General features: G+C 57.3%; 3 protein-coding genes across 8 annotated transcripts; 2 read left to right on the plus strand and 1 right to left on the minus strand.

Moving 5' to 3' along the window:
* The first annotated feature begins 56,552 nt into the window (after nucleotides 1-56,552).
* ELN (elastin) lies at nucleotides 56,553-87,484 on the plus strand. The gene is made up of 33 exons (XM_047089482.1): nucleotides 56,553-56,634; nucleotides 62,294-62,344; nucleotides 63,437-63,466; nucleotides 63,955-63,987; nucleotides 66,826-66,832; nucleotides 67,033-67,067; nucleotides 67,578-67,673; nucleotides 67,948-68,007; nucleotides 68,061-68,159; nucleotides 68,834-68,875; nucleotides 69,828-69,899; nucleotides 70,229-70,258; nucleotides 70,695-70,766; nucleotides 71,273-71,314; nucleotides 71,725-71,784; nucleotides 72,076-72,123; nucleotides 73,674-73,763; nucleotides 73,846-73,917; nucleotides 74,488-74,652; nucleotides 75,598-75,651; nucleotides 76,186-76,314; nucleotides 76,528-76,569; nucleotides 77,013-77,060; nucleotides 78,980-79,087; nucleotides 79,187-79,231; nucleotides 79,768-79,893; nucleotides 80,554-80,592; nucleotides 82,016-82,069; nucleotides 82,406-82,453; nucleotides 82,697-82,786; nucleotides 83,334-83,372; nucleotides 84,034-84,078; nucleotides 86,513-87,484. Exons 1-33 carry the CDS (start codon nucleotides 56,553-56,555, stop codon nucleotides 86,554-86,556), a joined length of 2,097 nt encoding a protein of 698 aa, XP_046945438.1. The 3' UTR covers nucleotides 86,557-87,484.
* A 9,013-nt stretch (nucleotides 87,485-96,497) lies between these two features.
* LIMK1 (LIM domain kinase 1) lies at nucleotides 96,498-121,033 on the plus strand. 2 transcript variants are annotated; one of them, XM_047089335.1, is made up of 16 exons: nucleotides 96,498-96,578; nucleotides 98,277-98,373; nucleotides 104,273-104,411; nucleotides 104,708-104,817; nucleotides 105,893-106,099; nucleotides 111,254-111,359; nucleotides 111,476-111,642; nucleotides 112,614-112,797; nucleotides 113,554-113,640; nucleotides 113,936-114,067; nucleotides 115,437-115,496; nucleotides 115,750-115,815; nucleotides 118,489-118,645; nucleotides 120,144-120,199; nucleotides 120,404-120,561; nucleotides 120,669-121,033. In XM_047089335.1, the coding sequence occupies exons 1-16, from the start codon at nucleotides 96,524-96,526 to the stop codon at nucleotides 120,829-120,831; spliced, it is 1,944 nt and encodes a 647-aa protein (XP_046945291.1). In that variant the 5' UTR covers nucleotides 96,498-96,523; the 3' UTR covers nucleotides 120,832-121,033. The 2 variants fall into 2 exon arrangements, with proteins under 2 accessions (XP_046945291.1, XP_046945292.1); XM_047089336.1 differs by lacking the exons at nucleotides 96,498-96,578; nucleotides 98,277-98,373 and adding an exon at nucleotides 100,852-100,988.
* On the minus strand, nucleotides 99,127-102,656 carry LOC124519235 (translation initiation factor IF-2-like). 5 transcript variants are annotated; one of them, XM_047089340.1, is made up of 4 exons: nucleotides 101,796-102,135; nucleotides 101,088-101,233; nucleotides 100,119-100,424; nucleotides 99,127-99,313 (listed from the first exon to the last, which is right to left on the minus strand). In XM_047089340.1, exons 1-4 carry the CDS (start codon nucleotides 101,814-101,816, stop codon nucleotides 99,301-99,303), a joined length of 486 nt encoding a protein of 161 aa, XP_046945296.1. In that variant the 5' UTR covers nucleotides 101,817-102,135; the 3' UTR covers nucleotides 99,127-99,300. The 5 variants fall into 5 exon arrangements, with proteins under 5 accessions (XP_046945296.1, XP_046945295.1, XP_046945294.1 ...); XM_047089339.1 differs by lacking the exon at nucleotides 99,127-99,313 and adding an exon at nucleotides 102,504-102,656 and having other exon boundaries at nucleotides 100,120-100,873; nucleotides 101,796-101,887; XM_047089338.1 differs by lacking the exon at nucleotides 99,127-99,313 and adding an exon at nucleotides 102,504-102,656 and having other exon boundaries at nucleotides 100,120-100,873; nucleotides 101,796-101,905.
* Nucleotides 121,034-121,896: the final 863 nt, after the last annotated feature.

The raw sequence follows: 121,896 nt of genomic DNA on the forward strand, positions 1-121,896 counted from the left end.
ACCTATGAACAGGGAATAAACGACAGACTCTACCTCCCAGGACCGCAATGAGGATTCACTGAGAACATCCATGGACAGCACTTACTTCGAATTCTTCCCTGTGCACGAGGCACACGGGGGCAGTGTCGCCCCCCTGTTACGGAGGGGGACGCAGAGCTGGTGGGGGTAGGATCAGGGGGGAGAACTGCTTGGGGTCACGTGCCCAGGCTGCGAGGGGTACATGGGGACACCGAGGCCCACTTCCTGCCCTGAAGCGCATGGCCTGAGCCAAAGAGGGGAGAAGATTGGGCCCCTGGCCATCAGGCTGGGCTGAGAGGGAAGGTACAGGCCCAAACCCGGCTGTGGGACTCAGTGAAGAGTACTTGGGCTGCTCTGGGGCAAGGATCCCGGGACTGGGTGAGCGCTGGGGCCCCAGGAGGGCTCGGAACACCAGAGAAGAGGAAGAGGGCATCCCAGTTATGGGAATCTGAGCAAGCAGTGTTGGAGACCGGAGGGGAGTGGCCTGTGTGGGGTCAAAGAAGCTGGATGCCCGGCCACTGGGTACAAAGGACAACTAAAGCCAGAGAAAGGCCAGGTAAGGGTGGAACCACAGCCAGAACTGGGCTCCCCTCCCTCCTGCCACCTCGGGCTGGTGACGTCTTTCTGACCCTCAGCAAAACCTTCTGATGTCATGAAGACTGGTGGTCAAGGGGTGGTCAAGGGGAGTCTGGACATTCCCCCCCTTCCTGTGCTCTTTGTACTGGTCCCAGAGGCCCGGGACCCCTGTCCAGAGGAGGCCTCTGGGAGGCAATAATCAAGACAGTGACGACAACGTTAGGATCTCTGGCAGGAGATCTAGACCCTTCCTCCTGTGCCGCAGTCACGCTCAGGGGTCTCTGCCTGCTTTGTCTTCGTCTCCAGCTGCCCTTCTTCAGTGAGTCCCCACCAGAGACCAGGCACGATGCCAAGTTCATCTCTTCATTTCCGAGTGGAGAGACGGGCTCAGAGAAGTTCAGTCAGTTGCCCAAGGTACTGAGCCAGAGCAGGGCTGGGGCTAGACGCCAAGCCTGTCTGATGCCCCCTCGTGAGACACACACGAAAGCCCCCCGTCTCCATCCACTTGACTGGGCCCGTGGGGAAAAGCGATGAGCTGGATGGTGGTCTGGGGAGGAGTAGAAAGCCAGCTGCCTGCGGGCCAGGGCTCCCTGCCACCCACAGTCCAGCCTGCTCCCTGCCAGGGCCTGCTGCCTGTTGCTCCGTGGGCGGCTGGAACGCCCAAGCTCCTGGGGCCACCACCCTCTTTCCCCATGGCCCTGGCACAGATTCTCACACCAGTAGGCCTCAGTGCCCGTCCAAAGCAGGCCCAGGCCCTGCAGCCCGCCATGGCAGCCGCGGGGTCTGAGTAGGGGCCTGGGTTCTGCCTGTGGGCACACAGCCTCACTGAACGGGAGGCATCAGGCCTCCGAGCCCGCCTCTGGCCAAGCCTGTCATCTGAGTTTAGCCCCAGGCTGCTTGGGTGAAGGATTCCCTCACTGCCCACCACCCACCTGGAGGAAAGCTATCTGAGGTGAGAGGGGGGAGCTGGGGCCCAGGTACGAGGAGGAAAGTTGAGGCCTACGCACCCAACCACCTTCCCCTCCAGCACGCTCCCTCTTCCTCTGGGTGTCTTCTCTCAGCGAGCGAACCTGCCAGCCCCTCCCCCCCCACCAATGTCCTGGCAGCCCTGTAATGGCGGCCACATGGCCGTTGTGCCAGCACGAACCTCCCCGTCCCTTAACTGGAACGCTTCACCATCCTCTGTCCCCAGGCCCACCCTGCCTGTCCAGCCTCATCGACCATCACTGTGGGCTTACAATAGTGACAAGCTGGGGGTGTCGCCCTGAGCCTTACATCTTCCCTGGCTCCCTGTTGACTGCAGAGAAAGTTCCAGCTTCTTAGTCAGCCGTCAAGGCCCCTGGCTTCCATGCTCCCTGGGTCCCAGTCTCCCTGTGTGAAACACGTGTGGCCCCTGGAAAGTCTGGGCTGTCTGGCAATATCTCCTCAGCCCTAGGCCTGGAAAATCCTTCCCCAAAGATTTGGCTGAATGCCCCCCCCACCCCATGAAGCATGCTGCTGACTCCCCTCTCTGGCCGGAGGGGTGGACTGCTGCCCCCTGGCTGCCCCTCCCTCCCGGTGACCCCATATGGCTTGTTGACTATTATGCTCAGGGGCACTGATTTGGGTTCTAGGCTGTCCTCCTAATGAAAATCAGGAATCAGGGGTGCCTGGGTGGCTCAGTCGGTTAAGCGTCCGACTTCGGCTCAGCTCACGATCTCACGGTTGATGGGTTCGAGCCCCACATCAGGCTCTGTGCTGACAGCTCAGAGCCTGGAGCCTGCTTCGGATTCTGTGCCTCCCTCGCTCTCGGCCCCTCCCCCACTTGCTCGCTCTCTCTCTCTCTCTCTTTCTCAAAAATAAATAAACATAATTTTTTTTTTTTTTTTTTTTTTTTTTAGTCAGGAATCAACCCTGTTTCCTTCTCTCTGTGGTCCCAGTGGCCTGTGTGGGATCTGGCCCGGAGAGGAGACACAAGGAATGCATTCCTTCATTCATTCATTCCTGCATTTGGTACTGTTGGGGTGTTCTTTGAAGACTGGACTACGTATTCAAGCAGGACAGCTGTGTGCAGCCACAGGGTCTGGGGCCAGTTGATGGGACCCAGGAGAGGCACAAGTTATCGGTGTCTGATAGGGGAGACCCGACCCCCTCCAAGGAGGTTTTGAGGCAGCCTGGTACGTGGGAGCGCTTGGATTTGAATTTAAGCTCTCCCACCCCCTGGCTGTGCATTTGGGGCAAACCACTCACCCTATCTGAGCCTACAAGGGCATTTCCCCCCGGGGTGCTGCTAAAGCGCATGATGGGCGCTTGGCAGATAGTGACTCTCCACCCCTGCGTTCTCTAGGGAGCTTCTGGTTCAAGGTGGGCCACTGGGGACCTATACTCCAAGAACTAAGGACTTGGGACCCCCCTGCCCACAGAAGTCAGCCCGATGTGGCCGGGCGGGCCTGTGAGGGCAGCAGAGTGGTCCTAGATGTCTCTGCCCTGGGACAAGGGGCTGTCTGGGTTAGGGGAACAGGGGTGCCCGCCTCCCTTCCTACCCACAGGCCACCCGGTGCCCCTGCCCTCTGCGCTCCTCGGCAGGCCGTCGGGGCCAGTATTGGATGTGCCCAGCTTTGGCCCTACAGCCGCTGGCAGGGCCAACGCTGTCATCGGGCCTGGCCCTGTGTCTGGCATCTCTCTGGCGTCGTCTGGGCCCGGGCTTCCTGAAGGCGGATGCGGGCTCGTACCCGGTGCTGACAGGCCCTCCCCGGAACTGAAGGTGTCCTGGGGGCAGGCCCACACCCCGTGACCTTCCCAGTTGAATGCAGACTTGTCAGAGAAGGGCCACATCCTCCCGCAGGTCACAGCTCTCAGGGCAGGGTGACAGCTCCCTGCTCTGATTAGGGCTTCTCAGAGGAGGCCCCGTGCCCCCCTCAGACTAGACTTTTGAGCCAAGGGTGTGCCTTCCCCCCTCAAACCCTTTGCAGAGTATGAGTGTGTCTCCCCCTTTAGACTAACTTACTTCTCAGGGCAGGTCCAAGTCTCTTCCTTCATATCAGCTTCCTGGGGCAGGGCCATAACTCCTGCTCAGACTAGGGAAGGGGGTGAGTTGCCAGAACATTCCAGGAGCACCTGGTGGCGGGTGGAACATGGCGAAATTCAAGGCCCTGCAGAAGGTCGCCTGGGTGGGTGTCCAGTGGTAGAGGACAGAAGGTAATGGGTGACGAGTGACAGGCCAGGTGGGCCCTCTGGCACCCTAAGAATGGGCTTTTGTCCTGAAGACTGTGCGGAGCCAATGAGGGGAACAAAGTCGTTCTCGCAGAACCTCCTGGCCGCCGCGTCAGCCACGGGGAACGGAAGGCCGAGCTGTCCGGGGGTGGGGGGCAGACGGGAGGGAACAGGAAGGGCCGCCTGGGGAGGAGGAATTGATGGGCCTGGTAGTGGAGAAGGGTGAGCGGGTCAGGCCCAGCACCCTGGCTTCTGGCTGGGGCAGTAGGGGTGAGGCCCACAGCAGGGGAGCAGTGCAGTGGGCCCTTTGGGGCCCGAGCCTACAAGGAGCCTGGGGGCCGTGCAGGTGGACGTTTCCAGAATGCAGCCCCCGGAGGGGGTTTTCAGCAGGTGGAGCGGGTGCATGAGGTTGCCTGGGGGCGAGGGGGAGACTCCAAGGAGGGGTTCCGGGGGGGTGCACAGAGAGGAGGCAGGGTAGAGGCCGGGAAGACAAAGCCCTCACTGCTCTGTCTCCGCTTCCTCTTCTAGAAAAGGGGAGGGTCCCATGCTTCGGGGCCATGTCCCTGGCTGGGGGTGCCCAGAGCAGCTGAGGCTTTGCAGGCTGGGGGAGAGGAGGGGGGGGGGCTCCCGCCCCCGCCCTCCAGCCCTTCAACCCAACACTGAGCCCTCACACTCCTTTGGAATTTTCCAGGTGGAAATTCACCTCAAAGTCCCTCTCTGGCTCCACATACTCAACGCATCCTGTCTCTGGTCCCAGCACCCCTGACCCCCAGCGGTTTCTAGGGGCTCCAGGGCTGAGTCCCCCTGGAGCTCCGGGCCCTCCTCCCAGGGGGAGGCCGCCAAGGAGGGAGAGAGGCCCTCTGGTGACCCCCGTGCACCTCTCCCCGCTCTCCACCAGTTCCAGACACATTGCGATTTATCTGTTGTTTATTGTGCGGAGGCCAGGCTTCCCAGCCAAATCGGAGCTGGACCGGCCAGCCGCGGCCCGAGACGGCTGTCCCGGCCAAGCCCGGAGCAGCCCCCCGCCCACCGTCCGTCCCCTCGGCCGCCCCCGAGCCAAGCGGGCCCTGAGCTCTGGCGGGCTGGACACTCTTTATGGAGCCCCAGGGCCCGTCTCCCCCATCGTCTGCCCGTGTTTACAGCCTTGCTCGTGTTTGCCTCATGATCTTATTCCGGGTGACGCCCCAGTCTGGACGGGGTTTGCATGCCATCCTGCTGAGGCCTCGCTCGTCGCCCGGGCCCTGGGCCCCTGGGCCCCCGGGCTTCTCATCCATCATTTCATTGAGCCTCACCCGCCCGGAGCAGTGGTGGGAGAGCTTATCACCCACGGGCGTGAGCGAGGGCTCGGCCGGTGGGAGCCGGGTGGGAACCTGCTCTCTTTCTGCCGCATGCTGGGGGGCGGGGGGCAGGGCGTGCCCTGGGTGCTCACAGATGCGCACGCGTGTGTGTGTTGGGGTTCGCGTTCATGGATGTGCGTGTGTGTGTGCATGTGCGTGGGGGGGGTGGGGAGGCTTGCACGTGAGGGTGTGAGCACACACACACACACACACACCACCCAGAGCCTGCCATCTGTAGCTCTGTCTCTGATAGAGACAGCCCGCAGACCTCCAGGCCAGGCTTCCAGGATGGCTCTCTCCTTTACAGGTGTGTGTGACCTTGGCCTCATTCGCCTCTCACTTTCCTTTGGATAGAAGGGGGGCTGTATCGATTCCAGCCTCACAGCACGCCTTTGGGCATCTAGAAGGGCTGTGCTCAGCCCTCACTGCAGACCCGGGGCCTGTCTCTCTGTGCGTCCCTCTGTCCCTCCCCTCTCTGAGCTACAGTTGTTGACCTCTGAGGCTCTGCCCGGAAAAATGCACCTGTAAGCATACAGGTAAAATTTAGCAAGTCCTCTGATGTCCCTCCACGAATCTTCTGGTGAAAGACCTCTTGTGGGGCTGGACAGGAAAATCCTCAGAGGCTTAGAGTTTTTCACAGCAAAATACGATGGTGATGGCAGTCACCTTGATGTCCCTAGAGACAATTAAGGGACCCAAAGCTGCTACTCAGGCCTGTCTCTTCCTTTTTTTTTTTTTTTTTTTTTTTTGTGAAGTTTATTTATTTATTTTGAGAGAGAGAGAATGAGAGTGGGGGAGAGGCAGAGAGAGAGAGAGACGGAGAGAGAGAATCCCAAGCAGGCTCCGGTGCCCCATCAGCATAGAGCCTGACACGGGGCTCGAACCCACGGACTGCAAGATCATGACCTAAGCCGAAATCAAGAGTCAGACGCATAACCCACTGAGCCACCCAGGCGCCCCTCGGTGCCTCTCTTCTCTCCACCCAGAAGCAAAATACTGGGGCAGTTCTCAGACACCCTGGTATGACAGTATGACAGGTTACCTGAGGTCACACCTTCACCCTAGATTGTTTGATGACCAAAGTTGGTGCCCCGACCTCGGGAAGTTGGGGAGCTGGAGTACTCATGCAGCTGAGCGGCCCTGGGCTGAGGTTTCCCCACCAGGCCCCCAGCAGGCTGTAGATCCCCAGGCCGGGGAGGGGGGGTGGAGGGGAGGACACCACCTGGTGGCAGAGGGTGGTGTGCAAGGTGGCGGGGGCTTTGTTGATCTTGCTCGTCCTTTATGATGCGCTGACAGCCCGCCCTAACACTTCCCAAACACACTCCCTTCCGTCAGGACTGGAGTTCCAGAAGCAAACAGTGGCAATCAGACGACTGCTGCCTGAGACTCCAGACGGCAGGCCCGGAGGGTTTGTAAGCTCCTCGAAGACACCAGGTCCCCGGCCACCTGCCTAGGATTCCTGCCCCCAGAGCTGTGGCCTCTGAGCCCCTGGGGCCCCTGCGGCTTCCCCTGGCACTGGGCCCAGGGCTCTGGAGACGGGGGACCAGCCTGGGGCCCTCTGGGGCTGGCCAAGGTGCTGGTGGGTGGGGTGGTTGTGACTGAGGCAGGGTGGCTCAGGGATGCCCTGGGGAGGGAGAAGGGTCAGCCCAAGGCCGTGCAGCTCCCGAAGAGGCAGCCACCTCCCAGGCTCTCTGACTCTGGTCAACCCATCTCCACTAACCTGGGTGGACAGGGGCTCCCGTCAGGACCCGAAGAGACTGAGGTGACCAGGCCCAGACAATCTCTGTTCCTCCCACGTCTCAAGGCTGCCTTGGAACCCAAGAAGCCTCCACCTGTTCCACACCAGCCAAGGGCATCTGAGAAACGGATGCATCATCTTTCCTGGACCGTGCTGGAAGGTAAGAAGCTGCCGAGGGTGTCAGGAAAACCATACCCCCACAAAGCAGCTGATCCCCGAGAGACAGGCTGGAGGGAGGGATGGTTCCGAACAGCCAAGTTCCTCGGTCCTCCCTATGGCAAAGTCTGGCACTCAGGAAAAGCTCAAGGGTGCACACAAGCGTACGCGTGCACGTTCGAAGCCTCACGGACGGTCCAGAGTCTAGAGCAAGAATGAGATGTGCTCCATGACCCCAAGGCAGGCCATGCAGCTACATGGGAGCCCACAATCCCAGCCAAGGACGGGCTTGCATCCCCCCCTCCCCATACACACGCAGAGGCCAATATCTCTCTCTGATTGTCTGCCTTTCGGAGAACAGAGGACTGAGTGGGGACTGGGAGGCCTTGGGAGAGCCCACAAAAGCGCCGATAAATGCATTTATGTTCCTCCAAATGACACTGTAACAAAGCACACAAAAGGAAGAGGCAGAGTTTCGCGCATATTAAATCATGGTCATGGGACCTGTGCAATTAATTCTCATTTATCATCTGCCCTGTGCACTAGAAACTTCCGCGTCTCGGGCCAGCGCCCACCCCAACCCCCACAACTCCGTGTCCACCAGACGCTCATAAATCTGTTTTGCTTGTTCCACACGAGCTGCCTGGGAAAAGGCCCCATTTGCTGCGTCTGCTCCTCTGTCCAAACTTTCAACGCCTTCGACATTTTATGGTTTCGCGTTATTGACTTGGCCTCCCGGGTCCCCTGTGGTAGGCGGCTGTTTGAGAGAGCAAGCGAGAGGCTTGGGGTGACCTCAGGTTCACCCCCTTGCCTGGCCGGAGCTGGCAGGACCGTGCAAAAGCCTTGAAGTTGCCTGGGGCCCGGAGCTCCTGAATCACAGATCCTCCCCAGGGTTTCCCCCCTGTGCCCCGACTCAGGCCCCGAAACCCACTCCGAACTGAGGTCCTGGGCCCATTCTTCCTCAACCTCCACAACCTGCGTTGCCCAAACCTCCGCTTCTGCAGCCCTCTCCAGCCCCAGCTCCTCCTTTTCCCAAAGGCCTCCTCTCCGTCCCCAAGGGAGCACACATGAGGTCAGTGTGCCTAGGAGCAAAATGCCCAGGTGGAGGGGACGGTGTGCAGGCATAATGCCTGGGGCGTTCACGCCACAACAGGCCAGGCCTCCTTGGTGCCACCGAGGACACAGATAAAGACCAGACTGATTTTCAATTTCTTTTTTAGTTTATTTTATTGAGAGAGAGAGAGAGAGAGAGCACAAGCAGGGGGGTGGGGGAAGGCAGAGAGAGAAGGAGAGAGAGAGAATCCCAAGGAGGGTCTGCACCGAAAGCATGGAGCCCGACACGGGGCTCGATCCCACGAACCCTGAGATCATGACCTGAGCTGAAGTCAAGAGTTGATGCTTAGCCGACTGTGCCACCCAAACACCCCAAGGCAGGGTTGATTTTCAGCCGGTGTGTCCTCCTGGAGAGGTTGTTAAATACTTTGACTCATGTCTTGAATGAGGGAAACCTGTCCTTGCCCTGAAGGAGCTGGATGAGGGACAAACAAGCAGGTAACTAGATAATTATGATTCCAGCGACCAGCAGTGTATCAGCACAATTTGGGGGCTCAGAGGCATCATTTGAACCCTGTCCAAGACTCCTGGGGGAGGAGGCAATGTCTAAGTTAATCTGGGAAGGACCCACAAGAAACACCAGAAGTTTATGGTGATAGGGAAGATGGGGTTGTGGGGGGAGTGTGCATCCAGGCAGAAGGAACAGCACGTGCCAAACCCAGGGGTGAGGGAGGAACATTCGATGTCTGAGAAGTGGCTTTTGGTGGTCACGGAACAAGGAGATAAAGACTGGAGAGGTCAGCTAAGGCCAGCTGTGAGCCGAGGCACCTACACAGCTGCAGCTGGTTGGTTTGCCTTGTGGGAGACCGTTTAAGCAGGCAAGTGACATGGTAAGATTTGAATGTTGGCCAAACCACCCTACAGTGTGGATTAGAGGAGGAGTAAGACCGGTAGAAGTCCCCTACCTCACACCATACACAAAAATAAATTCAAAATGGATCACAGACCTGTCATTGCTAAACTATGGAACTCTGGAAGAAAACCTAGGGGGAGAAAGTCTTAGTTACCACTTGAGTTTGGCAAAGATTTCTGAAATACAATATTAAAAAGCGCAAATAATAAAAGAAAAAATCAATAAACTAGACGCTGTTAAAATACAAAATTTTAGCTCCTCGAAGACACTATTGAGAAAATGATGAAGGAAAGGCACAGACTGGAATTCTTGTAAAATATAGCCAACAGAGGGCTTGTATCTGGAATATATGAAGAGATTTTACAACTCAGTATGAAGACAAACAACCCAGTTTAAAAATTGGAACTCTCATTCATGGCTGGTGGGAGTATAAACATGAAACAACTTTGGGAAATAGTGCGGCAGTTCCTTAACAAGCTAAACATACTCCCACCACAGGACCCAGCCATTCTACTCCCAGGTACTTCCCAAGAGAAATGAAAGCATCTATCCACACACACACACACACACACACATGCACACACACACACGATATATGAATATTCATAGCAGCTTTAATTGTAAAAGTCCCAAACTGAAAATAATCCAAATGTCCATTAATGGGTAAATGGATAAACAAATAGAGGTATAATCATATTCCTTTGATGGAATGAAAGGAATGAACTACTGATACCTACTATAATATGGATATATCTCAAAATAATCGTTCTGAATGAAAGAAGCCAGACCAAAAAAAAAAAAAGTATATAAAATTCTAGAAAATTCAAGCAAATCTATAGCGAGTTGTCTGGGGACTTGGTGGGAGGTTAGCAGTGGGAGATTACTACGGGACAGGAGGAAACTGTTGGGCGTGATGAATGTGTTCATTATCTGAAATGTGATGCTGATCCCATCAGATCATACACCCACATCCATGGGTGTATATAAGTCAACACATAACAAACTGTGCCTGTTAATGTACATGCTGTTAATATATGTCCATCGAACCTTAATAAAGCTGTAAAAAATAAACGTACAAATTACACCAAGTGACCAGGGAGGCAAGGGCAATGTTCAGGACCATGTCAGGGAGATTAAATACATGATTGTTGATTCACTCACTCACTCCCATTCCCACTCATCTTTTACTAAACTGTAAGTCTTATAAAGGCAGGAAGTCTGCTCTGCTCACCCCCATGCCCCTAACATTCAGCTTGTAGTAGGCACAGGGGTGGAAAAAGGTGAATTGTCTTGGGAGGAATTTAGAAATACTTGGCTAGCCATGAGGACGTCTGAAGTGAGGGAAGCTGAGGAACAAAAAATAACCCCTGTGTTTCTAACTCAAGTAAATGCTGCTGGGGTGTGAGTTTGGAAAGGAGAGGAAGGTGAGCTCAGACTTGAGCTGAGTTTGCAGTGTGGCGTTATGTGGAGACAGACATGCTGGAGTGAAGGATTTGGGCATCACTAGCGGATCTCAATACTTCTTAATGGTTCAGAATGAAGACTGGAAAGATTTGAAAGGTACCAAATCCTGGGCCCCACCTCTAGACCAATAAAATCTCTGAGGATTCTACCTGGCACTGGGATTTCCCCATAGTTCAGAGGGGATTCTAATGTGCAGCCAGAGTGGATAACCCTCACCGTGGAGGGTGATTTGAGTCGTGGGAGGAGATGAGTGCCCCAGATGAGGATGTGGGAAGTGAGACAGAAGAGGACCTGGGACCGAGCCTCAAGGAGCCCTGACTTTAGGGATGGAAAAGGGAGAGTAGCAAGAGATGGGAGTAGCTGAAGAGATAGGAAGAAAATCAAGAGTGCAAGTCACAGAACAGGGAAAAGGGATCCATGGACTGGAAGGTGGAAACCGCTGTCAAAGGCTGTGGCCACGTGGGCCAAAAGGCAAGATGAATTGGATCAATCAACAAAAGGTCATTGGTGAACCAGGAGGGAGCTGTTTTATGGGTGTGACAGAGCCAACCTTGGGAAGAGATTGTGGAAGAAAGTGGGAGATGAGGGGTGGAAATGGTGAACTCTTAAAATAGCTTTGTTTTGACGTAGAGAGTTGGAAGGAGAGAATGGAGTTAAGGGAGGGTCAGAGGGGATTAGGCAGTGGGGAGACCTGACCATGTTTAATTGCTGATAAAAAAGAATCAAATGGAACCAAATAGAGTCTAGAAACAGACCTTGCCTGTATGGTCACTAGACTTATGATAAAGGGACAAATACAATTTATGTAAATTTAGATTAATAAATTTAAGATACACAACATGTTGGGGCACTTGGATGGCTCAGTCGGTTAAGCATCTTACTTCAGCTCTGGTCATGATGTTATGGTTTGTGGGATTGAGCCCCGCGTCGGGCTCTGCGCTGGTAGCACGGGGTCAGTTGAATGATAAAAGAAAGATCTCTTTAATAAATGTTACTGGAGGGGCGCCTGGGTGGCGCAGTTGGTTAAGCGTCCTACTTCAGCCAGGTCACGATCTCGCGGTCCGTGGGTTCGAGCCCCGCGTCAGGCTCTGGGCTCATGGCTCAGAGCCTGGAGCCTGTTTCCGATTCTGTGTCTCCCTCTCTCTCTGCCCCTCCCCCGTTCATGCTCTGTCTCTCTCTGTCCCAAAAATAAATAAACGTTGAAAAAAAAAATTTTTTTTAAAAATAAATGTTACTGGAACACCTGGATATATGTATGGGGGCAGGGGCGGGAAGAACCTTGATTCCTACCTCACACCACACACACACACAAATTAGTTCCAGATGGATCATAGACCTAAATATGAAGGCAGAAACCATAAAGAAATTATAAGGGAATTTATGATTCTGGAGCAGGCAAATATTTGTTAACAAACATGACATAAAAGTACTGACCATAAAAGAAAAAAATATATATTGGACTTCTTAAAATTTGTAAGCTTCGGTTTATCAAAAATCATCACTAAAGGCAAAATCAATCTATGATGATGCAAAATAGATCAGGGTTGCTGGCTGACTGGGAAAGGCATGAGGGAACTTTCTGGAATGATGGAAATGTTCTGTGTCCTGATGGGGTAGGGGTTATGTTAGTGCATGCATTTTTCCTTTTTTTTTTTCTTTTTTAGATGTTTTCTTTTTTTATCAAAATATATTTGACATACAACATTGTGTGAATTTAAGATATACAACATGTTGGGGCACCTGGGTGGCTCAGTCAGTTAAGCATCTGACTTGATTTTGGCTCAGGTCATGATCTCCTCATTCATGGGATCGAGCCTCTCATCGGGCTCTCCGCTGACAGCACAGGACTTGCTTGTGATTCTCTCTCTCCCTCTCTTTCTGCCCCTCCTCTGCTCACACGCTCACTCTCTCTTTCAAAATAAATAAATAAACTTTTAAAAAAAGATATAACATGTTGATTTGACACATTTATGTATTATAATATGATTGCCATCGTATTGATAGGTAGCACCTATGTCATATCAATAATGATCATTTCTTTTGTGGTTGGAATAATTAAATATAGACTGTTAGCAAGTCTGATGATTATAATATAATATCATTGTCTATATTTGGTATACTATGAATTAAACTTCCAGGGCCTATTACTTGCAAGTTTGTAACACATGCATTTTTCAAAACAAAGATTGAACTGTACCTAAGATCTGTGCATTTAATTGCCTTCAAGTTATAACTTAATAAAAGAAGATAGAAAAGAAGGAAAGTGAAAAGGCAAGCCATAGACCAGAAGACAATATTTGCAATGTATATATATGATAAAGAACTTACATCCAAAATATATAAAGAATTCTCATAAATCAGAAAGGAAAAAAAAAAGACCCTATTTTTTAAATGGGCAAAAAAACTTGAACAGGCATTTCACAAAGCTATTCCAATGATTCATAAACACATGGGAAGGTGCTCAACATCATTACCCAGCAAGGAAATGAAAATGAAAAACCACAATAAGACGCACCCCCCCACACACACACACATACACATCCAGAATGGCTAAAATGCAAAAAACCGATAATTCTTAGTGTTGGCAGGATGTGGAGAGATTTTATAGTTTCAGACGCTGCTGAAGGAAGCCTTCTTACAGCAGGGAAGGAGAAGGGCTCAAGGTTGACAAGGAGTCACTGTGCATATGTCACTGCTGCTCTCCTAGGCCTGGGTGTCCTCAGTTTCTCACAAGACGCAACTGAGCCATTGTTGTGTTGCCTGAAGCCACACAATCCCCATTTTGCTCATATCCCTCCTGTCCACTCCCTTTCTTTCCATTCCTGCCCCATTGGCCCCTGGCACCTGAGGTCACAACACACTTCCCTGGGCTGTGTTTCTCAAAGCCAACAGCATAGGCAGAACAAATCCTGGCTCACAGGGCAGACATCAGAGGCTCAGTCCCCCTCAGACAGCATGGTGGCTTTCTCTCCCGCAGCCTGGGCTTCCTCTCCACTAGCCCCTCTCCTCTCTCGTGGTTAGTACTAGCAAACTCCTCACTGCTTCCCCAGACTCCTGTCCCACCTCTATCCCTCTGCTATTCACCTGCAGTCTCACCAGCCCCTGCTGGCACCCTTCGATAGCCCACTGCTTTCAGGCTAAAACTTGAGCTGCTGGACTCGGCATTCAAGGCCTCTGTGGCCCACTCCATTTCTTTAGCCTGTTAGACCAGATGTGAGCATAAGGGACCTTTTGGGCATGCTGAGGCAAGGCTACAGAAGGCCCACAGCACTGTCCAGAGAGAGATCAGGCAAGGCTTGGGCACAGTAAGGAGGGAAGGGAAGTTGGCTATAGGGGATGCCCCATCTGGCCCATACACAATGCACATGGCCAGCGGGAGTGGGGTGGTCCAGGCCAGCCATTGGGAGACACAGCTGGCTTCCATGAGGAAGGAGGTGCCAGCATGAGTAGTCCTGAGCCAAGGAAGTGGGAGTTCAGCACAGACTTTTGTCCTGGTAGGGAAACTGAGTCAGAAGCTTGGACCTGTGGACCAGGCTGTGCAGTGGATGAAGGGAAAGGCGAAGCCTGAGCCACTGGGAGAAGTCAGCTAACTTGGTAGGGGGTGGGGGAGGCGTCTCAGGTCTCAGGGCTAAAGGACCTAGTTCCCAGCTCTGAGACCAGGGTGAGGAAGCTGGTGGGAGTGAATATCATTTGTTAAGCAGCCCCGGGACAACAGGGCCTGTGTTGGGTTCTGTATCAGGGGGGTCTTGGCAGGGGGTGGGGACACCTCCAAAGAGGTTAACAGAGTGGCTATAAGGAAGGGAGTGTGTGCAGAAAGGGGTGGGGTAAGGGAACCAAGAAGGGAGGCTGAGGCCCAACACAGCAAACGTGGGGAGCTGTGATCTGCCCGGTTCAGGCCTGGAGGGGCCCCGGAAAGGAGGGTGTTCCGGACCCCCCCACCCCGGAAGCCAAGACCCTAGAGGTACAACCACTGTCAAAGCTATGACCAGGCATGAAGAGAGCCTGGGGGTAAATACCCCAACTTCTCTCTCCTCTTGCCCCCCTCCCTGAGCACCTCATATGCATTGCTCGGCATCATCCTTCAAGATGGAGATTTTCTGTGCATTTTATGGAAGAGGAAAATGAAGGTCAGCAGTGAGGGGACCTGCCCACAGCCACTGCACAGTTCGTAAGTGGCCAAGGCACAGACCTTAGGACCTTGACCTTAGTGCTCCGGGCAAGCCTCCGAGGTGCTCCTCACAGGGAGGACAGAGAAGGCAGCAGGTGGATTGTCGTCAGAGCTGGCTTCGAGAACTCAGAGCTCGTCACCAAGCCAGGTGTCTCCTTCAGGATGGTGACTTTAGCCCCCTCCCGCCTCTGAGCCGGGGCCCTCAGCCACACCCGGCCCTCCTCTGGTGGCTCCCTTCGAGGCCATGGCTGGACGCCGGCCAGTCACGTGGCCCATGCTGACAGATTGGGTGTCTCCGGTGCGCCCGCAGCTGCCGCTAAGTGGCTTCCTGGCAGGGAGTCAGGGGTCACCTCATCGCTGCTCTGCTCAGACGGCACTGGCCTCTTCGGGGGTGCCTCCCACGTCTGTCTGCTGAAATCGGGTGTGTTTAGCATCAGGTCTGAGAGGCAGCCCTACTTGGCGACTCATGGGGGAGCCCTGAGGCCCTTGGGGGCAGACACAGTGCTGGCTGGGGGGTGGGGGTGAGCTGGCGGGTCTCACCACCCGTGTTCCCGGCGTGCCGCGGGGGCGGGCTGCTCTGTGTCCTGGGTGCCTGTGTCGCATGGTCTCCTGCTGGCTGCTTGCGGTGTCCAGGCCCCTGGCTCTGGGCCTCGGCTCTGGGTAAGTCCTCCGTCTCAGAACTCTTCTTTCTCTCTTTGCCGTGTGTTCCCCTGAGCCCCTTCTGGGACCTGGGACCAGGTGAGCCTGTGTCTGAACCACCATCCAAGGCTGTGGTCCCGGTCCCTGAGCTCCCCCTTCACCCCACCCCCCCGGCGGGGCAGGGAATGATCACAGGGGTCAGACCAGTGTGGCCCTGGGGCCAGCGAAGCCGAGTGAGTCTGGGCAAGTCACTTCCCTGCCTGGGGCTCAATCTTCTTTGAAAAATGGTAGAGCCAGCTACGCGCTAGTACAGGCTTCGGGACCCCTAAGATGTGTGCACAATCACAAGGCTGGTCGGCCCTTCTCTCCCAGCTGTCTTGGGCTGACCCCATCTGGGACATCAGACAGCGCCGGTGAGGAGGGGACGCAAGTTAGCCCAGGGTGACAAGTGCTCCTAGTAGCTGTCAGAATGAAGGGCGAGTACAGACAAGGCGGGGAGCAGGAAAGTCTCTTTGGAGTGACATTGGAGCAGACAGTGAGGCCCAAGATGTCGAGTGCAGAAGGAGGCTGGTGAACAAGAATTCCAGATCGAGGGACCCTCACGTGGAGGAGGGAAGGTGTGTCAGGAAATCAGACGTGGCTCTTGATGGTCAGAGCGGAAGGTGCGTGGGGTGGGGGGTGGCGGGAAGTCAGCTGGAAAAGTGGGCGCCTGAAGGCCCAGGGTGAGGCCGGTGGGCGGGCCCCGTCTGTGTCAGGCTCCCTGCTCAGGGTGCAACTGGGCACTCTGCTCTGGGGGTCCCTGATCACAGACAGGCCCCGGTTCCCTGCAGGGGAAGCCAGGCCCCGGAGCCAGTGGGCGGGGCCCCGTCCAGCTGACACTGGCTCTTTGTCTACATCTCAGCAGCGGAAGGTGCCTGAGCCCGCGTCCAGCCTGGTCGGAGACCAGGCCGAATCAGCAGTGCCAGCCTCCCATCTGGTCCTGGAGATGCCCCCCAGAGTTCCAGTGAGAGAGGACAGGATGGCCGCGGGACAAGCGGCTGGCACTGGGCGTGGGGAAGTCTGAGGCATAAACAGCTTTCCCACCACTCACGGGCAGAGGCACAGCGGGTTCCCACAGACGTGGATGGGCCGCCCCGGGGCCAAACCTTAGCCGCAACTGAGCCAGGGTGGCGAGCCCCATGCTCTTCCAGATGGCTCGGGGGCTCGGTCAGTTTGCGCACGGGAGTGAGGCGTTCCCCAGATCACCAAGCCTCCAGATTTGAACTAATTCCAGCTCGGTGAGGGCTGGGGGCTGAGGAGGCCAGGGAGGAGGGTGGGGCCCGGGGACAGGGCCCACGGAGGGCCCAGGAGCTCTGAGAGGGGCTTGTGTCCTGAGCCTGGGGATCAGCCGAGGCTTGGCCCGGGCGGAGCTCCCTTGGTGCCTGGCACCGGCCGAGGCTGGGGGTGCCTGGCCTCTTCCAAAGCCCTCCTTGTCGGGCAGCGGGCAGGGCGGGCCGGGGGCCGGGCGCGGCCGCTCATATCTTCCCCGTTACTTCATTCATTTTGCTCCCACTGATCCCTTGTTTATCTCACTGGGAATGCAGCGCAGTGGAAGTTGGGGCCAAGGGAAAGGCCAGAGCCTGGGTGGCCTCCAGGAGAGCCCCAGCCTCACTTGCCTGTCTCCCTTACCTGGGTCCCTGGGCTGAACCCTGCAGGAAGGGGGTCTGTCTCTGAGAACTAACATGGGGCCCAGACGTTCCGGCCCAGGCCGTGTGAGCTCGTGGAGAGCTGACCGCTCTGGGCCCTCCTTGCTTCACTGCAGTGGGAGGTTATTCTAAATGACCTTTGAGAATGAATGCGTATTGTCATGAAATGAGCACCCATCCTGTGGCCACCATGTTCTAGCCCCGAGGTCCTTGCTCTCACCCGAGGCTCACACATCTGCATGGATTACCATGAGCACATTTTTTTTTTTTTTAACATTTATTCATTTTTGAGAGACAGAGTGTGAGCAGGGGAGGGGCAGAAAGAGAGGGAGACACAGAATCTGAAGCAGGCTCCGGGCTCCGAGCTGTCAGCACAGAGCCTGACGCAAGGCTTGAACCTACGAGCAGTGAGATCATGACCTGAGCCGAAGTCGGACCTGATCACGACCTGAGCCGAAGTCAGACGCTAACCAACGAGCCACCCCGGCGCCCCACCAATGGGGCGCTTTAGAGAGGAGGTGGGGCACAGGGGCCATTCCTGGGAAGAGGTGGGGCTGGAGAACCAGCTAGAAGAAGACCCTCTGGGCAGGGTGGAGGTAGTCAGAAGTCAGGGCTGCCGCGGGCAGGGGTGTGTGAGGCTAGCAGGACCAGTGTCTGAAAATGTCCTTTCAGAACGGGTCAGTGGGAAATGCCGGGCCCCCACCTGGCCCTCCTGTTGCAGGGCCCCCGGCTGAGGGTGGAGGGCGGAGGGCGGAGGGTGGAGGCCGGGGCATGAGCATCCCCTGGGGGCTTGGGTTAAGTGGGCCCTAATCCCCATCACCAAGCAAACCTGTCTGCCCTGGAAGATCACCCCTTCGGTAAAGGGCGGGCACCACGGCTCTAAGCAGCCTGGTCTGAGCCCTTGTCCTTCGTCAGGGATGTTCAAGGACACCGGACCCTGCCGGGAAGAGGCGGCCAGGCCCCTATCAGATGTGGAAACTGAAGCCCAGAGAAGCTGATTGAATTGCCCAGGGCACACAGCTGGGAGTGGCGGCAGCGGGACCTGATCACAGCTTGTCTGACCCACGAGCGTGCACTATCCTCTGGGCTGTGGCTGCCTGGCCCTTCTGGGGTCCCCGCCCTGGGGGTGGCCACCCGACAGGGCATGGATTCAGGCCAGGTACCGGGGCCAGAGCCTCAGTGCCCCCTTGTCTTCTTCCCCCGCAGTGAGTTGGTGTTCCAGTCTGTGAAACGGGATGGGTGGGTCCAACTCAGGGCCGATGTCTGTCCTCCGTCCTGGATCCTTAAGGAGGAGTGAGGTCATATTTGTCTGGGGGCTGGAGCATCTTGGAAGGAGAAAGCTCGGCAAAGACAAGGGCCCATTGTCCCCCCTTCCCTGGCCCCCTGCCAGCTCCTGCTCTAGTCACCAGGCAAGGCCAACCCTGCCTGCAGGCCCCGGAGGCCGCCGTGTGCCAATAGGGGGTGACTCAGTGCCCCCTCGCTTCCCGTTAACTGGCATTGCCACCTACCACCCAAGCGTTGTCGGGGGTCCCCCAGAGGGGAAGGCCGGGAAAGAAGGGAAGGCTTGGGGTCCCAGCCTGGGGATGTCACACTCGGGGCTTTACAGCCGGCTTGAGCGAGGTGCCTCGCCATAATAAATAATTCAAAGAGCAGCCTTGGTTTGAAGCTCTTACAAGCGTTGGCTCAACGCCTGCTCACAGCACCCCCCAAGGGGGGCACTGATGGCATCACCCTCACTGCACAGATGTGGAACGCTCGCCCTCCGCCACCTAGCTCATACCTGGTAGATGTGGCTGGGAGAGGCGGAATTTGGACTGGAGGCTGTGTGGTTCTCGAGAATTCTACAGAGGCTCCAGGATGTGCGGGTGGGGGCTGAACTGGGGGATGAAGAAGGGGCCGGCCCAGAGTTCGTGTAGTAGATGGGGAGTCCCAAGAGAGATGTGGACGCCTGCCCCCCGCCCCCCCCATCACCAGCTGGGCCCGTAGACCAGGCCTCGGTCGTTCTGGGCCGCAGGATGGAGGGCTTTTTGCTACCAGGGACCGGGAAGGCTTGGTGGCCTCTGGCATTGACAAGGCGGGATAAGAGATGCTTGAGCAATTTCAGTGCTTTGAGACACCTCCTGGGGCCGCACGTGGGCTGGAGACACCCTGCTCTCTGGCCTCCCTGCAGCTCTGAGGCCCATGGAGCTCTGTTAGCCGTGAGCCAGGCAAAGGCAAATAGCAGCTCAAGCCTAACGCGTCCGAAAGTAAACTCTCGATTTCCTCCCCAACCTGCTCCTCCTCGTATCTTCCCCGTCTCAGGAAGCGGCACCATCGTCCGCCCAGTTGCTGGGGCCAGAAAACTGGGAGGCACCCTTGGATCCTCCTGGTTCTCGCCACCCACATCGATCCATTGCCAAGACCTGTCAATTCTACCTCCAAAATAAATCCCGAATCCGCCTCCCTCGGTTCCCGCTGCCACCGCTGTGCCCAAGGCACCACCCGCTCTCCCTGGACAGCACCGCTAAGCTGCTCTCCACCCCCTCCGGCCCACTGCCCCAGCTTCCAACATACATCAGATCCCACCGTTCTCTTGCCTCCTCCCAGAGGCTTCCTACTGCGTTTGGAGCCAAACTGACACCCCTCGATGGCTACGAGGTCCCCCGTGACCTGGCATGACCTTCGTGACCTCACCTCCATCTACGCTCCCCGCGCTGTCTCGCTGTCTTTGCATCCGTGCATTGACACTCGCTGCTCGCTCTGTCTAGAAGCCCTTCCCTGCAGTTTTGCACCGAGCGGGTCGCCCCCCCGGTCCCTCCCATCCCGGCTGGTACATACCTTGCATCCTTCAGCACTCCAAACCGGGTGGCCCCAAGTCCGTTCCCTCAGAGCCACTTTGTAGGAATTTTCCTTGATTTATAACTGCGTGTTTACCTTTTTGCCTTTCCAACTAACCAAGGCCCGTGACAGCCGTGTCTGCCTTGCCAGCCATCATCCCCACCCCGGGATGGCATTCAAATCTCTGTTGGATGCATTACCAGGCAGGGTAATTGCAGTGGCCATTATTTCTTGAGCATTTCCAGCGCTCGCTCGTGTTGAATGCAGTCACCTCACCACCCACCGAGGGAGGCAACATCAATACTCCCCAAGTTTCAGACGTGGACCAAGGCCCAGAAGCCAGGGTCAGTCACCCCAGGATCTCGCAACCAGAATACGGCAGAGCCAGGTTCAGAGCCCAGGGCGGGCAGCTCTGAGGTCTGACCTTCTAGCCGCCCTGCCGTCTCGGTCACGAACCGTCCTCGATGCCTTTGCTATAGGCCATCGAGTCCGAGAAGTCAGCGGTTGCAAGGTGTACCGCTCTTTTACGACCCATTCAGTCAGATAAAGACTCCAAGAACTAAATCAGCACGCACCATCCCAAATTTCAAAGATGTGAGATTGTGGTAACAGCGTCGTCGTCTGGGAATTGGTGAAATACGGTACTTGGGGAACAAAAACCATTCAATCCTTAGGACCCAAGGGACACAGTAATGGATTTCTCAGCAGTGCTGAGGATTGTTCCGTAACCACCTGGGGGCACAAAGGAGGCCCGCCTTTTGGCCCCCGGAGAGTTCAAGGTCAAGCAAGGACAGTCTGATGATGAATGTGCTGGATGGTGTGGTGAGAGAGCCCAGGGCTTCCCCAGAGGGTGGGAAGTGTGGGGTGCAGGTGGTGAGGCTTCACAGAAGAGGGGGCGTCGAAGGCAGACACCAGAGGAGGAACAGAGGTTAAGCAAGCTGAGAGGGGGTGAAGCATGCCAGGCACAGGGGAGGGCCCATAGAAAGGTCTGGAGCACACCTTCCCTTGTGGGAAACGGCATGTGGCTGGGGCGGAGAGCGAGCGAGGAGGTTGGACGGGTCATGGGATGAATGGTGATGGTCCTCCCCAGGCTGACGGAGCTGAGGCTCCATCCTGCAAAGCAAGGAGCCCGAGAAGTCACCAGACAGCAGAATGACAGAGCCACCTTTGTTCATCAGAAGGGTGGAGTGAGGGGTGATTGGGAACTCGAAGGCAGCAGGGAGGCCTGGGAACGTCTGGGAGAGGCCATCAAGTCACTCGGACTGGATGGGGCCGCTGGCCTGAGTCACATGCTCGCTCTGGGGGCTCCCCTGGCACGGCCGGGCCCACGGGTGGGGGGCATGGGGAGGCAGCCTCCCCCAGGCCTGGGAATGTCCCGGGCAGCTGAGAGCCCGCCAGAGGCCGGTGAAAGGCCCACTTACCATGACGGATGGGGGCCCCGTCGGCCACGCCAATTAGGCAAGATGGAGTGCCAGGGCAATGCTATAAATATCTTGGCTGCTGACCAGCCCAAGAATGTAAATGATGGTGTTGGACAAGCAGGAGAAAATGTTCAGTTCAGACAGGATGGGGTTTTTGTGTGTTTTTAAAACATGCTTTTCCCTCCCCGAAGACTTCAGGTCGGGCAGCAATCAGGCTGGGTGCCCAAGAGCGGGCTACTTGTCCCGTGGGGGGCCACAGCGAGGACCCACGAAATCCAAGTTTGGGGGCAAGTCCCTGGAAAAGTCAGTGCATTTGAAGCCCAGAAAAAGCCTGAGCCCCACTTGCAGCCTTGTACCCGGCCAGAGGGGTACACTAGCCATCCAGCTCGGGGACACAGGTGCAGGCGACTAGAAGCATCTCCCCTACACCAGCTATTCCCAGAGTTCCCTGTCTTGTTGTGGGTGCACCGGACAGGGCGTCACACGTTGGGGCTGAGGGCATACCCAAGCTCTTCAAGATCAGAGATGGGAGGACGAGCTTTCTGTCGGGGTCATCGTGCAGTAAGGTGGGGAGACTCTCTAAGGCATGTGGGGAGATGTGGGTCCCCCCTGCCCTAACGCTTCTTGTAAATCTCGCACAACATTGACCTACAAGGAGATTAACCCTCCCCCCATCACCTTTTTCATTTCGAACCACAGGCTGCAGGACGACAGGCAGGGGGAAGCAAGGGCTGGCTGAGAAGGGAAGCGGTTCAGCATGTCCTTGGAGCTGCCTGGAAACCCTCCATCCAGCCCCGAGAGGGAAATGCATAAGGTCGCCTGACACAGGAGGGTCCGGGTGGAAGAGCCGGACTGGCAAATGGGACAGAGTGGCTATGGTCCAGGGTGAGCCAGGCCTGCAGAAGACCTTAGGTCAACAGAAAGGGCACCATTCAGGGTACTTTGTGGCACTAAGGCCCTGGCCTTCGTGTCCAGGAGAAGGCACATTGAATTGGGAAGGACGCACCATCCCTGCATACATACGTTGTGGGGGGCAGGGAGGAGGGGGCACGGACAGAATGGAGTCAAGCAAGTTCTCATCCCCTCGTCCAAAGCAGCCCACCTGTAGGGTCCAGACTAAGGGAATGGGTCGAGAAGCTCACTGGACTATTTGAGGGGATGATCGAGGAATTGACTCCCTTGGCAAATATTGGTTGAGGGCCCGGTATGTGCCAGGCACTGTGCTCAGCTCTGGCTGGAGTCCCCAGGCACAGAGGCAGGGCATGGGGGTCTGGCCTGCCAGAGAAGGGGCTCACAAGGGCCTGGAGACTGGACCCACGCTCAGCCAAGCTCCAGACACAGCTGTGGGTAGAGCTCATATCCTGAGGGTTGGGGTGGGGGGGAGTTCCGGGGCTGGGAGGCAAGCCTAGACAGATATTGGGTGTTGGGGCTGGACCAACTGGAGGAGGGTAAAGGGCAGATGTGGGGCTTGGTGGGCAGGGGCAGACTTGGGAGGCACAAAGCGGAGGTCCGCCCTGCTCCCTCGGAGCCCCTCCGAGAAGGTGGTGGTGCCTCAGCCTGGGCAGGTGCCCTTGGAGAACAGAGCTGACCCTGCAGGTGAAAGGAATGATGGGACCCTGCACCCTGGCCAAGAACATGCCACTCATCTTCAGGGCCTGCAGATAGGGCTCAGAGCAGACAGAGATGTGCCATCCCTCTTGGGCTGGAGAGGGGTCCCAAGTGGGGGCAGGGAGCGGAGCAGCGGGCCGAGTGGGCTCCCACTGGGCCAGTGGGTTGGGCTCAGGCCTCCTGGCCCGGTGGAATCTAACAGGGTCCACAGCTACCACACCATGGAGAGAGGTGGCCACCCAGAGAGGCCCGGACTGTGCAGACGGGTGGAGCCCTGACCTGTGCCCAGCCACGGGCTGCACCTTCCCATTGGGTGTGCAAGAGCCTACATGTGCACAGACATCTCAAAGCAAGTCCCCAACGGTGCGCGTTGGCAGGAGGTCGATGGGGATGGTGAAGCCAAGAGAAGATATGTCTATGGAAGTTCAAGGGTGTGAGATTGCAAACCAGAGTTCTAGCATACAACCAAGGGTGTGACTGTGCCCTGACAGTGTGACCCGTGTGGGCATTCACAGGCTGCCCAGGGATTCCAGTCACTGGTGACTTGGCAGTGGTGTGTTGGTGTGTATTTCTCGATCTTCAAAGATGATTTCTGGTCACTGTGGCCCTGTCCCCCGTGGTCACTCCTGGGGCACTACCCCTTCCCCCTGCCACCCACACACCACCCATCCCAGAGCCAAAAAGATTCATCTTTTTCCTTGTGATTTCTTCTATTGCTTGGAAACTTATAAACCACTTGGGAAGTTTAAGAAAAGCTAAGGAAGTTAACAAAAATGTATAAATGCTTTTCCAGAAGGTAAGAAAGACTGCAATGTTTCCTACTAGCTACTGTAGAATTTTATTACTTACTTATGTAAGTGTTAACTCTGTCATCTGCCTGGAGATAATTTAAATATAAATTTATAAATATAAAGCGTTAGCTAATTTCCTCACACCGCAAATTGCTGTCCCTCCAATTCATTATAATACTTGCTTTACCAAGTCTTGCGTTTTTATATATAGTAGGCTCTTGTATATAATTGCTGCTTTGTGTTTTGTTCCAATGGTGCGTGTTTCTGATCTACTCTATTAGCACGCTATTAAATTATTGTTCTTTTAGAACATGTTTTATGGAAGGCTTTATAGCATAATAGCTAAGATTATGGTCTTTGAAGTCGAACTCACTGGGATTTATATATAGGAACGTTGCCACTGAATAAATGTGTGACCTTGGGCAAGCTACCTCAGAATTCTTCAGCTGTAAAATGGAGTATTAGGAATTCTATAAATAACATCTTCCTCACACGTTCAGAACAAACTGAGAGATAGCTACAGGAATAAGTCACAGAGATAAAACATTAACCTTATTACTGAGGACTGCTGTCCACTGCCACAGCGTGATTCAACATTGTACTAGAGAGTCCAGCCTTTGCAATACGGCAAGAAAAAGATATGAAAATATGATTAGAAAATCAAGCCAAAAAGCAAAGCCTCAGTGGGCACTCTGATCCTTCATCCCTGACTTAGATACACTTGAACCTGTGTCATAGGTAGTGATGGACCCCCTGGGTCTTCCCTCCACCTGCTGGAAGAGCCTTCCCCCATCAAGTTACTACAGACCACAGTTGAAATACAAGTATCCTGATGAAAGAGGAACAAGAGAGGAGAGAGAGGCCAGGAACGTCCTCTTGGTGAAGTCCCTTCTCATAGAAATATGAGGTGGGGATGGCAGTGGAGGCTCCCCCCGTGACAACCTCACATGGGGTTGTAGTCAGCATGCATGTGAGGCACTCAGTACAGTGTCTGACACGTGGGTGCACAGCAAATACTGTTCTTATGCACAGGATCCTGTTCCCTTTCCTTCTCCTCTTGTTTTGAATTTATTACAAAAAAAATGTCCCCCATGTATTTTTCCAGATGAAATACAGGGTCCATTGGTGGTGTTCTAAGAAAAAAATGCTTGTCCTTAATACCTGGCTCACCCCCCACCATTTCAGTACACGCTACATCAATGTATAAATGATCCCGGGGGTCGGGGAGGGCGGGGTGTGGGATTGGTTCAGGTACAGGACTGAGGTGGGCAGCAGGGAGAGGAAGGATGGGTGGGTGGAGAGGTTAGTGGGTTTGGGGAATGGGAGACCAGTGTGGAACCAGGTCCAGAGACTCAAAGACGGGGATTGTGAGTGAGCGGTGGAGGAAGCTCCCAAGAGCCAGGTGGGCTCTCAGCTGAGGAGAGCCAGGTGGGCAACCAGGGGTGATGATTGAGCATGGGAAGTGAAGACCAAAGCCAAGGGGGTGTAATCTTCTGGGAACTGAGAATGTGTACCGAAGTCCAGGTCCTGGTTCCAGGGTCCAGCTCTGCCGCTGGCCGCTATCGCAAGCTGCAGACCCTCCCTGGGCGTCAGAGCCCCTTTATCAAATGAGGGCCCTCTCCATGCCACAGGGCTGCAAACCTGATTGAGGGGTGTCCCCCGGGCCCCCCAACCTATTCTTTCTCTCCCCAGACACCCAGGCCTGCTTCCTTTTCCTGTTACCTCCCTTGAGCCTTAATGTCCTCCTGGTCCCTGGAAAGGGGAAATGCTCAGTTACCGGGACTCTGTCCCTCCCCGCCCACCACTCTGGGTCCGTCAGTCCCCACTTCTGGGAAAACAGCCTTCCTTCACTTTGGCCCCACTGCCACCTTGGCTTTTCATGAATGCATTAGTTCAGCAGCCCGCAAATCCCCTCCTCTGTACCTGCCCTCTTCTTGTCCCTGGGGACACGGAGGGAAAGAAGCCAGGGACCCACCCACCTAGAGCTCTCTTTAGTTCATTCATTCCATTTGGGGGGAGGGAAGTGGCAGAGAGGGAGAGAGAGAATCTTAAGCAGGCTTCAGAGCCTGACGCAGGGCTTGATGTCATGATCTGTGAGATCATGACCTGAGCCGAAATCAAGAGTCGGATGCTGAACTGACTGAGTCACCCGGGCGGCCCCTGTCTCATTCATTCCAAAAATGGTTTGGAGGGACTGCTGTGTGCCCGGAACAGGGAAAACAGTGGTGGGCGCCCGGACTCGGTCTCTGCTCCTGGGGGACTTCCAAACTTCAGGTCAGTGAGCCAGGAAATTATCACTCATGTGATCTGTGCTCCGCGGGTCCCCATGGCAGCCCAGAGCAAGGGGCCCAGACCAGCCCTCGGAAGGAAGGAAGGCTTCCCGCTAGAGGTGATGTCTGCACTAAGCCGACGGTTGAGCAGACATGAGCCAGTCACGCCGCCACCAGCCGGAGGGAACGAGGCAAAGAGGACTCCAGGGAGAGGGGCACATGATACACCCGGGTGTGTCCGGGGTGGCCGACCCAGTGTCGGAACAAGAGAACTCGAGGCGAGATCGCTGTGGGGGTCTGAAGCCATAGAACACAGGGCCTTGTGGGCACGGCAAGGGTTTCTTATGTTGTCCTACAGGTGGTGGGCAGTTAGTGCAGGGGGTAGGCAAGTGACACTCTACGGTTGGCGTTTTTAACAGGTCAGACTGGATTAGAAGGGGCAGGAGGGGATGAGGGTAGGGTGGGAAAGCTATCCCAAGAGATAGGGTGGAAATCGGATGCCAGCTTCGAGGGGAAGGCGGGGAGCAGAGGGGTAAGGGGGGAGGGGTGACGAGGGTAGGGAGCGGTGGGTGTGGGTAACAGGACAGGGCTGTCCTAGTGGAAATCTAGACATGGACAAGCATGAGATTTCCTGGCATGCCGGCGGCTGGACCTGGGACGGGGAGGAAGAGGCCCGTGTGTGGAAGTGACTCAGGTTTGTTCAACAGGGACAGTTGCGTCGCTGACCCAGAGCACCGCGGGGGGAGCAGTTTGGGGGGAAGAGGAGGTCTCTGGGTTTGGACTGCTGAGATTGAGGTGCCAGAGATGGACATCCAGGGAGAGACAGCACCGCCCATCTGGACCAAGGAGGGTCGAGTGGGGTCCCAGGAGCCCGGAAGGGGACGGTATTGGGGGGGGGGCGGGTGGTCTGGTGTTGGATGAGGCCGAGGTGACACCAGTGCAGTGCCGGTGGGGCTGGGCTCCGTGGGGTCCCCACTGACCTGGGTGGGAGCGGGAGGCCGACGGAGCGTGCTAGGGAGTGAGAAGGAGGTGAGGAGTGGAGACAAGTATGCAGACAGCTTTCTGGAGACTGGCCGGGGCAGGGAGGTGAGAGACAGGGCAGCCAGAGGTGGGAGTGGGGCTCCGGGAAGGTTCTCTTCTTCCTTTGATGGTGCAGTGCTTAAGTGCCAATGATAGCTGGTGGTCGAGCAGGTGGGGGGAGGGGCCCAGGCGCAAGTGGGCACCCCTTGGTAGAAGGGGTCTGTCCTGGAGAGACAGGGGAGGAGAGGGGCCGGCTGGCCAGAGGCCTGGAGATGTGAGGTTGAGGACAGTCCCACTGAACTAGTTCCAGGCTGAGGACAAAGGCTCAGGGTTTGGGGACGGAGAGGGAAGCGTGAAGGGCTTCTGTGTGAGTGTTCAGTGACAGAGGAAAGCCCCGGCTGGGCCTGGGGTTGGAGTCAGAGGTCACTGGGCCAGGTCTGAGTCTGGAATTAGGGTCAAGATTCAGTTTGGGCTCAGGGAGGGCTCTGTCCAGAGTGGAGAGCTGACAGTTAAAACAAGGTCAGAGCCTCGCATCTCTGGGGCCCGTCCCGAGTTCAGGGTGCAGCCCTAGAACCACTGAGGTCAAAGGTGAGCTCTCCCAGGGGAGATCTGTCCCGGGGTCTGACCTGTCCCGGCTCCCATCCAAAAATCTCCATCCCGAGGGACAATGCCAGCTCAGACCCCACTCTTCCTTTGGGCCAGAAGGGCCCCCAGCCCAGCCCACCCTCCCCACAGCTGGGCACGAGCCGAGTCCTGCCCTGCCCAGTCCAGGGTGAGAATTCCGGCCACACGTCTCTGTGATGTGGTCACATTGGAAAAATGTTAATCAAATATTCTCCTCCGTGTTTCCTTTCTTTCCCAGGCTGGATTCCTAGAAGACAGGAATTTATGGTGTGAGAGCTCCAGCCCCCGCAAACCCGCAGCCAAGGTCAACAGCACGAGGGGGGCAGCCCTGCCAAGCGAGGAGGGGAGCAGTGACTTTGGGAGCTGGTTGCACAGAAAACCAGAGTACATGCATTAAAAAAAAAAAAAAAAAAATCCCTTCTCTCCCTCACGTTCCCAAACTGGGGGCTTAAAAAAAGTCCCCCAGACTGGCCCAGACAAGGCCCCTTGTCTGGGAAGACTGAACCCGTTTGGAGACAAGGCCTGTGAAGCTGCTGGGGCGGGGGCCCGTGGAAGGCCTCGGGGTGGGTGGGGAGCAGGCTACGCATGTGTCCTCGTCCTTCGAGCCAACCGAGGGCAGCTGAGATGGAAATAGGAGCCCTGGGCCCTTCAGAAAGCCCCCCAACGTGACAGCCTCATTTGCCCCCTCTCCCCTCTCCCTTCCGGAGTCGGGGGTCTTGACTACCCACACACACTGAATGCCCAGCACCCTGGGGACCAGAGCTCCCTGTCACAAGCCCTGAGTCTCTGGCAGGAGAGAATAAGTTTGCCCCAGCCTCCTAGGGAGCTGAGGAGGGGCCCGGAGACCACCTCGATTCAGACTCCAACGACTGGGCGCTGGGAAGATAGCCCCCACCCTGGTCCAGAGCCCAGGCAGGTGCAGCTAAACACCCACCGGTTATCTGTGCACCTGACGTTTCTGAACCCCATGGGGTTGCACCACCTGGGAAAATACAACAAGGCAGCCTCCTGCCCTGGAGAATCCCCGGCAAGCGGCGGGGGGGAGCACTGACACGGAAACGGATGGCGACCAACACGTGAGGGGCTGTGGGTCCCCCCAGGGGGGGGAGTGAGCACCCTGGGGTGCAGAGAAAGACATTGGGCAGAGAAAGCTTCCTGAAGGAGGTGCCCCCCAGGGGTGGCCGGAGTTCACCAGGCGGACATCCAGTGGGAGGGGGGCTTGGAGGGAACATTCCAGCTAAGTCCACAGCATGTGCAAAGGCCCAGAATGTTTATACCTTGGTAAGACTTTTCATATAAATAAATGCTCAAATCCAAAAAAACAAAAAGGCCTCTGGCAAACCTCATGTCTGGGTTTCTTGCTCAGAAAATGAAGCCCTGCTCTGCCCTGGAGACCAGGGGCCAGCAGAAGGGGGGTGTCTGACACGGCCCTCAGGTTCCCACCCCTTCCACCCCCACAGCACCACCCCATAGACCCCCCTACAGGGTCCACCTCTCAGCCCCCGCCCGACACTGGCTGCTTCCTCCCGACCACCTCCTTCCAAGGCCAAATTACCACTTTCACCCTGGTCTCCTGCCGTGTGCCAGGAGCCGAGAGGGGATAGGGGACACTCCTCTGGGGCACCAGGGTCTTTCCAGGGTCTCTGATCCCTGGATGCCTGGAGTAGAGGGAACCTGCACCTCCAGTTTATATGGGGTTTTTTAATGGTTATTTATTTATTTTGAGAGAGAGAGAGTGCATGTGAGCCAAGAAGGGGCAGAGAGACAGAGAGAGAGAGAGAGAGAGAGAGGGAATCTGAAGCAGGCTCCGCACTGTCAGCACAGAGCCCAACATGGGGCTCCAACCCATGAACTGTGAGATCAGGACCTGAGCCGAAATCACGAGTCAGATGCTTAACCGACTGAGCCCCCCAGGTGCCCCTATATGTTATTTTTAAATCTCTTTTTGGCCCTCAAGTAGAAAGGATTGACTGATTTAATTTTTTTTGTTATTGAAGAGTAATTGACATACAGTATTGTATGAGTTCGGGGTGCCCGGGGGGCTCAGTCGGTTAAGCGTCCGACTTCGGCTCAGGTCATGATCTCACGGTCCGTGAGTTCAAGCCCCACGTTGGGCTCTGTGCTGACAGCTCGGAGCCTGGAGCCTGCTTCGGATTCTGTGTCTCCCTGTCTGTGACCCTCCCCCATTCATGCTCTGTCTCTCTCTGTCTCAAAAATAAATAAACATTAAAAAATTTAAAAAAAAATATTGTATGAGTTCAGGTGCACAACAATACATATGCACATGTGTTCTGCAAGTCCGGGTGCCATATTATCATACTGTTACCGTATTATCGACTATATTCCCCGTGCCTAGGAAGCTTCATTTATATTGTTCCTTTCAATCCTGTTCGTGCCCCCACAGGCAAACTTTCCCAAGCATGTCTTTTTTATTCCTGTGTATTCTTGGATGCTTAACTGGCACGGAGGTTCCTCTTGGGGAATGGCATGTCTTGGAACTAGGCTGGTGGCTGCACCACATCGTGACTGTACCAAATGCCACCGGACTGTATGCTTCAAAACGGGGTCAATGTTACGCTATGTGAATTTCACCTCATTTTTTAAAATGTGTCTGGCTGTTGAGGGGGTGTTATTTACATGAGTGGAGTTGGGCTGTGGGGTGTACTTCTTTCTTATTTTTTCCACTCGTGCTGCTTTTTTTTTAATGTTTTATTTTATTATTTGTTTGAGAGAGAGAGAGAGAGAGAGAGTGTGTGCAAGCAGGGAAGAGGGCAGAGAGAGAGGGAGACAGAGAATCCGAAGCAGGCTCCAGGCTCGGCACTGACAGCAATTAGCCCGACTTAGGGCTTGAACTCACGAACCTCGAGATCATGACCTGAGCTGAAGTCAGACTCTTGAACCAACTGAGCCATCCACGCGCCCCTCAGGCGCCCCTCATGCTCTGTTTTTAAGATCTAACAACCTAGTCTCATCTCCACTGGGCTTGTGGCTTCACACGTGACTGTCACATGGTGCCCTGGTGTGGGCGTGGCCACCTTTTGCACACACACTCCACCGATGGGCACCTGGGAAAGCCCTCTCCCTGCCTCTACATGCACTTGACTGAACGGAGCGCTGCTGGATGGCCCCTCATTGGGGCCACTCCTGCTTACATCCTGCCAACACTGGCCAGTACCTACCTCTTTACTGCCTGGTAGCCTGATGGGTGGTAAGCAGTATCTTCTTATTATTCTGATTTGCATTTCTCTGATTATAAGTGAGTTTGAGTGGTCCTTTCTCTTCTCTGGTTGTTTACATTTCCTCTCCTGCAAATGGCCAGTTCATACCCTTTGCCCATTTTGCTATAGGGGCTGCAGTCTATCCGTCCTCACTTCACAGCCATCCCATGTGTATTCCAGAACCGCAGTCCCTTGTTGCTTAAGACGCACAAATATCATCCTCCTCCCGTCTGCCGTGTTGCCGGTGGAGTCCTCCTCTGAACCAAGATCCTGAATTCCAGCTGGATATTATTGAGGAACTTGATAAACTTACCCTAAAATATATGGAGGGGACGCGTGGGTGGCTCAGTCGGGGTTGAGCGTTCGACTTTGGCTCAGGTCATAATTTTACGGTTCATGGGTTTGAGTCGCATATCGGACTCTCGGCTGTCCGCATGGAGTCCACTTGGGATCCTCTGTCCCCCCACCCCCCGTCCCTCCCCCACTTGCTCTTTCTCTCTCTCAAAAATCAATAAACATTTAAAATATATGGAAGAGGGGCGCCTGGGTGGCGCAGTCGGTTAAGCGTCCGACTTCAGCCAGGTCACGATCTCGCGGTCCGTGAGTTCGAGCCCCACGTCAGGCTCTGGGCTGATGGCTCAGAGCCTGGAGCCTGCTTCCGATTCTGTGTCTCCCTCTCTCTCTGCCCCTCCCCCGTTCATGCTCTGTCTCTCTCTGTCCCAAAAATAAATAAAACGTTCAAAAAAAGAAAATTAAAAAAATAAATAAATAAAATATATGGAAGAATAAAGATTTGTAAGTGGCTAGCTGACTTTGAGAAAAAAAGAACCAAGAGGGGAGGACTGGCCCTGCCTCCTGTTAGCACAGACTACGAAGCCCCGGCCGGGAAGACAGTATGATCTGGGTACAAAAACAGCCAGATGGGCGACAGAACAGATCAGCCGGTTCAAAGGGAGCTGAACTCAGCCCCAGGTCCACGGGTTAAGGATGGAAGGGTTAGTTGGGTTGAGGACATGGGCTCACTCTATGGAGAAAAATTACCACCGAAGCAGACTTAGTCTCTCCTAAGAAGGTGACTCCAAAGCGATAAAAGACAGACCTAGATAGGAAAAGCAAGAGGAGAATAAACCATTGGAGAATATCTTTGTAACATAGGAGGGGGAGAACTTGAAACAAAACCCCAAGTGCACACACCATAAGGCAAAACCGGAGGGCCTGCAGCCTTATCCAGAGGAAGTGGCATTTCCTCCCGGATGCCAGCCTCGGCCCTGCCCACCTGGTGAGTCATGGGCGCACTTGAGGCTGGCAGCCCGGCCCGCCCTTCCCGTCGGTCCCCAGGAGGGAGTAGTGCAATGCCCGCCTTATCTCACCCTTGCCCGCAGCCCTGCAGACATGAGGTCAGGGCTGGGATGCAATGAGGGTGGGAGGCAGGGGCAGCAGAGGGGTCAGGGAGGGGTCAGGGAGAGGTCAGGGGTCCCTGGCAAATGCTGCACAGGAAAAGCAGACCCTTGAAGGACCCCGGCCAGCTGCCAGGGCTGGGGGAGGTGAAAGGCTAATGCCATCAGGAGGTGGCAGGGGCGAGGGGAAGGGGACACGTGTGGCATCCTCGTGGAACAGAGGGCCCTAGACTAAGATCTCCAGTGTAGGACTCCATCTGTGCCCCCCTACCTCCCTGCTCCTCCCAGAATCCTCTCTGGTTTCTCCAATGGTTCTTTAGAGCCAGACCTTCCAGCCAAGACATAGCCAGACCGAGAAGCCATTGAGAGACCTGGCAAGGACGTGTCTACCCTTCCCAGTGTGTCTATACTCCACCAGGGTGCGGCCCTGGGGTGCTCCAGGTAGCTGTGCCTCACCCCTTTGGTCATCCAACAGAGGGCCACCCAACACAGGCCCCAGCGCTGACCCCAAGGCTCTCCGAGTCCGGGGTGGGACGAGTACCCCTCAACAGCAGGGTACGTGTATGTCTGGATGTCTGGGGCCAAGCTAGGCATGTGGACACCCACATATGTCCGTGACCGTGTGTGTGCAAATATCCAACCATCTGTCCCCTTTGTTTTGTCCCCGAGTCTACGCCAGCTGAACCAACAGCTCTTTTCCAGAAGGTTCCCTCACCCCTGGGACAACCGTCCTCCAGCATGCCTCTGGGCATCCTGACCAGCGGTGGGCAGCAGTCTGCATGTTGGGCAGTCGGTTGGTCAACAATGAGCTATTCCGGGGTGCACAGGTCTGCCCTGAGGGGTTTACAGCCCGGGCAGCCCCCTTTTGCCAGCTAGCAGGGACGGGAGGGGGCTACAGTTGTCCACTCTGGCCAGCGCCGCTGGTCCCTGCAGCTGGACGGGGCCCCAGGGGCCCTTCCCCATCCCCAGGGTGCCAGTCCAGGGTGAGAGGGCGGGACCTATAGTCCATACCTCCCTCCACCCACCCACCTCCCCAGCATTGAACCCAATCCCTTGGAGAGAGAGCATTAGCCAGATTGTCCCGAATATAGAGCTAAGTGGCTGCTGTTACTGACAGAGAGAGAGAGAGAGAGAGAGAGAGATTTGCACACACATACATACACACACGTACATATACATACACATATCGTAAAATACCGCAACTCCTTTTTGAACCAATGCGTTCAGTTTGTGAAAATTCACACTTGAGTTGAGAGCCCCCCGTCAACCTACAGAACTCGGTCAAGCCCCCCCGCAAAGCCGCCTGATACCCCCTTCCAGTCACAGCTCTGCCCCCCCCGCCGGGCCCCCGCCCCGGCAAGGAGAAGCCCTCTCTGACGTCTCCCACCAGAGACTACTTTGGCCGTTTCTGAACTTGACAGAGGTAGAATCCTCCAGCTCGCCTGCTTTCGTGTCTGAGATTCAGCGAGGCTGAGGCCAGTGGTTGACAACAGGTGGCTTTTGGGGGGCTCGTTGGAGGCAACAGGCCGCACCACCCTCATTCTCCCCCCACCCCACCTGAGTTCTCAGGAGCCCACTGCTGGGAAGAAGAGCCTAGAAGGAGATTTTTCCAGAGACTAAATGCCTTGAGCTCAGGTCCTCCCAGAGTCCGGGGAGGCCTCAGGGGCATCTGCCGAGCTCCCAGGCGGATGCCTTTGATGTGGGCAGCCAGGAATGAGACCAGAGGGTTGGGCCCCAAGCCTTCCCTGGCCCTTTCCAGAAACGCCCAGTGGGAAAGCTAGATGGGTGCTGGAGGCAAAGAGCCGCCTTCTGGCCCGGAAGAGCCTCCTGAGCCGTGGTCCTGTCGGAGGCGGTCCTGCAGGGTGAGCTGAACTGAGCCCGTGTGGATGGGGCGCAGCCTAGGCAGGGCGGGAGACCCCAACTATCTTCTGCCTCTTTCTAAGAAAGGAGGCTCTGTTCGATTTATCTCCATGCTGGGGCCTGGCACAGGGACAAACACAGAGTACGTGTTTGTTGAATGAATGAGTGAATGCACTCATTTTCCAGACAAGGGACGGGAGGCCTGGAAGAGCAGTGGTGGCTGCAATTCACGTGGAGTATAGACACAGGCCTGTGAGTTTCGAAGAGGGCTGGTGTCCAGCCTCCTGAGAATGGCAACTAGGATCTGCCCGCTCCTGACCCCACCCTAGGTCAGGCCACAGCAGGAAGTGGCAGGCTTGACCATCCCCCCCCCCCCCAAGGAGCCATCTTTGGAGATCTTTGGGAATATTTCCTGAAAACCAGGTCAGCCAGGACATCCTCCCTGCAGCTCCGGAGCTCCCGGGCGGGGCCTGGGCTTGCTTCCGGGCCCCTCTCTGCCTCCCCAGCTGGGTGGAACTCGGGGTGAGGCCAGGCAGCACCAGGAGGGTGTGGCAGGAGCGGGGAGGTGGTGGAGAGAGACAGGCCTGATTTATGAGGCAAGTAGCGACGGGACCACTTGGCAAGGTGGGCACGCACGACAGACCCTTGGAGATAAGATCCCAGAGGTATGCAAGCGATGTAAACCATAGTGGGGTGAGCACTGCAGTTTCTCTGTACCAGCCAGAGACACCTAGACCAGAGCAGGACGAGGCAGCCGTCTTGGACAGAAGGAGGCCTCAGGACCTTCCAGGGCCTTCCAGGGCCAGGCCACAATTCCCTCACCAGCCGTCCTGGACCCCTCATTCTTCCCCATGCTGCCGCCTCTGTGCCACTGCTCAGACCATCCCCATCCCTCCCGCTCAGATTCTGCTTCATCACTGAACCCTGCCCAACTCTGCATCCACTCTCAAGGCAGACCTGCTGCAGAATTTTCCCTGACTTCAGGCTCCCCTTCATCACCGTCCCTAGGCCAGGTCCATCCCTCGTGGCTCCTCATGGCCCTTCTCACGCTCAGCCTTCCTGACCTCCCGCACATCCCTGGATGTGCCCACACTTCTTGACACGCTGGGGCCTTTGCACACATGATGCCTTGGCTCCCAAATCCCTCTCTGCTCTGATCTGCTGGCAAACTCCTATTCAACCTTCAAAACCCATCTCCCAGGTCCGCTCTTCCAGAGTCATCGCGGCCTCTCGATGGTAGAGAGAAGGGAGCCCTCAGCTCCCACTGCCCCCAAGTGTCAGCCCAGCCTTCTTGGTCAGAGAATTCAGCACTCTTCCCAGACTGTACCCCCTTTGACTGGGCTTGTCTAGGCCGGAAACCTCAGGTGTGCCCTCTCCAGGTCCCCAACTTCCACCTCGGACTGTCCAGGACTCAGAATCTCCAAGTTCAAAGCCAGAGGCTCCCTCCTTTTACGAAGAGGCCATCACTGAGACACCAAAAGGATGGGGCCTCCACACCACCCCCTCACATGTTCACTCTGTCGCCGCCCCCCCCCCAGCCCAGCCCTGGCCCATTGCCCTCCATCCTGATCACAGTGACCACTGTGAAGGCAATGGCCAGGACTGCTAGGAGAGGGAGAAACTGAGGCTAGAGGTGGGGAGAGGACGTATTATTCAAGCCAAACTCAAACGGTGGTAGAACCCATGCTGGTAAACTGCCTTAAGTGACCCTGTGTCCAGACCAGGTTGAGGACACGCCCCCCTCTAAGTAGAGGGCACGGGACCTACCAGCTGGTGCCCAGGCAGGACACATGAACAAGGGAAAGTCAATGTGTACAAGGTCGAGGGCTGCACCTGCTGCCTGCTCGGGGCTGGAGATACACATGGGCCAGGGCAGGCTAGTCGGGAGATGTCCTAGTTGAGCGCCCCGGGGAGGAAAGAGAACCAGGGCGTCGGCCGTCCGCACAAGGCCAGCGTCTGCTGACACACTGCCCAGGCACTGCAGCCACGAGCCAATGGCACAGCCACCAGGTGATGCATCCAACACAGATTCCCTTGGCTCTGGGCACAACCTGGGGACCCACGTCTGCAGACAGCCACGACCCCTCCTCACTGCCCTCCCACAGGAATGCATGACTTTGGACGGAGACTGTGTCATCCAAGAAACATTCCATGTTTTCCTTGGTGCGTGCTCTGGGAACGTGGCGAGAATGCTGTCCACACTGCCGTCCACATACTTGGGCGGCTGCCTGAACGCTGGGCTTCCCGGGCCAACCATGTCCTCAGTCCAAAGGGGCCCGGGCCCTGGAAGGCCACCCTTCTCCACCACCTGCCCGGGAGACCTGGTGGGAATATCTCTGGGTTTGGGATCAGGTTGGAGTGGGGGGGGACAGTTTGCTGGGAATGGAAGTCTACTGCCCCCCACCCACGCCCAGGCTCCTCTTGGCCAAGCACTGTCTTTGAACGTGGGAGACAGAGACCTGGGTGCCAGTTCCCCTACTGGCCACGGGTCTTGACTCTGGGCAAGCCGTGCCCCTCTCTGAGCCTCAGTCTTACCCTCCATACAATGGGCTCCCTCGAGGCCTTCCAACTCCAAGGGGTCTAGAGTTAGAAACTTTTGAGTCTCCACCTAGACAGGAGCATAGGAAGGGGCCCACCCGTATCCCCACGCCCTCACCTCATGGCGACAGGGACACATCAGGCTTTGTTCCCGTTGGTGTCTTGCCTGCAACCGCTTTTCCTCCTTTTTCCTGCTCTGAGCACAGAAGCCAGCCACGGGGCCTTCCCTGGGACACCTCCTCTGACCACATGCCCTGCTTCTCCTTCCCCTTCGGCCTTCTGTCTCATCTCACCTTGGTCCCTGGCCTTGTGCTGCGGGTGACCAAGCAAGGTGGAGGTGGTGGGGAGTGCTGTCCACACGCACAGCACTCAGGTGGCTCCGGAACATTTCTGGGATGGGTGTGCTTCCCTGGTCCCCCAGGGCGGCTGGAGAGAGTGTCAGTGCCCCAGCCCCACCCTCCCTCAGAAAGACCTCCCACCGAGGTAGCTGGTGGCGGTGACGGACCCTGCACAGGCGTCAGCCCCCGGGGTGCACCTGGGCCCCCGGCCGCAGCCCTAGGCTGGTCACCTGCTCTGCAGGAGCTAACAGCAAAGGCTCCGGCCTCTTCTGCTTTCAACTTGGACGTGGTGGACAGAGCGCAAAGATGTTCACGTTTCCTTAGACTCTTCCTGGCCAGGGCCCGGGGCAGAGGCTCAGGACAGACGACTTCAGGGAGAGAGAGTCAGGCACGACCAGCCCCCGTCTGGAAGGGCCGCATCAGAACAGCAGAACCGGGGTTGTCCTGGCCCACAGGTGAACAGGGCACCAGGGTCCAAAGGGTGTTGGAACCAAATACCTCTTTCCACGGGCAAAGAATCCGAGGCCCGCCGGGAGAAGAAGCTTGCCCAGGGCCCACAGGACACCTGCCTCTTGGCTTCTGGCTGAGCAGCTTTTGAGATGACAGCTCTAAAATGGGGCGTGGGAGAGGGCGACAGTCAGAGACCCAGGTCGAGATGGGCCTCAGGCCCCTGCCACAGGGGCACAGGTGTTATGTCTGTGTGAGGGCCGTCGAGGCCTTGCCCTCTGACGTCTGACGCCTCTGACCGGCACTCTAATTTGAGATTCTGAGACCATGGGTCTACCAGACAATGACCTCTCAAGGCCGAGTGCACCTGTCCCCCAGCTCAGGGCCTCTGCTAGGACCCCTGGAGCTAAGAACAAAGCCTGAGGTGAGCAGGGCCTCGGTCACTCTTTGGGTCCCTTGACCTGCCAGGCCTGTCCTTCCTGCCCGACCCCCCACCCCCACCCCCAGCCGGCATTTGCCTTGGCCTGCCTCTCACCCAGCCTTGCGGAGAACCAAGTGCCTGGAGTTGGTCACATCCGGCCCAGCCGTCTAAACAGGCCTGAGGGCCCAGAGCATGCCGGGCCCAAGGGGAGCCCAAAATAACATCTGAGTCAGCGTCCCTGCAGACACCCCCACCCGCCTGAGCCCACAGGGAGGGGCCTTAGAGGAGGCCCAGACAGAGGACCAGGCCAGGTCAGACGGCCACCTGCTCTGATGGGGCCCAGCCAGTGGCAGGCACAGCCCAGAGGGCAACGAGAACATTAGGGTCACGAGAGAGAGTCCGGGGAGTAGAGGCAGGAAGGGTGACCTCTAAGGGCCTCCTGTCTAAGGGAGACAGAGGTGACTGCAGATGGTGGTGGCAGTCCAGGTGGTTGATGTCACGCCATAGGGCCCCGGGGGGTGGGGGTGGGGGGGAGGGAGGCAAAGGAGACCTCAATCCAGCCCGAGGTCAAAGAAGTCTCCCGGAGGCAAGCAAGTCCTGAAGGAAGGATCTGGACAGGACAGGACTGGAGAGGCACGCTCTAGATGGGAGGTGAGGAGGAGAGCTCGTACCCAACCCCAGGAGACTCCAAGGAGTTGAGAGCCCACGTCTGGGGCATCGGGGACAGGAACTAGGCTGCTGTCATCCAGGTTCCAGTCCGGCCCTGGGCCAGGGGTGGGGAACAGTGCTCCAGGCCCCGGGACCTAGGACTATTTGAGACAGGAGGCAGGAGCCATGTGGCCTCGGCTCCTTCCCGAAGGCCGTCCCCAAGCGAGCTGGCCCAGGCAGCACTGTGTCCCCATGTCCCCGGGTGGGCGGCTCGCGCCGGTCCCCGCGCATTCACAGCCTTGGCAGCTGGGAGGTCGCCGTGCCCCTCATCCCCAAGCTGCGGCAAGAGGCAGATACCTGAGTCCCCGCTGGCCCGCGGCTTAATCCCCCAGCTTTCCTGAGAACGGCTCGGCTGTTCTTGGCCAAGGGCCTCCGCTAAGCCTGGCACGGCCGAGGCTTGGCCCTCACCAGCGAGCAAGGGCTTGGCCGGGGCCCAGCCGGGGTGGCGGACATGACAGAAGGCACAGAACATGGGGCCCAGGAGAGCAGTGAGACCGAGCAGCAGGGTGGGGCTCGCCTCCCGGGGCCCCTCTCGTCCAGCGGAGGCCGCAGCGGCCTTCTCCCAGCTTAGCTGGTCCAGAAACAGGCAGAATTTATGCCCCTTTATGCCTCTGAAACAAATTAAGTCTTTCGCGGAGGGAAAACAACCCCAAGATTGAGAGCAAAATCCTGGTCCTCCCGCCCGCCCTCCCTCCCGCGACAGGGCTTGACTGAGCCTCTACTATGTCCCCGGCCCAGTGCCGAGCTCTGGGCAGGGGGCATGGAGACGAATTTTCTGCAGAGCCCCTGGGGCCGGGCCACACCCCTCTCACTGCCCCAGTTTCCTGCACCAGGGATCCCAGTAGGGCCGCAAGGAGGCTGCAGCTACTGTCTGCCGAGTGGCTACCCCACAGCCGACGTGTGCAACGTGCTCCTTGACTCCTCACCACAGGGGAAACTGAGGCTCGGGGAGGGTGACTCACCCAGAGTCAAACAGCTCAAAATGGGACGGTGGGGCCTTGAACCTGAGGCACGTGAGCCCAGAACCTTGGCTCTTAACTGCCATGTGAGTGGGAGAGAGAAAGAGAGAGAGACACTGTCTGTGTTCATGTCCCCGTGTGTGCGTGTGTGTGCACGCGTGTGTATGCGTGCCATTAAGTGTGTATCACATCTGGAGAAGGGTGGAGGATCCCGAGGCCAGCTCAGAGCGGGAAAGGGTGGTATGTCAGGTCAAGACGGGTGGGTTTGTCACAGAAGGTGCCGGAGTAGTCCCCAAGGACTATGTTAGACACCCCAGAGTCCCCCGGTGCTTTTCATCAGCACTTAGGGTTTTCACACCTTTGTGTTTACCCGCCTTGTTTGTGGATGCCTTTCCTGAAAGTCGCCTGGAGAGAACTATTTCAAAGGGGGAACCACAGTCAGCCACCAAGTTCCATTCTTTTTAAATGACTGGGGCTGGAGGGTGGAGGAAGTGGGCAGGTGACCATCACGTGAAACCCCGGATGCATTCATTCTATATCTTGAATATTGGCATCAAGAAAATCACGGGAGGGGCGCCTGGGTGGCTCAGTGGGTTAAGCATCCAACTGTTGATTTCAGCTCAGGTCACGATCTCACGGTTCGTGGGATCGAGCCCGTCATCAAGCTCTGTGCTGACAGGGCAGAGCCTGCTTGGGATTCTCTTTCTCTCCTTCTCTCTCTGCCCCTCCTCCACATGCTCTCTCTCTCTCTCTCTCTCTCTCTCAAAATAAATAAATAAACTTTTTTTTTTAATTTTTTTTTTCAACGTTTTATTTTATTTTTGGGACAGAGAGAGACAGAGCATGAACGGGGGAGGGGCAGAGAGAGAGGGAGACACAGAATCGGAAACAGGCTCCAGGCTCCGAGCCATCAGCCCAGAGCCCGACGCGGGGCTCGAACTCCCGGACCGCGAGATCGTGACCTGGCTGAAGTCGGACGCTTAACCGACTGCGCCACCCAGGCGCCCCAATAAATAAACTTTTAAAAGGGCTGGAGGGAGCACCTGGGTGGCTCAGTTGGTTAAGCATCTGACCTCTACTTTGGATTAGTCCTAATGGGGAATGGGGACTCAGACTAGATCAGAGACATGAAAAGCACAACCCCTACCGCTTGCTCCCAGGCAGACATTACCAAGCAACTGCATGGTTCTCACCCGCTAAACCGGGATATCCTCAGAATCCTTCTTAACCCCATTTCAGGCCACCGTTGCCAGGCAAACATGGTTGGTGATGGAAGCTATTTGCCATCCTGAGAGGGGACGAGCTCCCCTGGCCTTGAATCTATGAACGAGTGGAGAGAAGTGACCAGGAAGGCCCAGGTTGTCGGGTGGGTTTAGGAAAGAGGAAGAAAAGATCAGGTGAGGAGGCTTCCTGGAGATTCAGTCTGGGGACCCTCAGACCGAGCTGTGTGAACCCGTGAGCTTGTCCTGCACCAGATGGGAAAAAACAGTGCGGATGGAGAGGGGATGGGGGACCCCACTCGCTGCCTGAATCCTGACGGAACAAACACTCATTCCAAAAACCACAGGAAGCTCAGAGTTTTTATTAATTCCAGGGCCTGGAGGGAGAACGGGGGCCAGGGAAAGCGGCAGTAGGCCAGTGACCCAGGAGGAAGGGAGTTTTCCCAGACACCGGGGCCACCAAGCTCGGGGAGGGGACGTGGGGGCAGGCTGAGGCCTGGCTCTCTGAGATTTAAAATTCTCTGGGTCAACGTTAAAAGCTAAAGGTAGGGGCGCCTGGGTGGCTCAGTCGGTTAAGCGTCCGACTTCAGCTCAGGTCACGATCTCACAGTTTGTGAGTTCGAGCCCCGCGTCGGGCTCTGTGCTGACAGCTCGGAGCCTGGAGCCTGCTTCGGATTCTGTCTCTTTCTCTCTCTGCCCCTCCCCCACTTGTGCTCTGTCTCTCTCTATCAAAAAGAAGTAAATGTAAAAAAAAAAATTTTTTTTTAAGTGGACAGGACTTGAACAGACACTTCACAAACAAGGATGTTCAAAAGCCCAAAAGGCATGTGGGAAAGTGTTCACCATCATTACTCATCAGGGAAACAAAAGTTAAAATCACAATGAGATACCCGTATACACCCACCAGAATGGCTAAAATTTAAAAAGTTGACAATTCTAAGTGTTGGCAGGATGAGGAACAACTGGCACTCAGACATTGCTGATGAGAATATTAAATGGGCCAACCACTGCACCCCCCCCTTTTTTGTAGATTTTATTTTTAAGTAACCTCTGCACCTAAGGTGAGACTCGAACTCGTGACCCCAAGACCAAGAGTTGCACTCTCCACCAACTGAGCCAGCCAGGCGCCCCCCCCCCCCCCCCCCCGTACAACCACTTTGTAGCTGTCTGGAAGTTCCTCAAAAATTATACATACAATTACCATAAACTTCAGCAATTGCGCTCCTAGCCCTGTACCCACGAGAAATGAGGACATGTCTCCGCAAAATGTCAAGAACGTTCCCAGCGACATTATTTGCGATAGCAAAACCGTGGGAACAGCCCAAATGTACATTGCCATCAGCACGGGTAAATAAACTGTGGTAAATTGATAAAATGAAATACCACGAGCGATGAAAACGAATGTGCTATTGTTATACACACAACGACATAGACAAATCCCACAGACACAGTAACAGCACGGGAAATCAGACACCGAACACGGACTGTGACGTTCCTTTTATATGAAGTCTGCGTGAGTCTCCTGGGGCTGCCGTAATGAACGCAGTGTCTTGGAACAACGAAAATGTATTCTCTTACGGCTCTGGAGCCAGGAGTCCAAAATCAAGGTGTTAGAAGGCTCTGGGGAAGAACTTCCTTGCCCGTTCCTGGCTTCTGGTCATTGACAGCCACTATCAGCGTTCCTCGGCTTCCAGGTGCTCCGTTCTAATCTCTGCCTCTGTCTTCACGTGCCTGTCTTCCTCCCTGTGTGTCTGTGTGTCCCCGTGTCTTCCCGTGGCTGTCTTCTCCCTGTGTCTCTATGTCCTTATGTCTTCAGATGGCCTTCTTATGAAAACACCAGTCACTGTATTTAGGGCCTACACTCTTCCAGTATGACCTCATCCTAATTTGATTATATCTGCAAAGACCATATTTCCAAATAAGGTCACATTCACAGGCACCAGGGATTAGGACTTGAATGTATCTTTTGGGGGGACACAACTCACCCCACTACAAAGTCCAAGAACAGGCACCACTAATCTATGGTGACAGACACTAGCTTGAGCGGTGATCTCCAGCGGGTACTGCTTGGAAGAGACATAGAGGAGTCTGTGGGGCTGGAAACGGTCTGTACGTTGATGTGGGGGGTGGCGATAGGGTATACAGACATGCAAAACTCCTCAAGCTGCCCATCTAAGCTTTGTGCACTTTGCGTGTGCTATTCCCACTTTAAAATGCCCTTGTGGGGGGAGCCCGGCTGGCTCAGCCGCTTAAGCGCCGGACTCTTGCTTTCAGCTCAGGTCATGATCTCGCGGTTCGCGAGTTTGAGCCCCGCTCCGGACTCTGCACTGACAGCGTGGAGCCTGCCTGGCATTCTTTGTCTCCTTCTGTCTCTCTGCCCCTTCCTTACTCATGCTGTCTCTCTCTGTGTGTCAAATATAAATAAATAAACATTAAAAAAATAGAAGGAAGGAGAGAGAAAGAAAGAAAGAAAGAAGAGAGGTAAAGAAAGAAAGAAAGAGGAAGAAAGAAAGAAAGAAAGAAGAGAGGTAAAGAAATAAAGAGAAAGAAAGAAAGAAGAGAGGTAAAGAAAGAAAGAGAAAGGAAGAAAGAAAGAAAGAAAGAAAGAAGAGAGGTAAAGAAAGAAAGAGAAAGGAAGAAAGAAAGAAAGAAAGAAAGAAGAGAGGTAAAGAAAGAAAGAGAAAGGAAGAAAGAAAGAAAGAAAGAAGAGAGGTAAAGAAAGAAAGAGAAAGGAAGAAAGAAAGAAAGAAGAGAGGTAAAGAAAGAAAGAGAAAGGAAGAAAGAAAGAAAGAAAGAAAGAAGAGAGGTAAAGAAAGAAAGAGAAAGGAAGAAAGAAAGAAAGAAAGAAAGGAGGTAAAGAAAGAAAGAAAGAAAGAGAAAGGAAGAAAGAAAGAAAGAAAGAAGAGAGGTAAAGAAATAAAGAGAAAGAAAGAAAGAAAGAAAGGAAGAAAGAAAGAAAGAAGAGAGGTAAAGAAAGAAAGAGAAAGGAAGAAAGAAAGAAAGAAAGAAAGAAGAGAGGTAAAGAAAGAAAGAAAGAGAAAGGAAGAAAGAAAGAAAGAAAGAAAGAAAGAAAGAAAGAAGAGAGGTAAAGAAAGAAAGAGAAAGGAAGAAAGAAAGAAAGAAAGAAAGGAGGTAAAGAAAGAAAGAGAAAGGAAGAAAGAAAGAAAGAAAGAAGACAGGTAAAGAAATAGAGAAAGAAAGAAAGAAAGAAAGAAAGAAAGAAAGAAAGAAGAGAGGTAAAGAAAGAAAGAGAAAGGAAGAAAGAAAGAAAGAAAGAAAGAAAGAAAGAAAGAAAGAAGGAAATGCTCTTGTGGAATTGAGGTAACACCCACGTAAGGCTGACACATGCAGGCCCACTCACCCTCACGGACACCTCCCCCAGGCCTTGGTGTCGTCCTATACAATCAGCAGGGTCGGCAAGAGGGCTGGCCAGGCTGCCCTGGTGATTTCAAGTGGACCATGAGGCAGAGACGGGATGTATCTGCCCTAAACCTGAAAGCCACCACCCATGCCCAGGGCCACAGAGACCACCCCACGGGGCACACTTCCTCCCCTGGGGCCTGGAAGGAAAGTTCAGGCAGCCGAGTCTGCATAGCATAAACTACTTAAATGCAAACCCGGGGACTTGAAATGCTCAGGCCCTGCAGAAGAGAACCCCCGCCCCCAGAGGCAGAGAAAGATACAGGAACACAGAGAGAGACTGGAAGGAGAGATATGCAGGCGGAGAGACACAGATCAAGAGATAGAGAGAAAGGGACAGACAGTGGGAGACATCCACCCATTTACTTACCCCCTTCTGGGTCTGAGTTCTGGCTCAGGTCAAGATGGGTGCTGGGGACGCAGAGGCGTCGAGACTAGAGCCATCTCCCAAGGAGCTCCCGGCGGTGAAATAAATTCCTGACATCCAGAGGGAGTGGGGCCAGCCTTTAAGTCAGGTCTGCCCCTCTTCCCGAGAGAGCCGGTGTTTCATCCCCCCTCTCTCCACACCTCCTTCAAGAATCCAGAGATGAGACGGATCCCAAAAGCAGAGGAAGTGATAGACCAGCCTGGGGAAGGCATGGGCCAGGCAGGGGAAGACCCCCAGTGCGAAGGGCCGGTTCCAGGAGATGTGCATCAGCCCCCCTCCCAACACCCTGATCTTCCCCTCCGATCCCTCCCAGGCCTTGCTCTGTCTGAGGACAGGGGCTGGGGAGAGATGCTGGACTTGAATGAAGGCTCAGATCCCATCTGCCATGACTGGTTGTGGGGCCTTGGGCAAGTCGCTTAACCTCTCTGGGCCTTAGTTTGCTCTTTTGATAATGGCAGGAGAATGTTTCAAAATACAGGTCGGGTATGGTGAGGCCAACAGATCAGGAGAGAATCGCCATTGAAAAGATGATCCAAGGGGCGCCTGGGGGGCTCAGTCGGTTAAGCATCCGACTCTTGATTTCGACTCAGGTCATGATCTCACCTGGTTCATGAGATCGAGCCCCACATGGGGCTCCGTGCTGGTAGCTCAGAGCCTGCTTAGGATTCTCCCGCCCTCTCTCTCCGCCCCTCCCTGCTCAAAAATAAACAAACATTTAAAAAAGAAAAGGAAAGATAGTTCGTTACTCGCAGATCCCAAGAGAGAGGGGCCAGCTAGGCAGAGCCACACGGGGAAGCCCCAGGGCTGGTCAGAAGGCCATGGGGGAAGGAATGCGGACAGGACCCTTTGCTGTGGTTGCTGTGGGAAGGAGAGGGTGAGTCAGGATAAGCGGACTCAGAGTTGGCTACTCTGAATAAGTTAGGTGGGCTTTTGGGTGTAGAGATGGCCCCCAATTGTCTGATGCCTAGCCATGGCCTGATTAGGGCCAGTGGGTACTGGCCTGGAGCGTGAGAGCCCCATAAAGTTGGGGGTTGAGGTGTAGGCTCTGGATGGGTTGGTTCATCCATGAAAAGCATGGCCCCAGACAAGCTGTTTGCTGTCGCCAGGAATTAGCTCCCCCTCGGAGGGGTGGCCCTTCCAGGGTCAACGCAGCCCCAAGACATCAAGGCACCAAAACCGCAGAATAAAAAGATATGATTAATACAAGGGAATAACAGCGCCCCCACCTTTGTTAGGACATTAAGCCAGCTAGTGTCACGGAAGTTTCCAGAATGGCGCTGACAGGTGGCAGAAGCTCGGCAGAGGCTAGCCTCCAGAGCCACATCTCACCTCCTCGGGGAAGCCTTCCTCAACTGGCCCCCCACCTGGCACCTCTTCTGCCCGATCCCCCCTCCCAGGCCTCCCCTTAACACTCTCAGATGCCCTTTCTCTACATCAGCGAGCTCTCGCACGCATGGTTCTGGGGGCCAGCGGTCTCATTCGTCCGGGCCGTTGGGAGAAGAGGGGGCAGTTCAGCTGGAATCAGAGAGTATTTTTAAAGAAATGAATGAAAACAATGATATCCCCCCGCCTGGATACTCGGACCAGCTGGTGCCACAGTGTGACTGGGAAAGACCCCTCAGAGAGGTCAGAGCGGGTGCGGAGTATTCTGTCCTTCTAGGCAAGAATCAGAACCAAAGGGTCTGCTCTCGGGAGAAGGTGCAATGAACATGTGGATGGTCAGGGAAGGAATCAGAGCGTCCAGAGGGCTTAGTTCCAGAATGTTCCTTCGCTGCACTTGGGGCCTGGCAGGAAGGAGGAGACTAGGGTCTTCACAGAGGCTAGTTAAGTCAAAATGAGGTCACTGAAGGAGAATGGGTGTTCTTGTAAGAAGTGGAGATTAGGCCACAGACATACACAGAGGGATGACCACACAGGACACGGCAAGAAGGCGGCCATCTTATCTGCTGGCCAAGGAGAGAGGCCTCGGGAGAAACCAACCCTTCATCTCGAGTGTCAGCCTCCAGAACAGCGAGACAATAAGTTCCTATTGTCTGAGCCCACCCCCCCGCCCCCAGTCTGTAGTCCTTTGGTTATGGCTGACTAGTACACCCTCTGGTGGCTCCTCCTTCTTTCCAGAAGCAACAGCTGTGGGTGGAAGATACAGGTGACCTTCACACAGAGGGGTCTGATGGTCAAGGTTAGGCCCATGGTTCTCATGTTTGAAGGCACTCATTATAGCACAGATCGCTGGTCCCCCCACCATGTGTCCGAGTCCGAAGATTGGGGCGGGGCCTGGGAATCTGCGTTGCTAACAAGTTTCATCCCCTGTGGTGCTGATGCTACTGCTGGTCCGGGGACTGCACTTTGAGAACCAACGATTTTCGTGCTCGTTAAACCCTGAGAACCGCGGGCCAGACAGCCGGAGTCCCCTGTGGGAGAGTCACTTGCAGAGATGGGCCATCTGGCCCCAATGTTTTGCAAGCTCTGCTGTGCATCAGAAGGTCTTGGGAAAACCCCAACACTCGGGCCCTAGACCAGAGATTGTGGTCCGGGGTACGGCCTGGGCAGTGAGACTTAGAAACCCCCACGGGTTCTGATGTACAGCTAGAGGACGGCACCTTCTCCGCTCTGCACAGCCATTGTTCAGAGGGGGGTCCGAGCCTGAGCGGGGAGGTGTTACCCAGGGTCACACAGCAACTGGGGCGGGTCAGGGAATGGATGGGCAGGGACCCTGCCTTCCCACCAGAGTGGCCGTTTCCAGGATTTCCACGCCCCCAAAGCCCTCCTTCAAATGAAATGTTACTCAGAGCCCCAGTATATGAACCACACAAAACCATGTCCACCTTGGTATTTGTTGCGTGGGGCCAGGAGTCATGCCCACCCAGCGTCCCCACCTCTGTCTTCGGGAGCGAAGTTCTAACTCATGATGTCCCCCCCAGGGCGTCACGGGGAGGCGTCCCTCAGGAGTCTGGAGGGCTTTCGGGCCAGGAGCACGCATAGTCCACACCTCAAGAACAATGTGACCCAAGCTTGGGGGCCAAGACCCCAGTTCTTACCAGCTTGGCAAGACCCTGATGTGTAGCCAAGCCATGGGGGTCAACGAGGTGTATCAAAGGGGGGAGGTTTCCCTGTCCCCACCTGTTCACTGATACATTTACTCCACCACACTGTGAGCATCTCCCCTCATGTGCATGGACAACTCGTAAATAGGGATTGCAACAGCATCTTGCAGACTTTCTGACCGTGACATGCAGGACAAGAATCCAGGGCTCGCACGCAAACACATGTAACTCAGACAAAAGATTGAAGACAGCAAGGCTGGTCCGGTCACAAGTATTACCCTTCATCCATTCCATTCCACCCTGTTCTCTCCATCTTAAAATGTTGTTCCTGGGGGCTTCTGGGTGGCTCAGTCAGTTAAGCGTCCGACTCCGGCTCAGGTCATGATCTTGTGGCTTGTGGGTTCGAGCCCCGCGTCGGGCTCTGTGCTGACAGCTCAGAGCCTGGAGCCTGCTTCCGATTCTCTGTCTCCTTCTCGGCCCTCCCCCGCTCATGTTCTCTCTCTCTTTCTCTCTCTCTCTTGTTCTCTCAAAAATAAACATGAAAAAAAATTCTTTATTTTTTTATTATTTTTTTTAATGTTTATTTATTTTTGAGAGAGACCGACAGATGGTGAACAGGGAAGGGCAGAGAGAGAGAGGGAGACGCAGAATCTGAAACAGGCTCCAGGCTCCGAGCTGTCAGCACAGAGCCTGATGCGGGGCTCCAACTCGCAAATGGTGAGATCAGACCCGAGCTGAAGTCGGACGCTTAACCGACTGAGCCACCCAGGCGCCCCGAAAAACAATTTTTTTAATAAGTAAATAAAATAAAATGCCGTTTCTGAGCCACTAAATCAATTTCACACCCACCGATGGGTCACAGCCTGCAATTTGAAAAGTGCTGGTGGAGCGTGAAGGCTGAGCAGGAAGGGCCAGCATCCTCCCAAGGTCAGTTACTGGCGGGTTTTACCCAGGGCAGGACAGCTGGGATTGTGTTTCCGGAAGCTCCCCGGCAGGCAGACAGGCAGGCAGCCCGTGGGTGGGCTGAAGGGCAAAGGCCGGGGCCTTCAGTCTTCCTGCCTTTGCATACACCACCCGGAACACATCTCCCTGGGAGAGAAAGGAACAGGTTCAACTCTGGTATCATCTCCTCCAGGAAGCCTTCCTGATTACATCCCCTTTCCCAAGACTGCAGGTGCTGGTGTCCCGTCTGTCCCCACCCCTCCCAAGACCAAGGCCCAGCCAAAGCAGGCAGCTCAGGAATGTGGAGACCAGAAGGAACGAGGGAGGAGATAACCCGGGCCCAGCGGGAGCCCCTGGCCCAGCCTCGCTTGCCTCCCACCCTGCATCCTGGCAGCTGCCCTGTCCGCCCCGTGGGACCCGCCTGGCGCCACAGGGATCAGGCCAGCTGAGGGTTCCGGGCATGGGTGGAGGGGTCTGCCCAAGGCAGGGAGCGGCCAAACGTGGTGTAGGGATGGAGACCGGCAGAACCCAGGAGGAAGAGAGCTCCCCGCCCAACAGTGTTCCCGGCTCAGACTCTTGGAAGGGGTCCTGGGCACGATGGGCTGGAGGAGGTGAGCCGATAAGGGCGCGCAGGAGGGAGCACTGCCCTGAGCCAGGCAAAGGGAGCACGGGCCGGGCAGGGAAGGCGTAGACAGCTCTGCCCACCAGCTCCCAGAGCCAGCACGGGAACAACCGGGGTGCCCTGCCCAGGGAAGAGAGGGCCGTGCATCTCCAGATGTACCCCAAAGCTACGGCCATCACCCCGTCAGAGAGGGGAGTAGCTGCCAGGGTAAAATACTCCAGAGGCCTCAGTTCCAGGCCATAATGCCTTTGGGTGACCTTGTGCACCTCTGAAAGACTCCGTTTCCTCACCTGGGTAGCGGGTTGGTTTATGGAGCCGGGAGTACCTGTGTGTGTCCATCGTGTGTCCCGTCCCTCCTGCAGCTCACCGGGCTGCAAGTCAAAGCGGCCAGAAGCCTTCTTCTCTGGGAGTGAGTATACTAGAGGGGCAGGAGGCCTGGAGCCCGGGGATGGGAGAGACCCCTGGGGGCCCAGGAGCAGGTTACTACTGCCGAGCATCCCAAGAGATGGCCCAGGCCCTGGGTTCCCCAGTCCGATCACAGTCCCGGGGTACGCAAAGGCACCGAGGCTCCGGTAAGATCAGCGGGGCCAGGGGCCATTCACCAGACACCTGGACTTGGGTTGGGGATGGAGGGTGGGGACAGAGAGACCCAGTTACTGGGATGGAATTTACTGCTGTCTGGCCATGTGACAGGGGCTCCGAGTTAAAATTAAAAAGATCTGAAGGAGATACAAAGAGTGCTCTTCCTGGCTGTCCGAGCTCGCAGACAGGGCTCCTAACCCCTGTGTTTATACTTGGGATAATAATATCCCCAATCGCAAATGGAGATGTGCTTTGTAAACTGTCAAGTGTCAAACAAACGAAAGGAGTGTTCTGGATTCATCCGTCCTAGGTCCCTGGGGAGGCGGGTGGGGGCGGGGGGGGGTTGCAGAGTCTGCCCGGCCAGCAATGTTCCCCCACAGACAGCAGCAGACGGCTCAGGAGGCGATGTGGGAACAGCACGGGGCAGAACAGCACGGCCTGTCCGGGACACCCACCCCCCGGCGCGCATCGGCCAAGGACCCAGACTGACAAATGACTCAGACACACAAACACCCAGGCCTGGGCAGAGGCGAGGCGTCGCACAGAGGCTGCTGGATCGGAGATGAGGGGCTCAGGAGCCGGGGTGTGGGGGCGGTAGGACGGGTGGAGGTGGCACTCGTGGAGAGGGGGCCTCTCCCTGGGCCTCCCTCCCCTCCTTCCAACCTCAGCCATCGGCCCTGGTTGCCTCAGTGGTGTCATGGAGCCCATCGTGCATCTGAGCACTTGCTGTATACATGATGCTTACAGACATGAGTTTTCAACCTCAAAGGCTTACAGAGAAGATCCCTGTGTCCATAAGAGGAAACTGGGGTTTCTGGGGGTTAATTCATTAGCATCGATGTCACCACTATTGGGTATTACTCGGTGATCTGTCCAAGCTCACGTGCTTATCAGTGATGACCACCTGCAGCCTGCAGCCTGGGAGAAGCAGAAACACCCTGTGCTAGAATCCCAGCCCCCTCCCCAACTTCCAAACTGCCTCTGAGAACCTCCTGTTCCTCCCTCAGGCTAATCCTGCGTGATGATCCGGACCCCCGGGTCCCCGTTTTTAACTGCAGACCCTTTATGCCCAGCAAAGTCTGACATCTGCCCCGTTGGCAGTTCCCTCCCTTTGCTGGCCCATAGTCGGAGAGGTCCCTGGCTGCCTCTGGGCAGGGACGAGCCACCAAAGGCCTTTCTCGTTTTCCAGCCAAAGTGTCAGTTCGAGGTGCTGTCTCGTACCCCACCTGCTCTGGCTGGGTCACCAGCATGAGGCAGGACCTCTCCTCTGGGGCTGCCTGCCAAGGTTGCGCCCCAGGCCTCGCCCTCCCCATCATGCCCTGTAGCCTTTGAATAACGGGATCCCGCTCAGGCTCATCCTCACCAGTCCCCCTTGTGACCTCCACCTGCGTTGTCTAGTTCGGTGGCCCTTGGCCACACATGGCTACTGAGCGCTTTAAATGCGACTAGTCTTCCACAAAATAAATAAATAAAAATAAATGCAACTAGTCCAAACTGAGAGATGCTCTAAATGTAACCTCCACGCCAGTTTTTTTTTTTTTTTTAGTTGAGTGTAATTGACGTATAACATTTGTTTCAGGGGTACAACACGATAACTTGATATTTGTGTATATTTGGGTTTTTTACGTGTTTATTTTATTTACTTTGAGAGACAGGGAGAGATAGAATCCTAAGCAGGCTCCGCATTGTCAGCACAGAGGCTGACACGGAGCGCGAACTCACAAACCGCGAAATCGTGACCTGAGCCGAAATCAAGAGCCCCCTAACTGGCTGAGCCACCCAGGAGCCCCCATATTTGTATATATTGTGAAATGATCACCACAATAAGTCTGGATAACATCCATCACCAGATACAGTTACAACCATTTTTCTTGGGATGAGAACTTTTAAGATCTGCTCTCTTAGCCATTCTCAAATATGTAATACAGCATTTTTAAATGTTTATTTATTTTTGAGCAAGAGACGGACAGAGCATGATCAGGGGAGGGGCAGAGAGAGAGGGAGACACAGACTCTGAAGCAGGCTCCAGGCTCTGAGCTGTCAGCACAGAGCCTGATGCGGGACTCGAACTCACCAGCCGTGAGATCGTGACGTGAGCGCAAGTCGGCCGTTTTAACGACTGAGCCACCCAGGCGTCCCTATAATATGACATTGTTAGCTATAGTCTCCATTCTGCACGTTACAGCCATGGGGCTGATTTATCTTATAACTGTAAGTTTATACCTTTTGACCACCTTTCCCCTTCCACCCACCCTGCGACCCCCAACCCATTCCCTGTATCTGCGAGTTGGGGGTTATTTATTTATTTATTTATTTATTAGATTTCACGTATAAGTGAGGTCATACGGTATTTGTCTTTCTCTGTCTGACTTATTACACTAAGCATGATACCCTCAAGGTCCATATGTTATTGCAAATGGCAGAAATTCCTTTCTTTCTTATGGCCGAATAACTTTCCATTGTATGTATATATATATTTTTTTTTCTTAGTCCGTTCATCTTTGGTGGATACTCAGGTTGCTTCCATGTTCCAGCGATTGTAAATAATGCTTCAATGAACATGGGGTGCAGATGTCTTTTTTTTTTTAGTGTTTATTTTTGAGAGGGAGAGGGGGGGTGGAGAGAGAGAGAGAGAGAGAGAGAGAGAGAGAGAGAGACTCTTAAGCAGGCTCCACGCTGTCAGCACAGAGCCCGACACAGGGCTCGATCTCACGAACCAAGAGATCATGACCTGATCTGAGACCAAGGGTCAGATGCCCAACAAGCTGAGCCACCCCGGGCGCCCAACAGATGTCCTTTACAATTAACATCTTTGTTTCCTTCGGATACACACCCAGAAGTGGAATTGAGTCCTACACCCCAGTTTCAAGACTTAGAAAAAAAATAATGTAAAATATAGAGATACAGCGTATCATTAAAATCTATTTTTACTTCCTTTGTCTTTATTTTATGGGGCTATTAGAAAATCTAAAATCAGGGGCAGGTTCTGGCCTTAATGTCTGCAGCTGGGTCTCTCCGATGAGCGGGGATAGATCAGGCCAGGGGAAGGGGTGTTTCGTTCTACCTTGTTGCGGATTCTCTCCAGAAGTGCCTACACTCGAACCCAACCTCCCAGCCAGCATTCTGTTCCCTCCCAAACCTCACTTGGGTCCATATGAGAAATTCAGGCTCCCCTGCCCCTGTAACCTTGACCTTATTTTAACCCACGGGATTAGCTGAAAGGAGCCATACCCACAGGGAGGTGGAAATGACAGACAGCAGGGGACCCAGGCAGTAGGAGGGGGCACAGCAGGGGTCGTGGGTCCCACTAACACCAAGCTGTCCCCAGGCTAGCTATGCAGCAAATGCTCTCTCTTTCTCTATCTCTTTCTCTCCCTCTGGTTCCAGGTCCCACGCAGACAGCGCATCCTATAGTCAACAGATAAAAGGACCATGTGTAGACAAGGAGAAAATAGAAACCACACCCGGACCCTGGGGGTCAGTTCACGTCAGCAGCCTCTGCCCGTATCTCCTGGAGGGCACAACTGTGCTTTTATCCCACACTCTTGGACAACAGGGGAGACAGAAATGGGCCCATCCTCAAACGACCTTTAGGGACAGCCAGACCAGAGGGGGCATAAGAGGAAGCACCAAGCCCAACCAAGAAGGCTCCCACCAAGGACCCTCAGAGAGGCTGGGGGCAGGGATGCAGAGGGCACAGACCCGCAGGGACAGAAGCTGAGACTAGGGGGCCTTGCCAACAAAGGCCCAACGTCCAGCCTTCCAGGACAAGTCTCGGAGCTAGGGTCCAGCCAGAAGGGAGGCCCGCCAAGAGGAAGGAGAGCGTCACTCGACTCTCTAGTTGAGCTGGGTCATGCAGGGCCTTGAAGGCCATACTCAGAAGTCTGGACTTTCTCCGGAAGGCGGCTGAGGGTTTCTCAGCAAAGCAATGAGAGGCTCAGAGGTGTGTGGGGCTGGCCGCTCTGGCCTTTCTAAACTGGGTGCACCTAGAAGACGTGGAAGACAGATAGAGGGGGCCTGTCAGTGACCCCCCCTCCCCGCCCTGGGATGCCCAGCAGCGAGTGGGCGGGTGAGGCTTGTCAATGTTAACAGCCAAGCCAAGCTCACCCAGGACGCAGCACACTATGCAGCCCCCTGTGGACAGTGCTACGTTCATGACCTTATTTAATCTATGCAGCTATGCAGGGAGGTGGGCACAGAGCAACTGAGGACTGTTAGGTTTCTTGAATGTATGCGTGAATGAACGAACGAATGTTGGCTAATAACTGTAACCCCCAGTCCTTACACTATGTACTGGATGCATTGGGCTAAATTGCACCGATGGGTTTGATTCTGGATTGAAGCCCCTTTCGAGGCATACGGAGCCTCGTTGGATACATTATTGGGCCTGCTATAAGTGAGCACCGGATGCTAAGAAGAGGGGGGCCCCGGGTAGGGGTGACGCACAGGGCCTGGCCCTGCGGGGAGAGGTGTGGCCCAGCAGCCCCGAGTCTATCCCTGCAAGCGCCCCTCCACACCTCTCCTGGATCTCAGGCAACAAGCACTCTCCTGCTGGCTCCAGCCTCTCTCCAGTCCTGGAATTAATAAAGACTCTGAACAGACTGCGGTTTGCAAGTCTGAAAGCCGGTTCCTGCCCACGTCACTGCCCTGAGAAGAGTGGGGCCCATCTCCTCCCCAGCACCCCCTCCCTTCCCCCTTCCCGGGAGTTGGGGGGGCACGCAGATGCACCCCATAGACTCCCCTACCCACGTGCTAGCTCATCCTGGGCAATGAGCCTCAAGACCCCGGCCGCGGAGCAGCCCCTACCCCCACCAGCAAAGGCTAGTTCGGGCTCCTGACCTCTTTCAGCTACCCCAAAGTATCCCCGAATAACACGCACTGGAAGTAAGAGCCTTGTACACTTACTGTGTAGACGGCTTCAAGCCAGTTCTCCTCATGCACCCACCTTCTTCCAAACTCCGGGCGCAGCTGCTGTCTGAGACCAGGGAGAGGGAGGGATGGCCCAGGGTCCTGAGGTGGCCCACCAGACAGCCAAACCTAACAGTCACCCTAAACACAGCAGTGGGCTTGCAGAATGGGCGATACCAAGAGTAACACTGGAGTGGTGGTTCCTGCAGCAAACGAGGAGAGAGCATTTGGGATCTGGCAGGCACGGCACAGAAATATATGACCACATTTTATTTATCTTTGCAATAACCCTCCTAGGCAGGGATATTTATCACCCTCTGACGGATGACGAATCTGAAGATCTGTGAAGAGGCTACCCCGGTAGAAAGTGCTAGAGTTGGAAGTTAGCGGTAGGTTCGCCCGAGGCCAGTGCGTGGCCTTGCGAGACCTCCAGGCTGCCACAGTGCTCCTGGCTGGAGGTGGGGTCCTTTGGCTCTTTTGCTCAGAGCTGGGGTGGCCTCTCCCCCTCACTCCCCATCTGGGAACAGGGGAAAGCTCACAGAACTTGTGGCCTCGACTTTTTCCCCTCGGAGGCTCTGATGAAGGCAAGCGTCAGTTTCCCTCTTCAATCCCCGAGCTCCCAAATTTATCCCCCACTTTCAGAGGCTGGGGAGGCATGACCTACCCCACCCCAGAAAAATCCCCGAGGTCCTCATCCTGTGTCAGGCAGGCTGGGACCACCTGAGTCCTTCTGGAAATGCTGGTCGCGGCTGTTTTGGCGCAGGGCTGCCCCCTCCTGGCCACCAGAGGAATGTCAGCCCCCCGGGCGTTCTCCCCGGGGCCTGGGGAGAACAGGCAGTCTGGGGACTCTGAGTCTGGTCTGCATGCTAACAGCGCTCAGCGTTGAGACAGATAGGGGCTGGGTGATAAAAGGGGGGCTGGGCCACCTGTCAGTGTGGGTGAGGTCCCCAACTCCCCGGTCCCCCATAGAGCACCTGGGGACCCTGCCTGAACTTCACCAGACACCGTGGCCTACACAGGCCTGCGTGTGGGACTGTGACCTTGATCTGTGACGAATGGAATCCCTGTGGTGTGTCAGGATCCCCCACTTGTCCCTCAGATGTCCCAGGGGACAACACCAGCATGGTCTTCGTTCCCGGGCGGCCATTCCCCTGGTGCAGCCCGTCTGCTCTCGCAGATACGGATCCCGGACCTGCGCAGCACCCCTTCCCCAGCGGCCAGGCAGGGGAGTGTGCCCTTACCCAATAAGAGTGGAGCCCTATAATGTGTCAGGGTCCTCCTTCCTTTCCCCAGATGCCCCGGGGGACAGCGATCTCACCTTCCAGGCCATTGTGCTCATAGCCCCTCAACCTCTGGAGACCTGGGCTCCAGGCCCCGGACCCCAGACCTGCCCAACACCCCACCTCCCCAGCTTTGGGCAGGGACCGTCTCTGACCAGACCTGGGGGTGTTGAGGGGAGTCTGGAGGGCCAGGGTGGAGACAGAGGCGCGGGACAGCTGGCCTGTGTCCCCACACTGGGCCCGGGGCCCAGCCGGAGGGGCGGGGGCCTGGCCACTCGGGCCTTGGCTGGGGCCGGATTTTTGGCTGGGCTGTAGGGCCCTCCCTCCCGCTTCCTCTCCCGAGGGCTGTCCTGGCAGAGGCCCCCCTCGCACTTTCTGGCGGGAACAGGGCCAGCAGTGAGGGAACAGCTACAGAGGGAAAGCAGGAGAGAGATGAAGGAACTCTGTGTGTGTGTATGTGTGTGTGTGTGTGTGTGTGCGTGTGCGCGTGAGTGTGTTTTAAGGAAAAAAGCCCACAGTCCAGTCCAGTCAGACCCAGCCTGGGAGGCTTGTGAGCCGGGCCTTTCGTAATTGCCCCCCTCCCCGCGGCCCCCTCCCCCAGGCCTCCCCCTTCTCCCGCCCTCCCGCCCGCCCTCTCTCCCTCCCTCCTTCCCTCTCAGCCGACGAGGCAGCAATTACGCTTTGGGGATAAAACGAGGCGCAGAGAGCGGGCTGGGGCATTTCTCCCCGAGATGGCGGGTCTGAGAACTGCAGCCCTGCGGCCCGGAGTCCTCCTGCTCCTGCTGTCCATCGTCCACCCCTCGCAGCCTGGAGGTAGGCCTCACCCTGCCCCCCGGGGCTCGCCGGCAGCCCGAGGGCCTCCCGGCCAGGTGGCCGGACTGACAGACCAGAGGGCGCCCTTCATCCCGCCGTCCTCCAGGGGGTCCCTCAGCCACTGGATCCTCAGAACGGCCCCTCCCGGGAGCCAGCCCGTGCAGAGGAGGAACCTGTCACACAGACACCCCGAGACTCAGGATGGTCCCAACCGTGTCCAGGTTCTGCCGCTCCGACAGGGCTGAGGACCCCTGCTCTGTCCTGGGAGCTCCGCCAGTGTGGGGGGTGGGGGGGTGGGGGGGGGTCTGGAGCACACACTGGGGAAGGGCCGGTGGGGGGTCCCGGTGGGTCGTGGGGCACTGGCGGTTTGCACACCTGTGAACCCAGCGGGGTTGCGCACATGCCCTGAGGGCAGGGGACCTGGGTTGGAGGCCAGCTCAGCCGCGGTGAGCTGTGTGACCTCAACAGGTTCCTTGTCCCCTGGGAAGCCAGGACCCCCCTCTGAGGAAGGTCAGAGTCAAGTTGATTACGGGGCTGTGGGTTGGAAAGCCCCTGCTGTGGTCTGTCCCTGGTGAGGAGGGCTGGGACATCTGAGCATCTGTGTGTGTGTGTGTGTGTGTGTGTGTGTGTGTGTTGAGGTGGGGGTTGAAGGGTATGTGACAGTGCTTGTTAGCATGTGCAAAAGTCTGCCACCTGACAGGCATGTACACGTGGGAAATATGGTCTCCAGGTGTGGATTGTCACTGTGCATGTGACTCTGTGTGTGTGTGTGTGTGTGTGTGTGTGTGTGTGTGGGGTACAGAACACAAATGAGGATCAGGGAAGCTGGGGAAGGTATTCATCTGGCAGAGGGAGGGTGGCCAGTAGCAGAGGCTAGAGGGGACCTCGGAGCAGTCCTGTACGTGCTCTCTGTTGCAGGCCACAAGGGTGCCCTCTGTGGGGCCACTGCACACCTCGAAGGACCCTAGGAGTGGCTCCCAGGGGGCCCCCGAAGGTGCTTCTGGCCACAGGAAGAGAGGAGTGCAGACACTTGAGCCATGTGGTGGGGTGGCCTGGGTGGGGTCAGCTTTCCGTGGGAGTCCTCCTCGCCTTAGGAACCAGACCCTCAGTGGGGCCGGCGTCGGGGGGCACAGGATGGAACAGGGCCAGGCCAGAGGGCCGGAGTAAGGGGCTGGGGCTGCAGGAACTGTTTCCGTGAGATTGACCAGCCAGACGGGACCCCAGAGAGCAGAGGCTTCCTGCACAGAGGTCAGCTCCCAGGCCTGGATTGGGGGGCGGGCAGGGGGGAACACGCACACCATCGGTTGGGCCCCGCAGGGGGAGCGAGACAATCCCAGAGGACCAGCCACCCCAGCGCCGAGAGCAGCAGCTCTGGGCCCTCCTGAGCCTCCTCCCGGCTCCCGCAGGTGTGGCCCCCGAACACCCGTCTCTCCAGACAGTGCCACCAGCTATGTAGCGTGGCAATTAATCCCCTCAAAAACCCTAAGAGCTGAGCCTATGACCTTCTTTTACAAGTAGGGAAATGGAAGCCAGACAGCCAAAGGCAGCTCTGAGGGGGTTAACACCGGCCAGTTCTCTGCCAAAGGGTGACGGGTGGATGCAGGGCACCGGGCGACGCTTGGGAAAGCCCACGCCCGAGACTGAGTCCTCTACAGTGGGCACACCCTAGAGCAGGTGCCCTCAGTGACACTACCAAGCCTCGACCGCCCTGCTTCTTTTCTTGCACATAAGTCTCAGCTCTGGCCCACGTGGTAGACCAGCTGGTCCCAGGAAGGAGGACGTGAATCCGTGCCATCTGTTGGGGGTTTTGCCCAGGGACTACCAAAATCTAAAGAGGTCGGGGTGTGGAAAGGGGTGTGGAAAGGGCCGTACGTCTACACACACACAGAACCGCCCTCCTGGCTCTCCTGGGGAGCCCAGCTTCCCCCCGTCCTCCATTGAGAGGATATCACCCCCACGAGTTCCCCAGCCCCCAAAGAACCATATTGTCAGTGGAGGGGGCTCCCCAGAAAAACTGGCGGCAAGGGGTGTCTAGACCCACTCGGGATAGCTCCAAAGTAGCTTTGAGGACCAGCTGTCCCAAACCCCTATGCCATTTATAAACGGAGAGAGAGAGGGAGGAATTAAGTCAGACAGAGTTCTGTCTCCCAGGACCCAGAAATAATATCAGCCTTTTCTTTTTCTGATTTCGGAACTCAGGATGATTTAGTACAGGGCTTGTCAGCCCCTGGCTGAATATTAGACTTAACTGGGGAACTTTAAACAATTCGAATGCCAGGGTCCCACCCAAGAATTCCTGCTTTCTTTGGTCTGAGGAGGAAACTGGACGTGGAGGTTTTGTAAAAACTGTCCAGGTAACTCCGATGAGCCTCTGGGGCCAAGGACCTCCGGCTGAGCTAATCCTGCTCTCCGCATTTGCTGGGGCCAAGGCAGGAGGTCAGACGTGCCCAGGGGAGGGAGGGGACAGAGTCCCACACTAGAGGACGGATTGTTTTTGAAAAGCCCTTGGCAGGCTTTCTCCCTGCAAACAATAAACAGCTTCGTGCGGACTGATCCGCTCCCCTGCCAGCCCCCTGGACTTGGGCTTGGCAGAGCCCCTTGCCAAGGCCTGCTGGCCCCATGCTCATTCCGGAACAGCCTTCTCCACATCTCTGAACCTGAAGCCCGGGGGCCCAGGCAGAAGGCCCTGCGTGTGACTGGGGTCAGCTGTGGGTCCCCGGCCAGGCGCCTCATCTCCCTGGCGCTTGATTTCCCTGGCTGCAAAATGAGGGAAAACATCCCTGCTGCATTTATCTCCTAGGCACAGTGGGAGGCGTCAGCCACGGAACATCTGCAAACATCAAATAAGGGGACTGTGGGGATGTGAATTGCTAAAACGATAGATCTTCGTATTCGGACGCACTTATTCGGGCTGATTGACTTTTATAATCAGTGCCCCGTTTTAAGGTTTAACTTTCCCTCTCGCTACTCACCCCCACGTTCTGTCTCCTGGGCACAGCAGGCGTGAGTGATGGAGGAAGCAGCTAGGAACGGGGCAGGGAAGGCCCGGAAGAGTCCCAGGAAATCCAGGAAGGCTTCATAGCAGAAGAGGCCTTTGAGTTAGACCCTGAAAGAAAGGTCAGCGTTTGAGGGGCTGACTGTGGATGAGAGATGAGCCTGGGCCCAGGGGCCCCTGAGAGGCAGAATTGGAGAGACGGAGGGGCAAATTCTATCTCAGCAGAAAGAAGACCTCTCTGCGGGTAGGGCTGACGGTGTCGGGAGGGGGTGACTTTCCTGTCACTGGAGGCGTGTGAGCAGAAGCCCGGGGGGCGGGGGAGGGAGGGATGTTTGCGGAAGGAGTTTCCACCCAGGCCAAGAAGACTGTTAGGATCTCGGAGAGTCTAGGATCCGGATTCTAAGACGCAAGAGACAAGTTCCACCCTGGGCTAGCCCGCGAAACAAGCCAAACCCACATAAAACAAGACAAGCATATGCTCCGAGCCAGCTGCTTTGGGCCAGCTGAGCAGCGAGAGCCACAGGCCCAGAGAAGGCAGGAAGGGAAGAATTTGAGCTCAGTCTTGGAGGAAGGGCAGGACTGGGGAGCAGAGAGGCATCCTGGCAGGAGGATGCGCTCTCGCCAAGGAGGTAAGAAGGAGGGTGACCAGCTGGAGCACGAAATGAGGCCACCGCCTTTTTGAAGGCCCCTGACCGACTCCTGTTCGTCATCTGTTCTCACCTCCCCTGCACTTGCCCGGAGCGGGCAGGGCGGGGATCCTTCGCACCCCCCTGAACCTTCTCTATTTCCTCAGCTCAAAATGAGGGTCCAAATCTCTAGCCCCCTCCAGGCCGTCGTGGTCCAGGCACAGAGCTTGGCACTGTTGGGATCTGAATCCTGGGGGTGGGGGACGGGGGAGAACTGGGGAGGGCCAGGAGGGCTGCAGGGAGATGGGCAGGCGCTGGGGAGAGAGGAGGCAGAGGATGGGGGGGGGGAGCAGATCCTGGGCAGAGGAAGTAGGGGTTCAGCCGGGACGAGGTAGGGAGACTCCCAGGCTGGTTGGGGATGGAATAGGCTGGACTGAGACCCACAGGCAGCATCCTCCCCTCAACCTAATTCCCCCATGCTTTATTAAATACCTACTGCATACCTGGCTGCAGGCCAGGTACGGTGCAGCAAAGCAGAGACAAAGGCTGACCATCTTTTCCTTTTTTTTTTTTTTTGCAATTACTGTAGCCCAGAGCCAGGGCAGGACACGTCTCTTATTTGAACCACTTGACATTTGACAATTTGCAACAGCCTTGCAGGGCAGAGGTTATCAGCCCCGCATTTCTTTAAAGGAAACTCGGGCTCAGAGGGGCTAAGTGACTGGCCCAAGGGCACGCAGACAGGAAGCAGTGGCACAGCCTGAGGCCAGATGGGTCTGTCCTGAGCCCCGAGCTCTGTCCGCAAACCCCCCCCCCCCCACCACGCTGCTCCTGCCCTCTGTCCTGGAGCTGGAGAGCAAAGAGGTAGGGAGAGAGGCACGGTCAGGAGGGAGAGACAGGGAGAGAAAGGGGAGGAGGGGGAGGGGTGTGGCTCTGGGGCTTCGGCACCCGATGACCGTGACCTGCTGGGCTGTCGCTGGAGATGACGGGGCTGTGGGGCCAAAAAGCCCAGCGTGCAGCATCGTCAGGCCACGGAGGCCAGACATCTGCCGTGAGGCCTCTGGACACACGACAGTGCTGCCCCACACCGCCCCCCGACCCCGCCCGCGCCCCTTTCAGCAGGGTGGTGCCGGGGCCCCGGCTGGGGCATCGGCCAGGCAGCTCACGAAGCTGGGGCCACTGTGGTGGTGGAGTCAGGGCCCGGTCTGCCCCCGGATCGTCTGTTGCCATGACCACGCTCGGGCCCAGTCTGGGGCCCAGCGCCACGGCGTTCCCCAGCGAGAGCTTCGCGGGTCCGTGGGGAGTGAACTCGTGATCTTGGCTGGGCAGACAGCCCCTGGCCTGGCCGGTGAATTAACTTTTCCTTAGGAAACTATTCACTTTGCTCATTCATGGTGTCCCCCTCTGGGCCCCGGCGCCTCCCAAGACAGCCCGGTGTCAGACGGCCAGAACCCCACCCAGCCGTCGCTGCCCAGTGGCTGAGGACGCTGACCTCACGCCATCCCATCAGTGTGGGAATGGCTGCATTTTTGCTAGCAGCAGCCACATCTCCTTAGGGCTCACTGTCGTAGCCCAGCCTGCCCTCCCACAGCTCTGGGCCCTGCTCAAGCTGCTTACGGCTGGAGAGGGTTGACCGCCCAGCGGAAGGCGGACAGCGCCCAGCCCCGGGCCGGACCCTCTCTGGGGGCGGAGGGGAGAAGAAGCAGGTAACACCGGGCAAAACACCGTGCTCAGAGGGAAGGCCTGGGTTTAAGCCCAGACTCCACTCTTCCCAGCTGTGTGTCCCTGGGCGCACCTCTTAACCTCTCTGAGCCCGATTTCACATCTGTTAAAATGAAAATCGTAATCTCTGCCCTTCCAACCTCACGGGGGCCATTCTGAGAAGCATGAATGAGAAAATGCTTTGTAAACATAAATTGCTTCGGCCAGCGTATCTTTCTTTGTAGATGTGCAGCATCATCATTATCATCTGCATTATTGTTGTTACTGTGCTTTTATTGGTTCTGGCTGATGGAGGGTTCTACCTACTCACTTCCAGGGGTCCCAGGGGCTGTTCCCGGTGGAGTTCCCGGAGGCGTCTACTACCCAGGTAACGTACAGGAAACTTCCGTGCGCTCGGGGAAGGCAGGTCCTGATTAGTTCGTAAGAAACGCACGGTGTGACAATGTGGAAGGGGAGACATTGGCACGCCTACCAAAGTGGACCCGCAAGCCCCTCCTACTTTCAAAAGCAGTCCGCGTGACACTTTCACAAGCACTCAGAGCATAAATTTTCTGAAAGTTGAAAGACGATGCTTGCGAGGCTGTAGGAAAAGTGGGCGCCTTCAGGCACCCCTGCCTTTCAAACCCTTAACCCCGGTCTTGGGAATCCACGCAAAGGAAATAACTGAAAAGCAGAGAGAGATCCCGAAGAAGGTCCATCGGAGGGTTATTTGCAAAGACGTAAAACCATAAGCCCACCTGACTGAAGGGAGTGATCAAGGACACTCTGAAATAACACCCAGCTACTCAAAAGTATGAGTGCGCTGCCTGCACAACCGTATGGCGAGATGTTCTTCAAGTGCAAACAACAGAAAAGCAGCGTTGGGGACTGGGAACGCCCCCAAAAGATAATGAGCAGAATGTGTCGCAGCTGTGGCACGGGGTGGGGGGGGTGAGGGGGCGCGTTTTCTTTGAATGTGGAAAAAGGCATCGTGCTTTAAAGTAGATTGAAAAACCGAAGGTAACGCTTTCAATACTGAAAAAGTAATTTGAGAGGCGCTTCTGGGAGGTGCACGCCTGGAGGTGTAGGAAGAGAGGTGCCCGGAAAGGATGGGGAAGCCCAGTACCCTTCCCCTACACCCTGCCCTCTTCCATCTCGCTGTTCCTGGGTTACGTCCTTTTATAATAAACTAGAGATCTAGTGGGGAAAAAAGAAAAAAAGCAGTTGAGTGTTCAGAACTGATATGAAGGTGAGGGCAGCCTCGGACACTCCCAGACACTGGCGGGCACGGGGCTGTTGGCCCAGTGGGGAACTGAGGCTCACGGAGCTTAAGTCTGGCCCGGCATCATGCGGCTAGGCAGCGAGGGACTTGACTGTGGGTCAGTGGGCAGCTTTCGGGCTGGCTAAAAAGAGAGCGCTCCATGAGTGAGAATGCCGTTGACATTCTGATGGTTCATTCTCTCTCTCTCTATCAACACAGGGGCTGGTCTCGGAGGTCTGGGAGGAGGAGGTAAGCTCAGAAACCAAACTTGGTTCTCACTGATGGGGTCTGGCTGTGACTCTGGCCCAACCGGGTCCCCAGGCCCCAGAACCCCAGAAGGCCTCAGCATCAAGGGCCCCTCAGTTTATGGACGGAGTGTCCAGTGTTGGGGGAGAGAGCCCACCAGCCTCCCGGGCCCCTCCCCTGCCCTCTTTCCTGTTTCTTTTGATCTTCCGTAACACCCCTGCAAGGCCTACCGGGTGGGTATCACCTTTCCCTTCTGGGGCTGAGAAACTGAGTCTGAGAGAGGGTACGCCATGAATCCGGTCAGCTTCCTACCCGCACATCCAGACACCGGGCTCCCAGCAGCTCCCTGTCCAAAGGGTGGGGGGACCATCCCCTGACAGCCCCCTTCTAGAACCCTGGGAGTGAGAAGCCCCAGTGCCCCGGGGAAGATAAACAGTAGATAAATGGTGGCGTGGGGCTCTCTATACATTATCACCTCTTTCCCTCTGCAGCTCTGGGGCCAGGAGGAAAACCACCCAAGCCAGGTAAGACCCGAGGCCTCGGGGCATGGCGAGAGGGCTGGGAGCACGGGAGGGGAGGGCCCACAGAGTGGTGGACCCAGTGAGGCGGGAGGGAGATAAGCAGGCTGGGGCCAGACCCCCGGCTGGCGGCCGCTCGAGGTCTCCCCCGTGTGAGGAGTGCCTCGCATCTTCTATCCTGCAAAACGCCTGTGTGCCCAGCTGCCTGGAGAGTCCCCTGGGCACAGGATCTCAGAAACAGCCCCGGGCAAAGGTAGGGACTGATGTTCCAGGGGCCACCAAGCCTGTGAATGTCAGTCTGGCGCTCAGACACAGACGGTAGGCTCCAGACTCCATCTAGATGGTCCCCTGACCCCAGACGGAGCTTTCTCTAACGCCAGGCCAAGACCCTAGACATTTCTGACCTCCGTGACAATCGGAGTCCTTGTCTGACCACAGGCTGAACCCTGACCCGAGACCGAGGTCTGGGCTTAACCCCGGACTGAACCCCGACCCTAAGCCCCAGATGAGCTCCCTTCCCGACCAGGCCCCTTCCGGCAGTGTCTAGACCTCGGAGGTTTCCAGTAAGAGGATCTGGTTAGATCTGTCCAGGCCTTGCCCGTGGGGCCCGGATCTGCCACCGAGGTCCGCCATCAGCTCAAACAACACACCCCCAGGAAAGGGGGAGGGAGGGTCCCTCCGGGAAGCCCTTAGACAAGCAGCAGGTGGAGGAAGCGGTGTCTCAGTCCGGATTTATGGCGCCGTCGGCATGAGATTCTCCACATGTGGCCTTGGCGCCCCCGGCTCCGCGTCTCCCTGGCTCTGAAGCCGGAGGCTCCGGGACAGTTTGGATGTCCAACGACTCTTACGAAATCCTGATGCTCAATGATCCAAGTGCAAATGAATCTACGGGACCCAGATCCCTCTTCCCTGCAAGCCCATCTGGGTTGTGAAATTCCAGGGCCGGGCCAGGCGAGAGAGAGGCAGGACAGCAGGAATCTTGGGCAAGGGGTGTCCTGGGGTCTGGAAGGGTCTGCGAGTCCGGGAGACTTTGTGCTTCACTGCTTATCCGGCCAGAACCCGTGTCCTGTCTCCCTTGGAGGGGCGACCCTCACAGGGTCTCCGGTGGCGGAGAGGACACAAAGGCGTGGACGCAGGACTTGGCTCAGCCCGGAAAACCCAAGCAGTGGGGGTCGTGACAGCAAAGCTGGAGGGGCATGGGGGATGGGCTGACCCCAGTGTCAGCACGACCAGAGGGAAGACAGGGGGGGCTGCATACAGGGTCCCATAATGGATGGGCGCTGGAGTGAGTGGATGAGACTTAGTGGGGACTCTGAAAGAACTTCCAGCTCAGGGCAAAGGAGTAAGACCAAAAGGGGAGTCAGGATATCTCCCTCTGACGAGAAGGGGCTGGGGGACACCCACTGGGTGCCCTGGCAGGTTGCACACACTAGGTGCTTTCTGCTCACCAGCCCACTGGTCCCAGGAAGGTCGGGGACACACTGGCCATTCTATAGTCTCCGAGAGGTGAGGTGACTTGCTTCCTCACACACAGAGTAGGTGGGGGCAGCAGAGTTTGAGGCCGGGGCTCTTGGACTCTGGAAGAGACAGGGTTGGGCCGGCCAGGCCCCTTGGCTCCCGGCTACGGTCAGCTCCTCACCAATTTCCTCCTTTCCAGGGGCCGGACTCCTGGGGGCGTTTGGACCAGGTGAGTCTACAGGAAGGAGGGCCAGCAGGGGTGGGGCTGGTCGTGCTGAGGTGGCCCTGGGATCAGGCAGCTGGCGGGGGAGCCTGGGAAAAGGACAGATGGCTGCCCAGAGGTTGCCAGGCCACCCTCACAGGCCCCAGCTCCTTCCCACTTCCTGTTGGGTCCCCATCTTCTCTTCCCAGCCCTTCTGTGGTCAGGAAAAGCCTGAGCGTGTTCCCTGCCCTATTGGAGCTCAGGAAACGGGCCCAGCTTGAGAGAAGCCCCTGACAGACCTGGGGAGGGGCAGGGCCTGCAGTCCTGGGAAGTGAACCCAGAACACCCCAGGCCCGCCCTGACCCACACCGCACCTGCCCGGAAGGGAGAGGGGCCGCGGTTAGAGACCCACCTTACAGAGGGGCCGGCTGCGTCTCAGGCACGGTCAGCTCACACAAGGAGGAGGTGGGCGAAAGGGGAGACCACACCCCATGAAAGCCAGGTAGACCCTCCGGGGCTCAGCAGCCCCCCATGTCTGGGGTCTGTCCCCAGAGAAGGCTGCCCCTGGGCTCAGGATAGCCAAGACTGGAGCTTGCAGGAAAGATTCTCACAGAATTGGAAACAAACCTGGCACGGTTGTGAACTCCAACCTGATTGCCCATCGGTCCTGGCCAAAGCCATGGAATGTCTCCTGGAGGGGGAGAAGGAGCAATTGGGCCCAGATGTGGGGAGGAGAGAGCCAAAGGGACCCATTCGGCTTCTCACAAACATTTTCGCATCCGTCTACAAGCAAGGAGGCTCCTGGACAGCAGGGGCGGCTGGATGGACAGATATACAGATGGTGGGAGACAGAAGGGGTTCCAGATACGGGGCGGGAAGATTGGGCTGAGCCAGGGGACTCCCTGCAAGGAAGCAGTACAGGCCTGGGGTCGGGGGCTGATGGCAGGAACAGAGCAGGGCCTGGCCCGGGGCGGGGGGGGGGGGGGGTCCTGCTGGCAGACTGCTCAGCCCCAGCCCCCCCGGCCCAAAAGCCCTGCTGGGCGCCCCTTTATCTGGTAGACCTTTTAGGGGAAGCACGGAGTGGCTTAGGGGTGTTATGGGGGGTCAGTACAATCGTGCCTACATGGCACACAGTAGCTGGTCACTGAATGGTAGCTGCCATTTTATCAGGATCGGTCCCCAAGTCCCAACGCTTGGTACTTGCCATGGGGGACCTGTCATAAGCCCTGCTTGGGTCCAGCTTAGGGGCCTGAGCGCCCCACACTGACCACAGCACCGCCTGGTTCCCGATCACCCTCCACGAGACCCTTCCCACGCCGGGCCCGGGAATGATGCCCGCACACCAGCCTCTTCTCTCCTCACCTCGCTCTGTCTCCTTCTCCCCCTGCAAGGGCTGGTGGGCTTGCGGGAGCTGGCCCCGGGGCAGGTGAGCGTTGACATCCAGGCAGTGTGCGCATCTGGGGGCCAGAGCCAAGCCCAGGGCATCTGTTCGGCGTGGAGGGCCGTTGGGGTCCAGGGACGCAGGCCAGGCCTATCCTGGGTGCCAGCATGGGGGGGAGGCTGAGACCACCTGTGCTGAGCGTCTGTCCAGAGCACGAGTGGGTCACAGCTGGGTGCTGGGTGAGAGCAGGACAGAAGCCCCAGGGGCCAATGGAGCCCAGAGGAGTCGTTCAAGTCGGAAGGGCTCCAGGAAGGCTTTCTGGAGGAGGGGAGGATGGCGGTTTGACCCAGAAAGATCCCCATAATTTCGCAAGGCTGAGCAGAGCAGCCTGGGCATACGTTGTTCTCCGACGCCGAACCTGGTCCTGGCCCAGGGGCCACTGCTTGGCGTGAAAGTCCTGCAGAGAGCCGAAAAACCGCCTGAAATGTACCTCCCAGGAGGGACAGGGCCCGGTGGGCTGGGGCTCAGGGCCTCACCAGGTCCTCCCCTCGGCAGGGCTCGGGGCCTTTCCTGCAGGCACCTTCCCGGGGGCTCTGGTGCCCGGCGGAGTGGCAGGTGCTGCCGCGGCCTATAAAGCAGCTGCCAAGGCTGGTGAGTGTCACTCCTGGGGACGCGCCTTAGGCCCTCTGGCCTCTGTGGGCTCACAACTTTGCAAAGCACCTTTCCTGGAAGGCAGGCGGGAGGGCGGAATTCTCACCTCCAATCCACTGGGGCTCGGGGAGGCAGCAGGCTGTGCCCAAGTCCCCAAGTGAGGCGGAGGCAGGGCCAGACCGTAATGGGGGGCGTTCCGCTGGCAGCCCGGGGCCCTCCCGCGTCCCACTATTCCTTGCATGACCCCTTGCCTCCCCCTGTCCCGGCTCCGTAGGCGCTGGGCTTGGAGGCGTCGGTGGCATCGGCGGGGTCGGCGGCTTAGGAGTGTCTACAGGTATGGCGGTGAGCCCTGAGTCGGCCAGGTGAGGGCTGCAGGCCTGGGGGGAGCCCACTGTGATGCGACCCGTCCCATGCCAGGTGCAGTGGTGCCTCAGCCCGGAGCCGGAGTCGGAGTCGGAGTCGGAGGGAAGCCTGGGAAAGTGCCCGGTCAGTGTGCTGTCCCCGGGGGGGCAGAGGGCGGGGAGGGCAGAGGCCCCCACCTGCACACCGCACAGGAAGGGCCGCAGAAGGTGGGGAAATCAGCTAGGCCCGCGTCTGGTGCCTCGTCCGAAACCTGGGAGACGGGCCCTGGCCCGCCTTCCGGGCCGTTCTTCCAGCTCTTAGAGCAGGAGACCTCAGAGACAGGCTCTGTGGCAGGCATTCAGATGACAGCTGGGGCACCGGGGCTCAGGAGGGACAGTCGGCTCAGAAGGGCCTGTCACGGCAGAGCAGGGCTGAGCCCCAGGCACTCGGACTCCCCATCTGGTGCTCGTTCCTCTGCCCCAAGCCCTTGAGGAAGTGACTTCAGGTTGAACAAAAGGCTGCCTGAGTCCACACAGCAGGGAGGGAACATCTGGAAGCTGTTAGCCCAGAGGTGGGCTGAGACGGCCATGTAAACAGGCTCCAGGAGACAAGATGAATCCACACGCAGAAGGGTTTGCGGATGATTTCCGAAACTCGTGGGAGAGCTGCGGCCACTGCACATGTGTCCCTGGCTATGCCCTCTGGGCCCTGGGAGGCCGGCCCCGGAGCCCCGGAGCCGCTTGGGAGAGGAGGAGCGGGGAGGGGTCCCCAGAGGCCAGGCTGCTGCTCATGGCCCAAACCTTCCCTTCTGGCCGCAGGTGTGGGCCTGCCAGGTGTCTACCCAGGTGGAGTGCTCCCAGGCACAGGTGAGGGCAAGAAGAAGAAAGGGACCCTAGAGCAAGGAGAGCAGCCTCTGGCAGCCTCCCAGGTGGCCCGTCACCTCCCCACAAGCCAGGGCCACCGGCTGGGCCCTGACCAGCCCTGTCTCCCTAAGCGTCAAAGCTCAGGCCTGGCCATCTTTCCCCACAAAGTCTGGTCAGCGTCACACACACCCCCCACCCCGCCCCAAACCCTGACCCTCGGCCCAAACTCAGACCCTCGTCACAGCCCGAGAAGGGCCCCCCGAGGACACACCAAGTCCCAGTGTGGCCAGCTGTTTCCCAAAAGCTGTGAGTCACCAGGGGGCCCGCCCAGCACATCCGCCCCGCCGGAGACCCCTCAGAGCTGCCCTCTCGCCCTCCTTTCCCTGCCAGGGCCTGGCCACCCCACCCAACATGTGACCTCCTGAATTCCCCCAAAAGCCCAAATTCAGCCTGCTCGGAGGGATTTGCTGACAGAGTGGCCCTCCCCCTGTCCCTCCGGCTGAGGTGGCCCAGCCCCAGTGGAGACATGAGTGGTAGAACCACCAGATGCTGGCAAACAGAGAGTTCCCAGCCACGGCAGATGGCCACTTCCTGTTTGGTGTGGCCGCACCTCCAGCGGGAGCCCCCGAGGGGCGCAGGCTTGCTGCCTCGAGCAGGGTTTAACTCTCTGCCTTCTCTGGGGACGATGTGCTGCTTGGCTGGAAATTAACTCCAATAACTGAGGCGCGGGCTCAAGAGGCTAGGAAATGGGGTGCAAACTCAGGTCTTCTGACCTTGGTCAGACGGGGAAGGAGAGTCACCACCCCCACGCGCCCCTATCACCACCTGAGCCGTGCCTGTCGCTGACAGTCAGCACAGAAGGTCAGCTGTGTGACCCGAGGGAGGTGTGGGTGTCTGCGAGGCCTGCCTTCCCACCCTCACCGCCAGCTCCCTCCCTTTGCCCTCATAGGAGCTCGGTTCCCGGGTGTGGGGGTGCTCCCCGGGGTTCCCACCGGAACAGGAGTCAAGGCCAAGACCCCAGGTATGCGGCCAGCGGTCTGGGAGCCCATGGTGGGAATCTCCACCCACCCTCAGGCCTCTCCGGCCAGGAGTGGGGGTGGGGAGGGGGCCCCTGGGCTCAGGGCCCTCTGGACGGGCACCTCCTGGGCTCCAGTCCTGGTACAACTGGCCAAGATGGGTAGCACCCCTCTCAGAAATCCCACAGTGCGTGTGAGGGCAGCCTGGGCCGGGGGATCTGGGCAGAACTGGCCGTGCTCTGGTCAGCCCGCCCCTCAGTGCCTCCTGGCCCCGGTTACTGGTCCCCATGGCGGCAGGGCCCCAGTGACGGCTCCTTGTCATTGGTCGTTGCAGGCGGAGGCGGAGCTTTTGCTGGAATCCCAGGTGAGGCCAAACTGGGTGTCCCCAGGTGGGCGGGCAGGCCAGCAGAGGAGCCAGCCAGGCAGGGAGGGGCGGGGCCACCCAGAATCCCCTGGAGGCCTGTCCACTTTCCCTCAGGCCTCCTGCCCCAGGCCTCGGACGGACTTCAGCACAGCACGCTGCTCCCCCCACCCAACCCCTCCGTCCAAGCAGCAGCCAGATGAGCCCAGAAACCCCACCAGTCTGTGCCAAATGCTGTGAGAGCTGCAGGCCCCAACTCATGGCTCGAGCCCCAGGAGGGAGAGCGCCCGGCAGTTTCCCGGGAGGAAGTGACCCAGCACTGAGCCGACCACTGATCAGCTGCTCCCACGGAGCAGAAAGTCAAGTGTGAGGCTGAGGGCTGAGCAGGCCTGCTGGCCCACATTGCTGGGACCTGAGTCTGCTCTCCTTGTTCCCACAGGAGTTGGACCCTTCGGGGGCCAGCAGCCTGGAGTCCCGCTGGGGTACCCCATCAAGGCTCCCAAGCTGCCAGGTAAGTCAGAAGGACGATTCAAGAGGTGCCACTCACTGGGCCTCACTCACATGCACACATATGTTTACACACGTGCACATGTGGGCACAGGTACAGAGACCCATAGCCCTGATGGGAAGCGATCTGTGTTGATGGAAAGAAACACCCTTCGATGGAAAGACCCCTCCGATGTCAGCCCCCACCCCCGCAATCAGCTCAGACAGTGAGATGGTTCCTGTTGGGAGGTTAATAATCAAGAAGATACTAGGATTCTAAGGCCATGGCAGGCCCTGGATTTGTGGGGGGAGCGCTGTTCCATCATCCCCTGGAGCAGGGATCCCTTTCCCTCCTCCACCGAGGGCATCTGCACTCCCGAGAGCCTCTGTGCGCCGCGCAGGACGTTTGGTGCGCGTAGGGAGGTCTCAGGCCTCAGTACCTGTGGGGGTAGGTCCGTCTACCCAGGCAGTGGGGGCCCAGCACAGGACTGCCATGGAGCAGCCCCTAAGCCCACCCTGCCCTCTCTTCAGGTGGCTACGGACTGCCCTACAGCACTGGGAAACTGCCCTATGGTGAGTAAGACCCTCCTAAACGGATGGGCTTCTAGTGCTTTCCAGCTGCAGGGTCTTAGCAAGGACCTATTCCACTAGGAGAGCAGCCACCTGGGGACGGAACAAAGTCTTGGAAAGGAAATTCCCTAACAAGGGAACACAGATCTTGGACTCAGGCAGCCTGGTTCTCAATTCTGGTCCTCACACTTAGCCCCAGGCCTTGGGTAAACCGGTTTCTTCTCTGAGCCTCAGTATGTTCATCTGTAAAACGGGAAGAAGCATCCCACACGCATTTGAATCTGTTTTAACTCTGGCTGGGAGTGATAGGGTGGAGACTCCGGGCAGCCTGACCCCTGAAGGGCAGGGCAGGGCAGGGAGGGCAGCCACAGTGAGATCTGTACAGATGCCCACTGAGCCTCTCTGTTTCACAGGCTATGGGCCTGGAGGAGTGGCTGGTGCTGCGGGCAAGGCTGGGTACCCAACAGGGACAGGTAAGGAACCTCACCCAACCGTCAGCTCAAGGGGCACTAGTCACCCAGGCTCCGGAGCCGCAGGGCTGGCCAGGGTCTCTCGAGAATGCAGGCCAGCCCACCGTGCATTCAGACCCCAGTCTGAGCCTGGAGAAGATTCTCAGGTGGGGGCAGTTCCGTCAGCCTCTGCTTGCTGTGAAGTCCCTCACCCACACCCACACATGAAAGGATTGGCTCTCGTGGGGCTGGAACAGGTGGGCTCAGAGACACAGGAGCAGTTTTCAGAGTCTCTCTCTCCTTCCCCTTCCCTAGGGGTCGGCCCCCAGGCTGCAGCAGCAGCAGCTAAAGCAGCTAAGTACGGTGAGTGCCCCTGCCAGCCCCCAGCCCTCCAGCCCTCCAGCCCCCCAGCCCTATTATCACTGGGAGCCTGCCTCACAGAGAACAAACAAAGGCAGCCTCTGACCCCACCATTTATCCAGTGTTTTCAATATCATCCATTCTCCCATCCATCCACCCATCAATCCTTCCTTCTTTCCATCACTCCATCCTTCCATCTATCCATTCTTCCTTCCATCCCTTCATCCATCCATTATCCATTCATCCCTCCTTCCATCTATCCATTCCTCCTCCCATCCACCCATCAATCCTTCCTTCTTTCCATCCCTTCATCCATCCATCCACCCATCCATCCATCCATCCATCCCCCATCTGTCTCCCCTCCATTCCTCACTCCATCCCTCCCTCCTTCATCTATCCATCCCTCCCTCTCTCCACCAATCCCTTCCTTCTCCCATCCCTCCATCCTGCATCTCTCCATCCATCCATCCACCCATCCATCCATCCATCCCTCCCTCTCCCCTTCTCTCCCTCCCTCCAACTATTTCAGAGACCAGGGTCAACTAAGAGCCCTGCTGGAAAATGCAGGCACTGTGGTGGGAGTCAAGAAGAGGGAGACATTATTTCCACCTGGGGAAAATCAGGAAGGCTTCTCAGGGAAAATCATGTGTGATTCTGGAGTTTACCTTGTGGTGAATATAGGAAGGAGAAGCCCAGGCAGAGGGGATGGGTTTCTACGGTGGTTGGAATGATCATTTTGGGTGGTGCATACTTGAGCATTTAAACAATGTTGTTGTTCACTCTCAAGTTAATGTGTGCTATACAACGTCCAACCCGCTCGAGTCAGTGATGCCTTGACCAGCAAAGGTGGCAAGGCCTTCCCTGCGCCCGTGTAGTGGGCAGAGTGAACATCTGTGCCCCTGCCCCAGATCATCCCCCAGTTCAGAATCAGTCTACTGGGACTGAAGCCCTTGGCTTCATCTCTAGTTCCCGGGGGAGCCCTTCCTGTACCGAGATGGGACAGAGGACATCTCCCCACCGGCCCAAGGTGGGAGGATGGGTGGGGGAGGGGCAGAGTACTGAGCGGGAGGCCTGCTCCCTGGAGGCCCCGCAGGCCCTCCCTCTAGGCCCCCAAGGCTGGAGGGGATGGCTGGAATGTGGGAGCAGGAGAGTGGGACAGAGAGGGGCTGCCAGAGCCAGGCAGCCAGGCGCTTGGATTACAAACTTGGCCGAGGCTTTGGAACACAGGGAGAGGAAGCCTTGAACATTCCTGCAGGGGCCCCTCTGGCCCGGGGAGCGGCCGCTTGTGGTTTCTCAGTATGTGGCAGTGATCAGGATGGGATTTGTCTGAAAACATACAAGTCCCTTAATGAGCGTGTTGAAATGGACACTTTGGGGGTGAGTCAAGGAACAGTCGGGTGGGGGCCTTCTCCAGCAGGCCCATCCGGAGATGCCTGGGCCTCGTTCCCAGTAGAGACTGTGCTGGTTAAAATGCCGGCATCCAAGGAGCCTTCCTGCCGGGGCCTCCCGGGGGCGGGGCCCTGGGAGCCACATCACTGTCCCCATCCCAGCAGGTGCTGGAGGAGCCGGGGTTCTCCCTGGTGTTGGAGGTGGCGGCATTCCTGGTGGGGCCGGCGCAATTCCTGGGATTGGAGGCATCGCAGGTAGCGTCTGTACCGCTGGGGGTGGGGGTGTCCTTGAGAGGGTCCCCGGGAAAGGGCCTCACCCTCTGTGACTGTCTCTCAGGGGCAGGGACTCCTGCTGCTGCTGCTGCTGCTGCTGCTGCTGCTAAAGCCGCCGCTAAGGCAGCTAAATTCGGTGAGTGCCCTGAGCAGGCCCGGGGCCCCAGCCTGCCCCCAGACCCCCATCTGCATGGGCCTCGCACAGCCCAGCCCTACAAGGCCTCCATCCGTCTATGGCAGCCTCTATCTCCCACCCACGCCCCCACCCCAAACATGCGATGTCCCTACCTCCTTGCCTTTGCCTGTTCTGGCCACTCTGCCCAGAAGGCCATTACTTTCCACTGATTGGCCCAGCTGGTGGCGGGTGAGGGGGCTCCCGTGGAGCCTCTGGCTTCTCCCTTCCTACCTTCAGGGCTGCCCGCACCTGCTGCACCCACTGCCTGGGCGCCCAGCGGAGAGACCTGACTTTACTTTAGACACAGATCGGGCTCTTCCCGTCCACCGATCCAAACCCGCAGAGCTCTGTGCAGGTTCCGTCGGCCTCCCCTTCTCTCCGACGGGTTGGATCCACGCAGGGGCAAGGCCAGCCTGCCTGGGATCTGCACTCAGGACCTGCCTCTCCCACAGATCACCAGAGCCATGCCCTTGGGGGCCCTCTGAGATTCCCACAGGGTCCGGCCAGGAAGACAATCCTTTCCTCCCACAGGAGCTGCCGGAGGCGTGGTGCCTGGTGGGCCAGGCTTTGTCCCGGGAGTTGGAGTCCCAGGTGTTGGGGTCCCGGGTGTTGGCGTTCCAGGTGTTGGGGTCCCAGGTGTTGGCGTTCCAGGTGTTGGAGTTCCAGGTGTTGGGGTCCCAGGTGTTGGAGTCCCAGGTGTTGGAGTCCCAGGTACTGGGGGCCCGGGCATTGTGCGTTGACTAGGTGAGCTGGGCTGTGTGTGTGTGCATATGCGCGCGGGTGAGAGAGAAATATTGAAACGATTGCTAAGACTTTCAGATTCCCCCTAATACCTCACGCATCTATCCTCTTCTCTTCATACGACGGCCCATGCCTCGCCTTCTCCTCCTTGGGCTGTAACAACCTCCTAATTAGTCACTGTCAGCATCATCTTCTCTAATTCATCCTCTGGCTGCCAGTGTGCTCCTAGAAGCAGCGGCCATTTCTTTTTCATCTCTGTGTTCCCAGCCCTTAGCTGAATAAGTGCTCAGTAAATGGTGGGTAAGTGGATGGATGGATGGATGGATGGATGGACGGACACCTGGGTTTGTAGGTGAATGGCAAGTTGATGGATGAGGGAAAGGGTAGATGAAGGGACAGTACAAGGATATGTAGATATATGGATGACTAGACACATGGGTAAAATGACGGATGGATAGATGATGCAGGGATGGAAGGACAGATGGAAGGGCAGATGGGGCCCTAGATAAGTGGCTAGAAAGATGGATGGCTGGATAGATGGGTGCCTGGATCATGCGTGATGGATGGATAAGCACATGGTTCAGTGAGCAAATGACTAGATGGGTGTGCGGAAGGCAAATGCAAAATGAATGATTGGATGGATAGATGAATGGCTAGATAGGCGGGTGAGTGAATAAGTGGATGGATAGGTAGGTGCACAGAAGGACAGAGAGATAAGTCGTTGAGCGGGTGGATTGAAGTCCAAGGATAGCCAAACAAACGGACAGACGTGTGGGTAGGTCGATGGGTGGATGAATGGGTGGTTAAGTAGACAGATGGTCAGAGGAGTAAATGCGGATATGCATGGGTGAATGGATAGGCAGAACTTTGCGTCATTTGTGTCCCCCTTGGCCTCTCCAGGAGCTGTGTCACCAGCTGCAGCCGCTAAAGCAGCCGCCAAAGCAGCCAAATACGGTGAGTGCCGTGTGGCTAGCTCTGCCCCATCCTGTTCTGGCCAGAGAAGGGGAGTGACTTACCCAAGGTCACATCACAAGCCACTGACAGAGCTGGGACTTGGAACTGTTGGGCCCCAGGGCAGTGTCTCCTCTGGTCGTCTCCCACCACAAGGCCATGGGGCTGAGTGATGGGAGAGTCCCAGTACGGCATTCCCAGTGGAGACCATGTCCCTGAGCCTCCCTGCCCTGGCCAGGGCCCTCTCAGAGGAGCCCAAGCCTGACTGGGGATACGGGACCTGCCCACCATCTCTCTATAGCCGACAAAGGGGCCCTTCAGAGAAGACAGTGGTTGAAGAGCGGAGGGGGCAGGGTGTCCGTAAATGCTCCCCGCAGGAGGCTGGCAGGAGGCCCATGCATTCTATGGTTTCCAGTCCTTCATTCATCAGACTTGGGAGAGGTTCGCATCGTCTTTCCGGCTGACCGGCACCCCCCAGAGCCCTCCCCAGCCTCCCTCACTGAGATGCTTTTCCACCCAACTCTCTTCCCTCTGCAGGGGCCAGAGCGGGAGTGGGAGTTGGAGGCATTCCCACTTTCGGGATTGGCGCCGGGGGCTTTCCTGGTTACGGTGTCGGAGCTGGAGTGGGCGCTGTCCCTGGAGCTGTCCCTGGAGCTGGCCTTTCCCGTGAGCCTTAGTTCCATCTGGGTTAACTTCTCTTTTGTAAGGCTGGGGGGGGGGGCAGGGGGAGGCAGGGGGGCGCAAGGGAGCGTAGACTGGGCTTCAACACGCGCGAGGACGGCCTCCAGCAACTTTGGGTATGAGCACTGCTCGCCCAGCCCCACTGAGATGCCCCAAACTTTCTCTCTTTCCTCACAGCAGCCGCTGCCCAGGCAGCAGCCGCAGCTCAGGCAGCAGCAGCCGCCAAGGCAGCCAAGTACGGTAAGTGCCCCTGCCCTGCCTGTCCCCACACCCAGGGCGGTGCCCTCCCCTCCTGCTCACCCCAGCCCTGCTCTCGGGCTGTCACATCCTGGGCTTTCTCACAATCGTTGGCTTATCTGACCTGGGGCCCAGGCTCCAAGCTCAGAGCAGTTCTCCAGCGAGAGGGCAGAGCAACCCCACCCTCAGGCCCCTGGGGCTGAATGGCCTGGGTCAAGGTCAGGAGTCTTCCGAAGCCACTCTGACCTCTTCTGCCCTTTTCAGTCGCTCACCACTATGATTATCAGCCCCGCTTCTCAGCTGTACCCCACATCAGCCAGGTGGAGGTGCCCATGCAGCCATTCTGTTCCCCACGCCACCGTCTCCCCTTCCCTCTCCCGGGAGCCTGACGCTCTTTGCTCTTCCAGGTGCTGGAGGGGTCGGAGGCTTGGGCGGGCTGGTGCCAGGCATCGGAGACGGAGTAGCAGGCGTGCCAGGCGTAGGAGGGGTGCCAGGTGAGCTGCGTCCCCAACCCAGAGGAGGGGTGGCTTTGTCTCACGAAAGGAGCCCTGGAGTTGACCGGGTCAAGTACATCACTTTGCGGATGGCAAGACTTCACGGAGCCCAGGGGTGGGGAGGGGAGAGGCAAATTCCCCTTTGGAGGGAAGACCCTCCGGGGGGCCCCAGCTTGCCGGGGGGGGGGGGGGTGCTCTGGAAGTCAGCCGTCATCCAGCTAGGCGGCCGAGCTGTGCTCTGCCAGGGCTGGATGGCCTCCTTCACTCCAGGGGCCTTTCTGGTTCCTGATCAGGCGGGAAGGTCTATACCACCGTTGGGCTCACGTCCTCGGTGGCTTTTCCCCACCAGATTTCTCTTCTGTGTGCCTTCTTTCCGGGAGAAAATTTCCCTTCTGAGTTTCCCCCTAAGAAATGGGCTGTTTCCTCCCATTTGGGATACGGGCACTGTTAGGAATTTCTCTTTTTTCTTTTTTTTTTTTTTCTTCTTCTTCTTCTTTTTTTTTTTTAAATAAACACCACCATCAGCAGAAAGCTGCACAAGCCTTCTAGAGGATGAGGAGAGGGTCTGTGCTTCAATCCATCAGCTTTGGGCTCCGGTCTGCCATAGCCAGAGCTAGAATGTCACAGTCCCAGGGCCGCTTCCCAGGGAAGGGACGTGCCTAGGTTGACTAGTGGACCATCCTCGGAGTGGGACGCAGGCCGACTCCCTGTGCTTCCCTCTCTGTCTGCAGGGGCAAGGAGGCAGCGTGGGGAGGGTCTGCTGGGGGAGGGGACATTTCCCTATGGGTGGTCTTTCCAAACTCGGGGAAGGGGAAGGGAGGATGTGGGGAGGGGTGCCAGGGACTGCCCCCGATCCCTGTTCTTCACCTCTCCAGGAGTGGGGACCCCGGCCGCCGCAGCCGCCAAAGCCGCTGCCAAAGCCGCCCAGTTTGGTAAGCGTCCCCCCCAACCCCCCATTCTGGAGCACGGCTCTCTCATGTTCCCTGTTCTAGGGTCTAGCGGGGCCCCTCCCCCCAAGGAGGCAAGTCCCCTCGGGCTGTCACATCCTGGGCTTTCTCATAATCGTTGGCTTATCTGACCACTTTTAGGGGTGTGGGTGAAGTCCTGATCAGGAAAACAAAGTGAGAGCGGGCCCTGGTGAGCCCTCCAGGACCGGGCTCCCCATCCTTCCCAAAGCCCTCGTTGCCTCCGAGTCCAGCTGGGGCCTGCCCCCCTCTGCACCTCACGCTGGGCTCACTGGACTCCCATCTCCTTGAGCTATGGCCAGTATTTCTGGCTCCCTGACCAGCACCTTCCTGAATATGCCAAACCACAGCAGCCCTTCTAGATTCCTTCCCATCTGTAAGCCAGGCCCTGGGCCAGGGCTGGGGCAAAGAGGCAATTTGGGGACCTGCAGATATCAAGGTTCAGATCACGCAACTCAGCACTGTCTAGGCCAGAGTCTCAACGTCGGGGCTACTGACCCCCAAACTCACATATGACAAACAACCCCTTTTATACAAAGCTGCTGTTTGCGGAGGCAATCCTTACACCGACTTTGCGAAGTTGGTACTACCGTTCCCATCTTACAGACGTGGAAACTAAGGTTTCACATTCACACAGCCAAATGGCGGCGGAGCTGAGCTTTGAGCCCGGGTCTACCTGTCTTGCAGAGTTCCCTTTACTGTGTAACTGCCTCCATCACCCCCGAGAGTCTCAAAGGGGCCCCTGTCCTCCAAAGGTTAAGAGCTCCTGATCCCACACATGTCTCATTTTAGCAACGAGGAAACTCAGGCCCATCAAGGGAAAGTAACTTGTCCAAGGTCACACAGCAAGTCTGTGTCTGGGCTGGGACAAGATCTCAAGGCTCTGGACTTCCAGCCTGCAGCTGTCTTCCTTGGTCAGGACTTGGTTAAGAATTAGCTCTTCCGTTCTTGCAGGTTTAGGCCCTGGAATTGGTGTGGCTCCCGGCGTGGCTCCCGGTGTGGCTCCCGGCGTGGCTCCAGGCATTGGCCCCGGCATTGGCATTGGCCCTGGTGGTGTTACAGGTGAGCTACTGAGTAAGAGGGCCTGAGGGACCTCTGAATCCTCCATGGGTGCCATCTCTGAACCCCCCGTCTCTCCCCCTGCAGGAGTGGGGACCCCAGCTGCAGCCAAAGCCGCTGCTAAAGCGGCCGCCAAAGCCCAGTACCGTGAGTGCCCTACCACCCTTCTCCCCTCACCCCTGCGAGCCTGGGGCTGGCCCAGTGTGACCCAATCCACCATATGCAGCCTCAGCACCAGAGGGGTTGGAAGCATAGACTGGGCATGAGGGAGACCTGGGTTCAAGCCCTGGGTCCCACACTAGCGAAGCAACCTCCGAGTTTCCTGTCCTTATATGGGACACACGGGTGCCGACGGCAAATGTTGCAGATGGTTGTCAGAAGTGAGTTAATCCAAGAGGGAAGGAGCCGGTAGGGGGGCGGGGAACAAGGCTAGAAAGGACGGTGGTGTCCACAGCCACCGTCTGGCCCTGAATGCCGGACTGGGAGAGGCTGGACTTGGTGGTCAGTGGGAGTTTTAGGAAGACCATTCCTGGTAGGAGTACAGAGGGCAGGTTGAGGGCAAGGAGACCCCTGCGTGGGTCTGGGCCCCACCCTTGGGGCCTGACTCGGCTTCCTGGGTGGGACACCCCCAGGGGCGCACGCTCCCTACCTGCTGCCACCGCACCCCTGCCCATCTCCCCCAGGGGCTGCAGCTGGGCTTCCTGCCGGCGTTCCTGGCTTTGGAGTTGGTGCCGGCGTTCCTGGCTTTGGAGTTGGTGCCGGCGTTCCTGGCTTTGGAGCTGGCGTTGGCGTTCCCGGCTTTGGGGCAGGTGCGGGTGAGGGGCCTTCTAGGAGCTGGGCGGAAACTGCCCCCTGAGCTCAGAGGAGGGAGACCTCTCTTCCTGGCCACACATTCCCGGGAGCCTTACTCAGGGGATCGTAGTAAATTCCCCATCAGGTCCTCCTGAGCAGTCAGAGACGACTAGGGTAACAGATGGGGGGCAGGCCAGGCAAAGGGAGTGCCCCCAGGCTGCTAGATGTCAGAGTTTCTGCCTGCTCAGTAGAGGAGTGATGGGGTTCCGAAGTGAAAAGGAGCCCGCGACCCAGGAAAGGAGGGTGGAGGTCCCTGGGGTCAGCGGGCGTGAGTGGACCAGTCTGGCTCCCATTCAGCAGTGCACTGTGGCAAGAGGGCCACTAGGACCTCCAGTTCTTCACCTAGCCCGTGCTCTGCGTCCAGCCTCAGGCAGTTCACACTGGAAGAAGGAGGCGCAGTTCAGCCTCCAAGCAGCCCCAGACCAGACTGGCAGTGGCACGGTTAGATCCCGGAGCTCTGTACCTGTCGGGGTGAGCTCCTGGCTGGGAGTCTCTGTTCCAGGGCTTTGAGACGAACGCCGAAGGCTGATGAAGTCAGGGAGGGCTGCCTGGAGGAGGCAGAACTTCTGGGCACAGAGCTCAGCTGCTGACCAGCCCTCTTTTTCCTTTTTCCCCAGTGCCTGGATCCCTGGCTGCCGCTAAAGCAGCCAAATACGGTGAGTGAGCCCTGCCCACTGCCCACCCCCCTTGGTGGCTTGCTTGCTGCCCTATCAGCCCTGAGAACACCTGGTCACCCGTCACTCCTCCACGGGGCCAGGGCCCGGGGCCCGGAGCTTGCAGCGCACGGCTGGGACGGTCAGGGTGGAAAAAGGCAGTTTCTAGGACACATTAATGATGGTTCAGTAGACCCGGCTCCTGCCCCCTAAATGCCTATCATGCTTCCAGCTCCGGGACGACTCGAAACGCCCCTCACATTTCCAAACCCCCTCCTCCCCCCCACCCCACCCCCCCCGCCGCTGGTGGCAGTTCCTCGATGAGGACCATGGTCCCTAAGGCCCTTCTGGCCCTGACAGTTTCAGGGGACCCGAGGCCAGGGGCCCCGCCTGCTGTCGGCCGGGCAGCTCCTGCCTCCTCCAGCACAGCCAGGCCACCTCGTCTAGGCTCACCTCCCGCCTGCCTCGCCGTCAGCATGACTGTGCCTGCCACGAGCCTGGAGGACGTGGCAGCCCGCCTGGACAGACCCACATTGTCTGTGGCCCCCGCATTCCTGGCCTCCTAGGAGCCGGACTCGGCCTCTGCCAGGGAACCGCCAACCGGTCCCGGCCAGTCCGCTTGGGGCCCGTTTCCACTTCGGAAAATCCCGGCTTCCTCGGCCCCCACCCCACCCCACCCCCCCACGGGCCTGGTGGCCCACAGGCCCCTCTCCTGTTCCTTGCCGGCTGCTGGCCTGCCTGAGCCTAACAGACGTTGCCAGGGAAACAAAGCAGTTAAGGGCGCTGGCTCCCATTTCTTGCCCGTGGAAACTTGAGGACGCCGCGTAGCCTCTGCCGGGCCTCAATTTTCTCATCTGCACAATGGGGACGATAATAGTGCCTGCCTGCCCTGTCGCAATGAATAATAAGCGGGCCACCGCGTGCAAAGCACAGAGAACCGTGACTGTTGCGTAAGGCGTTACCTGGCCATACGCAGCAGCTCCGTACTGGACGGAGGTTCAGAACTCAGAGTACGTCCGCTCCCCAAACACCTGTAGCGTGAGTGGGGTAAGGATCATCATCCCTGTTAGGGAGATGGGGCTCTGGGGGTCAGAGAGGCGACAGCTATAGTGAGAAAGCAGAATTTGAACACAGGATGGGCAGGACCCGAGACGCGTCTTGTGCCCTCCGCAGCTCGTAGCCACCGCTGTGGCCACCTCTGGCTCCCAGCACCAGCTGTCCGGGAAGGAGACAAAATGGGTGGGCCAAGGCTCAAAGGGGTCCCCCCCTTGCCCGATTGGTCAGGACAGAGCCAGGACCCATACCGAGGCTCCTTCCGCTGGGTCACGTGACTTTGGCCACCCTTCTGCTCTGCCTAGCATCCCCGGGGCAGGGAGACCTCGTCCTGCAGAAATTGGGGTGCTGACTTTCCATCATCTCTCCACAGGAGCTGCAGGGGTGGGGGCTCTTGGCGGAGTAGGTGTCCCAGGCGGTGTGGTAGGTGAGTCAAAAGCCCAGGACAGGTGGGACGCCTGGGTGGCTCGGTCGGTTAAGCGTCCGACTTCGGCTCAGGTCATGATATCGCGGTTCGGGAGTTCGAGCCCCGCGTCGGGCTCTGTGCTGACGGCTTAGAGCCTGGAGCCTGCTTCGAATTCTGTGTCTCCCTCTCTCTCTGCTCCTCCCCTGCTCATGCTCTGTCTCTCTCTCTCTCCTTCAAAAATAAATAGAAACATTAAAAAATTAAAAAAAAAAATTTAAAAAGCCCAGGAAAGGCTGGGCAGGGAGGAATGCTGACCAGTAGAGAGTCCCTCACTCTGACCTCCTCCTCTGTCCCCAGGAGCCGGACCTGCTGCCTCAGCTGCTGCTGCCAAAGCTGCCCAGTTTGGTGAGTGCTGGTTGGAGGTGGGGGTGGCCCCCAGGCCCTGGGGTTTGGGGCGGGGAGGCCTCTGACGGTGCACCATGGAGCACATAGTCCCTGACCCGCCCCCGGGGCCCTCAGAGGCATCGTCTCCCCAGGGCCCAGCCCTTCGAGGCCCCAGGAGCTCAGGCTCCACGTGGGTCCAAGGATGAGAACCCCACTGTCTGCAGACAGACCAGCTATTCCCACCATCGGGATTTGAACACGCAGCTCTCTCCACAGGCCTCGGGGGAGCCGGAGCCCTGGGAGTTGGGGGGCTCGGAGCTGGCGGAGCCATCCCAGGGGTTGGGGGCTTTGGAGGTGAGTGGCTGCTCTGGAATCAGAGCGTGCATGGGGCGTGTGTGTGTGTGTGTGTGTGTGTGTGTATGAGAGAGAGACACACAGAGACTGACCTTCTTTCCCACCCCACGCACCTGCCTCAGGCTGGCCTGCAGCATTTGGGGGACCTTCAGCAAACACCCTCTTGCAGTTGGGCGCCCCCTCCCCTCCCTCTCTTCCATCAGCCTCCCAGACCACTTTAAGTGGGAGTACATCAAGACAATGATGGTTGTGCCCATTTTCCAGAGAAGGAAAGCAAAGTCAGGAGGGAATTTTTTTTTTTTTTCCCCAAAATCTCTGCCACCGTGGCGGGCCTCGTGTTGACATTTCCCTCTTCCGTGGGTCATCCGTTGTGTCCCCCTATCCGAGCCGGCTTACTAAAGACTTTTGGGAAGAGGGATGGATAAGGGAGGGCGGCAGGGCGGATGAGTCGGCGGGCAGATGGTAAGCGGGGCGAGCGGGTCAGGAGGGGACATGACTCGGGGAGGGCCCTGCTGTTCCTGAGCCCACATACCCCGTGTCTCCCCAGGTGTGTCCCCAGCTGCAGCTGCTAAAGCGGCCAAGTATGGTGAGTTTCTCTCCTGCCCTCCCCTCTGCCCAGGTGTCAGGTTGCTTCGCACCCCACCCCACCCCCGTCCCCTGTCCCCACCCCAACTCAGGCCTCAGTCCTGCTCACAATAGCCCTGCAGGCCTGTTCTTGCCCCCAGAACCCAGAGAGGGTGCTCGGCACCCCTTAAATCGTGTGTGGTCCTGACCCCTGTCCACCTGCAGGTGCCACTGGCCTTGGAGGTGTCCTAGGGGCCACCAGGCCATTCCCAGTTGGAGGCAGGGGCCATCCATCTCTCTGTGAAATCCTCAGCTCTGCCCAGGGCCTAGAGGAGGCCTGTCTGGATAGCGGCCGGGGGACCCCTGGAGCTGCATCTCGCACAAAGACACGGGGGGCAGAGAGAGAGGGGGAGAGAGAGAGAGAGAGAGAGAGAGAGGGAGGATAGTCCAGGAAAGGGAACATCCTGGGCAACGGGGCAGGCCTCAGGGTCAGGGGGTACACTGTGGGGGACAGACACCAGGCTGATGAGCTGGGGCTACGGGGCTGGAGACAAGGTTTGTAAAGAAAGCGGCTCAGCCAGTGAGGGGCACGCAGGGGGAGGGGGTGGTCCTGGGCAGAGAGGCAGTAGGCCCAGCGGCTGGAGCAGGGCCTGCCCGACACCAACCTCAAACCCCTCCCACAGGAGTTGCGGCAAGACCGGGCTTTGGACTGTCTCCCATTTACCCAGGTACACCCAGCCTCCCTGTCCCCGGGCCCCTTCCTGTCAACTCCCCCACGCCATCTGCTCAGAAGGGCCAGGCCCCGGGGGCAGACCCATGACCTCCATCACACGAAACAGGGCCTCCCCTCAGTCCTCTCCACCTCCCTTGCAAGGGCCAGGGAGCATCAGCTTTTCCAAAGCCCCGTGTCCCAGATGAGGCAAACTGAGGTTCAGACAGTGGGAGGGACTCGCCCAAGGTCACACACCGAGGGAGGCAGAGCCCCGGGCTCCTGACACCCAGGCTCAGAACTTGGCCCTCTCGGGTGGGGCCCACACTGTCCGGAAAGGCTTGGCGGGCTCCCCGGAAGCAGACGTACTCACAGCCCCTCTCCCTGCCCCACAGGTGGTGGAGCTGGGGGCCTGGGAATTGGCAGTGAGTCTGCAATAAGGAGGAGCCCCGCTTCGGGCAGGGCCCTAGTTACTTTCATGGAGTCGGGGTACTCCATGCTATGGTGGCCACGGCCTCGGGCTGGCCCTCTGGTGCCGAGAAAATTCAGCCCTGGGATGTAAGAATGGGGGCAGTGATCCCATTCCTGGGGCTCCCAGCCTGGCATTTGATGGGACACCAGGAGTGAGATAGAGACCTGGTCAACACCCCACTCCCACCCCACCCCGTCTCTGGTGTAACTGGAGAGACGGACAAGGTCCCAGAGAAAAGGAAAGGAAGTGTGTAAGGGGAGAAACAAGGTCCGTTCAAGTAGGTGGTCAGGGAGGCCAAAGCCTAGGGCGTGTTAGATGGGGCAGTCAGCATGGCCAGGGTCTGACTCAGGGCGGGGGCGCCCTCCTAGCTGCTCAGACCTCCACAGGTGGGATGCCATCCACAAGGAGCATAACTGGACAGCACAGGTCAGGCTGGTGGGACTGCAGGGCAGGCTGGGGGCAGGAAGGCCTTCAGAACCTCCCGAGACAGGGTAGAGGCCTGGTACAACGTAAGGTTCTAGGAGAAGCAGGAAAGCCTGGCCCCCTCCCCTCCACAGGCAAACCTCCCAAGCCCTTTGGAGGGGCCCTGGGAGCCCTAGGATACCAAGGTGAGTAGAGACTCAGCCCCTGGGGACAGGGCAGAGTAGGCAGGGGCAGACAGAGGCAGGGGGCTGGGGTCCATCAGCCTAGGAGAGGGGAGCACATTTGGACTAGACCTAGCAGGGTATGGAGAGGCTGGGGGGAGCTGGACGCCCACCCCCCATCCCTGCGTCTACCTCCGACATGCACACTCAGAGCTAAGAGTGGGCCCGGATCCCCCGGGCTCACCCCAAGCCAGCCCTGGCAGTTTTTCGCTCCCTGCTGCCCACCCCCACCCGGAGGAGCCAAGGAAAAGAGAAGGGATGTGGGGAAGGGAAGAACTCGGAGGAACAGGGAAGGAAAGAGAGAAAGCGGGACAATAGACCCTAGAGTCAGGGAATTTGAGGGGTGGGTGGGGGACCCAAGGTGCCCCTAGCTGGGCAGGATGTACAGAGGCCATCGCCCGGCCCAGAGCCACACCCTCGCTCAACGATGCAGACGTGCCTCTGGGAGTGCGGGGGGCGGTCATGATCAGCACCCCCAAAGGCACCTCCCAGCAGTGCCCAAAGGAGACCCAAAGAAGCCCAGCTCCACTCCCGTGTGTGTTCAGGCTGCACATTCCCCTGCATCCCCACTACACAGAGGAGGCAGCTGAGGCCAGGGCAGGAGGAGGCAGAGGCAAGACCAGCCTGACCCTGTCCAGGGTACCCAGCTCTCCGTCAGGCACTATTTGATGCCTGTGGCCCTGTCACACTGTTTTCTAAGCCCCCAGCGTGAGCTTCACAGAGAGAAGCCTGTCCTGGTCCCGCTCGGCTGCCCGCTGCCACCAGGTGGCGGTAGGAGCCACGTCGAGCTCCAGGCCCTACTGGCAGACCGTGGTGCCTCAGTGGCTTAAAACAAGGCTTGCCCATCAGACGGTCCCCTGGAGGGGGCAGGAGTCCTGAGTGTGTGTCCCAGCTCAGCCGCTACGAGCTCTCCCTTTCTCTGAGCCTGTTCATCTGATGCACCCTCACGTTTAGGAGGACCGTCTCCTCCAGACTCTGTCAGCTGTCCCTTCCCCTCCTTTCCCTTATGGGGACTGCTCAGAGCTGCTGGCTAAAGGCTTCTCAAATACAGTAGACTCAGAAGATAGAGACCTGGTCCAGGCCAGGTCCCTTCCCCTCTCTGAGTCTTGATTGCATCGCTATCCCTGCTCCCACCCAGCTGCCCACAAGGAGTTTGTGCAATGTGACGGCTCAGAGTCTGGCGGGAGGTGGTGGCCAGACTTCTCATGGCTTTGGAGCCTCTGTTCCCCATTTCGGTGATGTGGGTGTAAGAACAGCTCGGAGCTGGTCCGAGTGGGCAGGGGCTTGAGCGGGACCCAGAGGGGGCCGGACGGTCACGCGTGCCTCCTCCCACCCAGGTGGGGCCTGCCTGGGGAAATCCTGTGGCCGGAAGAGAAAGTGAGCTTCCCAGGACCGCTGACTCGCGACCTCATCAACGTTGGTGCTACTGCTTGGTGGAGAATGTAAACCCCTTGTGATCCCTCCCCCACTCCCCTTCCCCAGTCCCCGCCCCGGGAGGGGACAGGCCAGGCTGGGTGGCCTCGGAAATCCACAAAGCAAGGACACAAGAGTGGTGGCCAGGTGGGCCCCAGGAAGCCCCTTACTTCAGAGGCCAGGGGCGGGTGGGCTCGGCCCCCTGCCCCCACCCCCTTCCCACCCAGGAGCTCCCCCCTCCATACGCTCTCCATCTCCAGGGGAACTTGGTGCTACATGCTGGTGCTCTCATCTTCCTGGGGGGGGAGGGAGGAGGGAAGGGCAGCCCCTCGGGGACCCCCTCCCCGGGGCTCCTCTGAAGATGGTGCAGACACTTCCTGGGCAGCCCCATCTCCCCCTGCCCACCAGAACCTCTCCCCCCACCTCGGCTGCGGTCCAGTTGGTACCCAAGCACCAAAAGCCTCAAGCTGGATTCGGTCATACCACCTCTTGGCCCCCTCGTCTCCCACCTATTCCCCGTGGCTGGGACCCCTTCGGATGGGAACACCCCGCCCCCGCCCCCCGCCATCGGGAATAGCCCTCTTGCTCTTGTGGAATCCATCCACCCGTCTGTCCATCCGTCCATCCATCCTTGTCCCCAGTTGACCGCCCCGCACCACTAGCTGGCTGGGCGCCCCCACCGTCAACCTGGTTAACCTGTCCCGGCGGCCTGTGTCCTGCCTCCACCCCTCCACACCCCACCCCACCCCCCTACGATGGGGCCTGAGCACCCAGGGTGTGAGGAGCTGTGCCAGCTGGGGCAGCAGGAATCTCCTCCCCAACCTGGGTCCCCCCCATGCAGTACTGTAACCCCCAGCCCTCCCTCGAGCCACTGTATTTCAGAGCATTTCCCGCCCCTGCCCCGCCCATCTCTTTGTGTCTCGCTGTGATAGATCAATAAATATTTTATTTTTTGTCCTGGATATTTGGGGGCTGTTTTTTTGTTTTTTTTTTTTTTCAACGTTTATTTATTTTTGGGACAGAGAGAGAGACAGAGCATGAACGGGGGAGGGCCAGAGAGAGAGGGAGACACAGAATGGGAAACAGGCTCCAGGCTCTGAGCCATCAGCCCAGAGCCTGACGCGGGGCTCGAACTCACGGACCGCGAGATCGTGACCTGGCTGAAGTCGGACGCTTAACCGACTGCGCCACCCAGGCGCCCCTGGGGGCTGTTTTTGATTGTTGATGCTCTCTTCGTTTTATTTGCGTGGTTAATTAAAAAAAAAAAAAAAATTTTTTTTTTTCCTGATGTGGGGAGCTATATCCCCAGCAGAAAATTCATTTTACTCACTTGGGTATAACTCCGGATGAAACATATTTTTTTTCCTTTAAATAAGAAAAGAGAATTAACTGCTTCAGAAAAGCCTAATAAGTGAAAACCTTTTGAAGGAAACGGTATCACGGCCTCCTCTGTACGGTCTCATCTGCCCCAGGGACGGAAGGAACTTCCACTCTTCGAGGTGTATTTGGGAGTGCTATTTACCAAAAATCACCTGCCCTTGGCTCCTGGCAGATCCATCCTTCTCCAAATTGAATCTGCCTTTTAACAATAAAGCCCCTTTATAGGGGAAGCATGGCCAGCCGGCCCCACACATGCCCACTCCCGGAGGTCTCCCCTGAGGAGGTGGCTCACCCACCCAGCCACACCTTCCCCAGGCCTCCCCCTTAGGCCCAAGAGCTGGAGCACAGGGCCTAGTGGGTGGCCTCCAGATGCTGAGGGTGCAGCCGAAGGGGTGGAGAAAACAAAAATGACCCTGTGTCCAGACCAAACCCTCGGCCTTGGTGAACAGCCACGCAGACAAGGGAGATACGGCCCCACCTAAGAAAAACCAGAAGCGTTTCCCTCTGAAACATCCCCTCAAAGGAAGAGCCATTCACCCACACGGCCCACGGGAACACGCCCACGTGGAGCCCACAACTCCCCTTTGGAGCACGCCCTGCGTGTCAGATTCCAGAATCTCCCCCCCAAACCACCGATTCCACGTCCCAGGGCCCACGTGGCTTCAGGCCTCCCTCCGTCCATCCTAGAGCCAACCCCCTGGCCGGTGGGCATACCCCTAGGTCAGAAGGGCGGCGAGGGAGCTGTCTGTTGGGAGTGTGGGTGTCTGTGCGAGCAGTGCCAGGAGGGGGTCGGATGGAAAGAGAAGGCGGTGGGGTGATGCTCTGGGAGGATGTCCCAGAGGACAGAGGAGCGCAAAAAGCAATTCAGCAGGAAGAGCAGGGAGGAGGGTCAGGACAGCTGGAGTGCCTGGAGGGAGCGGGGAGGGGAGGAAAGGGGGGAGGGGTGGGTTCATGGAGACCCACAAGGGGACCGCTGTGACAGTCCGTGAGGGATGACACAACTCACCCAAGAGTGGCGACAAAGGAGACTCACTCACTCACTCACTCACTCACTTACTCGTTCAACAAAAATACCCCTTGCTGGGGTGCCTGGGTAGCTCAGTTGACTAGCCGTCCCACTGGCCTCAGGTCATGGTCTGGTGATTTGTGGGTTCAAGCCCCATATCAGACTCTGCGCTGGGTGTGGAGCCTGCTTGGGATTTCCCTCTCCCCCCATCCCAATAAATAAACAAATAAATAACTTTAAAACAAAAAAATCTCAATATCCCTTGCCGGTCCCCTCTCAACTCTCTGGCCTCTGAAAGTCTGCCAGTCCCAGCATTCAGCCCATCAGTCTCCCTGCTTTGGTTTCTCATAGCTGATGGCTTTAAACACCACCCCTGCATTGGCGACTCCCAGAGTGACACCTTCAGCACAGATCTCTCCCCTGGGCTCCAGACTAACACATCCAACTCTTTTTTTTTTTAAATTTTTTTTTCAACGTTTATTTATTTTTGGGACAGAGAGAGACAGAGCATGAACAAGGGAGGGGCAGAGAGAGAGGGAGACACAGAATCGGAAACAGGCTCCAGGCTCTGAGCTGTCAGCACAGAGCCCGATGCAGGGGCTCGAACTCACAGACCGCGAGATCATGACCTGAGCCGAAGTCGGACGCTTAACCGACCGAGCCACCCAGGCGCCCCTGTCCCGGCTGTTCTGACCACGCGCCCTTCTACCTGGCCCTCTGCCAGGCCATGCACTTACCCTGGCTCTCTCTCTCCCTTGTAGGGAGCAGCCCCCGCCCCCCCCCCCACCCCCACCCCGCAGGCCTCTACATCTGCTGTCTCTCCTGCCCTGCCCGGAGCGTTCTTCCCTCTGCTGTCAACGTGCTTGGCTCCCTCGCCTCCCTCAGTGACTCCAGTGTCACCTTCTCAGAAGGTCCTTCTCAGTCTCCGTTTCTAACATTACAAACGGTACCCTCCTCCCTCACCTGTCCCTGCCTTTTCTCCAGAGCACCCGTCGCCATGTGACAGACCACGTATTACACTTCTTTTGTTCACTACCTGACTCCGCACACCAGCGTGTTAACTCCCTGAGGATGAACACTGGTTTTTCTTTTAACGTTTATTTATTTATGTTTGAGAGACAGAGAAAGCCAGAGCGCGAGCAGGGGAGGGGCAGAGAGAGAGGGAGACACAGAATCCGAAGCAGGCTCCAGGCTCTGAGCCGTCAGCACAGCCCCGGACGCGGGGCTTGAATCCTAGAACTGTGAGATCATGACCTGAGCCGAAGTCGGACGCTCAACAGACCGAGCCACCCAGGCGCCCCTTAAACACTGTTTTCAGAACAAAATACAGGAGCACCTGGGTGACTCAGTCAGTTAAGCGACCGACTCTTGATTTCAGCTCAGGTCATGATCTCATGGTTCATGAGGTCGAGCCCCTGCGTGGGGCTCTGCACTGACACCACGGAGCCTGCTTGGGATTCTGTCTCTCCCCCTCTCTCTGTCCCTCCCCCGCTTGCGCTCTTCGTCAAAAAATAAATCCATAAACTTAAAAAAGAACAAAATACATAAACTCCTTGCTTTCATTAGTTATACACCCAGGTAGAGAGATGGCAAGTGAATGTGTCGGGCTGATCATAGCCCCAAAGACATCCAGGTCCTAATCCCTGGACCCTTGTGAATATCACTGCCCTCCTCTGCTCAGGCTGCCACGGCCAAGTACTACAGACTAAGTGGCCTAAACAGCAGAAATGTGTTTTCTCATGGTTCTGGAGACCAGAAGTTCAAGATCAAGGTGCCCGCAGGGCTGGCTTCTTCTGAGACCTCTCTCTGTTTGTTCTCCTCCCTGTATCTTCACATGGTGTTCGCTCTGGGCCTATCTGTTCGTGATCGCCTCTTCTCCTAAGGACACCAGTCAGATTGGATCAGAGCCCATTCTAATAACCTCATTTCAACCTAATTGCCTCTTGCAAGGCTCTATCTTCAAATGCAGTCACATTCTGAGGTACTGGGGGTAGGACTTCAACATATGAATTTTGCAGAGATATAATTCAGCCCATGACATTTACCTTATATGCAAAAAGAGTCTTTGCAGATGTGATTCAGTTAAGGGTCATGAAGTGGACAGATTACCCTGGTTGGCCCTAAATGCCATCACAAGTATCCTAGGGGCGCCTGGGTGGCTCAGTCAGTTAAGCATCCGACTTCGGCTCAGGTCATGATCTCACAGTTTGTGGGTTCAAGCCCCAGGTTGGGCTCTGTGCAGACAGCTTGGAGCCTGGAGCCCGCCTCTTTTTTTTTTTTTTTTTTTATGTTTATTTATTTCTGAGACAGAGAGAGACACAGAATGAGTGGGGGAGGGGCAGAGAGAGAGGGAGACACAGAATCCGAAGCAGGCTCCAGGGTCTGAGGTGTCAGCCCAGAGCCCGACGCAGGGCTCGAACTCACAAACTATGAGATCATGAACTGAGCCGAAGTCGGACGCTCAACTGACTGAGCCACCCAGGCGTCCCTGGAGTCCGCTTCTGATTCTGTGTCTCCCTCTCTCTCTGCCCCTCCCCTGCTTGTTCTGTCTCTCCCTCTCTCAAAAATAAACATTAAAAAAATTTTTTTTAAGTATCCTTATAAGAATTTAGACAAACTGTATGCCAATAAACTGGACAACCCAGAGGAAATATATAAATTCCTAAAAACACACAACAAAGCAAGACTGAATCACGAATAAATAGAAAATGTGAAAAGACTAATAACAAGCAAGGAGACTGAATCAGTCGTCAAAATTCTCCCAACAAAGAAAAGCCCAAGACCAGATGGCTTCACTGGTAAATTCTACCAAACATTTAAAGAATTAACACCTATCCTCCTGAAACTCTCCCTCCCAAAAAAAAAGCTGAAGAGGAGGGAGCATTTCCAAGTTTATTCTAAGAGGCCAGCATTGCCCTGGCACCAAAACCAGACAAAAACACTACAAGAAGTGGGGCACCTGGGTGGCTCAGTCGGTTAAGCGTCTGACTTCAGCTCAGGTCATGATCTCTCGGCTCGTGGGTTCGAGCCCCATGTTGGGCTCTGAGCTAATAGCGCCTCTAGAGCCTGCTTGGGATTCTCTCTCTCCTCTCTCTCTCTGCACCTCCCTGATTTGTGCTTTCTCTCTCAAAATAAATAAATAAACTTACAACAAAAAAAAAGAAAATGGTTAAAAAACAAGAACACTACAAGAAGAGAAAACAACAGAGAGGGGGCATCAGCAAGGTGGCAGAATCCACATCCCCCCACAGAAACAAATATTTGGCAGCCATTCATGGGTAAAAATGCCTTTATGGGAGCTTTGGGAGCTAGGTAGGAGGTGATACCTTGTGGAGCCCAAGACCCAGGATGCCCTCTTTTAGAAGGTAGGCCCACAGGGGGGGCCTGTGGTTAAGTGTCCGACTCCGGCTCAGGTCATGAGCTCACAGTCTGTGGGTTAGGGCCCGGCATCGGGCTCCGTGCAGACAGCTCAGAGCCTGCAGCCCGCTTCAGATTCTGTGTCTCCCTCTGTCTCTGCCCCTCACCTGCTCACGCTCCGTCTCTACCTCTCTCTCTCTCTCAAAAATAACATTAAAAAAAAATTTTTTTTTAATTAGAACTACCATAGGACCCAGCATTCCCACCTCTGGATATACATCCAAAAGAACTGAAATCAGGGACTCAGATATTGCACAGCCATGGTCATGGCCGCATTATTCACAACAGCCAAGAGGCGGAAGCAACCCCGAAATCCATCAACGGAGGAGTGGATAAAAACACGTGTATATCTATACAATGGAATATTATTCAGTCTGCAACATGGATGAGCCTGGAGAGCATGATGCTACATGAAATAAGCCTGTCATAAGACAAATACTGGATGATTCCACTCACATGAGGTATCTAAAGCGGTCTAATTCCTAGAAACAGAAGGTAGAATGGTGGCCCCCGGGGACTCGGCGAGAGCGAGAGGACCCCGCCCCCACCATGCTTCTGTTTAACGGTCACAGTTTCAGATTTATAAAAGTTTTGGAGATCTGTTTCGCAACAGCTTGACTAACTTAGCACTACTGAAACGCACGCTTAAAAATGGTGAGGATGGTAAATTTATATTATGTGGGGGTTCTTGCTGCAATTTAAAACAGAAGAAGCTGGAAGAGGAAGGGAACTGATTCTCCTCTAGAGCCTCCAGAGGGAGCGCAGCCTTTGCTTTGGGCTCAGCGAAACTGATTTCGGACTTCTGGTCTCCAGCACTGTGAGAACATTAATTTCTGTTGTTTTAAGCCACCGAGTTTGTGATAATTTGCTACTGGAGGCCCCAGGAAACTGGAAATAAAGGATTAATTCTATTGTCAGGTGAATCCCTGCCATGAGGATTAAAGGCCAGGACAGGGGGGTGCCTGGCTGGTTTAGCACAAAGAGCATGTGACTCTTGATTTCAGGGTTGGGAGTTCGAGCTCCACGTTGGGTGTAGAGATTAGTAAAAAAAAAAATAATAATAAACTTTAAACATTTTTTCTTAAAACTTTTTTTAGGGGCACCTGGGTGACTCAGTTGGTCGAGCGTCTGACATCGGCTCAGATCATGATCTCACGGTTTGTGAGTTCAGGCCCCGCATCAGGCTCTGTGCTGACAGCTCAGAGCCCGGAGACTGCTTCAGATTCTGTGTCTACTTCTCTCTCTGTCCGCCCCCGCTTGCCCTCTGTCTCTCTCGCTCTCAAAAATAAACAAACATTTAAAAAAAAATTTTTTTTAATAAAAGCCGAGAGAGAAGATACTGACAAAGAATGTTAGGTTCGGGATGGCTGGGGACACCTGACCTCCAGTCAAAGTCCCCGTGATTTGTAAAGCACATGCTTGGGAAGTTAGGACTGCAGAAGAGGTGCCTGTGGTTAAAAAAAAGTGAGCAAGGGGAGAAGAAATAAAAGCAAAGAAGTAGCCAGGGGCTAAGTCCTGGGAAGGCGGAGGTAAGGGCTTTGGGTTTAAAAGCAATATGTTCGGAGGCTCTGAAGATGAAGGGGCTATTGCACCCAGCTAGACCAGGGGGGAGGGAGCAGTGGTGGAATTCTGGACACATTTTGTGCAGAAAGTCAAGAGCATTTGCTGATGGATCAGGTGCATGGAACAGGAGGACAGAGTGAGAGAAAGCCACCCGCAAGTTTTGGCCTGAACGGCTAGATGATGGCAGTGTCACTTACTGAAATGAGAAACACCCACAGAAAAGCAGATCCAGGCACAAATCAAGAGCTCTGGCCTGGACACATGAAGTGGGAGGTGTCCATTTACTGTCAAAGTGGAGGTGCCACTTTGGGCTGACGCTTGGGTCCTTATGTCTCGCGGTTCAAAGACAGGACAGGGAGTCACCAAGCCACGTGTCTGGGTGAGGTCACCCAGAGTGGGTGAGAAGGGGACAGACTGTGCCTGACCACAGGGATCCCGTGATGCCAGCTCTTTTTGTCCCCAAGCTAGGACAGTCCAAGCTCTGGCCCCTGCCCTGGGTGACAGTCTTGGGCTCATCCTGTGACAGTGTTTCCATGGAGTCTCTTATTTGTCATCAGCTTGTGTTCAGCCAGGCACCAATTTAGCAAGTTTGGACAAATCCTAATCATTGCCCTGGAGTAAATATGCCTTTCCCACTGGGCTCCTGACCCCTCATCTAGAAAACTTTTATCATGAACCCCATAAGTAAAATATTTTTGAGCAAACATCACATATATATATTTGCCATTCGGATGGCCAATAGGCACCTAAAACATAACACATCCGAGCCAGAGCTCTTAATTTGTTCCCAAATAACCTATGTTCATTACATAACCATGCAAAAGCAGAGTTATCTAAACTCATCTAAAGATGAGATAAACAGGGGCATCTGGGTGGCTCAGTTAAGCACCTGACTCTTGGTTTCAGCTCAGGTCATGATCTCACAGTTTCATGAGCTCAAGCCCCGCATCAGGCTCTGTGCTGGCAGCTGGGAGCTGGCTTGGGATTCTCTCTCTCTGCCCCTCCCCCACTCACACTGTCTCTGTCTTTATCAAATAAATAAACAAATAAACTTTTAAAAAATAAAGATGAGAGAAACAATATTTGAACAACTATAATATTTAAAAGAACAAAATCCCTCTTTTTGTTTTCGGTTAAAAAAAAAAAAAAAGATTTAATACCTTCTACGAGCAATGCTATTGAGTTCGTCAGATCTGTTGAGCCAGTCACTGATGTCACTGGGAACAGGGGCTGACAAGTGTTAGCATCGTCTTCAATCTCTGCTCTCTTTTCAGGAATCTTTTGCAGCCACGAGTCCATTCTGTGAGCATTAGTTTTGTTAAAACCACTCAGCTAACAAGGCACAGGTCGACTCTGTACTGTGGCCTTCTCACACCAACCTAAATATTAAGTATTTTAAAAAGCCCAGCTTCTTTCTTATCCGAAATTAAAATTCTAATATTTTCTTCCCTCCCCCAGGTAACTGTTTAGCACGGGGGGGGGGGGGGCGAGCGCCCTTGCCTTGCAGGCCATTGACTGCGGGCCCTGGCTAGAAGAGTCCTACACAGACGTGATTATCTATAGTCCAAGTCTGGCCAGCTCTCCCCCTTTGTTCCCTGGGCGCACCTGGCATGTTGCTCAAGCTCTCCACTCACCACCTCTCGGCAATGGGATGCAGTGCGAGGATGGGGCTAAAGGGACAAAGGGTCGCGCCCCCTCCCCCAGGTCCAGTATTCTACGATTCTCCACTTCTAGGCAGCGCGGTCCACCTTTTCAATTTGGGGACGGCCCAATTGCTCCGGCCACTTCGCTCAGCCCAAACCCTGTTTCAGCTGCGTCCTCTCCTGCACCCCCTGCAGGGCGGCGCCAGCTCCAGGTCTCCAGCCCTGGGAAGAGCAAACCCCTGAGCACATCTGTCACAGACCCTCCTCCTTTAGCCCCCTGCCTAGCCGGTGAGGACCTGAGAGGTAGACCCTCGGCTTCCCCCGCCGAGGCCTGCCCTCGCTGCAGGACCAGACCGGCGCCCGTCCCCAAGGCGACCGCCACAGTCCTCAGGGCCCACACTGCCTCCTGCATCCGGCTCGGATGTGTGGGGCTCTCCGCGGGGAAACCGAGGCCCCTTCCCTGGGCCTCTGCATCCCTCTAGGATGCCGCACCCGAGCTTCCCCTCCGACGCCGCAGTTCTCGGCTTACGGGTCTCAGCCTTGGGGCTCCCAGCGCGCGCTTGGCGCTCCCGGGAAGATGAATGAAAGGGCGGGGCGGGGCGCCGCCGAGGGCGCAGGGCGGGGCCGCGCAGGGCAGTTCCGCCGCTCGCCCGCGCCCCGCCCCGCCCCCGTGCCGCAGCTCCAGGCCCCGCCCCGGCCCGCCCCTCCGCTCCCTCCCCAGGCCGCCGCGGAGCGGAGCCGGTGCCGGAGCCGGTGTCCGAGAGGCGGCGGCGGCGCCGCGAGCCCCGAGCCCACTCCGGCCCGGCCCGCGCTCTCCGCCTCCGCCTCCCGGGCCGGCGGCGGCGGCGGCGGCGGCTGCGGGCGAGCTCGCGGGGCCCGGGCCGCCCCTAGCCCCAGCCCGCCGGGCCCCGCCCCCCGCCGAGTGCATGAGGTTGACGCTACTTTGTTGCACCTGGAGGGAAGAACGTATGGGAGAGGAAGGTGCGCGGGGTGCGGGCCGGGCCGGGCCGGGCGCCCGCCGGGGGCCGGGCGGGCGGGGGCGCCGCGTCGGGGCGGCCGGGCGAGCGGGGGCACGGGAGGGGGCCGGGCCGGGTGGCCGCGGAGGCCGGGTCTGCTGCGAGGCCGCGCCCCTGCCTCCTCGGGGATGAGCTCGCCCTTCCCGAGCCGGCAGGCCCCTCCCTGACACGCTCCCACCCTGTTTCCCCCTCCTCGGCCCGGCGGGGTGGGCCCCTCCTCCCTTTCATCCCCGCCTGCCCCATCCCCCGACCGAAGACCACCCCGGAGGAGTCCCAGGCGCTGCCCGCCCGGCCCCGGCCTCCATCCGCGTGCCTTGCCCACCCGGGGCTCGCACTGGGGCCACCCCTTATCCTGTCTCTAAGCCGGCCGGGAAGAAAGAGGTGCTGGGGAAGCCGTAGCCTTGGGTCCGAGTTGCCCGCCCCGCTCCGTGACCTTGAGCCAGGCGCTACGTGTCAGGCCTCAGTTTCCCCGTCTTGACAACTGGGGGCTGGGTAATTGGCCCCCGGTACTGGTGGTTGTGGGCCCGGATGGGCAGAGCAGAAATATACCTCCTCCAAGGAACCGTCGACAGTATCCTGGGGGCCCCCACCTCCTCTCTCTGCACCAAACTCAATGCCTGCATCAGTCTTGACTGGGAGGATGACTTTCATCCTAGCCTCCTTTTCAGTCCCTTCCCCCTTACCAGGAGGCCCAAGGATTGGGTTGCAGGACAGTTAGGGTGTAAAGACCCCCGAGACTCCCTCCCTGGGGTCCCCTTCCCGGGGTTCCCCCAACAGCCATCACACAGGCTCACCTGGTCCAATGCAGGTCCCGTTTATGCCAACCGGCTCCAGCCCTGCCCCAGGCCCTTGAAGGCCTACTTGGGGCAAGGGCCCACCTCACTGTCACCCCTGTCTTAGGTTCCTGTGTCCTCATGGAAGGACAGGCTGTGGCCTGGGAGCCTAACTGTATGTCCAGGCAAGCCTTACCCTCTCCAGGACTCAGTCTCCCCATCTGTACAATGGGGAGGGGCAGGTTTGGGGGATTCGCCAGGGCCCACCCAGCTCCAAGGATGCCAGGCCCCTAGGATGACTAAGCATGCCTGGTGGCGGGCTTAAAGAGGTGCCAGTCGTCCTCAGAGCAGGTGCCGGGGAGTGCCCAGCTCTGCAACCCCAGCAGCCCCTCATGAGCCCAGGCATCGCCAAGGCTCAGACGAAGCATGAAGCACCTCTGGGCTTCCTTGCCTTTCTCCTTCTGTAGGGGCTTCAGCCCCAGATGCACCAGCCCAGTCCTTACTCTTTGAAGGTTCCTCTTCCTGGGCAGGCAGGGGAGGAGAGGGGCTGTGACAAGAGAGTTACCTGCTGCCTTATCCCTAAATCCTGCTGCTTTCTCTCTCCCTATCGACCTTGCCAGACAGTAGCTGAAGTTGAAGAAGGCTGTTGCTGGAGGGTGGACATCTGATTCCCCTCTTGAGTTTACAGATAGGGAAACCGAGGCCCAGAGAGGCCTAGCAACTTAGCCAAAGTCTCAGCAAGACTCTCAGACCTGCATCCTTTATCCTTCTGCTAGGCACAGTGCCTGGGCGCTGCCTGTGTGTACACAGGGATGGGCAAGTCCACGTGGGATGGGCAGGGCAGGCTGGGCCTCTGAAGAATGGTTCCTGACTCCCTGTCCACTTTGCAGGAAGTGAGTTGCCCGTGTGTGCGAGCTGCGGCCAGAGGATCTATGATGGCCAGTACCTCCAGGCCCTGAATGCTGACTGGCACGCAGACTGCTTCAGGTAGGGGGGGAGGGGGCCCTAAGCAAGGCCTGCCAGAGATGAGAGGCTGGGTCAGCAATCTGGGAGACCTGGCTCTTCCTTCTGGTGTTGTCTCTGGTTGTGACCACCAGCTGAAGGGGTTTCTTTTAGGCAGTGGGAACCTCTGACAAGGTTTGTGTTATTTTTCTTTAAGAACAGCACCCAACGTTTTCTCTAATTTAGTAAGGGCCAGGCACCCTCCTAAGGACTTTGTCTAGTTAAGCTATTGTGTTGTCTCCATTAATGGGGGCACGGAGGTTAATTCTCTTGACCAGAGTCACACACAGCCAGTGAGTGAAAGGGACACACAGCGTCCACCCTGGCTAGTGAGGCCAGAAGAGAGGCAGGCGCCAGACCCGGGGTGGGGGGTGGGGGGGCCAGTCAGGAGTCCACCACGAGGCCTTCAGGGAAGGCAGCCACCAGCACGGAGACAGACACAGACAGGAACAATAGCTCATTTGGTTGGAAAAGAGCAGGGGGAGGAGGCCAGGTTGGGATCAATTTGCGAAAGGGCCCTAAGGCCAAGATAAGGACCTTCCAAGGGCAAGAGGGAGCCAGCAGACAGGGTTTGCAGAAAGCAGGGGAGGGACGTGGGCGGAAGTGCCATCCCAGTGGGCAGATGGCGGTGACTTGGCAGAGAAGGGACTGTCACAGTAGTTCAGGGATCCGAGCTCATAAGGGCTGACCTAGGACGGGGACTACAAGTGGAGAGAATTGCAGCTGTAGAAGGAACGGTATTGGCAAGTGGCTGTCCCAGCAGCCAGCATTTATTGGGCATTCTTAACATTACATTGACTCTGAACAACACGGGTTTGAACTGCGCGGGGTCCACTTAATAGGCAGATTTTGCATGGTGCCGTACTGTAAATGTATCTTCTCCTCTTAATGATTTTCTTCACCACCGTTTCTCTAGCTTGCTTTTCTGTAAGACCACGGTAGGTAGTACACATAAATACGAAATCTGTGTTAATTGTACCACTTATATTACGGGTAAGGCTTCCAGTCAGCAGAAGGCTATGTGTACTTAAGATCGGAGTTGGAAGTCTGGGCTTTTGCCCCGGGTGCTGGGGAGGACGGTGGGCCCTTGGCTCTCGTGAAGCTGGGGCCCGGTGGGTGATGAGCCGTGCCCAGCCATGTTGATTTGAAACGCAGCAGACCATCCAGGGTGGCAGTGCCCTGCCTGGCGCTGGGGAGGTGGTCTGAGACCACTCGGTCACCGGTGGGATTCAGGATGGGGCTGAGAGAAATCAGGAAGAACTTTGGGGCCCCCTGTGCTGGGGGTGGGGAGGGAGGTGGGATTTGGGGAGTCATGCCGGAGGGCCGGGAATGCGGCCTCGGAAGCCACAGCAGGGAAGGAGGGGGGCAGGATGTATCAACCTAGCTTTGGACCGGGTTCCTGCCCTTCATAACCAAGAGAGGAGTAAGGCCCCAGGTCAGGGCCCTAGGGAAAAGGCAGGTGCCGCTGAGCCGGCTGTGATGGGGGCACAGAGAAGGCTCCCGCAGTGAGAGAGGGTCCACAGGCAGTAAGAGCCACAGCGTCCACACACTGGCTTCCACAAGTGCTCCTGGCCCAGCGGTGTGTGCTCTGCCCAGCCCTCCCCCCCCCCCCCCAAATCTGAGCAAGGCCAGCAGCGTCCTTACCCCCGTGACAGTGAGGAATCACTCAGGACTCGCTGCTTGCCCGAGCCCCACGGCTACCCAGCAGCCAGCTTCTGGTCTCTACTTGCCTTGTCCCCAGGAGCCTCTCAGTCCATGTCGTGCACCGGCAGCAGTCGCTGGCTCCCCAGGCCTTGTGGTGAGAGGGTTGTGAGTGCATACGGCATGCCTCTGGCATCAGCGCTGGGGTCCCTGTCACCACAGGACCTGCTCCTTCCTCAGCTCTAGCTCTCCCACCTCCCGGAGGGTTATGGCCGGGCTGAGTCGTCCAAGCTCTGCTTTGGTCCAGCTGCTGCCTTGGTGAGGTCCCTTCCCAGAAGCCCGCGGCACTCGAGCCCCGGGGGCCACCGTAGCTCTGGAGACATCTCCCTGGAGGCCTGGGGCAGGGGGGGTGGGGAGGGCTGCCCTGGGCGAACAGGGGTGAGCCCACAGCTGGCACAGGGCTCAGAGCCCAGGCCGGGAGGCAGTCTCCCCCGCTTCGGGGGACCTTTCAGGCAAGGGGAACAGACTGTCTGTGGAAGTCAACCTCCGTTCCCTTGGGAGCAGCACCGGCAGGAGCAGCTGCCTTTGAGCTTGTCCCTGTCCCCAGAGAGTCCCAAGCCTCCGGGACCTCTGTCCAAGCAGAGGCCGAGGGGCACGGAGGGTGCTTCCTAAGGTGTGCAGGGCTGAGGGCCACCCGAGCCGCCAGCGGAGCCCAGGCAGAAGGCCCCTCAGCTGCTTCCTGTTGTGGGCCCAGACCAAGTCCTGCTCACCCGTGTTGCTGCATCGTCCCCGCTGCTGTGTGGCCGAGCTAGCCCCACCCTCTGCAGCCTCCAATCCTGAGGGCCTGGGGTAGGATGGGGAAGCAGCTGGCTGGGCCCACCCCACCGCAGCGCAGCCCGCTGCCCCCTGCTGCAAAGGATGCTGGCCCTGAGAAGAAGCCGCTTCCTCAAAGGAGCCAAGTGAGTGCAGAGCCCCTCTCCACCCGTCCCAAACCTTAGGCAGGGCCCCCCACCCCCCTGCCGCCCCGGGGCCCGGAGGCCACGGTGGGGCAGACCTACCTGGGACCCGGCTGTGGGGCAGGAGAACCGAGAACCGAAACCTCTAGGTCACTGTCTGGCCGCCTGCTGGGGGAAGCAGGCCGCTGCTGAGACTTCTGGTCCTTTGATCCAGTCTCCCCGCGAAGCTGGTCCTCCAGCGGCTCTTTCTGCGGGATGTGGCCCTGGGTCGAGAGTGTCCCTGGGAGGGCTGGACCTGTCGCTGCAGACCTTGCCTCCCAGCGCAGCTCTCCGTGTCCTCCCCAGGGTCCTTCTCCCCCACCCGAGCCTGGCTCTGTAGGTGCCTGCTCTCAGGGAAGTGTGCCCTGGACTGGGGCAAAGACCGTCTTCCAGGAGCTCCTCTCTCTGGCCCTTCGGCCATCTCTGCACATCCTCAGTACTTGTACTCCTCTCTTGACATCCTTGCTGGGGGCAGCAGCACGTGCGGGGCACCCCTAAGAGCCAGGCCTGCGCACCCCACGTTCCTCCTCTGGCTCGTGGCCCAGACAGAGGCCTGAGGGGTGAAGGGATGGACAGGGGCCAGGGGTTCCTATGTGCCTTCCTCGTGCAAAGGTACGCCGAGGCCCTGAGTGCCAGTACCAAGCTGCTGGGTGAGGCTGGGCTAGATCCCCTCTCTGAGATGGAGACCCCGCCCGGGTGCCCTCGAGCAGTTCTGAGGGTGCTGGCGGATGAGACCTGCTCCAGGTGGAGCGTTCAGCAGGAACCGCTCACCTTCTCTCTGGGGTCCAGCATTTGTGGATGCCTGACATGGGACCTCAGAGAGCCCTCAGGTTGACGGCAGAGACTGGTAGGGCCAACGGAGGCTGGCGATGCAGACAGGCCTGGTGGAGGTGCAGACTGCTTGGAGGCACCCCCTCCAGGTGACTGAGCAGACTTTAAGGAAGTGGTGGCCAGGGAGCCCACTGCGCCCACCCAGCCCTGAGTCAGCGCCACCCGGGTCTTCCAGGCCTGCTACGGTGATGAATGTGCGGGAGTGAAGGGGTAGGAGTTTGCAGGCTGGAGAAGAGCATTCTCTCCCCCATAGGAAGACAGCTGCTCCCGAGCCCCCACCAGCCCACCCACCCACCCACCCGGAGGCGGGCGAGGCCCTGCTTCCTGCAGGCTGGCAGCCAGGAGTGAGGGGGAGACTTCTGTGGTGACACTGCTGTGACTCGAGGACGGTCTGGTCGGTCTGGTCGGTGGAAGGGCAAAGTGAATCACTCACTGATTGCCCCAGGACGCGTGGGAGGTGGGGGAGCCTCCCCAAGGTCACGGTGCTTGCACACCAGCCAGCCTCTCTGCAGAGCCCGCTCCTCTGTGCCTTCCCGCTAGGTTGCAGCCCCCTGGGGGCGTGCACCAGGGATCCCCTCAGCCTGGGCTGCCGCCCTCCGGGCCCAGTGCCTTACTTGCCCCTTCGCCCACCTTGCCCACCTTGCCCACCTCGCAGTGAGCCCCTAAGGACGCCTGGGGCTGGGGGCCTGGGAGTGCTGGGCAGGAAGGGCTGAGAATGACGTCATGGCTCCGGGCCAGCGTTGCTTCCGCTGCCTGGTCTCACATCCCAGAGCAGTCTCCGGAGGCCCTCCCTCCCCCACACCCTCCTCTTGTAGGGGGAGCTCATCGAACTCCCCCGTCTTCCTGGATGCACCCCCACCCCTGTGCTTCTGAACCTGGGCCTTGCCTTCTCCCCAACCCTCAGCCACTGGCTGTGGTCCCCCGCCCCTCCCCTCAGGCTCCCAGACAATGGGGAACTGTCTGGATCCTCTTAAAGGGACAGTGTCCCACCAGCACTCTTGCCTGCGGGCCTCTCCCTCCTCTTCATTCCCAGTTCCCTAAAGAGCAGCCGTGTGCCCTCAGTGAGATCTCCCGCATGCCTGCTGCAGAGGCTGAGGGTTCCCTGGCTGTCTGGGGGACTGGGCAGTCTCACTCAGGCCCCAGTCTTTCCTCTGCTCTCCTGGATTGTTTCCCTGCTGGGCGTGAGCTCAGAGTCTCCTCCCCTGTCCCTGCATGACCTTGGCACATGACCCAGAGTGCTCAAACAGCAGCAGAGCCGGGCAGATTCTCTGCTCCTTGTGTATGCTGGCCTGGGCGTACCTGTGCACCCAGGACCCTGAGTCAGGCTCTCCAGAACGAGGTGTGGCTCCTGCCCCCGCTGGCTCACCAGGCACCCTGCGCTTCCTCATCCTGCCGGCCTGGCCTCTGGTCCCCCTCCAGCTCACTCCTGGGTGGAGGGCAGCCAGGCATGTAGGTCTAGCTCCTGGCCTGTGGGATCACACATAGAAGCCGGTGCATCATTTCTCTCCATCTACCCCAACCAGGCCTCCCCTGTGGCCCCTCCCAACGCTGCAGGGGTATCCTGACCTTGAGGACTGCACGTCTGGGCGGTCTCTGCAACAGTGCCATGGCCCTTGTGAGGGAAGGTGTGGGCACTGGGGCTCTGGTTGGGCCCCCCCTTCTTGTGACTACAGCATCTGATAGCTAGGAAACAGGGAGACCCTCTGTCTGTCTTCACTGATCCTGGCTGGTTCTGCTGAGCTAAACGTCTGCCTCATATGGTCGTGAAACGGGGAGTAGCTCTGCGGGGTCTGTGGCACCCATCATGTGGCCACCATCATGTGGCCCAGGGCAGTTTAGAGCCTCCAGAACTAACCTTTCTCATGGTGGCCTGTGTGGATTGAGTACATTTCACCAAGGCGGTGGGAAGGTGCCAGCATCTGGTAGGTCTCCACTGCTCCAGCAGGTCACTGCCATTTGCATCGGCTGGCACTCGTCCAGCCACCCCACCCCCACCCCGCCGAGGCCTGGGCTCCCGGGTTCCATTCCCCCCTCCACTGGACTGGTGACCAAGAGCAAGTCATTTGCCTTCTCTGGGCCATCTTCCTTGTGTGACAAGGGACAGGGGCTCAAACGTGAGGAGCATCTGTCACCCTGGGGCTAGCAGCCCGGCCAGATGCTCTGGGTGCAGAAGTACATGGGTGGTTGTACAGGCTGTGCACTGCACAGAGGCTTCCAGCTGAGGGACCAGGGGCAGCTGAAGCCATCCCTGGCTCCACCTGCTAAGCCCTCTGCCCCAGCGCAGGCTTTTTCTGCCCAAGGAGGGTGAGGGGCAGGGGGCACACCTTTTTCTGATTCTTACAGAGGCAACTTATAGACTACGGCAAGGCCCAGCTGTGCAGTGAGCCAGACTGAGTCCCTGTGCCCCCCCCCCCCAGGTGTTGTGAGTGCAGTGCCTCTCTCTCGCACCAGTACTACGAGAAGGATGGGCAGCTCTTCTGCAAGAGGGACTATTGGGCCCGCTATGGAGAGTCCTGCCATGGGTGCTCGGAGCACATCACCAAGGGGCTGGTCATGGTAAGCACCCGCCCCTACTCATCGCCCCTGGTGTGTGTGTGTGTGCGTGCGCATGCGCGTGTCCTCACGGGTTTCCCTACCCCAGCCTCCCTCTCGTTCTTTTCGCCTGTTTTGACCTCCCCACCCTGCCTTCTGAGCCCATCGATCGGTCTGTGTGCCTGTCTGCGGAACCAGAATTCTGCAGCTGGCCAACCGGGCCCCCAAAGTTTGTCTGGGGGCTGTTCTGAGAGGAGGCCGGGGGGGGGGGGGGGGATGGGGCAGCTGACCTGGGCCGTCCCCGCCACCCCCCCTGCCAGGTGGCCGGGGAGCTGAAATACCACCCCGAGTGTTTCATCTGCCTCACGTGCGGGACCTTCATCGGTGACGGGGACACCTACACGCTGGTGGAGCACTCCAAGCTGTACTGGTGAGCGCCCTGGTCCCCTCCGAGCCCGGGGTAACCCTCATCGCCCCCCACAGGTCTTCCACATCCCATGCGGGACAGTGGGTCGTTAATAGGAGCCATGGGGTAGGAGTGCCTGGGAAACAACCCAGGGGTTCACTGAGAACACGGCAGACATCGCTCATGCTGATGTGTCACTGAGGTGCAGTTCTGGCACTGACCCTGACCCTGCAAGGTCAGGCCCGTCCCCCAACGAGACTGCCCTTGCTTCAGACACCAGCTCCAAGTTCAGAGGTTCCCACAACCCCTGAGGTTTCATGATTCTCTATACAACTCCAAGAACTCAGGAAAGCCCTGTACTTAGGATTCCAGGGCGTTTTATAAAGGGTACAAATCCCTCTATATAAGGACCAGCCAGCTAGAGGATGGAAAGAGCAAGGTCTGGAGGGCCCCAAATACAGAGCTTCTGTGCACTACCCCGCATGGAATCAGGACGTGTGACACCCCCAACCTGTCCTGGCCTCACCCGAGTTTTTATCGGGGCCTCATTGTGTGGGCACTATTGATTGAATCATTGGGCACATGATTGAACTGATTCTCCAGACACACACACACCCTCCCCCGCCTCCTTCAAGGTCAGGCTGGGTCACAGGTCCACCCTCTGATCACACGGTCCGGTCTTTCTGGTGACTAGCCCCCATCCTGAGTCACCTGTTAACAAAAGCTCAGGTATGGTCTCAGGGACACTCGTATTCCAAGGGTTGAGAGCCAGGACAAAGACCAGACAAATTCTGTCTCATCCAGTGCTGATAAAGCTGGATTCCCAGGCAGTATGGCTTAATCCCAGATGGACTTTTAATGACTTCCTCCTGAACCGGATGTATCTACAGGCCTTTTCCTGGCCAGCTGACAGCATGTCAGGAGCAGACAAGCCCAGAATGATTGAGCCCCGTTCCTGCCCCAGTCCTATCAGGCAGCGACGACCCCTCTTGCCATGGGGAGCCATAAAGGGAGGCGGGGAGGAGAGAAGGTGCTGGGGACTGTCCTAACAGTCTTTTCTTCCCCCTCTTTGGGTCCCTACCACCTGCGGCCCTTGCAGCGGCCACTGCTACTACCAGACTGTGGTGACCCCCGTCATCGAGCAGATCCTGCCCGACTCCCCCGGCTCCCGCCTGCCCCACACAGTCACCCTAGTATCCATCCCAGCTTCGGCTCATGGCAAACGTGGCCTCTCGGTCTCCATCGACCCCCCGCACGGCCCGCCGGGCTGCAGCACAGAGCACTCCCACACCGTCCGCGTCCAGGGGTGAGTGGCTGGCCGAGGCCACGGCCGGTCTGGCTGTGGCCATGGGTGCTCTTGGTGGGCGGCTGGAGTCTAGGGCACCCTGAGAGCGGGTGAGCATTTGGGCACAGACAGAACCCAGCTCTGACAATCTGCTGTACCTCGTCCCTGGCCCGGTCCTTCCTTTAAAAACCACGGCAGATGCTAGATGAAAAATATTGAAAACTTCTTGAGTCCATGTATAACCCAACAAGAAAGAGGGGAGTAAGCAGCTCGGGGCCAAGTAGGGAGCCCAGGAGTGTCAGCAGAACCACTGAAGACAGCCTTTCCTTAAGGCCAAATGGAAATTGAGTGAACTTAAGCTTCTGTCTTTAAGTCCTTTTGTGGCTGGGCCTCTCAAAGCCCTGACCTATAGAGGAAGCCAGTGGAACTAGAGAACTCCTGTTCCATTAGACTGGAGTGTCCCAAAGGGCTCTCTGGATGAAGATGAATGAGAAACAGTCCACACCTTCCATCAGCCCCTCACTCCCGGAACTGTAAGATAAACTGATTTGAGCCTGAATGGAAGGGGAGGGGGGAATCTCCCCTGAGAATTTATACACAGGTTTGCAAAGCAAATTCCTATGCCGGGGTGGCTCAAAAAAAAAAAAAAAAAAAAAAAAAAACGAAGTCACAACTGTAAGTTTAAAGTACTTCCCAACTGGCAGTGTTCCTTGGTAGAATCAGACGCAGCTCTTTTCGTTGGGTGGACTGAGCTAAGTGTCCCAAGGAAGCGATTCAGTCAAAACTCAGCGAGTGCGTAAGGAAGCAAGGCACTGTGAGACCCAGCAGACACAACAGGAAATAGAACCAGGCCCACAAGACCTCCAGATACTGGAATGATCAGAAACCACGTAAAATAGTTTTATTCGATATGTTTTAATCATAAGACAGGTTTAGAAAAAAATGAGGAAAGAGCAGAGAAATTTGGGGGCGCCCAGATGGTTCAGTCGGTTAAGTGTCCGACTTCGGCTCAGGTTATGATCTCGTGGTTTATGAGTTCGAGCCCCATGTCGGGCTCTGCGCTGACAGCTCAGAGCCCGGAGCCTGCTTCAGATTCTATGTCTCCCTCTCTCTCTCTCAAAAATAAATAAACATTAAAAAAAATAAGGAGCAGATAAATTTGGAAAAGAACCAAATGGAACTCCTAGAAATGAAATAAAAGGATGAAAGCTGTGACAGAGGGGTTAGGACACATGGAGGACAGAGTGAGGATCTGAACATCCATTGGGCATCCCAGGAGAAGCACAAGATGGCAGGAGGGAGGCAGCATTTGAAGGTCCGATGTCTGAGAACGTTCCAGAACTGACAGACACCAAATCACAGACTTCAGCCCAGTAGATCCCAAACAACAAAATAAAATATCCACCCTTGGGTCACCCACCCCGCATAGTGAAACTGCTACACCCAAGGCAAAAGAAAAGTCCTTAAAAGCAGACACAGAAAATAGATTACCTTCAAAAAAGGGCAGCTGATTTCTCAACAGAAACGACAGAAGCTAAGAATCAGCAAAACGATATATGTATTCAATGCACTGAGCAAAAAATAACCATCAACCTAGGATGCTATCCTTGAGGAAAATACCCTTCAAGCAAAAGGGAAAAATAAAAACACGTTAAGGCTTGGGGCGGCTGGATGACTCAGCCGGTTGAGCGTCCGACTCTTGATTTTGGCTCGGGTCATGATCTCACGGTTCGTGGGTTCAAGCCCCACGTCAGGCTCCGTGCCAACAAGGCTGCTTAGAATTCTATCTCTCTGCCCTTTCCCCACTCACATGCACGCGCCATCTCTCTCAAATAAATAAATAAATACAAACTTAAAAAAACAAACCACGGTGAGGTGGACAAAACCAAGACTTGGATAGGTCATCCATAAAGAAACTTCTAAAGGATGTAGAAAGAGTCTGAAATGCAGGAAGGAATGCAGATTGAAGAGCCCACACAGTATGCTGCTCTCCTCTCTGGGCTTTGGGGTTCTTTGAACAGTGAGGAAGTTGGACACCTTGGAGCCTTCTAAGGTCTCTTCTGGGCTTCGATGGACTCCTTGAGGAAGTAGTTTTATAATTTTTTTAAGTTTTATTTTGAGAGAGACTGAGAGAGTGAGTGGCGGAGGGCAGAGAGGGCAGGGGACAGGGGGGCTGAAGGGGGCCCCATGCTGACCGCAGAGAGCCCGATGGAGGGCTCGAACTCCTGAACCGTCAGATCGTGCCCTGAGCCGACGTCGGATGCTCCACCGACTGAGCCACCCAGGCTCCTGTGTGGGCGTGGGAGCCAAGTGCCAGCTTCCATGGATCCGGCGAACGCTTCTCACCGGCTGTCAGGTCCCAGCACCAGGGCTGGGCACTGGCCAGAAGGGAAGGTGGTACTGGGCTTGTTCTGCTGCCCCACCCTGCACGCCAGCCAGGCCGGCAGCTGCCTCGTATACACAAGCGGGCAGACAGACCGGGCAGAGGTGGCGAACCCCCAGACCGGCTGGGCCCTCAAAACCAGACGGGATGTTAGAAACGGGAGCCGCAGCCCCTCCTCCCGGCATCCCTCGCTAGATGAGCATCCTTGCCCGCCAGCAGCCACTCTCCCCACGGCGTCGGCAGGGACCGTGCCCCTCTGAGAAGCCGCCCAGCCTCGCCGAAGTCTGCTCACCGGATTTACTTGCTTCTTCTAAACGAATCAGTGGACTGCTTTTCTTTTTGTTTTTTTCTAAGCATTTTAAGGAAAGCTTAATTCATCCGTGCCCCGGCCCCCCACCGCCCTCGCAGGAGACTGAGGGATGACAAGAGGCTAAGGAATATACCCTTTTTTTTTTTTTTTTTTAATGTTCACCTATTTTTAAGAGAGACAGAGAGACAGAGCCTGAGTGGGGGAGGGGCAGAGAGAGAGAGACACGCACAGAATCCGAAGCAGGCTCCAGGCTCCGAGCTGTCAGCACAGAGCCCGATGCGGGGCTCGAACTCACAAACTGCAAGATCACAACCTGAGCTGAAGTCGGACACTAAACCGACTGAGCCACTCAGGCACCCCAAGGAATATGCTTCTAAGACTCACAAGAAGCCTGTTTCAATGAAATATATTCACTATTTTTCAACTTTTTGTCATGAAATTTTCAAATGTACAGCAAATTTAACAGATAAGTACATTGAATACCTCCACCTCCTTCTGTGTTCACCAATTTTAACGGGGTTTTTTTTGCCACATTTAGGTTATGTGTGTCTCCTACCTATATGTGTGTGTTTATGTGTATGTTTGTATGACTTATTTATATTTATATATACACATAGGTACATATTGCTATTATTTACTAAATCACTTGAGAGTAGATAGCAGGCGTTAGTGACCCTTCCTTCCCACCAAATACTTTATACCTTCTCCTAAAAACAAGACCATCCTCTTCCATAATTATCAATTGTGTCTTATGGTGCAATTATGAGGTTTAGGAAATTGAACACTGACATGACACTCTCACCCAATCTTAAGTCCACGTTCAAATTCTGCCAGTCTTCTCAACACCATCCGTTATAGCAATTTCCCTAGACCCAGGATCCAACCCATGACCATACAGTGCATTGAACCCTCACGTCCCTTCAGTGTGTTTGACTCTGTGACAGTTCCCCGGCTTTTTCTTGTCCTCATGACCTTGACATTTATGAAGAATCGCAGCCGATTGTCAAGTCGAATACCCCTCCATTCAATTTCGGCTGCTGTGTCCCCTTTGTTCGATTTAGGTTATGCATTTTGACCTGGTAACTGCATTAGTGACTCTGTGTCCTTCTTGGATCTTCCCGCCAGACCCACATTGCCAATAAAGCATGCCCTTTACTGGGAGATGTCACCTTTGATTACTTCGTTAAAATACAGTCTGCTGTCTACTGTCCAGGATTTTTTGTCCCTTTGTAACACAATCAGTAAGTCATTTGTGAGATTTGGTTCTGTAAATATCCTGTCCCCACCAGCCTTTCCCCGAATGGTTTTAGCATCCACAGAGGATTCTTATCTGTATTACTGTGACAACTACACCATGGCGATATTCTAACTCCGTTCTTCCTTTTGCATTTATTACCTTTTTCCTTTTTTTTTTTTTTTTAATGTTTATTTATTTTTGAGAGAGACAGAGCTTGAGCGGGGAGGGGCAGAGAGAGAGGGAGACACAGAATCTGAAGCAGGCTCCAGGCTCTGAGCTGTCAGCACAGAGCCCCCACGCGGAGCTCAAACTCATGAGCTGTGAGATCACAACCTGAGCCGAACTCGGACGCCCAACCGACTGAGCCACCCAGGCACCCCATATGAACCTTTTTCTTAAAGTTCCCAGTCTCCATTCTGCCCCCTACCCCTTCCCTATCTCAGGACAGAGACAAAGTAAACATTCCTTTAAAAAGCCTTCATGAAGACAAAATGAAAACACGGTGACCAAGGAGTTAAAAAAAGCAAGCATAGGGGTACCTTGGTGGTTCAGTCTGTTAAGCGTCCAACTTTGGCTCAGGTCATGATCTCATGGTTTGTGGGTTCGAGCCCCGCATCTGGCTCTGTGCTGACAGCTTGGAGCCTGCTTTGGATTCTGTGTCTCCCTCTCTCTCTGTCCCTCCCCAGCTCACGCTCTCTCTGTCAAAAATAAATAAACATTAAAAAAAAGAAGCAGCAGCAAAATATATTTGGCACAACGGCCGTTCTGTGAGCTAGATTTTGGGTGTCATCCTATCTCCACCCAGCTGCTGATTCTGGAGAAGTGGAAGCCTTCGCCTCATCTTGCATGGCAAGTTTGGGAATCGGGAATCCAGGGGATGCAGACTCTCTTCGGACTCCTCTCATGAGATGATGCGTATCTGCCTGAAGCATACCAGGCAGCTGGAAGGATCTGTCTGTCCTCCATGGCAGAGACAGCACCTTGTTGAATGGGAGCCTCTGTGCATCCAGTATAGATGCGCTTTTCTCCAATTTCCCACCCACAGCAGACATTAGTAATCGATTATAGAATTCTTCCCCATCAAACCAGAACTCCACATTCTAGGCAGTTGCCGTCTATCAATCATGCAAAATAGAATTAATTTGCCTCCTCACCCCAATGTGATCCCCTTGGGCTTGGTTTCCCATCCAGGCTCCAGGGGACAGGCAGGCAGGGGTCTGGCTGACCACTACTCTATGCCCACAGAGTGGACCCAGGCTGCATGAGCCCAGATGTGAAGAATTCCATCCACGTCGGAGACCGGATCCTGGAAATCAATGGCACGCCCATCCGCAACGTGCCCCTGGATGAGGTATGGGCCCTGAGTCTGGTGAGCAGAATTGGAGGTGGTGCATTCGTGCCCGACTCCTCCCCCAGCTCCACCTGCACCACCTCCGACCCACCTGTCCGCACACCTGCTCTCCCCAGATTGATCTTCTGATCCAGGAAACCAGCCGCCTGCTCCAGCTAACTCTTGAGCACGACCCACACGACACACTGGGCCATGGGCCAGGGCCTGAGCCCAGCCCCCTGGGCTCTCCAATCCACACTCCCAGCGGGGAGGTGGGCAGCTCTTCCCGGCAGAAGCCTGTCCTGTAAGTCAGTCCCGTGCCTTGTCACACCTAGGTACTTTCACAGACGCTGGGCCTCGGGGATGAGACCTGGTTCCTGCCCTCTGGGAGCTCCCAGTCCGATGGGGGAGGCAGGCCCGCAAAAAAGCAGGCCAGCAAGGGGTGCGGAGGGATGAGAAAGAAAGGCTTGTGAGAGGCAGGAAAGCAGGGGTGCACCTCCCCCAGCCGGGGGGGTCCCACAGCACTTCCAGGGTGGAACAGCAGGCAGGTAGCTCAGGATGACGGGAGCATCGAGTGTGGTCGGGGAGGCACGGGCCCCTGTGCACAAGGGTGCCCAAGGCCAGAGGTGGCTTGTGGGCCATTGCGGGGGCCCAGGCGGGAGGTGCCAAGGGCCCCATACCCTCTTGAAGGGAGGGGAGACACAAGGAAGAAACCCAGAGGCAGCCTGGTCCTCACTCCACTTACCTTGGGGGTCTGCTCAGGACTCCTGGCAAAGGTTTTGGGGGGGGGCATGTCTTCTGGGGTGACAATGTTTAAGAGCTAGTGGTGTCGAAGGCACGTATTTCCTCCCTGCATGCGTGTGTCTAGAGCTCACGCTACCCTGTGGAGCCACCCACGTGGCAGGGTTAAGGGCATCCTGGATAGGTTGTCTGCCTCTGCACCCCAAGGCCCGGCACTCAGATGCTGGGAGACAAAGCATCTGCCCCAGGGCCACCAGCCAGAGTAGGCCAAGGACAAATGGTCCCACCAAGGGCACCTGCAGGACAGCAGGCCCAGGACAGAGGTCTAGTCTGGTCTGGGTGCTGGATGGGGCATGAGCCTTCTGACCGCCCAGGAGAGCGGCCCTGTGCCACCTTCTCCCGGACTGGGGTGGGGGTGCTGATGGTACATGGACCGGCACGGATGGGAGCGTGGCAGGCAGGAGGAAGGGGGCAGGACCGAGGCCCAGTGCCCACCTGCCCCGGTGACACCGAGCCCCGTGTGTGCCTCCCCAGGAGGAGCTACAGCATCGACAGGTCCCCAGGTGCTGGCTCCCTGGGCTCCCCGGCCTCCCAGCGCAAGGACCTGGGTCGCTCTGAATCCCTCCGTGTGGTCTGCCGGCCGCACCGAATCTTCCGGCCGTCGGACCTCATCCACGGGGAGGTGTTGGGCAAAGGCTGCTTCGGCCAGGCCATCAAGGTACAGGGGGGGCCTGGGCAGGGGCGGGGCCAGAGGTGGGAATGGGGGACAGGCCAGGTGAGACCCATCAGTCCCGCCTGCAGGAATCCACAGTGGAAGGAGTACCGGGCTTCCAGACTTCCTGGCCGGTACTTTCCTCCACCTGGGCCTCCCTGAGTCAGTTAGGGGAGGGGACCCACTACAGAGAGACCCAGAACGTTATGTGGAGGATGTGGTAGGGGGTGGGAGGGCAACCCGGGCTGACCCAGAAAGCTCCCCCCCCCGCCCCCGGGGCCCTGTACTGAGCCTGAAGCCAACCCCTCACGGCCTCTATGCTGCCCACCCCTTCACATGCTCCCCCAGTAGAGACACAAGCCCCTCCTTGGCTCTGAGGTCACCTGGCTGTCACCAGGCTGGAAGGTTCAGGATTATACAGAAGGTGCCGGCGAGGCCCTGTCCCTGATCCCCTTCCCAGGGGAGAAGTCCCATCTGACCTCCAGGAAGCAGCCCAGCAGAGCAGAGGAAAGAGCTAGCCTCTGAGTCAGGCGGTCCTGGCCCCCAAGACCCAGCCACCCCCTCCGTCCTGCTGGGTGCCCTTGGCCACTGTCAGGAAACCTCCAGAGCGTCTGTGCCCTCGTCTGTAAGGGAATTGATGAGGCACCACACGAAATGTCTGTGAAGAGTTTGAAGCCATCTGCCCGTCCCCCTTGCAGTTCTGGGGGTGGAGCTGGGGCCTCCGTCGGTACCCAGGCTCCGTGCCTCTGTGTCCCCACGCAGGTGACGCACAGGGAGACGGGCGAGGTGATGGTGATGAAGGAGCTGATCCGGTTTGACGAAGAGACACAGAGGACATTCCTCAAGGAGGTCAGTGAGCAGAACTGCACCCTCCCCTTCACCAGACTCCTGGGACATCCCATGGCCCCCGCCCCTTCTCCACTGACAGGGGTGGCCCAGGGTTCCGGGAGGATGTGACGCTCCACCCACACACCGAAAGAAGAGAAAGTATCCCGGCAGGATGGGGAGAGGGGCCCGGGCATCCTGGAGGGTGGCAGGGGCCACACGGGCACCTTGGGGAACCGGCTGCGATCTCTGGCGGGGCAGCAGGGGAAGAGAGAGACTTGGGCGGAGCCCCAGGCCCAGCCTGCCTTCACCCCGCCAGGTGAAGGTCATGCGATGCCTGGAGCACCCCAATGTGCTCAAGTTCATCGGCGTGCTCTATAAGGACAAGAGACTCAACTTCATCACTGAGTACATCAAGGGGGGCACCCTCCGTGGCATTATCAAGAGCATGGTGAGTGCGTGGGCAGGGCCCACACCTGCCGCCCCGGCCCCACAGCCAGCGCCACAGGCCCCGGGGGGGGGGGGGGGGGGGCAGCTGCCCTCTGGGCCTCCTCAGCTCTCCGGTGGGGTTGGCCTCTGGTCTCCAAGGCCCTCCAGACCCTGAATCCGAATCAGACGGGGAGCGAGGTGCAGAGAGGGTGGCAGCTTGGCTGAGGGGACACACCGGCTGTTTCGGAGCAGCCGCCCTGCCCCGCCCCAGAGCAGCGAGACCCAGCCTCGCCTGCCCCAGGGCCGAACACCTGAGGAGGGGCACCTTGTTACCTCTCTGCTGTGGGCCTTTGTTTTGCTTGTAGAGAAACCAAATCATATTTACTATTTACTATGTTCTGTAAAATTCAGAACTTTCTTTTTTTTTTTTTTTTTAATTTTTTAATTCAAGAGGCAGAGCACAAGCAGGGGAGGGGGAGACACAGAATCCGAGGCAGGCTCCAGGCTCTGAGCTGTCAGCACAGAGCCCGATGCGGGGCTCGAACTCACAAGGCGTGAGATCATGACCTGAGCTGAAGTTGGGTGCTTAACCAACTGAGCCACCCAGGCACCCGAAAATTCAGAAGTTTCTTTAAGGGCTTGGATGAAATTGCAAATCCCAACTGGGAAAGTATTTGGAGAGAAGCTTCTAACGCTCTGGTGCTCTTGCACAGTGCCCCGGGGGTCCCCACCTGGGCATCACCCGGACACCAAGAGGTCTTGACCCCCTCCTGCACCTGCAGACTCCTCATTGCCCCAGGCTGTGGTCCCTGCAGGCCTGTAACAGGTGTGACTTCTCAGAAAGGATTCTGTGGTCAAGTACAATCTGGAATCGCAGCCTCCACCCACTTGGGCTTCCTCACTGCACTGGGTCTTGATTACGCTCTCATGTCCTTACCTCCCCCCAACTTGAGCTCTGTAGGGGGCTGGGGTGTGAGAACCAGGCATTTCCCAGATGATTTGAGCCCAAAGCCTTACTTGCTGGCACTCTGCAGGCGATCTCGTGGGGCCCATCCCTCTCTGCCTGCACGGGAAAGTAGGTTCAGATTTCCTAAAAACCCAAGGCATGGGATTGTGTCAAACAGAGTTTTTTTTTCCCTGCGAAGAGCTGGCTCAGGAGTTACAGAGGAGTGTCCCCCACTTTGCGTTTGAAAACACATACTGGAAAGTGGTGTTTTTGAGTTACTCCCCCACACCCCTTAGAAGCAGACAAAGGTGGGTGCAAAAGAAAGTGGGGGGGGTCATTGGACTCTCCGAGACACTTGCTGCCTTGGCTTCCCTCTCACCCAACTGTCCTGCCACTGTGGCCCCGTTGGTCCACGCTGACCCTTCTCTCCCCACGCCCCCCGCAGGACAGCCAGTACCCGTGGAGTCAGAGAGTGAGCTTTGCCAAGGATATCGCTTCAGGGATGGTGAGTAGGCTCCGGGAGTGTGGCTGGGTGATCTGACCCCACCAATAAAAGGATTGTGTCCTTCTGACCTTAAACCTTAGAAAACACTGAGAGACAGAAGCCATCAGGAAGTGCCAAGAAAGAGCAGGGGTATCGGCTGAGAGTGGGAAGTGTCCCTGAGGCAGGAGGGGAGGTAGAAGCCGCTGGGGGGCCAGGGGTGGGCTGGGGTCCCTCGGCGCAGCTGCCCCCTGACCTCTGTGCCCCCTGCCCCCAGGCCTACCTCCACTCCATGAACATCATCCACCGGGACCTCAACTCCCACAACTGCCTGGTCCGAGAGGTGAGCAGCCCGGGCCGGGGAGGGAGGGAGACTGCAGGAGCCCCGCCCTCCCACTCCTGGCCTCGTGGCCTGCCCCGGACGGGGCTCCTAGGTTGCCCGGGCCCACGCCTCCTTCGGCCCAGGCGGAAACAGCGCCAGGCCAGGAGGCAGACAGAGCCGGCTGCGCCATTCACGTGGATGGTGGCTCCAGCGCTCTGAGCCATCAACAGGTCCCAGGTGGTTAGGAGGCTCGGAGAAATCGATAAAGGAGAGAGTGGTGTGTAAACTGTAACGGGCCGTGAGCGAGGTGGCATTCACAGGACAGCCCACGGCAGAGTGGCCAGGCCCACGCCAACAGCTGCAGGTCTGGAGGAGGGCCTGGGCGCGTGGGCTGGGGAGGTCAAGACAGGCTTCGGAAAGAGGCTCTGGGGGACACACTTAAGTAGGGGAGTGGGGGGGTGGCGCCTGGGTGGCTCAGTCGGTTGAGAGTCCGAGTCTTGGTTTCGGCTCAGGTCATGATCTCATGGTTCATGAGTTCGAGCCCCTTGTCGGGCTCTGAGCTGACAGTGCAGAGCCTGCTTGGGATTCTCTCTCTCTCCCTCTCTCTGCCCCTCGTCGGCTCATGTGCTCTGTGTCTCTCTCTCAAAATAAATACGTAAACCCAAAAAAAAAAAAAGGTGGGGGTAGCCTGAGGTGGGGGATGGAGGGGGGACCGTGGACCGTCCACAGAAGGCAGAGGAGGGGGCGGCTGACCGTGCCCCACCAGAGAGGCAATGCCCTGGTTTCCCGCGGCTGCCGTTAACAGAACCACAGACCGGACGGCCTGGAACAAGGGAAATGTATTCGCAGGGGGCAGGAAGCAAAGCACACAGTCCAAAATCAAGGTGTTGAGAAGCCTGGCTCCTCCTAGAGGCTGTGAGGGGGAGCCTGTCCTGCGCTCTCCCCCAGCCTCTGGAGGCGGCCGGCGCTCCCTGGCGCTCCTTGGCCTGTAGCCACATCACTGCGGTCTCTGCCTGAGTCTTGACACAGCTTTCTCCCCTCTGTGTGTCTGTGTGTCCTCTTCTTTTTTTTTTATGTTTATTTTTGAGAGCGAGACAGAGACCGAGCCCGAGTGGGGGAGGGGCAGAGAGCGAGGGAGAGACAGGACCCAAAGCGGGCTCCAGGCTCCGAGCTGTCAGCACAGGGCCTGACGCGGGGCTCGGACTCATGAACCGCGAGATCATGACCCGAGCCGAAGTCGGACGCCCAACCGACTGAGCCACCCAGGTGCCCCTGTCCCCTTCTTATAAAGGCACCAGACACTGGATTCCGGACTCACCCTAATCTAGTAGAACCTCATCTTAACTGGTAGCATCTGCAAAAGTCCTCCAGGCAGACGTTTGCCAAGTGAATTCAGTACAAGAAGTGTTTCGGGTGGTGGGAAAAGTGCACGCAAAGGGCTGGTGATACGACATTTAGGAAGCAATGAGTTGGTCACTATAGAGTTGGGGGAGGTGGTGGTCTGAGCCCTCTGGGGATTTCCGGGAGGCTCTGGGGGACTCTGGGCCTCCGAAAGCTGTGGGCAGTGAACACACGAGAGAGGTGGGCAAGGCGGGCTCCGTAGGCCTCCCAGGGAGCCTGCTCGGGCTGCCCCTGCTGGTGATGGGTGTTACTGCAGGGCTGAGCCAGGCCGGTGTGCAGGGCGAGGAGGGGCGGCCTGTCCCAGCTTGGACCCCACAGCGGGGGCCGTCCGCTGAGAATCTGATGAGCGCTGTGAGCTCCCCATCCCCAGAATCCATGTGTACACAAACCAGAACTTTCACCTATCGCTTGGGGCCTCTAAGAATCCAGTGGTCACCCTTGCTGGTTTCCCTGGAGCTGTTTCCCATAGCAGGGTCTGGGGACTGTGTACCATCGGACCCCCGGGAGTCTTCAGAAGCGCGGGTCCTGAGAGGGACCAGCACTTGAACGATCCTGGTGGACACTGTGCGAGCTCGGCCCCTCCCCTGTCTGCCGTCTCTGCAGAGTCTTCTGTAGGCAACCGTCCACGTTGGTGTTGCAGAGACAGCACAGAGTCCTTCCCTGTAGACTGAGCCTGGTCCTAACCCCTCCCTGGCTGGGCCCCTGCCCCCTTGGCCTGTCACGCGTGGCCTCTGTGTCCGTGCCCAGTGGTCCATCCTGGGGCTGGCACACACAGTCCGGACTTCCAGGACCCTGGACGCCACACCTAAGAGACCTGGCTGCCGGACCTATAGAGACCTCTCCAGGCCCCTGGCTTGGCACCGGTGACCCAGGGCAGCCTGTCTGTCCCTTGCTGGGTGGACACAGGGGTCGACATCTGTACTCCTACAAACCTAAAACAGTAAAGCCGACCAGCTGGATGGCCTCGGGCAACTGTCTTAACCTCTCTGGGCCTGAGTAACCTCGTGTGTAAAGTGAGGATAAAAATAACACCCCCCCCCCCCCAGATTGTTGGAGGAGGAAGCTGTCACGTGCCAAGCACAGGACCCGGGTCTTGAATTAGAATTACTCCCTCCCTGGCACAGCAAGGCAGCCCTGGTGCCCTGATGGGGCACACAGAGCACTACTCACGGGCCCCCGGGTGTCAGGGGCGTGTCCTCCGGGCTGTCTGTGGAACCGTCCGGACTAGGAGTGGGGCGGGCATGTGCTGCCAGGAGCCCCTCTCAGTGCGGCCCTGCTTCGTGGTCACCCCAGAACAAGAACGTGGTGGTGGCCGACTTTGGGCTGGCACGGCTCATGGTGGAAGAGAAGACACAGCCCGAAGACCTGCGAAGCCTCAAGAAGCCAGACCGCAAAAAGCGCTACACGGTGGTGGGCAACCCGTACTGGATGGCGCCTGAGATGATCAATGGTGAGTGGGCCCCCCCCACCCCGTCCTCCCGGGCCGGGGGTCCCAGGCAGGGCTGCAGCCCCCGCTGCCCAGCCCCCCCCTCCCCCCCAGCTTCCTCCCTGGGTCCCGCAACTCGTTTCCCGTGCCACTGTCCCGCACGCCACCCGCTTATCACAGAGTCCTGGAGGTGGCAAGTCCAGTGTCCACGTCACTGGCCTGAAGTCAGGGGTCAACCGGGCTGGGGGAGGTCCCGCTTTCTCTCCAGCTTCTAAAGGCTGCCTGGCTCCATCAGAGGCCCTTCCTCCGTCAGAGGCCGGGACCCTGGCACCTTGTCGGACGTCTGTGTCCGTTGTCCAGTCTCCTTCCGTGCCTGCCTCCCTCCTGAGGACCTTTTGCGGTTGTATCGCAGGTCCTCTCCCTATCTCCAGATCCTTAACTCAGTCACACCAGCAAGTCCCCTGCAAGGTGACATCTTCTCAGGGCCCAGGGATCAGGTGGCGGACAGCCTGGCCCACCCGGGGCCTCTCTCCCATTCGGTTTCTTTTTTATCGGGCCTGTCACATGATGACTACATACGACACCCCAGGTGACACCCAACACAGGCAGGTGACATTCAGACAGAGGGCAGGCAGAGCTGGGGGCATCTCGGTGCCAGCACTGACCAGAGTTAACATAGGCCTCCATATCCCCCCCCCTCCCCCCCCCAGCAACTTAACCTGCAGAAGGGGGCTAAATCCCTACCTTTAAGGGTTTACTGTGAGGGCCTGCCGCATCTGACACATGAGGGCGGCCGTACTGGCTGCTTTTAACATCACGAGGTTAGATGTATCACCCCCCCCCCCCCCACAGCTGAGGAAACTGAGGCCCAGAGAGTCTGTATCAGCTCCTGGGAGTGCTGTTAACAAATTACCACAAACCAGGTGGTTTAAAACAACAGACATTTATTCCCTTGTAGTTCTGGAAGCCAGAAGTCTGCAATCCAGGAGAGCCCCGCTCCCTCCAGGGATTTCTGGGGAGCACCCACTCCTTGCGGCTTCTGGCTTCTGGTGGCTGCCCTGGCATTCCCGGGCTCGTGGCCACGGCCGCCTCTCCCTGTGTGTCGTCCTCCTCAGTCTCTCTTAGGATGTTTGCAACGGTACCTAGAGGCCGCCCCCGGATGATCCAGGATTATCTCATCTCAAGATCCTTTTAATGACCATATTTGCAAAGACCTTTTTTCCAGTGAAGTAATGGTCACAGGTTCCAGGGGTTTGACATGGATAGTTTTGGGGGTCACCGTGTGGTCCATGACTTGTCCAGAGTCACACAGCTGGTAGGTGGCCGAGCTGGGCCTGGAACCCCCCCCAGGCAGGGCTCTCATCCTCACCCCGCAGAGGTCTGCTCAGACCTGGCGGGGGCGGGAACACAGGGACCTAAGCCCTGGTCCCACCGCAGTCCAGTTGCTCGCTACTTTCTCCTGGTCCCACCCTGCTGGCCCCCAACCCAGCCTCACCTGCTGACAGCCGATCTCTCCATCCAGGCCGCAGCTATGATGAGAAGGTGGATGTGTTTTCCTTTGGAATCGTCCTGTGCGAGGTAGGTGGGGGTGGGTGGCTGTTGGCCTCGGGCTTGGGGCTCCTGGGAACCTGCAAGCTTGGGGCGGGGGCGGGGGGGGGGCGGTGCAGTGGTCAGGCTGGCCCCAGACCAAGTGTGACCTGCCCTCAAACCCACCTGGTTGGCGTCAGTCCCAGCGGCCCCCCACCCCCACCGCGGGTAACCGCTGGGCCTTGTGCTGGACAGATCATTGGGCGGGTGAACGCTGACCCTGACTACCTACCCCGCACCATGGACTTTGGCCTCAACGTGCGAGGCTTCCTGGACCGCTATTGCCCCCCAAACTGCCCGCCGAGCTTCTTCCCCATTACCGTGCGCTGCTGTGATCTGGACCCCGAGAAGAGGTAAGTGGGGCCGGGGGCTCAGCCCGGAGCAATCCTTAGGGGTGGGGCCGCCCCCCCCCCCCATCTGGCAGCACAGAACCCACTATCCCGCCCACCTGTCACCCCAGACCCTCCTTCGTGAAGCTGGAACAATGGCTGGAGACCCTCCGCATGCACTTGGCCGGCCACCTGCCACTGGGCCCGCAGCTGGAGCAGCTGGACCGGGGCTTCTGGGAGACCTACCGGCGTGGCGAGAGTGGACTGCCTGCCCACCCCGAGGTCCCCGACTGACCCCGGCCCACCCAGCTGCCCCCGTCCCCACCTGCAGAGAATCCACCCAGCACCAGACTCCTCTGCGGGCGGCAGCCGGCTGTGGAGCCCTCAGCTGGGCAGCAGGCGGGCAGGCTCCTCCCCGGCGCCGGGCCCTGACTTGCCTTCTCCTACCCTGCGGGCCATGGCCCCTTTGCCCCGTCTCTGCCCCCGGCCCCGGCGCTGGCCTGGCTGCACACACACCGTCACCTCACCCTGCCTTACCTCTGTGTTGGTGGGGCCGCCCCCTCTCGCTTCTCTTTGCATGAGCCGGAGGACCCATCCCGCACCCCATCGCCCCCGGCCACTCTGTGCACACCCCACCTGTCCGCAGCTACTCCGAGGCTGGGCTGGCAGACGGCCTTAGACCGGGCCCGGTAACGGCTGGGGACGTGGGAGGGCGCGGAACAAGGGAGAGGCCAAGCTCCTGGGGTCCTTCACCTCCCGGGGGGTGGGGTGTCTCGGTGGCAGCAGGTATCGATAATTGCCCGAACCCCAAAACAGGGAGAGGTCAGCTCCTGCAGGGTGGAATTCCCCGGGGGCTAAGCAGCAGGCCTCTCTCGCTCTGGATCTTTTCATTTCTTTATTGAAGCCACTTTAGTGAGAAGCAGGTACCAGGCCTCAGGGTGAAGGGCGGGCCCACTGAGGGAGAAGGGGAGTAGTTGGGTCCCTGGGTCAGAGCTGCTGGGAGGAGCCGCAGAGGGACGCTGGGCAGAGCGGACGAGGCAGGCGTCCACCAGCAGCCCGACCCCTGCAGTTCATCTCCGTGCCCCTCCGGGCTTCTCCCCAGGCTCCCTGCCCTCCCCACGGCCCTCAGTCCTCTGGGTTCTTCCTGTGTAATCTATTTTTTAAGAAGAGTTTGTATTATTTTTCATACGGCTGCAGCAGCTGCTGCCGGGGGGCTTGGGGTTTTATTTTTCTGGCGGGCGGGGGTGGGGGGGCCATTTTGTCACTTTGCCTCAGTTGAGCATCTAGGAAGTATTAAAACTGTGAAGCCTTCTCAGTGCACTTTGAAACTGGAAAACAATCCGAACAGGCCCATGGGAC

This window comes from Lynx rufus, unplaced genomic scaffold (genome assembly GCF_022079265.1).
Source record: "Lynx rufus isolate CCGP_SWC_20201006 ecotype Redwood Valley unplaced genomic scaffold, mLynRuf1.p SCAF_27, whole genome shotgun sequence".
Taxonomy (NCBI): Eukaryota; Metazoa; Chordata; class Mammalia; order Carnivora; family Felidae; genus Lynx; species Lynx rufus.

Excerpts from the sequence above, each read along its gene's own strand:
- LOC124519235 (XM_047089339.1), bottom strand. The coding sequence starts at position 101,816 with ATGCTGGACCCCAGAGAGAAG. Across the intron at positions 101,234-101,795 it reads TGCTGGACCCCAGAGAGAAG|AAAGAGCCGCTGGAGGACCA; the intron begins GTGAGCGGTTCC and ends CACATCCCGCAG. Across the intron at positions 100,874-101,087 it reads GCCCCACAGCCGGGTCCCAG|GCCCTCAGGATTGGAGGCTG; the intron begins GTAGGTCTGCCC and ends ATCCTACCCCAG.
- LIMK1 (XM_047089335.1), top strand. The coding sequence starts at position 96,524 with ATGAGGTTGACGCTACTTTGTTGCACCTGGAGGGAAGAACGTATGGGA. Across the intron at positions 104,412-104,707 it reads TCACCAAGGGGCTGGTCATG|GTGGCCGGGGAGCTGAAATA; the intron begins GTAAGCACCCGC and ends CCCCCCTGCCAG. Across the intron at positions 115,497-115,749 it reads AGGATATCGCTTCAGGGATG|GCCTACCTCCACTCCATGAA; the intron begins GTGAGTAGGCTC and ends CCCTGCCCCCAG.
- ELN (XM_047089482.1), top strand. The coding sequence starts at position 56,553 with ATGGCGGGTCTGAGAACTGCAGCCCTGCGGCCCGGAGTCCTCCTGCTC. Across the intron at positions 71,315-71,724 it reads CACTGGGAAACTGCCCTATG|GCTATGGGCCTGGAGGAGTG; the intron begins GTGAGTAAGACC and ends TCTGTTTCACAG. Across the intron at positions 82,787-83,333 it reads AGGGGTTGGGGGCTTTGGAG|GTGTGTCCCCAGCTGCAGCT; the intron begins GTGAGTGGCTGC and ends GTGTCTCCCCAG.